The following is a 118,026-nucleotide window of genomic DNA, read 5'->3' on the forward strand; positions in this document are numbered from 1 at the left end:
ACTCTTTATCTCTACCTTCCCTGGCTTCTCAAATTCTTTTTTTTTTAATTTAATATTTATTTATTTATTATTTATTTTGGCTGCGCCAGGTCCTAGTTGCGGCACGCGGGATCTTCATTGCCACATGTGGGATCTTTAGCTGCGGCATGCAGAATCTTTAGTTGCAGCATACAAACTCTTAGTTGCAGCATGCATGTGGGGTCTAGTTCCCGAACCAGGGATCGAACCTGGGCCCCCTGCATTGGGAGCACAGAGTCTTAGCCACTGGACCACCAGGGAAGTCCCTCAAATTCTTTTTCATTTTTCAGTTTTCTAGCAGCTTATCCTACAGCCTCCAGTAAAGGCTACTAAGAGAGGGCCTACATTTTTTTTTAAGAGAAAGATTGTAAACTCTACTCTGCCTGTCCAATATGGTAGCCACTAGTCACATATGGCTATAATTTAAATTTAACTAGTTTAGAATTAAATGAAAATTTCAGCCCATTAGTTGCACCAGCCAATGGCATTTTCAGTGCTCAAAAGTACCTGTGGCTAGTTGCTGCTCTATTGGGCAGCTCAGATATAAACATTTCCATCAAAGCAGAAAGTTCTATTGGGCAGGGCTGCTCTAGATGTTCTCTGATGATCACACTCACTTTATAGATACTATGACTCTCTACTTTTGTAGACCTTCTTCTTTCTAAAGTTAATTTTGAAGGGTTACCTTCTGTTGGTATATTTCTTTATATTCAATTATTTAACAAAAATATAAATATTGCAACAGAGCAATGATTAGTATATTTTCATGGCTGCTGTCCGAGGCACAGCCAAACTGCAGAAGTGCTGGTGCTGCCAAAGCCGCTACATTTGGCCATATTTATCCCGACTTTTTTTTTTTTTACTTTTGGCTGCGTTGGGTCTTCGTTGCCACGAGCAGGGTCTGCTCTTTGTTGCGGTGCGCAGGCTTCTCACTGCGGTGGCTTCTCTTGTTGCAGAGCACGGGCTCTAGGGCAGGTGGGCTTCAGTAGTTGTGGCGCACGGGCTTAGTTGCTCCGCGGCATGTGGGATCTTCCCAGACCAGGGCTCGAACCCGTGTCCGCTGCATTGGCAGGCGGATTCTTAACCACTGCGCCATCAGGGAAGTCCCTACCCTGACTTTTTTTTTTTTATTTTTTATTTTTTTTAATTTTTATTTATTTATTTATTTATGGCTGTGTTGGGTTTTCGTTTCTGTGCGAGGACTTTCTCTAGTTGCGGCAAGCGGGGGCCACTCGTCATCGCGGTGCGCGGGCCTCTCACTATCGCGGCCTCTCTTGTTGCGGAGCACAGGCTCCAGACGCGCAGGCTCAGTAATTGTGGCTCACGGGCCTAGCTGCTCCGCGGCATGTGGGATCTTCCCAGACCAGGGCTCGAACCCGTGTCCCCTGCACTGGCAGGCAGACTCTCAACCACTGCGCCACCAGGGAAGCCCTACCCTGACTTTTATATGTGTAACCTTTTCTCTAACTTTTTCGTAAAGAATGTTGGAGTGGGACTTCCCTGGTGGCGCAGTGGTTAAGAATCCGCCTGCCAATGCAGCGGACACGGGTTCGAGCCCTGGTCTGGGAAGATCCCACATGCCGCGGAGCAACTAAGCCCGTGTGCCACAACTACGGAGCCTGCAAGCCACAACTACTAAAGCCGCGCGCCTAGAGCCGGTGCTCTGCAACAAGAGAAGCCACCACAACGAAGAGTAGCCCCTGCTCACCGCAACTAGAGAAAGCCTGCGCGCAGCAACGAAGACACAACGCAGCCAAATAAATAAAAATTTAAAAAATGTATATATATTTTAAAAAATGTTGGAGTATTCCAACAAATTGTTCACAAATCCCTTGATTTCTTGCTCCAAGGCTAAATCCCACTGTCGGCCACTAGGTGGAGATGGGAGCCTATTGAACATTCCCTAGCTTTACAGAACATGTAAAATTCAGATTCTTGGCAATGGATAATCTGACTTTTCCCTCAAAAATCTTAGACCATTTCTCATAAAAATTAAAAATTACCCCACAGTTTTATTTATTTCTTTTAAAGTTTTATGTTTATTTATTTATTTTTAAAATTTTATTATTTTTCACTTTTATTTATTTATTTATTTATTTACTATTATTATTATTTTGGCCGCATCGCGTGGCATGTGGGATCTTAGTTCTCTGACCAGGGATCAAACCTGTGCCCCCTGCATTGGAAGCACAGAGTCTTAACCACTGGACAGCCAGGGAAGATCCTAATTTTATTATTTTTTATTGAAGTATAGTTGATTTGCAATGTTGTGTTAATCTCTGCTGTACAGCAAAGTGATTTAGCTATACATATATATATTCTTTTTCATATTATTTTCCATTATGGTTTATCCCAGATATTGAATATAGTTCCCTGTGCTATACAGTAGAACCTTGTTGTTTATCCATCCTATAGATAATAGTTTACATCTGCTCATCCCAGACTCCCAGTCCTTCCCTCTCCCATCTACAGTTTTAATTTCCTATAGTTGTCCAATAAAACAGGGAAAGGAAAGAAGTACTAAATCATTTATCTTCCATGTTTCCTTGGGACAACCCTCTATCCCCAAGAGGGCAAGGTTCAAAACCTGATTTGATGGTTAGAATCCTGAGTTAACTTACAGCTTTATGACTGCAGTCTGATGACACCACATTAGGAGGAATTCTTGGCCAAACAGAAAGTCAGGGAGACCATCTTCTTTTCGTCAAACCCTATATTAATCTATTGGTTCTGCTTATAAGCAGAGGATGGAATGTTCAGTATTCTAAGGTAACAGTCAAAATGATTTTTAAACTAGGTTTAAAAATGTGGCTACAAAACAGAAATAGAGTCACAGGTGTAGAAAACAAACTTATGGTTACCAAGGGGGGAAGGGAGGGAGGGATAAATTGTGAGATTGGGATTGACATATACACGCTACTATATATAAAATAGATAACTAATAAGGGACTACTGTACAGCACAGGGAACTCTACTCAATCCTCTGTAATGACCTATATGGGAAAAGAACCTAAATAAGAGTGGATATATGTATATGTATAATCGATTCAGTTTGTTGTACAGCAGAAACGAACACAACATTGTAAATCAACTATACTCCAATAAAAATTAATTTTAAAAATGTGGCAATCACCCCAAAGTTCTGGATCTTGGAGTGGAGACTTCCACAGGAGCCAATGTCAGCCCGTCAGGTCCCAGCTTCAGGGGCTGAAGGGAGACCGAGGGGAGAGGCTGGTTCTCATGTCTGAGAGCCAGTCACGAAGGTGGTTACTTTCTGAGGTTTTTCTAACTAGGAGAGAGTCTTTAGGATTTCCCAGGGCAGGGATAAACGCACACTAGAGTTACCAGCTCTCCTTTGCTCCCAGCCCAGACCACAGGGGGTTGAGGAGGAAAAACACGGGGTGGTGTGGCCCCGAGGCGTAGTGGGTGGACCTCAGAGCTTGGAGTCCAGAGGGTCATAAAGGAGTAACTCACTTCACGGTGACAGGCCTGTCCAGACTGGGGTGCTCCACGTGGCAGGGGTAGACGTCTCCCTGCTGACGGGTCATTTCCAGCATCACCAGGAGCTGGGAGGTCCAGTCTCCATCATAGATCAGGTGGATGGACGCAACCCCAGCTGTTTTCTTCTGTCCATTCAGGAACCAGCGGACTTGCATGTGGCCTGGATGGAAATCAGTCACATGGCAGATGAGCAGGTTGTGGGCTTGCAGGGGCTCTTTCTTGGAGGGGGAGACGTTCACTTTAGGTTGGACTAGGAGTGCGGGAAAGAATCTTGTTATGACAACGGAGACAGCTAATGCAGTGCGTTGAGTGATTTTCTTGCCAAATTGACATTTAAAAAAAAAATTTAAATTGAAGTATAGTTAACGTACAAGATTATATAAGTTACAGTTGTACAATACAGTGATTCACCATTTTTAAGCCAAATTGACTTTTAGATGTTAAAGATGAATATATCATCCATTAAGCTATTTGAAGGCAGAAGATGGGGGACAGAGTAGGAAAAGCAGAGTAAAACATTCAATTTTTCCAAGGAGGGCCTTGTCAGACACAATAAAGAGAGAGCAGAGAGGAACAGGAGAGGGTCAAAGTCAGCACTGTAACACTTTCTATAACACTTTCACCAGAAATGTATAGGCTGGTAACTAATATTTTTTGAACAGAAATGTTGAACCAGTTGTGAAGCTACCTAAATTGACATTTTCCTACCTTGTTCAAAGGGATGTATCATCCTGCCAAACATGATCTTAGAATCAGAATATATTCAGCCAGTAGCATTCTTTTGATCTCTTGGTCTGATATCCTCATTAGAAAACGAGAAGAAAAGAAGTAGCTTGATTCATTCTTCATTTAATGTATGTTTCCTGGTCTCCTCTACCCACCTCCCCACAACTCCAAAAAAAAAAAAAGAAAATTGTAGCAAGAGCCACAAACCCAATCTTTTTTTGTGTGTTTAATTAGCAGGGAGTCTGGCCTTTTCCCATGCTGGTCTGGCCCCCATGCACTGTGAAGCCTTCTGGGCTCAGGCCACCCAGCCTGGGACCCACTGGGGCTTGGAGATGGGATGGAGAGTGCTCCCCTCCTCTGCTGCCCGAGCCCACCCCTTCCAGGGTCTTCTCTCTCCCTCCCACCCTTTCACCTCTGTGCTTCAGGGTGAAACCCTTGTCCATGTGTAGTTTGTTTGCACATCACGTCCACCCACGCTCTGTCTCAGTCCCAGGAACTCCCTCTGGATGTTCCAATTCTTGGCAGGGCTTTCTTTTTTTACATTTAAAAACATTTTATTGAAGTACAGTTGATTTACAATGTTGTGTTAATTTCTGCTGTACAGCAAAGTGACTTAGTTATACATATATATCCTTTTTCATATTCTTTTCCATTTTTTTTTCAGTTATACATATACATGTATCTATTCTTTTTCAAATTCTTTTCCCGTTTAGGTTATTACAGAGTATTGAGCAGAGATCTTTGTTCTATACAGTAGGTCCTTGTTGGTTATCTATTTTAAATATTCCAGTGTGTACATGTCAATCCCAAACTCCCGATCTACCCCTCCCCGCCCCCTTCCCTCCCAGTAACCATAAGTTAGTTCTCTAAGTCTGTTTCTATTTTATAAATAAGTTCATTTGTATCATTATTTTTAGATTCCACATATAAGCTATATCAAATGGTATTTGTCTTTCTCTGTCTGACTTACTTCACTTAGTATGATAATCTCTAGGTCCACCCATGTTGCTGCAAATGGCATTATTTCATTCTTTTTAATGGCTGAGTAATATTCCATTTTATATATATCACATCTTCTTTATCTATTCATCTGTCAATGGACATTTAGGTTGCTTCCAAGTCTTGGCTATTGTAAAAAGCTCTGCTGTGAACATGCAGTGATGTGCCCCATCTTGGTCACAGCCACAAATGCCCCCATGGCACTGTCAAACTGGATGTACACCACTCTGTTATAAAGGTATCACTTCCAGTAGCGGTCCGTCACTCCCAGTAGCAGTCACTCCTCCTCTGTACACGTACAGCTCTGCGGAAGGTAGAGACCAGGGCAGAGCTGGGCTGGGAGAGGCTCCCATGCCCCCAAGAGACTCTGCCCACTTTCCCTGTGACGTCGAGTGGCTGCATCCAGGACCACATAGTGGTCTTTTGCCTCTTTTCTCCTGAGTCTCCATCCTCCTTCGGCAGAGTGTCTGACTGGAGAACTCAGAGGCCTCCCTCTGCCTTCTGTCCAGAGCAGAGTCACAGTTACAACTTTGTGTTCAGTGTTTTCTCTCTATCCCCTCACCTCACCTCCAGCCTCTTTGTAGTTCTCTCTCAAGGCATTGACACATCAATTCAGTGTTATTCCTGTCGATGTAAAGGTATTTTGATGACTACCCCTAAACCCGTCACCTCCCAGTGTGAAATGATAGAATATACAATGTTCTTGGACTCAGTCATGTGACCTTGGAGAAATCACAGAACCCCCCTGGTCCAAAGTTTTCCTACCCCATAAATGGAGGATTTAACTAAATCATCTCTGAGGTCCTTTCCAGCATTAATCATAAAGAGTCCTACCCTAGAGAACCTTCAGGTCTAAGAGGAAAACAAGCAGGTGGACAGGTGGAGAGAGCTGGAGAGAGTGACATGGCATCTCCTTAGGGTACCTCTTGACTTCTCACTGGTCCTCATCTGCTGGAAAGATCATCTTCTCCTTAGGGGCCTGTGAGGGGAGAAATAGAAGGGAGCAGGGGGCAGGTGTAAAGGAATGAAGGATGCACTGCTAACTGCGGAGTCCTAACCACACTGTTTGTCCTACTGCAGGTGACAACCTTTCTGCGACAGAAGAGGACAGAGGGGAGTCCCCAGCATCAGATCTACTTTATGTATTTACTTACTGTCTGCATGCGCGGCTTGCAGGATCTTAGTTCTCCGACCAGGGATTGAACCCAGGGCCACAGCAGTGAAAGTGCAGAGCCCTAACTTCTGAATCGCCAGGGGATTCTAATTTTTTTTTTTTTTTGGTCAGGTCTAATTTAAACCTCCAGTCCCTTTGAATCTCTGTGCTCCTCAGCACCAATGATGGGAGTCTCCAAAGACTCCTCCAAATCCTGCCCATCTGTGATTCCACTCACAGTTAGCACCTTGCAAAGGGCCTGACACATAGAAAGCACTTAATACATGTGGAAATTTGAAGTATGGTGACAAGGTGGTCCCCACACTGATCTATAAGCCCCGGTCTCCTCTGGGACGTCTTCCTACACAGCATCCTTCCTGAGAAATACCAGAGACCAATAAATACCTGCGTGTCAGAGCAGGACATCTCTGGTGCCTTCTTTGCGGCTCCAGGGCCTGTCCCTGGTCTCGCTATACTTTCAAGTCCCTAGCAGCACATATCCCGGACACGTAATGTGCGTACAGATACTGCAGTCTGTGACCTGCCAGGAGGTAGGTCTTGAGAATGTTCGCTCTGCCCTGCGTCCTTCCCTAGCCGAGAGCAGGAGGTGGAGGGAACAAGGATGGCTGCTGTTCACTACGGGGCTGATTTACTCTGAACTATTCCTCACATTGTCTCTATGCTGCTGCTGACCTCCTTTGACAACCCTTTTATTTCACCCAGAATTCTGATCACCTCTAGACCCCCTGGGTGCCCCTCCTACTCTAGGTGTCCCATCTTCTAGGAGACCTACTTTTTAAAAATTTTTATTGAAATATAGTTGATTTACAGTTTTGTGTTAGTTTCAGGGGTACAGCAAAGCGATTCAGTTTTTTATATATATATTCTTTTTTTTACATTCTCTAACATATATACAAGATATTGAGTATAGTTCCCTGTGCTGTACAGTAGGTCCTTGTTGTTTATCTATTTTATATATAGTAGTGTGTATATTTTAATCTCAAACTCCTAATTTATCCCTCCCCCACTCCCCTTTGGTAACCATAAGTTAGTTTTCTATGTCTATGAGTCTATTTACATTTTGTAAATAAGTTCGTTGGCATCATTTCTTTAGATTCCACATATAAGCAATATCGTATGATATTTGTCTTTCTCTGCATTAGACTTTTTTTTTGTTTGTTTTTGTTTAATTAATTAATTAATTTATTTTTGGCTGTGTTGGGTCTTCGTTTCTGTGCGAGGGCTTTCTCTAGTTGCAGCGAGCGGGGTCCACTCTTCATCGCGGTGCGCGGGCCTCTCACTATCGCGGCCTCTCTTGTTACGGAGCACAAGCTCCAGACGCGCAGGCTCAGTAGTTGTGGCTCACGGGCCTAGTTGCTCCGTGGCATGTGGGATCTTCCCAGACCAGGGCTTGAACCCGTGTCCCCTGCATTGGCAGGCAGATTCTCAACCACTGCGCCACCAGTGAAGCCCAGACATAATGTTTTGAAGGCATTTCCCATAGAAACGTTGTTAAGCCCTTAGTGATTCAATGTCATCTTTGATACCACGTCATATTGCACTGTAGCCACTACTCTTCTGACAGCCCTGCCCCCCCGACCCCGGCCAGGTTTTACTTTATTCCCTTTAACTTCTTTCAGGGGCATCTGTGAGCACCTTTGGAGACCCCAATATGTTAGCTAGTTTACTCATGTCTGAATCGCAGTTGTGGATCAAGGTCTGATCTCTCCCATAGGGTCGAGAGCAAAGTATGGAGATACAGATGAGTATCTGTCTGAATTTGGGGAATTTTAACATAAACTACTTCACTGTTCTCTTATACATGGTCTTGGTGGTGAATTGGAACTAGAAATTAAGAGGTGCTATGAGGATTTGATACAGGAACCTTGAAGTCATAATATTATTATACATTACATATAAGGGGCAGCCGGAGGAGGAGGCCATTTCCTGTTTCTCACTTCCCCTCTGGTCCGGTCCTGGTTCACAGGCCAAAATAGTAACTCCCTTACTTCAGGGAGCACCACCACCTCCAAAGAAAAACAACAAACAGGCCCATAGGTGTCCTTAAAAGAAGTATTAGTAAATATAGACTAGCCACTTAAAATGAGCATAAACAATGCATTTACAAAAATAAGAGAAGCTATTGTATAAAAAAAAAAAACCTAGGGGATATAGGGAAAACTATATAGAAGTTCTAGGTGTAAAAATATTTAATAGTCGGGTATTCCCTGGTGGTCCAGTGGTTAGGACTCGGCACTTCCACTGCGGGGGGGTGGGGGTGGGGGGGTGAGGATGGGGGTGGGGCACAGGTTTGATTCCTGGTCTGGGAACTAGGATCCCGCATGCCAAGAGGCACAGCCAAACAAAAACAAAACAAAACAAACAAGCTATATATATATATATGTATATATATATATATATAATAGTCAGAAGAAAAACCACATTAATGAGAATAAATATTGGGAGAAATACAACTGAAAAACAGTTAGTAAGCTGGAGGACTAGACTAAAGAACTCTCTTAGAATAAAAGATGGAAGGATAAAGAAATTGAAAACAGAGAAGAAAAGCCAAAAGAGATGAAAGAGAGACGTGCCCAATGTGGGTAATATGAATTTCATAAAAATAAAAATAGAGAGGAGAAATAGTTGCAGAAATAAAAGAGACAAATTCTTAGAATTAAAACATAAAGAGGCTCCATAATGGCCTACAGTAAGATATGGACAAACCCATTTTAGATACAATATAACAAATTTTAAAATAGCAGACAATGAGAGAATTCTAAAAGATTCTGGAGAGACACACTGACAGCAGATTTCCTAATGTCAACACTGGATGCAAAACAGTCATTGGGATAATATTATTTAAAATATTAAAGAGAAAAAAGTCAAACTTAGAATTTAATACAACAGCTAAACGTTATTCAAAGTGATGATATAATAAAAATGTTCTCAAGCATACAAAGCTTCAGAAGGTTTGCCACACAAATACATTTAAAACACTTTTGGAGGAAGTATTCCAATAAGAGAAAATTTCAGGAGGTGCCAAAAAGGTATGGGAAGTAAGACTGATCAAATACCTTGGTGAAGGAGAAGTATTTGAACGTATTTGAAAGCATGCTAAGGTGCTTATCTGGTTAGAGGGAAGATGGGGGAGGTACAGACAACACTTTTTAAAAAAACAATGATGGAACACATGCACCCCAATGTTCACTGCAGTACTATTTACAACAGCCAGGACATGGAAGCAGCCTAAATGTCCATTGACAGATGAATGGATGCAGAAGCTGTGGTACATATATACAAAGGAATACTACTCAGCCATAAAAAAGAATGAAATAATGCCATTTGCAACGACATGGATGGACCTAGAGATTGTTATACTAATTGAAGTAACTCATACAGAGAAAGACATATATCACGATATCACTTATGTGTGGAATCTAAAAAATGGTATAAATGAACTTATTTACAAAACAGAAATAGAGTCACAGATGTAGAAAACAAACTTATGGTTACCAAGAGGGAAAGGAGGGAGATAAATTGGGAGATTGGGATTGACATATACACACTAATATGTATAAAATAGATAACTAATAAGAACCTATTGTATAGCACAGGGAACTCAATACTCTGTAATGACCTATATGGGAAAAGAATCTAAAAAGAGTTGATATGTATATGTATAACTGATTCACTTTGCTGTAGAACAGAAACTAACACAATATTGTAAATCAACGCCACTCAGTGTAGGAAAGAGCATCAGAGCAGGTGGTTTTTTGTTTGTTTGTTTGTTTGTGCCAAAAAGCAGTCCATAGACTGGCTGCCCAAGAATCATCTAGGGAGCACGCTAAACACACAGGTCCCCTGGCCCTACTTTGGAAAAGCTACTCTAACTCAGGTCAGGATGGAACCTAGGAATCTGTATTTTTAACACACTTCGTGGCTGATCCTCCTGTGTGGCCAGGTTTGGAAACACAGACTCAGATGATTTCTTAGATCCCTTCCAAGTTGAAAATCATTTATTTCATCACTTTTGACACATTGCCTTCCGATATTTGGTTAGACTTCTCTTTACCAGGATAGACAGTTAACTTTATATATATATTTTACATTAGACTAAATTCTGCCAATGCCTCCCAATTAGAAGCCAAAAGTAAGGGTGATGCAATCCACACAGGTCAACCTCCAGGCTGAGACACGGGCATAGGGGACATGGAGGGACTCATGGAGGTTACCCAGCACCCTCTGCCCTCCTCAGAAAGGTCCACTGGAACTCCTTATGGCTCTTTTTCACTCTAAATATCTCTAACGATTATACAGTTTTCCTCACGTAATGAAATAAAGTAATATTTTAAAACATGATTTAAAGATTTAAAAGATTTTTTCTACTGTGTAGCCAGCGTTTCCCTTTTAAAGTTTCTTAGTAAAAATTTTTTTTCCTTTTTTTTTTGGCTGCACCATGTGGTTTGCAGGATCTTAGTTCCCCGACCAGGGATTGAACCCATGTCCCCTGAAGTGGAAGCGTAGAGTCCTAACCACTGGACCGCCAAGGAATCCCCAAATTTATTTTATTTTTTAACTCCAAATTGGTCCACAGAAACTTATAGGACGAGTAGGAGTCCCTACACTATGGATTAATATAGAGAATTTGTTTGAGCTCAGCTGTGCGGTGCTCTGATGGCCTTTTCTCTCCCTTCGCAGGATCCCTTCTTGGAGGATGGAGAAACAGTTAATCTAAGCCCCTCCCATCCCTTTGACTTCCTGTGGACCAAGCCTCCCTGGTGCTCGTGGGCCCAATGAATTCTTCCATCTTCTCACCCAGGCTCTTTCCTCTACTTCTTTCCCCAGCAACAGCTACGCTAACTCAGAGAATTTCTCTGATTGGCTGAATACAGCAGGGGGCTCCCCCATCCTAGAATCTGTTTCTTCCTCTTTACCTTCCCTCTCTTCTTTTACCCCCCACACCGACTTGGACTCATTTGGTTAAAGCACCAGGGGACAATGGTCCTCAGTGGGGGGCTGGTCCTGGGACTCCACACCTTGATGACCCTCCTGAGCCCCCAGGAAGCTGGGGCCATCAAGGGTGAGTGCAGAGGGTGCTGGGTGAGGAGAGGAGATTAAGGGCGTGGGGTTACACGCCAGATGGTACAGAGAGTGAACAGTTCCTTTCCTCTGGTTTATGGGCAACTTCTGTTACCCGCATCCCTCTCACCTCTATCAGGTCTGTCCTGGACCTAAAATACAGGTGCAGCTCAGCCCAGCATCACATTCAGGTGCCTCCTCATTCCTCCCTCCTCTCTGAGACCCAAACCTCCGTCCTACTGCTGCCCAGCATCCTGATTTCTGTACCACTTCCTGGCTTGGGGCGAGCCCATTTTCTATTGCTGTATTTATCACCAGGTCAATAGGTAGCTGTTTATCTGTCTTTATCCTGCTCTAGACTTGAGTTCCTTGTGTGCGGGGTCTACAGCTGGTTTGCCTGTATTTCCTTGGGGCCTGGTATCGTGCTGGGCACATGGTGGTTTCTCACGATCATTGCACAAATAATTTCCTAGAATTATAAAGGCATCTTATCAACGAACACCTAACTCCCAATTTCTAGAAAATTGAGCCTCAATCATGGGAAGAGGCACATTTGATCATAATGCTCTGAGACTGAAGAGTTGGGACATGAACCCTGAACTTCTGACTCCTTTTCCATTGCTCTTTGCAATACCTTGGGCTGCCTTTTTCTATCCCTTCAGTCTCTAGTCACAAATCTTAATTCTTACTCCTGCCAGCTATCACCTGTTTTCCCTCACATCCACTTACACTGCATCTCTGTGACCAAAGCTCCACGGATGCTCTTAACCTTACTTATTTTCTCCTCATCACCCCCCTACTCACCTCTTATCTCACACACAGGACCTGGTAGCACAGTTGGGGCAGACCATCCGAGCCAAGATTTAACTCTGGGGATCCCAAGCCTGAGTTTAGGCAACCTCTCCTCTTCCCAACCCGGTATGCCAGGCTGCACCCATGCCTCTGTGCTGGCCAGTGTGCAGGGGATGTGCCCATTCCCTCCATCCTCTCCCTTCCGTCCCTTGGCAACCCTTCTACTCTCCAAGGACCAGCTCAGCGTCAGAACAGGACTCTGCCCCCACACAGAACCAAGGATGGGGCACAGCTCAGAGACTCAATACATCACATCTGGTGGATGAGATTGATACCTTTTCTTTTCTCCCCCGACCCTGAACTCACTCAATACAGCTGACCACATGGGCTCCTACGGACCAGCCTTCTACCAGTCCTATGATGGCTCGGGTCAGTTCACCCATGATTTCGATGGAGAGCAGCTGTTCTCTGTGGACCTGAAGAAGAGGGAGGCTGTGTGGCGTCTGCCTGAATTTGGCAACTTCGCGTACTTTGACCCGCAGAGTGGGCTGGCCAGTATCACGATGATTAAAGCGCATCTGGACGTCTTGGTGGAGCGCTCGAACCGTACCAGAGCCGCCAACGGTACCTGGCCTTTCCTCTGTGCCCCCCTCCACCAAGCCCCCGGCAGGCAGGGGAGGCCCAGAGAAGCCTCCTCCCCCCCCTCACAGGCCTCTATTGACTCCTGGGCTCCACTCTCGGAATCTGAGACTGTTGTGCTCAGGCCCTTTCCTTCCCAGGAGGTGCTAGATCTTCTCAGATTCCTTCAGCAACCTCTTCCTCTTGAGAAATGACCCCTCCCGCTGGACTCCCCATCAGGGACCTGGCAGATACAGGACTCCCTGGGGCCCCCTCTGCCCTCCACAATCTCTCATCCCTCTGTCCCCCTGCTTCTGTCCTGGTGTCACCATCCTAGACCATTCCCTGCTCTCGGAAGGCTAATAGGAGGAAACACCCCTCAATCCCAGCCCTGATAAGGCCCAGCTGGAGGGCTGAGCCTGTGGGATTCAGGGCCTGGTTCCTCCTAGTGCCCCCAAGAGTGACTGTGCTGCCCAAGTCTCACGTGGAGCTGGGCCAGCCCAACGTCCTCATCTGCGTCGTGGAGAACATCTTCCCCCCTGTCATCAATATCACCTGGCTGCGCAACGGTCAGACCGTCACCGAGGGGGTGGCCCAGACCAGCTTCTATGCCCAGCCCGACCATCTGTTCCGGAAGTTCCACTACTTGCCCTTTGTGCCCTCGGTGGACGACTTCTATGACTGCAAGGTGGAGCACTGGGGACTGGACGAGCCTCTCTTTAAGCACTGGGGTACGAAGCCCCCTCTCCAGCCCCCCCTTCTCACACCCGTGTGTCCTTCACTCTGGAATCCCTTTGCCCGACCCCTGACCCTCCCTTTCTCTCCCAGAGCCCCAGGTGCCTACCCTGCTGCCTGCCACCACAGAGACCCTGGTCTGCACCCTCGGCCTGGCCCTCGGCCTGGCTGGCTTCCTCGTGGGCATCACCCTCATCATCACAGGCACATGCCTGTCCAGCACCCCCAGGTGCGCAGGACCCGGGAGTCTGGTGGGGAGGAAAGCAGATGACTCTGCACGGGACGAGGGTGGAGGATGAGAGATTCTGTGGGGAGGGGTGGGGTCAGGGACGAGTGGTAGGCAGGGAATAGAAGAGCAGAGGTGAGGCGAGGGTATCAGGTTTGGGGGAGGTGGGCAGAGATGGGATCCCAGAAGTGTGAGCTGGGACAACCTTGGTCATATGGTTTTTGCTACTTTAGGTAATGGCCCTTTGAGAGAAACAGGTATGGGAGACACCCTACGGCTTCCTGGCAAGTGTCGACAGCCCTTGAATGCTCAGTGCCAGAGTCTACCACATTCATCCCCACCGTGCTGACTTTGAATGGGATCAACCTCTGTCCTATAGGTCTCCTCCTTTTTGGCTCCCGTACTCATGGCAGGGGCTTGTGGGGCACCAAGGAGTTCCCTTTCCCACCCCCAAAACACACACACACACACACACACACACACACACACTTTCTTGCTCTACCCAAAGCCCTGGCTAGCAGCAGTAAAATTTTAAACAGTGTTTACATTGTATTCATTTTACCAGGTCTTGGCCAATTCTTTCAGTGTGTAAGGGATACTGGGATCTGGAAGTGGGGACTTCTGGGGATGACTACTGTGCATGACCACCTGCTACTGGGGATTGACAGTCATTCCCGGGCCAGTCTAGCTACGTCTTGCTCCATTTGACTCATCAGTTTGGGGCCCCTTGTGTGTCACTTGTGAATGGACCGTTTCACATGGACATCATGAAATTAACATCCTGAATTCAGATTTGCCCCAAAAGGGATGCAGAGTATCCTGTTCATCGCAACTCCCCGCAACAAATGACAGTTCTACAGGGCACCAGGAGAGGAAACGTTCATGGAAATTTCAGTCTTGTCCAGATTTACTCTGTCATGAAGAGGCCATTGGTATCCAGCCATGATCTACAATGTCATCTCCTTTTTCTACATTCCCTAGAGTCCCAAGCATGACAAAGAGGCCCAAGGCTTGGGTAGGATGGCCATATCTTCTGCCTGGGGTCAATCATATCAGGTAGGAGGGTAGCAGAGTAGATCAGCAAGGTATCTGGTAAGAGGGAGGTCTAGGAGAGATCCACCTGAATGCTCTCTAAATCTGTGGCCTGGAAGGTTTTAGTTTACTGTGAACAAAATTTAAAATGCACACAAAGCGGTAACTAACTATACAAAGTAGTTTATGTCAAGTACCAAATGAGTGGTACAGATTGGTGGTTTTCAAACTGGAATACAGGGAAGAGTCACTTGGGAGCCTTTTAAAAAGTACAGGCTTCTCCCAGATCTACTGAGTTAGAATCTCGGGGCTGGGGACAGTGGTGACAGGGAGTCTGTAATATTTTAACATGCTCTAGATTGTGTCAATGAAGCCATCCTGGACCCAGGCTGTGGTCTGGGAACAGGGACCCATGGACATAGTCTGGTGCTATTGGAGGTCATGGGAAGAGGGGATCCCTGAGGTCTGAGTAGTCCAGGAGGACTTTCTGGAAAACCTGGGTTTTTTAGGGCATGAAAGTTGAGGAAGGGACTTCCCAGTGGTTAAAACTCTGTGCTTCTAATGCGGGGGCACAGGTTCGATCCCTGGTCAGGGAACATGCTGTTCCACACAGCCAAAAAAAAAGAAAAAAAGTTGAGCAAGTTACAGGTGAGTAGGGGCAAGACGGGGGTTGGAACTGGGAGCATTTGGTCCCGGAAAAGAGAAACCAAGAGATTATGGGGACTCTGTGGATTTCCCAAGAGAGAATAAATGGGGGGAAATCGATGGCCAGAAGAGAAGTCAGATGGAAGCGGGAGAAGATTGTTCTAATCAAGGTTTTTGCTTGCCAGTCACAGAAACCCTATTAAAATGGTTATAGACAAAAGGAGAGGGTATTTACAATAGACACAAGAGTGGTATCCAGAACCCAAGGGTGGGTTTGAGCCAGGCCCTGCAAGGAACAGAACTCAGAACGGAAGAGCCAGCAGAATCCAGAGCAGTCCCTCTTGCTCTCTCTCTGGGCCGTATGGTCCCTGTTTTCTAGATCCCTCGGTACGTCAGCCATATTCTCTCCCTATGGACTGACTGTCCTTTTCAGCTGACATGTCAACCGTATAGGTCCTGTGTTTGTATGTCACCTCAGCTGTGGCCACCCACAGAGACTGTGTCTCCCAGTCACAATTTTAAATTATTGAAAAAACAAACGACTGCCCAAACTTGGCGAAAGTGTCCACCCCAGCCCAATGCACTGTGACCGGGGAACCAAGATCCCATAGTACAAACATGGTGGGCTGGCACCCACCTCTGAGGTGAGGAGTCAGGTCGTTCTCAGAGAAAGAAGAAGATCTCAGAAGACACCACAAGAGGTGTCTGTCCCCATCGTGCCCTGATCTCCGCTGATTTTTTACTTAAAACTTAACTTGATGCATCCTTGGAAAAGTGTTTCTCTGATCTCTGTCCTAATGTTTAATAAAGTCATTAAAAGTGTCCTGTTTTGAACAGACTGGTGGTTGCTAAGGGGGGGTGTTGGGGAAGGGATGGAGTGGGAGTTTGGGGTTAGCAGATGTAAACTCATATATAGACTAGATAAACAACAAGGTCCTACTGCATAGCACAGAGAACTATACTTAATATCCCATGATAGGGCTTCCCTGGTGGCACAGTGGTTGAGAATCTGCCTGCCAATGCAGGGGACACGGGTTCGAGCCCTGATCTGGGAAGATCCCACATGCCGTGGAGCAACTAGGCCCGTGAGCCACAATTACTGAGCCTGCGCGTCTGGAGCTTGCGCTGCGCCACAAGAGAGGCCGCGACAGTGAGAGGCCCGCGCACCGCGATGAAGAGTGGCCCCCGCTTGCTGCAACTAAAGAAAGCCCTAGCACAGAAACGAAGACCCAACACAGCCATAAATAAATAAATAAATAAATAAAATTAAAAAAAAAAAAACAAAAAATCCCATGATAAACCATAATGGAAAAGAATATTAAAAAAAAAGAATGTATATATATGTATAACTGAATCACTTTGCTGTACAGCAGTAATTAACACAACATTGTTAATTAACTATACTTCAGAAAAAAACAGTGTCCTCTTTTGACCAGAAGTGTGCTTTTTTTCACTATGCATATATTACCCAGAAATCACTAGAAACAATTTGGAAGGAATATGGAGCAATTCCAAATCTTTTAGGTTTATGTATCTGCCTTCACACTCACATTTTTTTTCTTCTAGTCTCAAAGTAAATTATCTCTCATTAAAAAAAAAAATTGTCCTGCATTCTTTTTTCTTAAATAAATTTATTTGTTTTTAATTTATTTTTTATTTTTGGCTGCGCTGGGTCTTCGTTGCTGTGTGCAGGCTTTCTCTAGTTGCAGCGAGCCGGGGCTACTCTTCGTCGTGGTGCGCAGGCTTATCGCAGTGGCTTCTCTTGCTGCGGAGCACAGCCTCTAGGTGCGCAGGCTTCAGTAGTTGTGTTATACGGGCTTCGGTAGCTGTGGCTCGCGGGCTCTAGAGCGCAGGCTCAGTATTTGTGGTGCACAGGCTTAGCTGCTCCGCAGCATGTGGAATCTTCCCAGACCAGGGATCGAACCCGTGTCCCCTACAGTGGCAGGCGGATTCTTAACCACTGAGCCACCAGGGAAGCCCTGCTCTGCATTCTTGATCTGACTTCTTTCAGTCTCTTTTAGAATAGACAGTCTCCTTCTCTTTTGTAGTTTCAAACTCTCCCCCTTTGCAGTGTTCCCTCTCCACAGATAATAAACATATCATCACTCTCATATACTGAGAACATTAAATCTCCTCTCTGTCCTATAACCCACTCCCCGCAAGCTTTTCCCAGTCACTTTCTCTGAAAGAGGATTCTGCATGGGCTGCACCCACATCCCCTCTTCTAATCTACTTTCTTTCTTAAAATTTTAATTTTTTTTTTTTTTTTTTTTTAAATTAATTTATTTATTTATTTTTGGGTGTGTTGGCTCTTCGTTTCTGTGTGAGGGCCTTCTCCAGTTCCGGCGAGCGGGGGCCACTCTTCATCGCGGTGCGCGGGCCTCTCACTGTCGCGGCCTCTTCCATTGCGGAGCACAGGCTCCAGACGCGCAGGCCCAGCAGTCGTGGCTCACGGGCCCAGCCGCTGCACGGCATGTGGGATCTTCCCAGACCAGGGCTCGAACCCGTGTCCCCTGCATTGGCAGGCAGATTCTTAACCACTGCGCCACTAGGGAAGCCCTAAAATTTTAATTTTTAACAACGTAATTTTATCCACATAGTTTAGAGAATCCAATAGTTCTACCAGATTTGCTTAAAAAAAAATTCCAGTCTCTAGCCCCTTCTCCTATCATGTTCTTGTCCCCAGAGTTGATAAGTTTTCAACTGTTTTTAACTAATTCTGTTGATACTGACCTTCTGTCTCTAAATAGTATGCTTGCTTTGCTATATCTTGATTTTTCAGCTTCAGGCCTTTTCTCTTTACTTCCTGCTATGGAAGAAGAGGATTTAAATGTTTTTATCCTCACACCACACACATGCACCTCTTCCTTTAATATAGTTATGTTGTAATTTTGGCTAGGTTGCTGTTCAGTGTTTATATTATTATGATCTTGTGAAGGGTATTCATAGCCAAACTACAGAGTAAACCATGCTTGCTCTTCCTTTCCTAGACAACTTTGTGTTTTCCCTGGGATGAATAATTGGCCTGTTTTCTCTTTGCTTGGTTTTCTTGGTACCTATCATAAATGAATTACAAATTTCCTCACAATACAATCAGCTACCCTGGGTATTCTGTCCATTTTATTGTCGGATAAAACTCCCAGGCCTTGTGTCGGCTTCGATCTTAACTAGTTGCCCTCACTGAGACAGCTGTCTTCCTGGGACCACCCTTTACCATCCTTGTCAACATTTACCTGTCCTCTGTGTTGGACCTTCTGTTTCTTATATCCAACTAGAAGAATGACCAGGTTTTGGAATTACTGATGAGATGTTACTTCTCCCAACCATTCATGCAACTCCCCTTGTTCAGACTTTCTCACTTAGGAGAGACTCTCAATTCCTTACTGGCTAAGGCTCTCCAACCTCACCCCACTCCAGCCTTCCTTCTTTCATTAAGTTACAGCCACGCTCTCTTTCCTTAGAATCCTCCTGCCTGTGATCTTAACATCAATGCTTCCAACTCATCATTCATTCACAACACATGTGGTAAAAATTCAGAGGCTTCCCTGATCAGCTTTGCTAAATAAACCACCCATCTCCAGTCCTTCTCTATCGCAAGACTCCATTTATCTTTCTGGACAGACATCTCTCCTGGAATGGAGGCCCTCCTCTCGGGCTTTCTTTCCTCCTTCGGGGCAGTGACCCATCATGTAGAGATGTCACTTCCTCCCTTCTCTCCATCTCTCCCCTCATCTCCAGTCATTTCCACTAATGTGGTTTGGCTCTGTCTTGTGGTTTGATTCCACCTCCTGTGGAGGCTCCAAATTTGAGTAAACTTCGTCTTCCCAGGAGAAGACTCCATGGCATTTCTGCCCCCCAGAGACTTTCTTTTGCCCCGTCCCTAGAGCCCCAGTGCCACTCCAGAGACTCGGTTGGATTCCCACTTTTCCTTCATTCCTTCCCTCAGGCCTGCAGTATATGCTCTGCTCCAGGTACAAGTTCTTACCATAATGCCTGGAACATGGCAGTTACTCAGTAACTGACCAAAGAGTAAGATGTAGTCTGCTCAGCTCTCAAATTCCTTGATGACACACCCAAATAAAGAAAACATTTAAAAACTTTCTGCTGTTATTGACATGATTGCTTTTATGATTACTATTAGCTTTCATGTATTGAGCACCTCCAATGTGCCAAGCACTAAACACTTACATCTGTCAAAGCTATGAGTTTGCACACCTACCATGGTGTTTCCTAAATCGTTCCATGGAACTCAAATGTTCTGAAGGATGTTAATAACTTAATTAAAAACCAATCAATGGGGCTTCCCTGGTAGCGCAGCGGTTGAGAGTCTGCCTGCCAATGCAGGGGACACGGGTTCGGGCCCTGGTCTGGGGGGATCCCACATGCCGCGGAGCAGCTGGGCCCGTGAGCCACAATTGCTGAGCCTGCGCGTCTGGAGCGTGTGCTCCGCAGCAGGAGAGGCCGCGATGGTGGGAGGCCCGCGCACCGCGATGAGGAGAGGCCCCCGCTTGCCGCAACTGGAGAAAGCCTTCGCACAGAGACAAAGACCCAACACAGCTAAAATAAATAAATTAAAAAAAAAAAAAAGGAATAAAAAACCAATCAATGTAAGTAACCTTTTTTTTCTAAAACATATTTTAATGTGGGTAAGGAAATGCCAAACATAGGTATGCAGGTTTTAGTATATAGCAATCTGCCTTTCAAAAATGACATGCCATGTTTGGTAATAGCAAAAGATTGGAAACATGTCCAACAAGAATGGAAAAGTTGAAAGAGCTACGGTACATCCATGAGGAGGAGAAACATTAAGCTGTTAGAAAGAATGAGGAAGATCTCTTTAAGCTGATATGGAGGGATCCCTAGGGTGCAGTGGAAAAATGCAAGATACAAAAGAATATACATACTGTGTGCTACCTTGGGGTAAGAAAGAGGGAAGATATATGTTTGCAGAAAGCCACACTGAAAAGATAAACCAGAAATTGTTAAAAAAATGGTGGGGGGGGGGAAGAGCAGAGTTGAGGGAATGCGTTTGAGGCAACAGGGATAAAAGTGAATATTGACTTTTGAAATATACAAATGCTTTACAATTTTTATAAACATGAAACAAAAAGCCCTAAAATTAAAAACAAACATAAACAACTGAACCAAGAGAGAAGACTTATTTTAACTCCTATTAGAAGACAGTACTGTATATTCTTAGTGGACTATATTCTAAGGACAAAAAGAAGTACTAAAAACGTTGATAGTCATTCAGTAGTTTTATCATTAGTAATAGTATTGTATTGTTATTTTGAAACTATGTTTATATATATTATAGGATAAAGTAATTCAGGAATGATGTAATGTATTTGGGAACCATGATTTTAGTGTATATAAGGAAAGAAAAAAGTAGCTGAATTAAAACCCTAATATTAGGGCTTCCCTGGTGGCGCAGTGGTTGAGAATCTGCCTGCCAATGCAGGGGGACGCGGGTTCGAGCCCTGGTCTGGGAAGATCCCACATGCCGCGGAACAGCTAGGCCCGTGAGCCACAACTACTGAGCCTGCGCGTCTGGAGTCTGTGCTCCGCAACAGGGGGGGCCGCGATGGTGAGAGGCCCGCGCACTGCGATGGGGAGTGGCCCCCGCTTGCCACAGCTAGAGAAGGCCCTCGCACAGAAACGAAGACCCAACACAGCCATAAAAAAAAAAAAAAAAAAAAAAAACCCTAATATTAAACTTAAATTAGAAACATCAATTTAAACTAATGGTTTATAAATATATATATTTTCTAGCTCTAGCAAATGAAAGAACCTGGAAGCAATGGTCCTTCAGGAGCGATGGACATCCTTAGAGCACAGGTTGTTGTTTCTTAATACCATTACCCAATAAAAGGAACTGGAATTGCTTAGAGAAGTGACTTATTTCAAGTCTAGGATAGGGAAATCACAAAGCAAGCTTGTTTCAGAAAACAAGAAAGTGCTCAAAGACTACCAGAGTCATGTCAAAAGAAAAGAGCAGCCACCTTGAAGGGGCTCCCACTGGCCAAATTTGGGACAATTTGAGGATTAAAAAAAATTACTATAATCAACTTAAACACACTGAATGGATAAAAATGCATGAGTCCCTAATAATAATCAAATAAAGATAAAGCAAACAAGCAACAACAACAAGACTTTTCTATCACCACTGGGTGTAATATTCTATTTCCAACAAAGAAAGTTGGTACTTAAACAAAACAAGCAGATATCCTGACTTTTCAGAAGGAACGCTATCGTTCCCTGGTTGAGAAAATGTCTTCCTTTCAGATGATGGCCAGCTGGGAAAAAATAGAATGATAAAATCAGTATTTTGCAACCCTAATATGAGAATTGTTTCAGGGAAGGCGTCTAGATGTTAGGAGAACAGATGACTGGAAATGGGAGGGTCCCATTACACCAAAGTATCATGCCTACAGATTGTTTGCTATTGATGAAAGGGAGAAAATATCTTCACAGAGGAGAGAGATCTGGCTGTCACTGCCTCAGCTCGGCAATCCAACTTGGCTTCACCAATAATGAGACAACAACACAGTCATCACATGCTTCTTGATGAGATGAAAAGTACACAGTATCACCTATGAAGAATTATAGTCAAAAAGATCTTTAATCTGAATCTGATCAAGCCTTCTGTTCAAAGTTCTAGTTTATAGAAAATACATTGGATACAGGAATAAGTCAAATGAAGCCAGGAAGAAATAATCATACAAATTCAGAATGTGAGATATTCTATAAGAAAATTGACCTGGTCTCTTTAAAAACAACATTAAAAAAAAGGAGGAGGGGGCGATTAAAAGAGACTTGAGAGACATTACAATCAAATTTAGTGGGTGATTCTTGGCAACATCTTTGGGGGAAAACAGATATAAAGACACTTTTGAGACAAATGGGAAAATAGACTGGGTAACCAGTGATATTTGGAAATTATTTTCAATTTTTTTCAATATGGTTACTGTACTGTGGTTATGTAGCAAGACAACTTTAAGTGTTTAGAGATAAAATGCCATGATGTCTTTATTTTGAAATGGATGCAGATACACACACACACGTGCAGTTGCAACAAATATGGCAAAATCTTGATAGTTGTTGAATCTATGTTACGGGTAGTCAAGTATTCTTTGTGCTTTTTCCAGCTTTTCTTTACATTTGAAATTTTCATAATATTTCATAATAAAGTGTGTGTGTGTGTGTTTGTGTGCTGTTTTTGAAAATAGCAGGAAATTAAATGAGAGATCATTGGATTCCTGAACCCATGAGTTGATACCTGCTACTGATTGAATAATTACTCCTCTGTAATAGATATTTTGTACTTTAAATATAAATAATTTTAATCTTTTGTTCTTTTTTTAAATTAAAATAAAGTAAGCATGATGTAATGCCTTTTTTGTTGTTGTTACATTACATGGTTATTAAGTACACACATAAAATTTGGCCATTTCTTCCAGCAACTTTTTCATCCCCAGGTTCAAAGCACAGCCTCATTTTATCCTGGAAGCCCTACAGTTGCTTCCTCAATATCTTATCCTTTGAGAAAATGTTCTGTAGTCAAAAGTTACTATCACACTGCCTATAGTCATCTCAGGAACATCAAGAATAAGTTCAACAGTAAAAATATTAAGATGGATGAGAGATTAACCAAGATGGCGGAGTAGAAGGACGTGCTTTCACTCCCTCTTGCGAGAGCACCAGAATCACAACTGGCTGCTGGACAATCATCGACAGGAAGACACTGGACTTCACCAAGGAGGATACTCCACATCCAAGGACAGAGGAGAAGCCACAGCGAGACGGTAGGAGGGGCGCAATCAGAGTAAAATCAACTCCCATAACTGCTGGGTGGGTGACTCACAGACTGGCGAACACTTATACCACAGAAGTCCACCCACTGGAGTGAAGGTTCTGAGCCCCACGTCAGGCTTCCCAACCTGGGGGTCTGGCAACGGGAGGAGGAATTCATAGAGAATCAGACTTTGAAGCCTAGTGGGAATTGATTGCAGGACTTCGACAGGACTGGGGGAAACAGAGACCCCACTCTTGGAGGGCGCACACGGAATAGTGTGCGCATCGGGACCCGGGGGAAGGAGCAGTGACCTTGGGGGAGACTGAACCAGACCTACCTGCTAGTGTTGGAGGGTCTCCTGCAGAGGCGGGGGCTGGCTCTGTTTCACTGTGGGGACAAGGACACTGGCAGCAGAGGTTCTGGGAAGTATTCCTTGGCGTGAGCCCCCCCAGAGTCTGCCATTAGCCCCACCAAAGAGCCCAGGTAGGCTCCAGTGTTGGGTTGCCTCAGGCCAAACAACCAACAGGGAGGGAACCCAGCCCCACCCATCAACAGTCAAGTGGATTAAAGTTTTACAGAGCTCTGACCGCCACAGCAACAGTCAGCTCTACCCACCACCAGAGCCTCCCATCAAACCTCTTAGATAGCCTCAACCACCAGAGGGCAGACAGCAGAAGCAAGAAAAACTACAATCCTGCAGCCTGTGGAACAAGAAGCACATTTACAGAAAGATAGACAAGATGAAAAGGCAGAGGGCTATGTACCAGATGAAGGAACAAGAAAAAACCCCAGGAAAACAACTAAATGAAGTGGAGATAGGCAACCTTCCAGAAAAAGAATTCAGAATAATGATAGTGAAGATGATCCAGGACCTTGGAATAAGAATGGAGGCAAAGATTAAGAAGATGCAAGAAATGATTAACAAAGACCTAGAAGAATTAAAGAACAAACAAACAGAGATGACCAATATAATAACTGAAATGAAAACTACACTAGAAGGAATCAATAGCAGAATAACTGAGGCAGAAGAACGGATAAGTGACCTGGAAGACAGAATGGTGGAATTCACTGCTGCAGAACAGAATAAAGAAAAAAGAACGAAAAGAAATGAAGACAGCCTAAGAGACCTCTGGGACAGCATTAAACGCAACAACATTTGCATTATAGGGGTCCCAGAAGGAGAAGAGAGAGAGAAAGGACCAGAGAAAATATTTGAAGAGATTATAGTCAAAAACTTCCCTAACATGGGAAAGGAAATAGCCACCCAAGTCCAGGAAGCACAGAGAGTCCCATACAGGATAAACCCAAGGAAAAACACGCCAAGACACATAGTAATCAAAGTGGCAAAAATTAAAGACAAAGAAAAATTATTGAAAGCAGCAAGGGAAAAACGACAAATAACATACAAGGGAACTCCCATAAGGTTAACAGCTGATTTCTCAGCAGAAACTCTACAAGCCAGAAGGGAGTGGCATGATATACTTAAAGTGATGAAAGGGAAGAACCTACAACCAAGATTACTCCACCCGGCAAGGATCTCATTTAGATTTGATGGAGAAATCAAAAGCTTTACAGACAAGCAAAAGCTAAGAGAATTCAGCACCACCAAACCAGCTCTACAACAAATGCTAAAGGAACTTCTCTAAGTGGGAAACACAAGAGAAGAAAAGGACCTATAAAAACAAACCCAAAACAATTAAGAAAATGGTAATAGGAACATACATATCGATAATTACCTTAAACTAGAATGGATTAAATGCTCCAACCAAAAGACACAGGCTTGCTGAATGGATACAAAAACAATACCCATATATATGCTGTCTACAAGAGACCCACTTTAGACCTAGGGACACATACAGACTGAAAGTGAGGGGATGGAAAAGATATTCCATGCAAGTGGAAATCAAAAGAAAGCTGGAGTAGCTATACTCATATCAGATAAAATAGACTTTAAAATAAAGAATGTTACAAGAGACAAGGAAGGACACTACATAATGATCAAGGGATCAATCCAAGAAGAAGATATAACAATTATAAATATATATGCACCCAACATAGGAGCACCTCAATACACAAGGCAACTGCTAACAGCTATAAAAGAGGAAATTGACAGTAACACAATAATAGTGGGGGACTTTAACACCTCACTTACACCAATGGGCAGATCATCCAAAATGAAAATAAATAAGGAAACAGAAGCTTTAAATGACACAATAGACCAGATAGATTTAATTGATATTTATAGGACATTCCATCCAAAAACAGCAGATTACACGTTCTTCTCAAGTGCACACGGAACATTCTCCAGGATAGATCACATCTTGGGTCACAAATCAAGCCTCAGTAAATTTAAGAAAATCGAAATCATATCAAGCATCTTTTCTGACCACAACCCATTTACCACTGCAACAAAAAGAATAAAATACCTAGGAATAAACCTACCTAGGGAGACAAAAGACCTGTATGCAGAAAACTATAAGACACTGATGAAAGAAATTAAAGATGATACCAACAGATGGAGAGATATACCATGTTCTTGGATTGGAAGAATCAACATTGTGAAAATGACTATACTACCCAAAGCAATCTACAGATTCAATGCAATCCCTATCAAATTACCAATGGCATTTTTTTTTTAAATTTTATTTATTTATTTATTTATTTATTTATTTATTTTTGGCTGTGTTGGGTCTTCGTTTCTGTGCGAGGGCTTTCTCTAGTTGTGGCAAGCGGGGGCCACTCTTCATCGCGGTGCGCGGGCCTCTCACTATCGCGGCCTCTCTTGTTGCGGAGCACAGGCTCCAGACGCGCAGGCTCAGTAATCGTGGCTCACGGGCCCAGTTGCTCCGCGGCATGTGGGATCTTCCCAGACCAGGGCTCGAACCCGTGTCCCCTGCATTGGCAGGCAGACTCTCAGCCACTGCGCCACCAGGGAAGCCCCCAATGGCATTTTTTATGGTGCTAGAACAAATCATCTTAAAATTTGTATGGAGACACAAAAGACTCCGAATAGCCAAAGCAGTCTTGAGGGAAAAAAACCGAGCTGGAGGAATCAGACTCCCTGACTTCAGACTATACTACAAAGCTACAGTAATCAAGACAATATGGTACTGGCACAAAAACAGAAACATAGATCAATGGAACAAGATAGAAAGCCCAGAGATAAACCCACGCACATATGTCAACTAATCTATGACAAAGGAAGCAAAGATATACAATGGAGAAAAGACAGTCTCTTCAATAAGTGGTGCTGGGAAAACTGGACAGCTACATGTAAAAGAATGAAATTAGAATACTCCCTAACACCATACACAAAAATAAACTCAAAATGGATTAGAGACCTAATTGTAAGACTGGACACTATAAAACTCTTAGAGGAAAACATAGGAAGAACACTCTTTGACATAAATCACAGCAAGATCTTTTTTGATCCACCTCCTAGAGTAATGGAAATAAAAACAAAAATAAACAAATGGGACCTAATGAAACTTCAAAGCTTTTGCACAGCAAAGGAAACCATAAACAAGACAAAAAGACAACCCTCAGAATGGGAGAAAATATTTGCAAACGAATCAACGGACAAAGGATTAATCTCCAAAATACATAAACAGCTCATTCGGCTCAATATTAAAGAAACAAACACCCCCATCCAAAAATGGGCAGAAGACCTAAATAGACATTTCTCCAAAGAAGACATACAGACGGCCACGAAACACATGAAAAGATGCTCAACATCACTAAATATTAGAGAAATGCAAATCAAAACTACAATGAGGTATCACCTCACACCAGTTAGAACGGGCATCATCAGAAAATCTACAAACAACAAATGCTGGAGAGGGTGTGGAGAAAAGGGAACCCTCTTGCACTGTTGGTGGGAATGTAAATTGATACAGCCACTATGGAGAACAGGATGGAGGTTCCTTAAAAAACTAAAAATAGAACTACTATATGACCCAGCAATCCCACTACTGGGCATATACCCAGAGAAAACCGTAATTCAAAAAGACACATGCACCCCAATGTTCATTGCAGCACTATTTACAATAGCCAGGTCATGGAAGCAACCTAAATGCCCATCAACAGATGAATGGATAATGAAGATGTGGTACATATATACAATGGAATATTACTCAGCCATAAAAAGGAACGAAATTGAGTCATTTGTTGAGACGTGGATGGATCTAGAGACTGTCATACAGAGTGAAGTAAGTCAGAAAGAGAAAAACAATCGTATATTAATGCATGTATGTGGAACCTAGAAAAATGGTACAGATGAGCTGGTTTGCAGGGCAGAAGTTGAGGCACAGATGTAGAGAACAGACATATGGACACCAAGGGGGGAAAACTGCGGTGGGGTGGGGATGGTGGTGTGCTGAATTGGGCGATTGGGATTGACATGTATACACTGATGTGTATAAAATTGATGACTAATAAGAACCTGCAGTATAAAAAAACAAACAAAACAACTAATACTAAACTTTCATTGGGTTATTTGTATGGAAATATGTTAATATAAATGTTTCAGACATTACATGAAATTTCTAAAAATCTTATATGTTCTGGTATAATGTTATAAGTCATAATCCTAGTTATTACTTTAAAATGTATATCTCAGAAATAACTAATTTTCTTGTCAACTGCATTATTATGAACTTTCATCAAATCTTTAACCGTGGTCATTTTTAAGTCTTTTGTCATTTACAGACAGTTCTGGGTGCACTCTGATGCTTTTGCAAATATGTTCCTATAAAAGGGTTTCATCTTCAAGAAATTCATGGAAAAGACTCTGACAAGTACAGGTTTCTGGTAACTGACTGTACTGCTGAACTGAATGAATAAGCATTTTCAGAACTCTAATGAAAAACTGATGAACTCATAAAAGTGCTAACAAAAGATCAAGATGAAAAAAAAAATTAATTACATGGGACTGAGTGAACTGATGAGGATGAGTATAATTTTTGTGACTTTCTGTTTGAATTTTAAAAAAAATCCCACAAGGACTCAGAGGCAAAGAATATAGAAATCAATTTTCACTGCAAAGTAAAGGAGCTGTTACAGTGGAGGATTACTGGACTGAATGTCAATATTATGACATAGTATGAGTGTGTTTCATGTTTGGTAATTGCAATCATTGTTGCTTTTGTTGTGGTCATCCATGTACAACGCTTGGTGTCAGTCTATTTATCTCTTGTAAAAATAAAATACAGTGTGTGTGTGTGAAAAAAAAATTAAGATGGTTTGTAATTTTGTACTTTTATCCATGTTTGAGATTTTTATTGTCAATCCCAATCAGAAAAGTGAGAAGATTAATCAAAATATTTTAAAAAAGAAGATACAAAATTTCCAAAATCTTACAAAGTTCATGTAATTTTTATTATTATTATTATTTTAAATCTATTTTTTGGCTGTGTCTCTGTTGCTGCTCGCGGACTTTCTCTAGTTTCAGTGAGCAGGCACTACTCTTCCTTGTGGTGCTCGTGCTTCTCTAACTGAGGTGACTTCTCTTGTTGTGGAGCACGGGCTCTAGGCATGTGGGCTTCAGTAGTTGCAGCATGTGGGCCCTAGAGTGCGTGGGCTTCAGTAGTTGTGGTGCATGGGCTCAGTAGTTGCAGCACACAGGCTCTAGAGCTCAGGCTCAGTAGTTGTGGTGCACGGGCTTAGTTGCTCTGCGGCATGTGGGACCTTCCCGGACCAGAGATTGAACCTGTGCCCCCTGCATTGGCAGGAGGATTCTTAACCACTGCGCCACCAGCGAAGCCCTGGTCTATAATTTTTTCATCCTTTTTCACTCCTTCTTACACAGTCAATACCAGGCGAGATATCCCCCTCCCCAACTTTCCTCTTGTGGACCCTGTCCAGTTGGTCAGAGCCCCATCTCCTTCATATCCACCACCTATACCCTGGCAGCCTTTTCCCTTTACAAAGGTCCCAGTCTCTAAGCCAAGCCTGAAGGATGGTAGGTATGAATAGTCACCATTCAGATATTACTCAGTGATATTACTGAGTGAATACCACTCAAAGTGAATAATTACCACTCATCTTGGTTCCTCTTCAGGCAGCAAAAGTCATCATTGGGGATTCCCTCACCTGTACTGATGGAACAAGGTTGTTTCATTTCTCCTTTTGTGTCTTCACACTTCCTAATATTTCTTCAGCTAAGCTCAATTTAGTTGGGCTTGGTGAAAAAAATTATTTTTCTACAGAATGGTGAAATCTTGGGCAAAGCTACACTTAAAAAGATGTTGAGGAGGCAGAGTCAAGATGGAGGTGTGGGAAGACGCAGAGTTAGCATCTCCCCACAACTAGGGCACCTGCTGGCTGCTGGTGGGGGACTCTGACACCCAAGGAGATGGGAGGAACCCCAAAGTGAATAGGTAGGACATAGGGGGACTGAGGGGGGGAGGAGAAGTGGAGGCCAGACAGGATTGGTGCACCTAAGGCTGGGGAGATCAGGAGAGGCAGGTGGGAGGGGCCATCCCGGATGGGAGGAGAAGGAGAGGAAAGGAGGGTGTTTGCCCCACCCACTCGAGCCCACAAAGCCTGCTGGTCTCCCAAGTGATATCTCTTGCCCTCTGAGACGAGGGGTGGGGGCCACGCCTGGGCCCCTTCTGTTCCTTGAGCCTAAGCCCCACCCCCCACAGCCCCCAGGGCCTTTTCCAGCCCTGTAGGTCTTGAGCATTGGCCCCACCCACCACCCAAACCTCGCCCTTGCTTGGCCCTGCCCTCCACAGCCAAGGCCTTACCCCCCCCACCCTTTTTTTTTTGCTGCCCCAGGTGGCTTGCAGGATCTTGGTTCACGAGCCGGGGGTTGGGTGGAAGCTCCTGTGGTGGGAGCTCCAAGTCCAAACACTGGACTAACAGAGAACCTCAGACCCCAGGGAATATTCATCAGAGTGAGGTCTCACGGAGTTCCTCATCTCAGTACCAAGACCCAGCTCTACCCAACAGCCTACAAACTCCAGTGTTGGAGGCCTCAGTAAGACAGGAACACAATCCCACTCATAAAAAAAAAAAAAAAAAAGAGACAGCAAAAAAAATATATGACAGATGAAGGAGCAAGGTAAAAACCTACAAGATCAAATAAATGAAGAAGAAATAGTCAATCTACCTGAAAAAGAATTCAGAGAAATGATAGTAAAAATGATCCAGAATCTCGGAAAGAGAATGGAGGCATGGACTGAGAAAATACAAGAAATGTTTAACAAAGATCTAGAAGAACTAAAGAACAAAGAAACAGAGATGAACAACACAATAACTGAGATGAAAAATACACTAGAAGGAATCCATAACAGAATAACTGAGGCAGAAGAATGAATAAGTGAGCTGGAAGACAAAATGGTGGAAATAACTGCTGAGGAGCAGAATAAAGAAAAAAGAGTGAGAAGAATTGAAGACAATCTCAGAGACCTCTGGGACAACACTAAATGCACCAACATTCGAATTATAGGGGTCCCAGAAAAAGAAGAGAAAAAGAAAGGGTCTGAGAAAATATTTGAAGAGATTATAGTTGAAAATTTCTCTAACATGGGAAAGGAAATAGTCACCCAAGTCCAGGAAGCACAGAGACTCCCATTCAGGATGAACCTTAGGAAAAACACTCCAAGACACACATTAATCAAACTAACAAAAATTAAATTCAAAGAAAAAATATTAAAAGCAGCAAGGGAAAACCAAAAACTAACATACAAAGGAATCCTCATAAGGTTATCAGCTGATTTTTCAGTGGAAACTCTACAGGCCAGAAGAGAGTGGCAGGATATACTTAAAGTGATGAAAGAAAAACCTACAACCAAGATTACTCTACCCAGCAAGGATCTCATTCAGATTCGGTGGAGAAGTCAAAAGTTTTTCAGACAAGTAAAAGCTAAGAGAATTCAGCACCACCAAACCAGCTTTACAACAAATGCTAAAGAAACTTCTCTAAGTGGGAAACACAAGAGAAGAAAAAGACCCACAAAAACAAACCCAAAACAATTAAGAAAATGGTAATAGGAACATACATATCGAAAATAACCTTGAATGTAAATGGATTAAATGCCCCAACCAAAAGACACAGACTGGCTGAATGGATACAAAAACAAGACCCATATATATGCTGTCTACAAGAGACCCACATCAGACCTAGGGACACATACAGACTGAAAGTGAAGGGATGGAAAAAGATATTCCATGCAAATGGAAATCAAAAGAAAGCTGGAGTAGCAATACTTGTAGCAGATAAAATAGACTTTAAAATAAAGACTGTTACAAGAGATAAGGAAGGACACTACATAATGATCAAAGGATCAATCCAAGAAGAAGATATAACAATTATAAATGTTTATGCACCCAACATAGGAACACCTTAATACACAAGGCAAATGCTAACAACCATGAAAGGAGAAATCGACAGTAACACAATAATAGTAGGGGACTTTAACACCCCACTTACACCAATGGCCAGATCATCCAAACAGAAAATAAATAAGGAAACACAAGCTCTAAATGACTCAATAGACCAGATAGATCTAACTGATATTTATAGAACATTTCACCCAAAAGTGGCAAAATACACTTTCTTCTCAAGTGCACATGGAACATTCTCCAGGACAGATCACATCTTGGGTCACAAATCAAGCCTTGGTAAATTTAAGAAAATTGAAATTGTATCAAGCATTTTTACTGGCCACAACACTATGAGACTGGAAATCAATTACAGGAAAAAAAACAGTAAAAAACACAAATACATGGAGGCTAAACAGTGAGCTACTAAATAACGAAGAGGTAACTGAAGAAATCAAAGAAGAAATTTAAAAATACATGGAAACAAATGACAACGAAAACACAACGACCCAAAACCTATGGGAGACAGGAAAAGCAGTTCTAAGAGGGAAGTTTATAGCAGTACAATCTCACCTCAAGAAACAAGAAAAATGGGCTTCCCTGGTGGCGCAGTGGTTAAGAATCCACCTGTCAATGCAGGGGACATGGGTTCAAGCCCTGGTCCAGGAAGATCCCACATGCTGCGGAGCAACTAAGCCCGTGCACCACAACTACTGAGCCTGCGCTCTAGAGCCCGCAAGCCACAACTACTGAGCCTGTGTGCCACAACTACTGAAGCCCGCATGCCTAGAGCCCGTGCTCCGCGACAAGAGAAGCCTCTGCAATGAGAAGCCCGTGCACTGCAACGAAGAGTAGCCCCCGCTCACTGCAACTAGAGAAAGCCCGCACGCAGCAACAAAGACCCAACGCAGCCAAAAATAAATAAATAAATAAATAAATAAATATTAAAAAAAAAAAAGAAACAAGAAAAATCTCAAATAAACAATCTAACTCTGCACTTAAAAAAACTAGAGAAAGAAGAACAAAGAAAACCTAAAGTCAGTAGAAGGAAATAAATCATAAAAATCAGAGCAGAAATAAATGAAATAGAAATGAAGAAAACAATAGCAAAGATCAATAAAACTAAAAGCTGGTTCTTTGAGAAGATAAACAGAATTGATAAACCCTTAGCCAGACTCATCAAGAAAAAAAGGGAGAGGACGCAAATCAATGAAATTAGAAATGAAAAGGGAGAAATCACAGCTGACACTGCAGAAATACAAAGGATTATAAGAGACTACTACAAACAACTAGATGCCAATAAAATGGACAACCATGAAGAAATGAACAAATTCTTGGAAAGGTACAATTTTCCAAGACTGAACCAGGAAAAATTAGAAAATATAAACAGACCTGTCACAAGTAATGAAATTGAAACCGTAATTAAAAACCTTCCAACAAACGAAAGTCCAGGACCAGATGGATTCACAGGCGAATTCTATCAAACATTTAGAGAAGAGCTAACACTGATCCTTCTCAAACTCTTGCAAAAAATTGCAGAGGGAGAAACACTCCCAAATTCATTCTACGAAGCCACCATCACCCTGATACCAAAACCAGAAAAAAAAATCACACAAAAAAGGAAAATTATAGACCAATATCACTGATGAACATATATGCAAAAATCCTGAACAAAATACTAGCAAACAGAATCCAACAGCACATTAAAAGGATCATACACCATGATCAAGTGGGATTTATCCCAGAGATGCAAGGATTCTTCAATATGCGCTAATCAATCAAATTGATACACCACATTAACAAATTAAGGAATAAAAAACATACGATAATCTCAATAGAGGCAGAAAAAGCTTTTGACAAAATTCAACACCCATTTATGATAAAAACTCTCCAGAAAATGGGCTTAGAGAGAAACTTCCTCAACATAATAAAGACCATATTTGACAAACCCACAGCAGGCATCATATTCAATGGTGAAAAACTGAAAGTATTTCCGCTAAGATCAGGAACAAGACAAGGATGTCCACTCTTGCCACTCTAATTCAACATAGTTTTGGAAGCCCTAGCCACAGCAATCAGAGAAGAAAAAGAAATAAAAGGAATCCAAATCAGAAAAGAAGTAAAACTGTCACTGTTTGCCGATGACATGATACTATACATAGAAAATCCTAAAGATGCCACCAGAAAACTACTAGAACTAATCAATGAATTTGGTAAGGTTGCAGGAAACAAAATTCACAGAAATCTCTGGCATTCCTATACACCAACAATGAAAACTCAGAAAGAGACATTAAGGAAGCACTCCCATTTACCACTGCAACAAAAAGAATAAAATACCTAGGGATAAACCTGCCTAAGGAGGCAAAAGACTTGTACTCAGAAAACTATAAAACACTGATGAAATAAATCAAAGATGACATAAACAGATGGAGAAATATACCATGTTCTTGGATTGGAAGAATCAATATTGTGAAAATGACTATACTACCCAAAGCAATCTACAGATTCAATCCCTATCAAACTACCAATGGCATTTTTCACAGAATTAGAACAAAAAATTTTACAACTCGTATGGAAACACAAAATATCCCGAATAGCTAAAGCAATCTTGAGAAAGAAAAACGGAGCTGGAGGAATCAGGCTCCCTGACTTCAAACTATGCCACAAAGCTACAGTAATCAAGACAGTATGGTACTGGCACAAAAACAGAAATATAGAACACTGGTACAGGATAGGATACCCAGAGATAAACCCACACACATATGGGCACCTAATTTATGACAAAGGAGGCAAGAACATACAACGGAGAAAAGACAGCCTCTTCAATAAGTGGTGCTGGGAAAACTAGACAACTACATGTAAAAGAATGAAATTAGAACACTACCTAACACCATACACAAAAATAAACTCCAGATGGATTAAAGACTTAAATGTAAGACCAGACACTATAAAACTCTTAGAGGAAAACATAGGCAGAACACTCTATGACATAAATCACAGCAAGATCCTTTTTGACCCACCTCCCAGAGAAAGGGAAATAAAAACAAAAATAAACAAATGGGACCTAATGAAACTTAAAAAAGCTTTTGCACAGCAAAGGAAACCATAAACAAGACAAAAAGACAACCCTCAGAATGGGAGAAAATATTTGCAAATGAAACAAGGAAGGATTAATCTCCAAAATATACAAACAGCTTATGGAGCTCAATATCAAAAAAACAAGCAATCCAGTTAAAAAATGGGTGGAAGACCTAAATAGACATTTCACCAAGGAAGACATACAGATGGCCAAGAGGCACATGAAAAGATGCTCAATATCACTAATTATTAGAGAAATGCAAATCAAAACTACAATGAGGTATCACCTCATGCCGGTCAGAATGGCCATTATCATTCTATCATTATCAAAAAATCTAGGAACAATAAATGCTGGAAAGGGTGTGGTGAAAAGGGAACCCTCTTGCACTGTTGGTAGGAATGTAAATTGATACAACCACTATGGAAAACGGTATGGAGTTTCCTTAAAAAACTAAAAATAGAACAACCATATGACCCAGCAATCCCACTACTGGGAATATACCCTGAGAAAACCATAATTCAAAAAGAGACATGCACCACAATGTTCATTGCAGCACTATTTACAATAGACAGACATGGAACCAACCTAAATGTCCACTGACAGATGAATGCATAAAGAAGATGTGGCACATATCTACAGTGGAATATTACTCAGCCATAAAAAGAAATGGAATTGAGTTATTTGTAGTGAGGTGGATGGACCTAGAGTCTGTCATACAGAGTGAAGTAAGTCGGAAAGAAAAACAAATACCGTATTCCATATATATATGGAATCTAAAAAAAACACACAAAAAACCAGGTACTGATGAACCTAGTTGCAGGGCAGGAATAAAGAGGTAGACAGAAAATGGACTTGAGGACATGGGGTGGGAGGGCGGAGCTGGGGTGAAGTCAGAGTAGCATTGACATATACACACTGCCGAATGTAAAATAGTCGGATGGTGGGAAGCAGCAGCATAGCACAGGGAGATCGGCTCGGTGCTTTGCGATGACCTAGAGAGGTGGGATAGAGAGGATAGGAGGGAGGCTCAAGAGGGAGGGGATATGGAGACATATGTATGCATATGGCTGATTTGCTTTGTAGTGCAACAGAAACTAACACAGTATTGTGAGGCAATTATACTCCAATAAAGATCTATTTAAAAAAAAAAAGATGTTGATAGATCAATAAACAGACAGACGTGGGTGTGTGTGTGTGTGTGTGTGTGTATCTCCAGCCTTATTCTTCAGTTCCGGTTGGTGGAGTTAACAAAAATTTCACTTCTGAATTCCTTTTTTGCTCATATCTATAATATAACCAGAAACTGTGGGCATAGAAGAAAGAATATAAACTTTGAAATCAGCACTACCCCTTCTCACCAGCTCTACGATCTTATACACATTGTTATTATTTCCTCATCTCTAAAATAAGAACAATACATATGTGATAGGGATGTTTTGTGGACTAAAGAGATCACTATGAAAAGTGCCCATGATAGGACTTCCCTGGTGGTGCAGTGGTTAAGAATCTGCCTGCCAATGCAGGGGACACTGGTTTGAGTCCTTGTTCGGGAAGATTCCCACATGCTGTGGAGCAATTAAGCCCGTGTGCTACAACTACTGAGCCTGAAATCTAGAGCCCGCGAGCCACAACTACTGAAGCCCGTGCACCTAGAGCCCATGCGCCTAGAGCCCGTGCTCCGCCATTGCAATGAGAAGCCCGCGCACCGCAAAGAAGAGTAGCCCCTGCTCGCCACAACTAGAGAAAGCCCAAGGGGAACAACGACAACCCAACGCAGGCAAAAATAAATAAATAAATAAATAAATTAATTAAGGAAAAAAAGAAGTCTTCATAGTGGAGTTAACACTATGTAGGAGATTGTGTAGGATTTGCTGATGGGGAAAGAGCATATTCCAGGCAGACAGAACAGCACGTGCCAAGGTCCAGTGGCAATAAACAGTATGGGAGAATCTGGGAAGGCCTCTCTTCAGCTCTGAGTTGAGCACAGGGTTCAAGGAAGGGTGGATGAGGGATATAACTTTGTAGAGATGACAAGGGCTAGAGAGAGGCCTTGCAAAGGAGTTTAATCCTTAAAGGTAATAAGCAACATGACCAGATTTCTTTTCTAAAGAATCTCCCTGGCAGCAACAGTGTGGGGGATGGATTCCATGGAAATAGGACTGTGGCTAGAAGACTAGGAAGAGGGGAATTCCCCAGTGGTCCAGTGGTTAGGACTCGGCGTGGGTTGATCCCTGCTGGGGGAACTAAGATCCCACATGCCACGCGCTGCGGCAAAAAAAAAAAAAAAAGACTAGGAAGAAGAGAGTTGTGACAGTCCAGCCAGGGGTGGGGGGGGGGGGCACTGAAAGGAGAGAAGAAGAAGGCTCAGGAGGGTTCAGTGGCTAAACAGAGAAGCGGAGAGCAAGGGTGAGACCAGCAGGCAGGTCACCAGGGAAAGTAATGATACCTTAGTAATACTGGTTCTGCTACTTATCTGCTGTAGAACAGAATGGTTCTGAGCTTCAGTTTTCTCATCTGTGAAGTGGTGATGGGTATCTACTTCATAGGATTATTATGAGGACTTACTTTTTTTTTTTTGGCTGCGCAGCACAGCTTGCAGGATCTTAGTTCTGCGACCAGGGATCGAACCCGGGCCCAAGGTGGTGAAAGCGTGGAGTCCTAACCACTGGACCGCCAGGGAATTCCCTATGAGGACTTAATTTTAAAGGCATTCTAAGTGTCTGGCACATTAATGAGTTCTGTATGAATGCTTGTTACATAAATGGATAACTCACAGAGGAAAATGTGTGGGAGAAAAGACAGGATCTTTTCTGGGTATGCACTGAGTGCCAGGAGCCTATGGGACATTGCTATGAGGTCGCTAAAAAACAGATTTGGAACTCTGGAGCAAGGTCTAGACAAGAGATAGATTTTATGAGTGGGAGTTGCCTCCAGAGGAAAGGATGAAATTGCTTAGAAATACTGTGCAAATAAGGAGAAGAGGGCAAGGACGGTAACATGATGGACAACATCTCATGGAAGGCTGAGGCAGGGACTCCAGAGAAGCCGACCAAGAGGGGCTGTCTACAGAGGATGAGCGCTAGGAACTGGGGTATTAAAGAACCAGGGATGTTTCAGAGGTAAAGGGAGATAAGGGTCTCTGGGTCAGAAAAGTGAAGGCTCATGTTTCAAGAGCTGAAGTATAGGAGGTAAGAAGGCAAGAAAGACCTAAACGTCGGAGGATGGGGGGAATTCCCTTGTGGTCCAGAGGTTAGGACTCTGCGCTTTCACTGACGAGGGCTCGGGTTCGAAACCTGGTAGGGGAACTAAGATCCCACAAGCCCTACAGCGCGGACAAAAAAACGAAAAACAAAAGATGGGAGGGTGGGCACAAAAATATCTGGAACAGAGATTCAGGAGGATGTCATTGGTAACATGCTCACCAGGTGGCGCCAAAGACCCTCCGTGGCGATTAACACGGGCCTTAGCACTCCTGCCCCTTAGGCGAGCCTCGCGGCGGTTGCATTCAAACCTGACAGTCAGCCAGGTGGCATTCTTTTAGTCAAGGAACCATCAAACTTCCAGTACTGGAAAGCTCTGAGGGATACACACACACACACACACACCTCTGCTCTTCCTTTGGTGTGTGAAGATAAAATAAGAACTTTCAGAGAATAGTCCCATCCATTTTATTTCCTACATAGTTTTCAAATCTACCCACGTCTTTTCATGCGCTTTCCTACCTCTCCATTCCAAACCACTATGCTCACTTGCTGGGACCCACCACCACCGATGCTTTCTAAATTGTCACTCTGCATCCATTCTCAATGCCCCGCTAACCCAATGTGACTCTTCCCACTGCAATTTCTTCCAGGTAGGTATGTCTCCTAGCTTCCCACCAGCCCACAGTATTGGAATTCTAGTGTAGCAGTTCCTGGAGCCAGATTGCTGGGTTCAAACGCCAGTTCCAGCACTCACTGGCTGTGTTGCGATTTTGGGCAAGTTCCTTCACCTCTCTGCCTCAGGTCTTCATCTGTTACATGGAGATAAGATTTACCCCAGGGACTTCCCTGGTGGCGCAGTGGTTAAGAATCCGCTTGCCAATGCAGGGGACACGGGTTTGATCCCTGGTCCGGGGAGATCCCACATGCGGTGAAGCAACTAAGCCTGCCCACCTAGAGCTGGTGCTCCGCAACAAAGAGAAGCCACTGCAATGAGAAGCCGGCCTACCGCAATGAAGAGTAGCCTCCGCTCACTGCAACTAGAGAAAGCCTGTGCGCAGCAACGAAGACCCAATGCAGCCAAAAATAAAAATAAAAAATTAATTAAAAGAAAAAAAGACTTACCTCAAAGGACCATAATGAGGACCAAATGAGTTTACAGTTTGTTTTTACTACACTGCTTGGTACACAGTAAGTGCTCGATAGATGAGAGCTGTTACTAAAAGTCTTCAGGATAAAAATTCAAATTCTTACTGTGGCCTAAGTGACCTCTTTGATGTAGCTTTGCCCGGCTTTCTGGCCTTATCTGGAAGCACGCCTCCTTTTCTGCTGCCTCAGCACCACCTGCTCTCAGGCAGTTACCATCACTGTTTATTTTTTTTGAGTCATGCTGCATGGCTTGCAGGATCTCAGTTCCCTGACCAGTGATTGAACCAGGCCACGGCAGTGGAAGCCTGGAATCCTAACCACTAGACCACCAGGAAACTATCATCACTTTCTTCTGCTGGCAGTGCTTACTCCCGCCCTCCCTGACAAACACTACTCATCCTTCCCAGATATGTCTGAACAGTTCCCAGAAATTTCTCAGATCAGAACCCTCCTAAATTCTTCACAGATCTTTGCATATTGCACTGCTAGAACTTATAATTTTTATTAAAAACTGTGATCTGTTGTCTGTCACCTCTTTCCCTGCTCCCAGAATGTAAACTATGGGGACAGCAAGACCTGCTAGTGGGATTCTGCAGAGCTTGAACTAGGGTGACGATCCAGGAAAGTGAAAAGAAGATGGAGATCATGGAATCATCAGATCAGTTCCGTCTACCATTCCCAGTCCCCTTCCTGGCTCTCTGGGAGTCCTTTTCTCATTGATCAGCGAGTCCTCCCCCGTGTTATTCTTGGCAAGCCTCAGAGAGTAACTCCAACCAGCTTTGGTTCTTGTCCTGGGAGCCCCTCAGGGAAGTAGGGCTTTTCAGTCAGGATAGTGCTGAGAGAATCCAAGAGCAAGGCTGGCAGGGCTTGGACTGGGGTGCACACATTTGGGTGCAATTAGAATCATCTGGAAGACTGTCATGCCTTCATCTTAGAGCAAATCAGCCCAATAACTGCACCATGAGTTAACTGCACTGATAAAGCAAGATTCAAAAACAAGGCAAGGGCCTTGTCTTTATCTTCACCGCCACACCTCCTGATTGAGCAGTTTGACAACATCTAGATCTATTGATGTAATGGTGTTTATTGAAAAATAAGACAATCAAAGAAACTCTGAATAAATGATTACTATGGAAACATTAAAGAGGAGCAAACGGCAAGAAGTAGCAAAAAAAAAAGAGGCAGTGGAACCCATGCTTACAAGAGCTGGAAAGAGCATGGGAGGTAATACTGCCCACGGTAGGACTCCATAATTGTTCCTTCTGGTTGTGCTGGGGACTGTGCTTGTTACTTTGGAGGACAGTAATTCCAACCAAAATGGGGATCAGACTCCTGGAACTATTACAGTGCCTCAAGGAGAGGATGGGATAGAGCTAAGGTTTGGACCAGTAATTTCGACTAAGGGAAAAAGTAAATCAAAGGGCTAAATGGCAACCTCAAGGGTCAGGAACCAGGGAAAAGACTCTTCACCAACAGACTTACCATCAGGAAATCCATGAACGTTTGTAAGCTGTCTAGTAAGGTGGTAAAGAGGGAGGTGTAAACCAGGTCCAGAGCCACTCTTGCCCAGTCTCAGCCTGCTCTGCAGTCAAGGGAATAAGCCAGGCCGCCTACTTTTATAGCATTTAGACTGTTCTGGATTCAGTCTATAGGGAACATTAAATTGCCTCCACAGGTACAATGTCAGAAACTCACCTTTTGAGAGTTGAAGTCTTTATTTTCCCAAACCACAATTTAAAAATACTTAAATGACGTGAACAGAAGGGTATGCAGCCACAGACAGTCTTCCAAGATTGTATGCCTGGTCTCCTCCCCAAACTAATCTCACACCTTAAATGCCCGTTTAAATGAGATATAGTGTTAGATTGACACGCATCTATTTGAAATCAACATTTATCCTTTTGGACTTAAATAAATCCTATCCCACACCCACAACTCTTAAGTACTTCTGAACTTTCAAAATCCTGCCCATCACCTTTCTCTAGATGACCAGAGCTCAAAGGGAGTTGAAGAGTTCGCTCACTGAGCTCCACAATTAAGTGGGCTGAAAAGCCCAATCGGGGGGCTCCTCCCCTTTAAAAAACTAAGAGCCTTGCAAAATGGTAACAAGCGATTCCCAGCCCTGCTTGGGTATTACCATCTCTTTGAGCTTTTGAAAAATCGTTGCCCAGGCCTCAGTTTAAGAATTCAGGGAATTCCCTGGTAGTCCAGTGGTTAGGACTCTGCACTTCCACTGCAGGCCTGGGTTCAAGCCCTGGTTGGGAAACTAAGATCACACAAGCCGCGGGGTATGGCCAAAAAAGGATTCAGACAGAAACCCAAGTTATGAGCTTTTAGCAGCTCTGGAGTCCAAGTATGCAACAAATGTTGAGAGTCACTGCTAGAGACCAATTTATTGCTACCTCCAAAATCATCACTACCATCTCTACCATATTCCACATTCCACCTGTTTCCAGCAACATTACAGTAGAATAAACCATTAGGTTTACATTCCTGGCCTTCCATTTAAAAATTCAGATTTTCTACTATGGCCCATTATTTTAAACCGTCCCCTTTTGCAGGGTGTAAAGCCCCCAAAATTCCAGAAACCAGACATCTCATCCTCCTCAACTATAGAGCCCTTCTATCTATACAGCATGAGAAGGGGTTGGACTTGTGGAAATGAGTTCTTGTGATTTCATTTTGGTAAGGATTGCTGGAATTCTCTGAACTGGCATTGTATTTAACCAACTTTGCAAAGCTATGTAAATGTGCAATTTGAGGCCAAAGCAGCAAATTATAAAAGTAGGCACAACTGCCTTTTTAAGGCAGATGTCCAATTCAAGAAGTACCTACTGTTGGCTACCTCCCATCCCTTTCACATCTTGTTAAGTGTGCAGGAAACAATCCACATGTCTAGCACCAGAGGAAAACCTGAGCCTATTCCAAATCTTTAGTTTGAAACTCTTGGTTAAGATATGAATGAGCCAGAGAATTCTGTTTTCTTCATCTAAAACCAGAGCAAATTGCAACCCTTAAGGTTATTTTGGGGGATTCACTTTACAAAGGGCAGATGCACTTTTATCACTACAGCAACAGCCTACTGGTTTATTTAAAACAGGATGGTCCTTTTTTTCTCACCTCAGGAGTACTTTCCTCAAAATCTCAATTGTATCACATTCCTTTTGAAGCACTAGAAAATGAAATGTCATTAAAGTAATAAACTCAAAACTTGAATAATATTTTCTTTATTTACAAGTTAGAATCAACAGACAAAGAAAAGACAATCCAGGGGACCAAATGGGGAGATGACTGAAACCCCCAGGGGCCCCAAATGGAGAAGGAAAAGGGAAAACAGAGTAGAAAAAAAAAAAGTCAACGTAAAAAAAGAACGCCTTCCTCCCTCCCCATGGAGGCTGAGGGGACCACGGCCCCACCCTGCCTCGGCCTTACCTAGTTTAAAATAAATTAGAACAAACAACCTCAAAACAGGGCCCTTACAAGTGAAAAGGGCAGCTACCGCCTCAGGTAACCCTGTATCAGGGCCTTTGCCCATTCCCACCCTTTACCCCTGCCCCACCACAATCATTTTGAATAGGGGCTCTATGCCTAAGAGGTCACTCTCCATGGGGCTGGGAACGCAGTCGTATTTTGTCCATTTATGTCCCTCCTTCAGTAATTGTCCCTGCATTCCTCCCCCCTGCAGAGCCAGCTCTCCTACAGTGGGGGGGAGGGGGTGAGATGAGGAAGTGTCACAGCAAAGGGAGAGTAGGGGTGGGGCAGGGTGGTCTAGGGGTCCGGTCCTGCGGAGCCTCCTGCCCCAACTGGCCTGGCCCCTTAGCCTGAGTCTGAATCACTGGTGTCTGAAGAAGAGGAAGATGAAGAAGAGGAGCTGGAATCTGAGCTGGAGCTGGAAGCACTGAGGCGGGACACTGCTACCTGCTGTGCTGATGACGTCTCCGTTTTCTCACTCGCTGCAGAACAAAGTTGAAGTTTAAAGATATTTAAGTCTGATCTCCATTTTTCAAGAGTCAAGAGGGCAGGATGTAGTGAATTCACAGTGGCTTACTGAACACTCACCTTTCTTGGGTGGCTTTTTGGTAGAATTGAGCTGCCCACTAACATCTTGTAACCGCTTTTCTAGTTCCCGCTTCTTCTCCAAAGCCAGTTCCTCCTTTGTCTTTCCCACAGGTTTCTTAATAGCTAGAAAAAGAAATATACCAGGATTAAGATAGCCAGAAACACCCTAGTTTTTCTGTCCCCTATTGTTGCCAAATTCCTTTCTTGAACATTGGGAAGCAACTAATCCAACCCTTATCATCCCAGGAGCTGATGATCTCAAGTCCATCAAGCGTATGCCTACTATCCTTCTCTAACTGTCCTCAGAACCTCGCGAGGATTTGCTGAGTTAACTGGTGGGCCTCATTTCATACTCACTATAGGGCTTCCGAGGTTTCTTTCGTAGGCAGGAAAGGACATAGCGTTCAAGCTCTCTAAGCGTGGATGGCTTGAGCGTTTCAAAATCAATCTCAATTTCTTCTGGGTTTGAGTCACGTAAAGAGGGCTCCCTGGCTTGAATTATGTGTACAACTCGACCCAGTTTCTCCCCGGGCAACTTGTTGATGTCCAGGCTCAACTGCCGCTTCTCGTCATAACTCATGGGCCTGCTTTCTTCCTCCTCCTCTGAATCATAGCCTGCAGGCAGGGCAGGTGGGGCTGTCTTTGTGGCCTTTTTGGGGAGTCTACGGGCAAAAGAAAATTGTCAATTGTAGGACATTCTCACTATTTAACCCAGTGACCTGGATTTCATGCCTGAACAACTATTTTCCATTAAGGCAAATGAGTGGGCTACTAGACACTGTATCAGGGGAGCAGAGCTTCTTTACATGCCAAACTCTTTATAATAAATCTCAGACTTTGAGAACTAAATATAAGTACACTGACACAGGTCCACTTTTTTTGCTCCCTAAAGCATTAACCCCCCCCCCCCCCAACCACAGAAGAAAACACGAAAAAACAGATTCACTGGTTTACAGAAGGGGTAGGCAGACTACACTGTCAGAGTTAAGCAGCTTTGAGAGACTACAATCTTCAAAGTCTACTTCATCACCTGGCCAGTTGCAGAAAAAATTCACTGGACCCTGATTTAGAGAAACCTTTGCAAGGAGTGGGAGAAATCATCCTCCCCGGAGAGATTAGAGACATAACTGAGCTGTCTCTGCTTCCATGTTAGATAGTACTCACTTGGTGCTACTTCCTCCAGAAGTTCCAAAGCCAGGAGGGCCTAGTGTAGCAGCGCTGCCAGCCCCACTGCCACTCGCTTTCTTGGACTTCTTGGGCTGAGATGGGCGAGATGCCCGAGGCCCTTTGTCATCTTCCTCAACCCCGGCTCGGCCTCGATGCTTCTCTGCCTTCCGTTTCTTCTTTTTCTCTTTTTTTTCTCTCTTTCGCTTGGGCTTGGATATTGGACCTTGGGACAGGGCAGCCAGCTGTTCATGTACTGCTCGAAGCTAAAGAGGAAAAAGAATCATGTGAAATGGAAAAAATAAATAAGCAATAAAGACTAAAAGAAAAAAAATTTAGGGCAAAGACAGTGCATGAGCCTCACCCAGTAAACTGAACAGTGACAAATTAAAATAATACCTGTTCCTGTAGTTCAGCCAAGCGATGAGCCCTTTCTTCCTCAGAGTCAGAGCTTTCACTCTCTTCTTCCTCCTCTTCATCCTCCTCATCTTCCTCCTCCTCCTCCTCAGAAGAGCTCTCACTGCTACTTTCCTCGCTGGAGGACTCTGAAGATGATTTGGCCAAGCCAGGGGGCAAGGCAGTAGAGACTGGTAAAGGCCCTGGTTCCAGTGGTTCATCTGGCATCTTGGCATAACGGAACTCAAATACATCCTAGAAAGAGACAGCAGACTCAAAACCATGCTAATGGATGTGCCCTGATCATACCCAGCCATATGGTAGCTCCAATTTACAACTGTAGAGACTGGGAGAGCCCCATGTTGAGGTTGTGCACCACAGACAGCAAAATTTCTCTCCCCAGACCCATTTATTCTTCAAACTCCGACCTTGACACTCACCTGTAACTTTCGTGCCATGGCCACAACATCATGGTCTGGGGGATTGTACTTATAGCAGTTGGAGAACATAAGCCGCACGTCAGCAGCAAACTCCTGTGCATCCCGGTAATCACGATTCTCCATCTTCCGCTGCAGAAGGAGGCAGCATCAGAAGCTGCACAGGCAGGAAGACTCACCTTTCCCTGCCAGCTCCAGACACCGCAAGGCTAGCCCTCTCAAGAGCATGGGGGCGGGGGGAGGGGGGTAGCCTTAAGGATCTATGCCCTGGGGCTCAAGTCTGAAGTCAAAGGAATTTGGGTGGGTTGAAGAAATATCTGTCTAGGAAAAAAAATCATTTCTAAGTGAAAAGAAAGGGTGGGTGGTCTCTGACTAACCAGCCATCCCTTAACTTTCCTATCCTAACCCAACTTTCCCAATAGGTAGGACCTAATTGTAGATGAGTAGCGATGCTCTGAACACAAAACCCACCAAATTGTCTCAAACTCCAGAAAATATGGATTCCTAACAAGTACTTGACCTTCTGCCCCATTACTATTTTGTAAAAATAAAATGCCAAGACTGCCGTGTGCCCGGAAAAAGTGACTGTTTTATTGATTCCTAGGCTCCAATCACTGCCTGAGTATCCCATCTGCCCCATGCAGTGGGTACCTTGACAGTGCTGAGGTCCATGGGGTGCTTAATGATGTCATGGTAGTCATGCAGGCCAAGAGCAGAAGCGTCCACTGGTTTATAGAAAGGCCAGGCATAGGCAGCATGCTTCTTAGACAGTAATTCCTTCAAAATGCCATTGCAATGTTTTAACTGTTCCGACAGCTTTCCTTTCTTGGAGCTTTGGTGCTGTTGCTGAGAGTCAGGCAAGTCTTTGCGTGGGGGCTTGATAGGGCGGCCACTCTCTCTACGCATAGGGGGAAGCCGTGCTGCCTTAGGCTCAAGACCCCCGGGAGGGCTAGCTGGGGAACCAGGAGCCAGGATAGCTGTAGGTGTAGGGGTGGTAGTATCTGCTTTCCGCTTTACCCCTTTTTTCTGCAGAGAAAAACAAGACAGGAGCCTTTTACCCTGGGTCCACTCCATTCAAGACCTGTCCCTCCTCACTGTCTCAAAGATATCCACAGATGTATACCTTGGCAAGGGGCTGGGCTGGGGGAGCTGCAGAGACAGCAAGGAGCGGGGGTCCAGCGGAGTGCAAGGACTTGAGAAGGGGCGAAGAGATGACCGATGGGTGGGGAATGTTGAGGACAGTGGTAGGTATCTCAGGTGGTGGAGTATACAGGGCTGTGTGAGACACAGAAGAGACAGCAGGCACCTGATGGGCACTGGTGATACTGCCCTGGAGTGCTGGGGGTGGGGAGGGGGGAGAAAAAAAGTTTAGTCTGATTATCTTTCCCATCTTTCCATCTTCATTGGCAAAACTCCTACTGTTCCTACCTGCCAATTTGGCCCCTTTCTTGTGGCTGTTCTTAGGGATAGTCACCACAAGCTCTTGTTCCTCTTGTGGCATTGACGCCACCTTCTGTAGAAAGATCTTTTCCAGCGTTTGTGCCATCAGGACAATATCATCAGTAGGCTACAGGAAACACAAAGAAAAAGTTCAAATGCCAGCAAAAGACAAGCAAAACCATTTTTCTCTGAGAAATTCCTAGCCCCAGGCATCACCACCACCCCCCTTACACAACTTCAACATCAAATACTGAAAATCACCTATATTGGGCCACTGAATTCCCTTTTCTCTTCCAACTCTGCCCCTCAAGATGCAACAAAGAAATAAAGTTCAAAAGTAAGAGAATGAGAGCTGATAAAAAAAAAAAAGTTCCTGCTCTACTCAGATCTCTGGAGATTTCTCTGAAAAACAGGGCCACTATCCACAAGAATAAAAAGTGTTCTATTTAAACATTTCTTAACTCTGGATCTCTGAAACCACATCACTGCTTTCAGTGGTACCTTTTGGAACTCAGACTTTCTAGGATCCTGACTACTGAGAACACCTACAGTAAAAGACTTAAACCTTTCATTGATAAAGTAGTGATAAAAAATGCACTCTCTCCCCAACTACTAATACCACAAAAACACTCACCTTGTTGTAGATATAACAGTTGGTGAACATGGTATTGAAATCCTGCATACACTCTGAGGCAGCCCAGTAATAGTTGTTTTCAAGTCTCCTCTTAATAGTTCCCATATCCATAGGCTGCTTTATAATTTTGTGATAATCCTAAAGAAAGAAATGGTAGGTCAGAGCTACAGAAAGATAAACGCTTGTTCTCCTAAGTAAACTATCAACCCCAACACACACACACATACACACCCCCTATTCGTCAAGAATACATGGTCTCCTAAACTGCGGCCCCAATTAATCTATGGGATAGGAAAAAAAGTGGAACAGGATTCTTATCACCCGTAGGGAGGCCCCTACTGCCCTTCTCTAACCACCCACCTCCCACCCACTCTGGAAAAGCTTCCCATCCTGTGACATTACCTCTGGGGCTGGCTATCCATGGGCTGCATGAGGGAGAGGAAGAAGCTAAGAATTTTGGCCACCGTGGTCCTCTCCCAACCTGGGGTGGGAATCTGTAAAATGGAGCCAGGGCACAAAAGTTAAGGAAGGACACATGGAGGGCACAATGAAAGATGCTAAGATAGCAAGCGGTTGGATCAAACACAAAGGACCAAGAATCCAGAAATCTGGTGGCTATCTGCCCTAAAGGGTAGAAATGGGAACTCCTAGGGGCCGCAGCAGCTATACTAGACAGCCCACTCCACGCACACACATTCTTGTTCATTTCCATACCTCCCCACTCCAATCTCTCCACTCACCGGCAGACCCAGTTTGACAGCATCCACAGGCTGCCGGAAGGGCCATGCAAACTGATGTTTCCACAGAGCCTTCATCACCACCTTGTGCAGGTATTGCAACTGGTTGGTAACCCGTCCTGGCTTTTTGGGATTGGACACCTCCGGGGGTGGTGGGTTGGCAGGGGTTAGTTGCAAAGCCGGCACTGAAGCCATTGTGGGGCTCTCGAATCCCTCATACAACAGGGAGGGCTTTCGAATCCTTTTCCCAGGCGCTGCTGCCTCTGGGCCCAGCCCCAGTAACCCTGCATTCCCCTCCCCAGGGAGCCTGTGAAGACAAGGAACAAAACCAGATGTGGTAATCTTGTGGAACTTGGGAGAGTACAATTTACACTAATTTACGCTACGTACCCTCAATAAATCCAGGCTTGGAATCTAGTGAAAGGTGGTCAAGATTATGAAAATGAAACCAGTATCCAAACAATCCATGGAGCTTTTGTTCTTGCACTTCCTACCACCTCTTCTGTTCTTAGTCCTACATTTTGAATTCTCAAGTCTGATGGACTCTTTCATCTGTTTTTAAAATTTAAAGTGAAAAAGCCCAAGGTAGTTTCTCACAGGGCACAGCCATTTGAGAATAACAGCCTTATTGGGATGGGACTTAAGCAAAATGGGTGGAGCCGAGAAACTCAAGCCCCAAGCTTCCTCCTCACTAGGGGCTTGGTGGTTGCCATGGTGGTTGAGCCTGAGGGAAGCGGGTGAAAGAGAAACAAAATAGAAGAATTTCATAAAATGCTAATTAAACAGACATTTAAGACTCCACCTGTGCAGAAGGAATCAGCATCCTCCACAAGCTCTGGATAGTTAACTCCAAACAGACCAGACATCTAACGGAAAACCCTATCAACTCGGGAAAAAAAAAAAAAAAAAAAAAAAAAAATCAAACAAGGGAGTATTTGTCACACTTCACAGCCTGGAATACCCCAAGCTACCAGCCTCCAAAAACTAATTATTCACAAATTCATATCCTCCCCCCTCTGAAGAACTCAAAAAATAGAGCTGTCCGGACAGTCAAGGTCAGCGAGTTCTCTCAGAAAACTGAAACAGACCTCCCCTGCAACCCCTAACAAAAACTGCGATGCCTGTTAACTGTTCCCACTGTAGCATCAACTCTGAAGATCAAAGGCCAATAATGCACCAAGTTTACATTCTATCTGGTGCTCCTCAAGACCAGGTATTTCCCAAGACCCAAGACTAAAGACGTTATACCGAAATCTCATTATTTACATCCGCAGAGCTGGACTAGAGGATCCTTAGCTCCACCCTCCTACCCTGAATGAAACTCCCAATTGTATCACAAAAACAAAAACAACAACAACAAAAAACACATCAAAAAACCCAATCCTCTGCAACAAGACATACAACTCTCAACACAAAGCCGCGCCAGTCAATGAAAGACTAGCAGGAACTTAATGACCTACCCCAGGCATTAAGAAAGAGAGTGATCCTTCTACCCTACTCAGGAAATCTCCGTTTCCAGTCCCCGAAGCTCTATCACCATGGCAACCCTGTAAAGCACAAGATATAACCACGAACCCACCCCCCCAAAAGTCCTGACAAACCGTCGCTAGACACCAAACCCCCTACCCGCAGGACCTGCTCCCCAATCAGCGTCCTTCCCCATTACATTCTGCCACCACCTCCCTCTGCTCGACTCCGCTAAGATCTGACCACAGAAGAAAAAGCAACGTATAAACTGACAACCTGTGCTCCCTCCATACTCAGGATCTGGGCCACTACCTCAGTCCCAAACCGCCGCTCAACCCCCTGCGCGAGCCCGGCGAGCCAACAGTTGCGCCACGAAACAACGCGCCCCACTAGGTTCCGCACTCCCTCCGAATCCGACGCCCCACACCCGCGCGCCGCAACTCCCAACCGCCCCCTTCCCACACGCGGTTCGCGGGGACGTACTTGCTGTGGGGAGTCACGTTTTGCAGCATCTTGACCACGGGGAACCGGCGCTGCCCTCAACCGCGGAAAGTCCGGGTGGCCTCGGTTCCCCTTACCTTCCAGTCCAGCATAACCCGGGAAGTGATGGGGGGGCGGGGGCCGTTGCCCTCGGCCCTCCAGGCGACAACCCCCCCCCCGCCGGGCCGGCACGAAAGCAGTCTCCTCCGCTGTTTCTCGGAGAACTCCCAGCAGCTTGGCGCGCTCCGCAGGAGGCGGACAGCAAGAAAATGGCGGCGGCCCCAGCCGAGGCGGGCGAGCGAAGGGGGACGGACTCTTCAACCCCCAGGACAGCCCCCGATCCCAGACACCGTCGACAATATTGCCCGCCGTTGGTCTGCAAGGATCCCCTCTTCCTGCCAGGACCGTCCGGCGCGGACGAAGTCCCGTTTCGATCTCGGATGGAGGCGGATGAACACGAAAACTGGTTTAGGGAGCCGCCGCCTCCATCTTTGAAATCCTCTTGAGGGCGGAGTAGAGGGGGTTGACAGACTCCGAGGACTGGGCGGGGCTCGAAAAAGGGGAGCTTCGGGGGCTTCTATGGGGTCTGTACTGTCCGCCGGGACCGGTCATAGGCCGAGACGAAGGCCATTTCCAAGCGGATGGACGTGGATTGTAATCGCGGCCCCGGACGACTCGAAGGCTCTGTATAGGTAGGCAGAATCCTCCAGCTCGTTCTAGAGGCTGCTCCACTCCAGCGCGAAATGGCGCCGCCGAGCCCCGCGCCAGCCCTTTATATATAGGCAAGGGGGCGGAGCTTCGCCGCTCATGCGCGCCACCGCGCTCCCGACTTCCCCCACCCCCTCCGCGCGCGCGCGCTCGCTCACGCGCGTGAAGAAGCGCAGTCGAAGGGGGAAGAACACCTCCGCGGGAGCGTTTTCTATTGGTCGGCGGATGCGATGACGTCATAAGCCTCATTTCCAACGCGTTAGTCACCAGGCAGAATGCCGCATAGACCCACAGGGAAGCGGCAACCCGCCACATCTCCGAGCCAATTGGCTGTGCTGTGGTTCGGCAACTCCAGGGAAAGAGGGAGGTTGGCAGGGGTGCAGCACCCTCTCCCCGCCTCCCCTTCCAACAAAGTCTTCCCAGGCGTCCAAGCCCAGTGCGACTGGTGACTGCCAAGCTCGGGCAGGTCGTGCCGTTTGTAGCTCCTCCATTGGCTAGACGGGCAGGACTGGAGGCGGCCGCGTGGGCGTAGTCAGCCTCGGTCCGCCGGGGTGTGGCCACAGGACGCCCGCGGGTTGTTCTCGGCAATGAGGAGGCCGCCGCAGTGAAGAATCTGAAATGAGGAAGGAGACGCCATCTTAGAAACCGCGGCCTGCCACTGGCAAACAGCTAAGGGCTCCCAAGCGCAGCGAGGAAGGAACCGAACGTTCCCATACTCCGCAATCAAAAATACAGAATTGATAGAGTATTAATATCCTCCCTTTCCTTCCCCAAGCCAAACAATCGAAAGACAAAGGCAAAACTCTCCCCAGAATCTACCATCTGTGAACTCTTAAAGGCTTTTCATCAACAAGGCAACCAAACAGAATACGTTCCAAACACTTGCACCCCAAGCACCTCTCCAATCCCTCCCACTCATACCTTCAGTCACCAATACAAATATCTGCCTGCTCGACAAAACCTCGGCAACCCTTAACTGGGAGCAAAATCTCCAAACGCACCCATATACCCTTTAAAATGAAACCCACCTCCTCCCCAAACTTCATTCCGGTGTGTGGCTCAGAGCGGAAAAAACAAGTCCCGCGAGGGGCGAATCAGGGTGAACGCCCTCCCCCTCCTGGCGAGCTCAGACCTTTCCCCACGCTCGCCGTCCTCCCCCCACCCCGAAGGCAGGCCCACACCCTCTAAGGGTCCTAGCGTCGCGGGGGCGGAAGAGCCCCCCCATCCCCCCCACCAGGGTTCGGAGTCCTCCCCACGGAGCGGCTGGTCCATCGGTCAGCGCCAGGGAGGAGGGCGAGCGGAGGAGGCGGCGGCTGCGGCTCAGACTAGCCCTCCCCCTCCTTCTCTCCCCTCCCCCCTCCCCCCGGGCCGTCCGCCTCCGAGGAGGGGCAGGAGCCATTTTGGGAACTCAATTTCGCCCCCTCCCCCCAACCCACTCAACTAACATCTTTCCCACAATCTAGTACAATAATCTGAATAGGGTTACAGACTACGTGTGAATAGAACCAAAGCACAGGCTCAAGATCTCTAAAGCCATCTCTGGGGCTCCCCCGCCCCCTTACCGGAAAGTGAAAGAATTTCCCCAACCTGGGCTTTAGTGGGGGCCTTCCCCTCCACGTCCCCTCTTCTGGCTACCAAGGAAGAAAACAGACTATGCATATCTGAATAAGGAAATTAATGTAAGTTAAGGAATATAAGAGACCCCCCCCCCCAAACCCAGGGCTTCGTGAGGGCCTAGGTCCTTGAACTCCAACTGGGTCACCCTCCCTCCGTAGCGGCCCTGGAACCCTAACCTCGCTTACTGCGTCTAAAATGGCCATCAATTCTCGACCACCCGAGTCCGGCAAACCCTGCGGGGCGGGGGGGAACTGCGCACAGGGAAAGCAGTCTCTCTCCTCCCCCCCACCCACCTCCGATCAGACCTCGGCCCCAAAAGTACAAGCGGGCCCGCCCGGGTGGCTGCAGCAAAGAGAGCAATGACACAGCAACTTTGCAGAGGCCTTCTCCCCTCCCCCATTCCCCTCCCCCTAATGGCCCAGCCTCCCCAATCTGCCTTTCTCCACCCGGGGCCTTGCAAGTCTGCACACAAGCCCATCAGGGGGCCGGCCAGGGAAGAAAATTTAGGAGGTCGAAAGAATACAGGGCCTTATTAGAAAGGGAAAGGGCAGCCAGACAGTACTCTGGCTTACTTCCCTGCATTCCGGAAAATCACTGCTCTCCGCTCCCTCCCAATTCTCCCTTCCCCCACATGAGTCACAGGGGAGGCTACTGCTACTCAGTAATTTGGAAAAGTAACTCTTCCCTTCTTTCCGTTCCCTCCCCCGCAATACACAAGGAGAGAACGGTTCAGGAATGGGGGAGGGGATGAAGGAGGCGAAAGACACCACCCAGGAGAAACCCGAAACCTTGGGAGCAGTGAAATCGTTCCAGGTCCTGAGACTCACTCACTCCTGTCTCAGGCCACGATTACCAACCCCTCCCAAGACGCCGGTTGGGCCGGTTTCTGCTCCCAAGAGGACCCCAAGCTTCCAGCCTGCAAGCCCTCCCCAGTCTGGGGTAGACACATGCTCAGCTAAGACCCCCCGCCGCGGCAAAGGAGGTTTGTTCGGAAGGCTCCGCAGGCCATGTCCACGTGAATGCACACAAATTCGATAAGCGACTCGAAGCGTAACCTCCACCGTGCCATGTGGTGACTGCCAGCTTCCTACCGCTGACACAAAGGAAGCACAGAAATGCTCCTTAGTCTCTGCGGAGAAAGGAAGTGGGCGCCTGGGAACAATTTCAGTTTACAACCCGGGTTGCCAACTCTCAGCATTCCCATCTACGAGTAAGAACTACAGTCACCACTCCCACTCCTCAGCCCACTAGGTCACCCCACCCTCCGAACGCCAAAAGGATCCCTTCTCACCTGGCTCCAAGCTCCTGTACCCCCAGGGGACGAATGGAATTGGGGGGGGGGAACACCGCCCCACGCCCCTTTGCCCTCCAATTGGTATTGAGACAGAGGTTGGCCATTCCCCTCCCCCACCCGAGGGGCCCTCTCCTGCTCGCCCCCCTACACGCTCCCATTGGCTGTAAACTATTTGAAGGACAAATCCTCCCACCCTCAGGATTCTTCTCTGCACCCCAAGAATCTCCCTCCCGGACTCCCCACTATTGGTTAGGCACTTAAATGACTGACAACGCCCCCGCCCGCCAAAGGCCCTTTCTCACCTGGATCCTGGAACCTTCCAGGGGGGCTCCAATGTTCCCCTTGTCTTGGTGCGGGGGGAGGATGTAATCCGGGGTGTCACCCCCCCGGAAACTGAGGTTGTGTTGGGGGAGGGGGCGTAGCCCCCAGCCCCTCCCTTCCCGACTGAGCTAGGGGGTGGGGAGACCATCGGGGCCGCGCGGCCACGTCAGCAACATCCAGATTGGCTGACCCGGGTCACGTGCCAGCCGCCCCTCCCCCCCGCCACGGGGGCCAGTTTTCCATAGGTTCCTAGGGGTCGCTCAAGCGGCCAAGGGGGCTGCATGGCCCAGGCATTTCTCCACAGACCCAGAGCACTCTAATGCCGCTGCTTCTGCATCTCCCCGGCTTCCCATCCCGCTATCGTCGACCCTATCCCCCCCACTCGCCTCTCCGTACGGGTTCAGCATGGCTACCGCAGCCCGGGAACGTGCACAGCGCAGGCGCAAGGGTGCGACCAGATTGGGGGAGGGGAAGGAGAGCGGGAGGCCGCGGGGAGAGCAGTGCGCAGGCGTGAGGGCGGGTTCCGTAACTCCCGCGGCGGGCCTCGGAGCGCGCGCAGTGGGTGGGGCGGAAGCGGGCGCGGCGCGCCGCCCTCCCGCCTCAGCAGGCCTTCCCCGAATGCGGGCGGCCTCGCTGGGCAGCCGGGGGAGGCCTGCCTCGGTTCCTTTTCCGCAGGTGGAGGGTGCGGCTTGGGACGCCCGCGCCGGAGTTCAATGGGAACGCGCGCCGCCGTGCTGTTGTCAGTGGAAGAGAATGAGGCCTGGATCTGGAGTTGTGAGGGTTTGCAGGGTGGGGTCTCTCCCCGGCTGTAGTGTGGTTCCACGACGGGAGTGTTGTCACCGCCCTCGTCGTGCTTGCGGCGGGGATAGGAGGTGCGGGCGGTTGGTGTGGGCGTTTTGTTCGGTCTCTTTGTCCTAGGCCGCTTTCTAACTTCTCATTTCCTCTGAGTCTACCTGGAGTTCCTTACTTTATTGAGACCTGCCGGAGCCTGGACTTCTTTGCCTGATGCAAAACTTGCCAGCATTTTTATCACTTTTACTTCTTTACTGGGCTTGTCTCGACCATTTAAGTTAAAACACTTAGGCTTTTTCTAAGGCTTTATCCTTTGCTCATCTTGAATAAAACCCATAAAAATCTAATCTAGGGATGGTTGCCACCTAAAGGCGACCTTTTACTTGTTCATGGGCAGTAATCCCTCCCTTGACCCTCAGAGTGGGTCAAATTTTCACTCTAGTTCATAACTCCCCCCTACTCCCGACCCGCAGAACGGAACAGAAAGGCCAGCTTACGCGAGAGTTCTTGGCTTTCCATCTCCCACCTGTGAACTGGGCCGTGTCTGTGTTCCTTTACCACCATTGTACTCGAAGTCCTCTCTTCGGATTAAAGAAATGTATTTTCCTTTTGACCTGGTCAATCTTATCTGTTACTCTGAAGCTCTCCTCCATTTTCTACCAATTAGCATTTTTAACTAATCCCTTAATACAGTTTTCCCAGCCTAAAAAGAAGAAAAGAAAGACAGTAACCTTATCAATATTGTATTCCCTTGTGGACTCGCTTATCTAACTCTAAGCTCCCCTACACAGTCAAGACCTGAAATTGTCATCTTAATTTTCCTCTCTCTGCCTCATTCCCCACTCTAGCTCATTTCTTCCACTACTGAAACTGTCCTGGCAAATGTCACCAGGAACCTCCTAATTGGCAAAGTCAGGAAGCACTTTTCAGTTCTCACCTTATTTGACCTCTCTGAAGTATTTGACATTTGATCACGCTTCCTTCCTGAAATTCTCTACACCCTTGATCTCTGTGACTACTTCTCACTTGTTTCTTTTCCTGCTTGTCCAACTGTTCCTCTGGTCTCCTTTGTGGACTTCTCTTCTTCGGCCCTGTTGATGTTTGCCAGGATTTTGCCTCAGTTTGCTTCTAGTTCTGTTCATCGTCTCTAAGTAATCTCAGTGGCTCAGAGCCTCTCAGATCTGTATTTTTAGTTCAGAGGACTTTCCTGAGCGAAACTCACTACTGAATTTTACCACTTGGATAATCCTCAGACACTTGAATATTTTCAAAATTGATACCACCTGTATGTGCCCTAGACCTGCTCCGTCTGTATTTTCCGGGTTGATGGCAGCTATTCAATCAAAAAGTCTGGAATCTGGGAGCCATTCTTGATTTCTTTTTCTCACAACATTATATCTCCTAGGCTTATCATTGTGCCTCTAATACAGCCATTGACTCACACTCTGTCCTAGTCCTATCACCTGAGCTGTATCAACAGCTTCCTAACTGATTTTCTTATTTCTAAAGCTGCACTGTTCACTATGGTAGCCACAAGTGGCTGTTTAAATTAACATTAAATACTGTTTTAAATTTAGTTCCTCAGATGCCCTAGCCTCATTTTAAGTTCTCATTAACCATGTGTGGCTAGTGGCCATCATATTGGATAGCACAAATTATAGAACATTTCCATCATTGAAGAAAGTTCTCTCGAACAGTGCTGCTCTAGATTTTTCTCTCTGCCTCTGCCACAATACTGCCAGGAATGAGCTTTCCAAAATACAACTCTAGCCATATGCTGCTGTTTAAGCCCCGTATTAATTTCTCATTGCCTGTGTGATAAAGTCCAAATTCCTGTACTTGCCAGAAAGGTCTGTCTACCTCTCCAGTGTCATGTCTAGCCACTTGCTCTTGGGCCCTATATTCCAGCCGTATTGAACTGTTCCCCAGATAGACCATTTTGTTTTACACTGTATTTTACACATACTGCTCTCACTATATGAAATACGCTTTTCCCCAGTCCATCTAAGCCCAAATACCATCATCTGAAAAGCCTACCCTTGCCTTCCAAATTGACTGCTCATCCCTTGGTGTCCCTTTATCTTATGATTGCACCTTTCACAGTGAATGGCATATATGTGATGCCACATGTTTCTCTCCCTTACTAGACTTTGATCTTGAGAACAGGGCCATGTAGTTTTGTTTTGTTTTGTTTTTATTTTAAATGCCCCCAGCTCCTGGCTCAGGACCTGGCCAATATGAGGTGCTCACAAAGTGAGCAAATGTTGAAGGAAGTTGATGTTTACATAAGTATGTGACTTAGGTAAGATTGTAATGTATGTGTTTGGAGGGGGGGGGCTCCATGCATAGTATTGGGGAAATAATCATAGACAAAGTTATTGTTGTCAGATAAATATTTGAGACACTGGGATGGTGGGAGGAAAGACAGAACAGAGCAGATCATTTTCACAGAGCATTGCAGTCCAATCTGGCCCGAATAAAATATAAGCTACAAGAAGTAGAGCTGGAGGAGATTGGAAGTTACATTTATTTGAGACAATGTGATGATTTCCAGTGCTGTTAAGTTTGGACCTAGTGGAGAGCCACTGAAATTTTTTGAGCAATGGCTTGATTGGAGTTATGTCATTAGATAGGAATTCTATCTTCATATCCCCAGGGGCTATCTCTATACCTGTTAATAAACACCAAATAAAAATGCCACGTGTTGGAAGGAGGTGAGACTGGTGATAGCTAAAATTCTTTGAGTTTTTGAAATGTCTCAGGCCCTATTATAAATGCTTTACATGTAGGAACTCTTCTAATGTTTATAACCCTATAAAGTAGATACTATTGTTATCACTCCCATTTTTCAAATGAAACGACTGAAGCAAGAGATGTTAAATAATTTACTTACAGTTACATGTTTAATAAGTGTCCAGAGCTGGGATCTGAACCCAGGCAGTCTGTCTCTGGGTGGTATGTTATTCTGGTTGTTAGGCACAGCAGGTATTTTAAAATCAAAGATTGAAGTTCGAGAAAAAAAGGTTAGTAGAGGTAGATTTGGGAGTCACCTTTGAGGTGTAGTTTGAATCAGTCATGCAGGTAAGTAGGTGAGATTTATAAGGGAGGAAGTATGGAACAATTTAGTTGTGGGTTAAACATCACGCTCTGGGTTACATCCTCACACAGGGAGCAAGAATAGGAAGAGAAACCAGTGTAAGAGCATCAAACAGGAAAAGCAGAACAACATAATATGAGGAAGCCAGAACAAGAGAGGGCTGCAGTGAGGATTTCATGTTTATTGAATGAATGACTAATCAGGAGTTTTTAAGCTTGTTTGTGCTATGGACTTCTTCGGCAGTTTGGTGGAGCCTTTGACCTTGTCTGACAATAATATTTGTAAATGCATAAATAAAATACACAGTTATCAAAATATTTAAAGAAATGTGTGATGATCTAGTAATAATGTGTTCCCTTATTAATAGAATACTAATACAGTAAATAAAATGATTTATTGCAGGTCTAAACTCGTAATTGTAGAGGTATTTTGAGATGTCTATGATATGAAAATATTCGTTGATGGTGGTTTCTATTGATGATGACATTACAGGTACCGCTAGTACTACAAAGACTTGTTTTCTACATTATTAAGTTTCAGTTAATTAGATGTTCTTAAAAATAAAGGTGACTCTTTTTGTTCCATCCAAGTTCATGGACCCCTGAATTTTATGGCATGTGGACTGCAGGTTAAGAACCCCTGTTCTTTTTCTTCTTTTTTTTTTCGCCACGCCATGCGGCTTGCGGGATCTTAGTTCCCTGTCCAGGGATTGAACCTGGGTCCCGGCAGTGAACGCGCGGAGCCCTAACCACTGGACCTCCAGGGAATTCCCAAAAACCCCTGTTCTGATTGAATGAGGAGACAAGATCCTGCAGAGGGTGTGAGAGAATGAAGAAAGGGGAAATCTCACTAGGTTGGTGATTGGGGGTCATTACTGATATTGGAGAGCAGTTTTGTAGTCTGGGGATAGAATTCAGAGTATGGGGAGCCTGAAAAACCCGGGCCAAGTAATTCAGACTGAATCTCGTAGAAAGGGGAGAGCTGTTTAAGTTTTGAGAGGGGAAGGAAGAGCTACTTTTATAGGAAGTTATTTGGCACCATTGTGCACCATGGATTGGCTTTGGAGAGACTGGAGGTATGTCAGGTAGGAATCACAGCACACATTCACCTATGGAATGAAAAGGAATAAAGTCATAGCATTAGAATTAATCACACTTAGAGGAGAATGCAAACCTCGCTGTGGTCCACGAGGTCCCACGTGGTCTTGCTTCTTCCTGCCTCTGGCCTCATCTGCTGTCTGTGCTCTCTTATTCACTAATAATATGCCAGCCACACAGGTCTTCACCTCCCTGAAGGAGCCAGCCCCTTGCCTGCCTCAGGGCCTTCCTCTTCTTCCCCCTCTGCCTGGCTAAATCCTACTCACCCTTCAGATCCCATCTTAATATCACTAGGTTCCTCGTTTCACTTAGTGTCTCTTATGGATCTCAGTTCTTTTCCTTCACAGTACCTTTTACAATTTGTTTTTGTAGGTTCGTATGATTACTTGTTTAATGCCTCTGTTTTCATTAGATTATAAGTTTGGTCATGTAGGTGTCTGGTGCCCAGCATACTACCAGGTACATAGAGGGTAATCAATAAATATTTGCTAAATAAATAAATGAATGAACCTCATTGAGCCACAGATTTCTTGTTTATATAATGGCAATAATAAATTCCAACCTTGTAGTTGACAGGATTGCTGTATTCAAATAATACAGCTAAAAGGGAACAATGAATATGGATGTGAAGAGATCACTGAGCTGGGAATGAGGGTAAAGGTGGGAGCTGGATGGCCAGGTTTACTCTCTGAATTAGGCTGTGGCAGGGAGGAGGAAGAAAATGGGAAGAGGAGTGGGGTGCACAGGGAAAGCAGTGGGAGTGAAGATGTCTGTAGAGTGGCCCACAGACATGCCTGGTAAGATTTACTGTTTTTTTTTTTTTTTTTTTGGCTGTGTTGGGTCTTCGTTGCTGCGCGCGGGCTTTCTCTAGTTGTGGCAAGCGGGGGCTACTCTTTGTAGAGGTGCGTGGGCTTCTCATTGCGGTGGTTTCTCTTATTGCAGAGCACGGGCTGTAGGCGCGCGGGCTTCAGTAGTTGTGGCACGAGGGTTCAGTAGTTGTGGCTCGTGGGCTCTAGAGCACAGGCTCAGTAGTTGTGGCACATGGGCTTAGTTGTTCTGTGGCAGGCATGTGGGATCTTCCTGGACCGGGGCCCAAACCCGTGTCCCCTGCATTGGCAGGCGGATTACTAACCACTGCACCACCAGGAAACCCCAGATTTACTGTTGAAATATCCATGTTAGAAGGAATGACCTATCATTCATCTGATGCTTGAAGGCTCTTCTAGGCCCAGCTTCAACAACTTCAGTAACCAACAGCCCATTTATTCATCCAGTGAGTAGTCATTTGCTGGTGGGCCTTCTTGGTAGATGCTGAAAATGGAAAAAAAACAGGAAGAGATCCTTGATACCTTGCAGTGGAAGTGAGGTGACCGAAGCAGACATAAACAGAAGAGCATAATACAATACAAATGATGGTAAGGACAGGCCGGTGCTGTGGAAGCATACTGAAGAAGTCACTCATCTCCACTCTGGGTTCCAAGGCTACCTGAGGGAGGTGAGATTTCGTCTCAAAGGATGTATAGAGATAGGTTAAGTGGATCCAGATCATTAAGGATCATGCCAAGGAAAGCAGATTGTAGAGAGCCATTGAAGGCTTTCTTGCAAAAGTATGATGTGATCAAATGTGCCTAATAAAAAGATCCCTGCGGCAGCACTGGAAAATAAGAATAAGATTGGAGAAAGATCAGTTCTAAGAAAATTGCAGTGATCCAGGAAAAAGACAAGCAAACCAATGAGGGACTGAACTAGTGGGAATGGAGGACAGACTAAAGAGATATGGAAGAGGTAGAATTGATAGGACTTGGTGAACAGTTGTTTGAGAAGGTTTGAGGAAGATGAAGTTGTCATGGTTGACTGCCGTATTTGTGACTCATCTGATTGGGTGGACAGTCAACTTACACACTGAGGTCTTCAATACGGGAGCTTAAACATGCTGGAAAGGGAAGGTGGTGAGTTTAGCTTTGTAAATTTTGAGATAGAGGTACATTCAGTGTAGTAATTCCTGAACTTAATTTGCCTAAAAATTCATTATTGAACATTCAACAGAGGTTTATGAGACATCATGTAAAATAGAAAACTCACTAAATTTTAAAATATGAAAGCACAGTTTGAAAACCACAGGAGTGCTTTTCATTTAAAACTTTCCCTTAGACATTTTTGAGATAGTTGGGGAAAAATGAACACAGATTGGCTTAAAGGAAGTTAAGCAATCATTTTTAATTTTGTTGCTTGTGGTGATAGGGTGGTAGTTACGTTAAGGAAAAAGTCATTATAGATACCCGTAGAAATGTTTCCTGGTGAAATATAATGATAGAATTTGTTTAAATACTCCAGAAAAAAAGAAAAAGTGTGTGGAACAGGAGAATAGATGAAACAAGAATGGAAGACTTTTAGAATGTTGAAAATTGTTGAAACTTAAACAAGAGTACGTGGAGGCTTACTGGATTCTTTTGTGTATGTTTGAAATTTTCCATAGTAAAAAAAAAAAATTTAAACTTAGTCATAGATCCAAAGGAAATCAGTTAGTGGAATGTAAATATTATAATTATATAATTAATCAACACTGAGGTCATAAGTGTATTTTGAATTTGTGGCAAGACTTGTGACAGACCAGAGGTCAAGTAGATGACATATATCCCTCGGGCAGTTAATTGGGAGATGCTTTCTGAGTGTTAATGCACAGACTTAAGCTCACGTTTATGCCTCAGATGATCTAACACAATTGTCTGGGCTGCCGTATGTTTAAGATAATTATACTGAGGTGGTTGGTTCGTGGTAATTCTCGCTTCTCTGGGAATAGCTCTAAGACACAGAGGTGATGTTGTGCCTGGCCACCACTAATTGATCCGGAGGTCCACACCTGATACAAGCTGAGCCCGTCAGATTGTCCCTCTCAGCAACGTGAAATTTGAAAGATAGAGGCTGGAGGACTTTGAAGGTGTGGCATATTAATGGCAACTCAACCCTTGCTGCTAAGGACCCTGTGGCTCCTCTTCCTGAGCCTAGCTGATTCCACCCATCTTTTGATTTTCTGAACTAGCTCTGTATCCGTCCAATAAATCGCCCCTTTAAAAGTTAAGTTAGCTAGAGTTGGTTTCTGTTGCTTACAACCAAAAATAACCTTATTAAATATAATAAATTATTACATAATAAAAATTACTGTGTAAACATGTTTGGTGTTTTATTACATCTGTGTTGAAATAAATTTAAAAATGAAAAATTGCTACTATCGAATTTACATTTTAAACAATTTCTTGAGGGACCCTATTTTGTGGAGAGTACATTTTGAGAACTGCTGTTGTACAGCATCCAAGTGGAGATACCTAAAGGCAGTTGAGTGTATGGATGGTGTGGAATCAGAGCCAGATCTGAGCCGAAGGGGGAAATTTGGAAAACGTCAGCAAATAGATGGTAACGGAAGACAAGTGGGAGTAGATGCCATTGAGAGCAGGGGTATAGTATAAGAAGAAAAGAGGATGAGGACAAAACTCCAGGGATACCAACACTTAAGGGGTAGCTGAAAAAAAGGAGTCCATGAGGGTGACAAGACGCCAGAGAAGTGGGAGGAAAAACAAGGAGAGAGTGCTGTCAGGGATGCCAAAAAAAATAGACCGTTTTAGGAAGGAGGGCATGGCCAACAGTGTCAAATGTTGCCAAGACTGCAAAGAGTCCATTTGATTTAGCGACACAAAGATGTTGAACCACTTCATTGTTGAGTGTTAAGGATTAAATGGAAAGTATGAAAGTAGAGAGATGGTTGCCCATGGCTTTTTCAGGAAACTTGGCTCTGTCAAGAGAAAGAAAATGGGGTAGGACTAGGAAGGGATGGAGAGCTGAGTGTTAGAAAGCTGTGACCTACTGGGTTTACAGGTGTGATGCCTTTATTTTCAGAGGCATTCATGTCTCATGACCAAAGACACTGAGTTACTAGCGTGCAGAACTGGTGCCTTGCCCTTCTCTTGACCACAATTCCCACTTCCCCAAACTGATGAGAGACTATTTTTGAGATATGTATTAATGGAGGTTGTTGCAGGGTCCTGACAGGAAGAGGATTACATAGAGGGAAGGGTAGTTATAAATGTTTGAACTGGTTCCCATTTGTTCTGGGAGAGAAAGGAGTTAACCACAACCTTGCCTTCATCTTGATGATGGGTAGTTATATTTCTCCGCATGCTGGACTTGTCTACACTGTACTCTCGGTGGAGAACTTGGACCCCCTTTGCCTCATTCCTTCCACCCAGAGTAGTTGCAGGGTCTGCTCTAACTGTTCCTAGCCCTCCCACCAGTCCTCTTCCTCCTGTGCCCCCTCCTCCCCCAGACATCCTTCCAAACAGTGTTGTATCTGGGTCATGATACATTCATTAACCAATTGCCACCCCCAAAAAGGAATGGGGCTCTTTGGAGGGTGGGTTTATTTTGGGTCCCCCATCCCATTTCTGACCACACATAGAACAATGTTCAGCAAACAGTGGTTTCTGAGCAAAAGTCAGCCCATATATTTTTATATGGCCCAAGAACTCAGAACGGTTTTTACATTTGTAAATGGTTAAAAAAAAAAAAAAGCAAAAGAATTCTATTTTGTGACTCATGAAAATTATATGAAATTTAAGTTTCAGTGTTCCTTAGTAAAAAGGTTAAGAACAAAACTCCAAGGAACAAAGATTTGCTATTGGGTCTTTTACAGAAAATATTTGCTCACCACTGGTTTAGAACTCCAGGTGGCTGTGTGTCATCTGTCTCCACCAGCAGTTCTGGTGATGTCAATAGACCTCCTTTCTATCAATACTTTCCTAAGGGGCTGAATCTTCCCCACCGCAGGAGCTACTGACGGATTAATCCACAAAGGATGAGACATTAGGAAAATATTCTACTTTTTTTTTTTGGAGTGTAACACAATGATTTCCAAGCCCAGCCCAACCCTGGCACTCTGCCCACCCCCACCACACATACACACACTCACACACACATACGTACCCTTTTCAGAATATGCAGGAGGTCATGGGGGTGTTTTGGTTTGGGGCTGTTATGGCTGCTGTTATTTGTTTCTCAAAAGGGAGTATGGATTTTGAAAGGACCATATTCACATAGATTGATTTCTAAGATTACTTAATTGCCACATTAGATCTTTCTCACTGCTTCTTCCCCCACCCCTTCTGTCTTTCTTTTTCTTCTCTATCAAACTTGCAGCATATACACTGACAGTTTCTTCCTCACCTCCCACTTACTTCTCAGCCCACCACAATCTGGAGTCCACTCCCACTCCAACGCTGAAACTGCTCTCAACACATTTGTCACCCATCTCATAATTACCAAATCTAAGGACACTTTCCCGTCCTCCCTTGACTTCTGAGTAGCATTTGATAATGCTGACCTTGCCCTTCTTCATGGAACACCTCTGTTCTCTACATCTGCTTCTTCTTTATTCTTCTCTTAGCTCACTGGATGCTCCTAGTGCCACCAGATTCTTACAAATTAGTGCATTTCAGTGACCTGCTTATTATCTAGCATCAGTGCCAAGCCCAGCCTCCTATACTGTGTTCTGGACTGCTCGGCCGTGTATTTCCCAGCCTTCCTGGACGGTTGGCTTCCTGTTAGATTCTCTCAGTAGGAGGTATGGGTGGGAGATCAGATGGCAGGAGAAACCAAGAAGCTTCCTGCTTTAGTTTCTAAGAGAGTGGCAGCTCCTGGTACCAGCAGCAAGAATGGGTGATTCTGGACTCCAGCTTCCTGGGCAGAGGAAATACCTTCTCAGTGATCCAGCTTTGATGGAGATGGCGCCTTTGTGGTAGATCCGGAAGTGACTGTGATGGTGTCTCCTCCAGGACAATAGCAGGTGTAGACATGAATTCCAGCTCAGGGGCAAGAGCTGCTTCTGATTGCCAGGTTTTCCTCTTTCCTATTTGCACCTCCAGCCTCTCTCTTTTTCCCTCTTGCGTGTCTTGCCTTTTAAAAATACCTTTGTAACCAATCTCTATATTAAATCCCCTCAGTCTGAAATACCTAGAATGATCATACCTTCCTGACTGGATCCTGGATGATACTGAATAACTGGTATGAGGTTGGGGTTTGAACCCAATCCGACCTGTGTCCTTGTGTCACTTCCCCCTCCCTCTGCACAGTGTACGTGGGTGATCTTGTCCACTGCCTCTGCTTCAGCATTTGTGCAGATGACTCCCAAATTAAGGTTCTTCAGCCCACACCTGAGATCCATACCCATCTACCTCATGCCTCCTGGTTACCCTGGCACCTCAAATTCAACACAAAACCGAACTTAATTCTCTGCTTCTATGACTTTCTTTTCTATTTCAACTCAGTCCATCATTGATCAGTCACCTAGACTGGAGACCCTGGTGTTACCTCTCCTTGACCCCTCCACATCTAATCATCAGCCAAGCGCTTTAGATTCGACTTCCTAATTACATCAATATTTGATTCCCTCCATCTCCTCAGTTCAAGACTTAATTCAGGCTCTTACCATGTCTCACCTAAAGTATTGCTATGCTGCTACCAGAGGGCAGTGTGTGTGTATGTGTGTGTGCAACTTTTAATTTTGATGTCATACACATCACAAAGTCTACGTGTGGACTCTTGACCAGCAGTTTGGCCTCAGTTCTTTTCAAGCTCCAGTCCATTATTGGAAGCATCAGAACGATTTTTCTAAAATGTTAAAAATGATTGTGTTACCCTTCGGTTTAAAGTCTCTATCATCTGTAAAATAAAAAACACCCTCCTTGGGACTTCCCTGGCGGTCCAGTGGTTAAGACTCTGCACTTTCACTGCAGGGGGCACGGGTTCCATCCCTGGTCGCATGCCGCCTGGCTTGGCCAAAAATACCCCAAAAACAAAAAACAAAAACACCCTCCTTGTGGCATAACAGAGCCTATGTGATCTGGCTCTTGCCTAAATTTCTAGCTCATCTTAAATCAACTATACCCCAATCAAAATTAAAAAAAAAAAAGTGAGTAATTCCTCAAAAAAAATGTTCTTTCCAGCTCATCTTGACACCCCACCCCCACCCCCTGCCCGTTACCAAACAGGGAAACATGAGCATCCTCCAAACATTCATGTCCAACTATACAGAGGTCTCCAAAGAAAGGAGCTCTGAATGCCTTTGACCTTCACCCATTTGCCTACCCCTTGCCCTGGAAGGCTTTTCTCTTCTCTCACATTCTGCTGGTCTGTTTTTCCTTCAAGACTCTTAGCAGCCTTCCTGATTACATCCCACCTATTTCTCCATCCTCATGAAATTACTACTTCCAAAACACACTTGGCATGGTCTTATTTGAATACATTACATTGTATGTAATTATTTATTCAGTGACCACCCCCACTCCCCCCAACTTAGACTCTAAACTCTTTGAAAGCAGGAATATGCCTTATTCATCTTGGTACTTCTAGCCCTGGACCTAACGCTTGTTACATTTTCAGTCTATTTCTGCAGAAGGAAGAGAGCTAAAGCCTGAAGGAGAATAAATTTTGTGAGAAAGAGGAGGGGGCTTGGGAGGGAGAAGACAGGGTCTGAAGAGCCCTGGGGGGTTACCATGGGAAGATGAACTTCCCCAGTTTATTATTCGGCCACAGGGTGGTGCTGCTCAGAAGAGTCCCTTGGTGTGGTTACAGGCTGAGGCTGACTGCCAGATACTAAAGAGAGATCCCCACCAGGAGGCAGACATTCCTCCACTGCCTCCCCAACCCATCTACAGCCCCCAGGGTGGCCTGGTAAAAGAGCCAAGTCCTAAGAAGGGTGCTCGCTCGTGGTCTCTCCCCAGTGACCGATGACGTCAAACCCTACACTTTCTGTGATTGGCTTAACCAGAACGACAAGGGCAGTTATGGGAAGTGAGCTGGAGAAACATGATCTGGGAAGGAATCTGGGGACCTGGGTCAGCCGTTTGGTAGCTCCTAGCCCCCTGGGAGGTGTGAAGATATGGATCATGAGCTGAGCCAGGGAGCTGCGCTGCTACGGCTGCTACCCCTTCTGTGGCTGCTGCCCCAGTCCTGGACTGCCCCTGAAGGTATGGCAGTACCTCCCCTTTACTTCCATCCTGACTGGGGTAGAACCTAGGGAGCCGGGGCATTTGAAAGTGGTGAAAGTGCTTTGTAAGTGGTGAAAGTATTATGAGAGAGTGGAAACGATAGCGGAATTGGGAAAGAGAGCTATACTATGGATGGATGGCAAACAATGCCAGAGGTGCTTTGTAGGTTTCACTGAAGACAATCTGTTGAAGCAGAGATTATTATATCCACTTTCCAGACGAAGGAAATGAGACTCAGAGTTTAAGTAACCTGTGGAAGTTCACCCCGTTGGAGAGTGGTAGAGCTGGGATTTGAGCAAAACAAATGTTGTTTCCACTGTTCCTACTTAGGAGTCTACTCTGCACTCTGTCATCAATTCACCTTATGATTGTTGAAAAATCTCTTAACTTTATTGGTCCTTAGTTCCTTCTTTGAAAAGGATGGGGCAGAATGGAAGAAGAATCTGGAAGACCCCTCTTACTCTATCATTCTGGGTATTGGGTTTTGAGTAGAAGATCTCCTCCTGGCTGGGGAGATTCCTGCCAGGAGTTTCAAAGAATTAGAGATTATTTCCTGCAGCTATGGTGCCATTCCCCCAGTCCTGTCTTTGCAAGGTCTGCAGGGTTGAGGGAGGGGAAGGTATTTTCAGAGAGGCCTGGTGCCAACGAAGCGGCTGAAAAGAAGCCTGGAGAGTGGTTTTTCAGTCTGCCATGTGTGTCTGGGGATAGGATAGGGCAGTGCCATCTGTGGCTTAGGGAGGCCACCACCATTCCTCCACATATCCACGTGAAGACTGGGAACCCATCCAGGCCTTTCACAAGTCAATAGGATGGCCTCCCGGGGATCAGGCAAAGGTGGAGACCTTTGGGAGGATGTAACCCTATGCCAGGATGCATGGCTTGGTGAGCAGAATGCAGGTTAGATTTCAGCCGCCACTTACCTCTTTGGCTGGGTGCCTTTAGGCACAAAGATACAACCAACATTGTGATTCTGAATTACTTGTTACAACTTTAGACAGTTGGCCTTTTTATGGGCTGGGTAAGTTTGGCGAGATCCCGTAATTTCTTTTATGCTCCCACCGGGAGGCAACCCACCTCTTCCCCTCTACCTGAAGCAGGCCTTGCTGTTTTCTAAGCTAAAGAGGAGGAGGCCCCCACCTCCTTGGACACCACTCTGTCTCTTTTGCAGCTCCTACTCCAGGGTGGAGGGATGAGCTGCAAAACCACACGTTCCTGCACACAATGTACTGCCAGAAAGGGAGTCCCAACGTGGGGCTATCCGAAACCTACGACGAGGACCAGCTTTTCTCCTTCGACTTTTCCCAGAATATCCGAGTGCCTCGCCTGCCTGAATTTGCTGACTGGGCTCACAAGTCTCGAGATACTTACAACATTTTCTTTGACAAAGCATTCTGCCGGGCGATCATTGAGGAAATTGGCCCAGAGCTTGAGGGGCAAATCCCTGTGTCTAGAGGTCAGGGGGTTTTCTGGGGGGTGGGCTGCCCTCTTAACCTCATGATACACTGAATTACTCCCCTTCTCTCCAGCTCCCCATCTCTCCTGCTTTCTGGTTCTCTCCTTGGATTTTGATTTTTCTACCACCCATGATCTGTACTCTGTTTTTGTTGTGGGGCAGAAGAAAAGTCCCTGGGATGTAGTAGGCATTCAAAACTACAGAACTTGATGAATTCAACAGAGACCAACTGATGCCTACTGAGTATTAGGGCTTGTGTTACGACGCTCAGCAACATGGAGGGGAGAATGGAAGCATCTGATGATGTGCCTGCATTTTATTTTATTATTTTTTTTTTTCAAAAAAATTTGAGTTTATTAGGAAATGCTGATGGATCATAGTAGATGAAAGCCCCAGCTGACGTAGTGAAATGGTACTAAGTGCCTTGGTAAACTAGGCTTAACTACATAGGTTAATCAAGCTCTGTTAATGATTATTTATTTTATTATTCTACCATATTTGTTTGAGCATCATAATGTGTTTTTTTTTTAATTGAAGTATAGTTGATCCACAATGCTGTGCCAATCTCTGCAGCACAGCAAAGTGACCCAGCCATACACATACATACATTCCTTTATCCCAGGAAATTGGATATAGTTCCCCGTGCCACACAGCAGGACCTTATTGTCCATCCATTCTAAACATAATAGTTTGCAATCATAATGTGTTTTTAATGTACATTTGCCAAGATTTAAACTACAAGACCATATCAAAACTGAGTTGACATTAATTGGATGATGAGGTAAATTTAAAAAAGGTATGGATGTGATCAGGGTGTCTTTCAAATATATCCAAACATATAGTTCCTTGAAACTACCCTTAAAATTAGTATTTTCAATTTTTTTTACTGATTGGTTCTTTTTTTTTTTTTTTGGTGGTGGTGGTTATCTTTATTTTCTTAAATTTAATTTTTATTTTATATTAGAATATAGTTGATTTACAATGTTGTGTTAGTTTCAGGGACACAACAAAGTGATTCAGTTATACATATGTCCATTCTTTTTCAGATTCTTCTCCCATATAGGTTATTACAGAGTATCAAGTAGATTTCCCTGTGCTATACCGTAGGTCCTTGTTGATTATCGATCTTATATATAGTAGTGTGTATCTGTTCATCCCGAAGTCCTAATTAAAATGTGCCTGCATTTTAATGAGAAGACAGCGTGTGATCAGATGCTGGTGTGAGGTCCAGACAGGAAGTGCTGCAGGACGCAGGGTGGATGTTCCACAGTGGCCTGGCTCTGGTCCAGGTCTGGTTCTTGCCTAGACGAAGACCTCCCTCAGAGCCCCAGCTCACCCCGCCTCGTGTCCCCTCCATATGCCACATCCTCTCCACACACGGGGGTCCCATCTAAGTTAGTTGCTTCTTTCCCTCACCTCAGTACCCCCACAGGGCTCCCCATCGCTGAGGTGTTCACTCTGAAGCCCCTGGAGTTTGGCAAGCCCAACACGCTGGTCTGTTTCGTCAGTAACCTCTTCCCACCCACACTGACTGTGAGCTGGCAGCATCATTCGGCCCCTGTGGAAGGAGCCAGGCCCACTTTTGTCTCAGCCGTCGATGGACTCACCTTCCAGGCCTTTTCTTACTTAAACTTCACGCCAGCACCCTCTGATCTTTTCTCCTGCATCGTGACTCATGAGATTGACAGCTACACAGCAATCGCCTTTTGGGGTGAGACCCTTCTCCGTGGAAGCCTAGTTCCTTTTGGGGGCAGAAGGGGGTAGACCCACAGGAGGACTTCTTTCTCCACTGGGCCCTTGTTTAGTCTGTTCTCACTCTGAGCTGACCTCAATCTTCCATGCCTCAGTTTCTCCCTTGTCATCCCAGACACCCGTGTCTTTCCCCTGGGGCTCCCCAACCAGGTCTCTGGGCTGACCGGCTTCCCTTTCTCTCTAGTGCCCCAGAATGCTCTGCCCTCCGATCTTCTGGAGAACGTGCTGTGCGGTGTAGCCTTTGGCCTGGGTGTGCTGGGCATCATTGTTGGCTTAGTCCTCATCATCTACTTCCGAAAACCTTGCTCAGGTGGTATGTCAGGGCATCTGGAGAGGGCATGTGTGGGTGTGCCGGGACCGACCTGTGGCCTGGGGAGCGCATACAGTGGTCCTCAGGCCCTTGGCGGGGAGGCCTGTGTCGGGCACCGTGGGACATCCTCCTGGTTGAGGTCCCAAATACACACACCCAGTTCTAGGTCATGAGAATGGCTTTGCGTGGGTGAGGAGCGATGTGGGGGGCTGGAGGAAGGGTGCTTGGAGATGATTTGGAGAGAAGGAGAGATCAACTTCTATAGGGTGTGTTGCAGGCTGGAAAGGGCCTTTGGGGACAAGGAGGATCCCCCTGATGGCTTTCCTCCATCCTCCTCTCTCCTCAGACTGACTCTTCCTGACCAGTCTGAGGCCGACAGCTGCAGCCATCCAAGCAAGAGGTGTTCAAGTTTCTCACATCCTACCCAGGATCTCTCCTTCTCAGAGCAGGAGGCCCTGGGACTCCCCCCAGGGGATGTGTGTGTGTGTGTACAGGTTTCTCAGCTGGGGTCTCTGCTGTCCCTGGGCTTTTGCATCCAGGGGAAGCCAGAGTGGCTTTCCTATCACGATCACATCACTGCCATGTCAAGGCAATAAATCTCATTTCTTAATATCAGTGTGGCTTCTTTTTTCACTCATGATATTTATTTCTGGATATTTTAACTTGAGTAAGTTGTCATGTCAGATTCAACAAGCCTTAACCTGACACGTCTGCCCTCGTTAGGGAGAGAAATGGGAAAATCCCTAATTCCTCAGCTGATTCCTGTTCCCTGGTCTCAGTACAGCACGATGGCTTTTACTCCTATCAGTTTGTGCAAAATACGTAAGCAATGAAGGCAGAGCCACTTTCTGATAATCTGCTCACAAAATGGTGGAGGAAGCTGCTTGCGGGGTTTTTTGGATATTTTTTTGCAATTTACCGTTTGTGAAAATGTTTATGCCTAGTATAGGCTGCCTTGAGGAATATATAACTGCCTTCAACCTACATCATAGCTGAGAAAACAAGAGCTCATAATGGAAAAATAAGCCTTCAGATGCTATTCTAACTCAGTCATTCCGGTTTTGTGAAAACAGTATAATCCAAAGTTCTTGAAACGAAGTGTGAACAGCCTGGAAGGGCCCAGAATTCATGTGTCCTTTCAGATGATCTGTTCGTTGGCCTGAGTGGACCGTCCAAGGAGAACTGTGATGATGCTGTCTTGGGTGGATGGTGGGAGCAGGGGGCACATGTCTACTAGTGGTAATTTCCTTTGCATGTGCTTTGTTTCTTGCTTTTCTTGGTGTTTGGGAGTTGCTTTGGAGGAGGGGGCGGCATTAAGGTGAAGAGTGAAATTATTTTGGTATCGGTGCAAGAGTCTCTGTTCTTTGCATTGTATCAGAATCTAATGTAAGGGAAAATATCCACTTCTTCCCAGGAATTGGCATCTCCTTGAACCATCTCATTTCTAAGAGCAGCATATGTACTGGTTAAGAGTGTGGAGTCCAGAGCCAAACCGCTGGGAATTCAATCGTGACTGTCAAAGTTTAGCTGTGTGCCCTTGGACAAGTTACTTAACCTTTCTGTGTCTTGGTACCATTTTCTGTAAAAGGATGATGATAACAATGGTGCCCACCTTAATACGGTTGTTGTGAGGCTTAAATAAATTAACATCTTGTAGAATGCTTAGAACAGCGTTTGGCATGTAGAAAAGGTGCTCAGTAACTTAGCAAGGATTTTCACTGGGGAATTTAGCAGCATCATTAACTTCTTTTCTGGAAACTACTTTGAATCTACCTTCAAGTATTGTATGTTCTCCCTTTGAGATGTTTTTCTTTTCTTTTCACTTTACCATTCTACATGTCTCATTGCTTTCTAGTTCTTCCTGATTTCTCTCTCTCCATTTTCCAACTTATCCAGAAACTTCCTGCCAGTCAAGCCTTAAAACTGCTTTCATTTATTTATTTATTTATTGGTTGCCCTGCACAGCTTGTGGGATCTTATTTCCCCAACAAGGGATTAAACCCAGGTGTTCAGCAGTGAAAGCGTGGAGTCCTAACCACTGGACCACCAGGGAAATCTCAAAACTGCTTTTATTATTCTGTGTGACCTTAGACAAGTCACACCCCCTCTCTGGGCCTCAAACTCCTCATCTGTAAAATGATGGGCTTAGGTTAGATGCTCTCTATCAATCATTCTATAATACTGTCACTTATAATACTCAAGAAGCCTTCCAGACCCTCTCTCGTCTGGTGTCCCCCCTTTAGTAAAAAAAAAAAAATAGTGCCTCCTCTTCCATGAATCTGTTCCTAATATTCCAGCCCTGACTGACCTTGACTGAACTCGGAATTCCAAGACTTGGCACACTCAACCCAGACCTTGCTCTCAGCGCTATGCTGCCTTGGTTTATGTGTTAGTTTTTTTTTTCATACAACTACTTTGTAATTTCAATGATTCAGGGATCATAAACAGTTTACATTCCCACCAACAGAGCAAGGTAGTTCTCACTTTCCTTTATTGTCACTAACACTTGAAATTATTTGACTTTCAAATGTTGGCGATACAGTGGGTGTCAAGTGGTCTCACGTTTTGTTTTTTTTTTTAATTTAAAAAATTTTTTTGAATTTTTAAAATTTTTATTTTTTAACATCTTTATTGGAGTATAATTGCTTTACAATGGTGTGTTAGCTTCTGCTTTATAACAAAGTGAATCAGCTATACATATACATATATCCCTATATTTCCTCCCTCTTGCGTCTCCCTCCCACCCTCCCTATCCCACCCCTCTAGGTGGTCACAAAGCACCAAGCTGATCTCCCTGTGCTATGCAGCTGCTTCCCACTAGCTATCTATTTTACATTTGGTAGTATATATAAGTCCATGCCACTCTCTCATTTCATCCCAGCTTACCCTTCCCCCTCCCCATAGGGGCAGGACAGGAATAAAGATGCAGACGTTGAGAATGGACTTAACTTGCCTTTCTCTCCTTTGCTAGTGAGGCTGGACATCGTCTTATACGTTTATCTCTCTGTGAATTGCTGATTCATATCTTTTATCTGTCTTAAATATGGCTTTTTCTTGTGAATGTACGGGGGTTTCTGAAATATTTTATATAGCAATCCTATGTCGGTATAAATACTGCAAGTGCCTTCTTCCACTTTGCTGCTCATCAGTTAAATTTGTATACGGTTCTTTCCCCAAATAGAATGATTTCATTTTGACAGTCAAAACCCATATGGTTTGTGTTTTCCTAACCTTAAGAAATCCTTTCGAACCCCAAGGCAGTAACGTTACAATTTTTGCTGGAACATAAAGTGTTAAGGTGAGTCTCCATTTTCTCAATGAGAATATTTTAAAAGATTTCTGACCAATTTCAAAATTTAAAGTTCTGGTATATAGAAGTTTTAGGCAAATAGTCAAATGTCTGCTAACTATCTTTATTTAGTTACTAACTCACAAATTTAAAATCACATATTTTATAACATAATATTTTAATGTAGGCATATTGCTGTTTCCACTTTTCACATTTCATAAAACAATTTTTATTCTAATTCTCGTGTATTTATTTGTGATTATGCTAATAGCTTCTAAATTCTTTGATTTATTTAAAAAATAAACCCATTTATTTAAACTAAAAAACCCACCAAAAACAGTTTGTTCATTTCTCCTACCTGCCCACCCCTCCCTGGCAGTCTCTGGCAACCACGAAACTGTTCTGTTCTCTGTTTCTATAAGCTTGGTTGTTTTTTCGTTTGTGTTTGCTTGTTTGTTTGTTTATAAATTTATTTATTTATTTTTGGCGGCATTGGGTCTTCATTGCTGCACGCGGGCTTTCTCTAGTTGCAGCGAGTGGGGGCTACTCTTTGTTGAGGTGCGTGGGCTTCTCACTGTGGTGGCTTCTCTCATTGTGGAGCACAGGATCTAGGCGCACGGGCTTCAGTAGCTGTGGCATATGGGCTCAGTAGTTGTGGCACAGGGGCTCAGTAGTTGTGGCTCACAGGCTCTAGAGCACAGGCTCAGTAGTTGTGGCGCACAGGCTTAGCTGCTCCGCGGCATGTGGGATCTTCCCGGACCAGGACTTAGACCAGTGTCCCCTGCGCTGGCAGGCGGATTCTTAACCGCTGCGCCACCAGGGAAGTCCCCGTTTGTTTGTTTGTTTTAGATTCCACATATAAGAGAGATTATACAGTATTTTTCTTTCTCTGACTTATTTCACTTCCCATAATGCCCTCGAGGTCCATCCATGTTTTTGCAAATGGCAAGATTTCATTCTTTTTTATGGCTGAATAATATTCCATTGTATGTTTACACCACGATTTCTTTATGCATTGATGGATAATTAGATTGTTTCCATATTTATAGAGATATTATTATACTATAGAAATATAGTAAATAATGCTTCAGTGAAAATGGGGTGCATGTATCTTTTTGAGTTAGTGTTTTTGTTTTCTTTGGGTAAATACCCAGAAGTGGAATTGCTAGATCATATAATAGTTCCATTTTTAATTTTTTGAGGAACCTCCATACTGTTGGTGAATACTTATGCAATATTGGTAGGAATGTAAATTGGTGCAGCCACTGTGGAAAACAGTATGGAGGTTCCTCATGTATTTATTAATTGAAATCATTTTAGGATAATGTATCTTCTCCAAACAGCTTTGAGAGAGTGACCATAACTTGGAAAGGAAAAAACTTAAGGGTTTATATAGAAGGTAATTCTCTCTTTTCTGATGAATAATTTAAGGTGAAAAAGCTTTGCCTTATATCTGGCCATATATGATATTTCACTGTGCTTTCTTCTATTAGGGTTATTGTTCTCCTTTCACAGTTAGATCTTTATTGATCTGGAGTTTTTCCATATGGTATGAGTATGTTTACAACTTTCTTTTTCTCCAAACACTAAATTGATTTTAATGCCATGTATCAAATATTTGATTTAGGGCTTCCCTGGTGGCACAGTGGTTGAGAATCTGCCTGCCAATGCAGGGGACACGGGTTCGAACCCTGGTCTGGGAAGATCCCACGTGCCGCGGAGCAACTAGGCCCGTGAGCCACAATTACTGAGCCTGCGCATCTGGAGCCTGTGCTCTGCAACAAGAGAGGCCACGATAGTGAGAGGCCTGCGCACCGCGATGAAGAGTGGCCCCCACTGGCCGCAACTAGAGAAAGCCCTTGCACAGAAACGAAGACCCAACACAGCCATAAATAAAATAAAATAAATAAATAAAATAAAATAAAATAAAATAAAAAAGAAACCAAGCCTCCTTAGTGCCCACCAGTGCTTCTTATAAAAAAAAAAATTTTGATTTATTCCCAGGAATTTTATGCCAGATTCCCCCATATGCATGGATTTGTCTCTGGATTATTCAGTTCAATTGGTTTGTCAGTTCCTGTGTCCACTTAATCATGTTTAAATTATTATGGCTTTTTTTGTGTTTTAATATTTGGTAGGGCTAGTTTCCATTTCTTTGCCACCTCACCTCCCAGAAAAACCACATTTTGCTCTTCTTTATCAAAATTGTCTAAGATTCTTATGGACTTTATTATCATGTACATTATAGAATCAGCTTGTCAAGTTCTCCCCAAATTCTGCTATGATTTTGGTTAGAGCTATGGGGGGAAACTGACTTCTTCATTATGTTAGGATGCCTCATCCATGAATATGGTATGTCTCTTCACTTCTTAAGGTCTTCATTTATGTACTTTAACAAAGTTTTCCTTTTTTTCCTAGAAAGTTTTTATACTTTTGTATGTTAATTTCTAAATATATTTGGTTTAAAATTCCTATTATAAATGGTTGGCAATTTTCAATTAGTTTCTAATTGATTATTAAGATATTATTATAGTATAGAATTTAGAGTCAAGTCATGGTGCTATTACTTAGTATCTGGGTAAAGCTGGGCAGTCACTAACCTCCCTCTGCCTCCATTTTCTCACAGTTAAAATGGGGAGGTAATAACATGATTCAAGAGTTGTGGTGGCAAATCAGGTAAAATATCCGCTAGTAGTTCAAGTAATCTGGCTGCAGGATGGAAGGAGGTTGAGCTAGTTATAGCAACTGTAGCTCAAAGGTCAGGGTCTAGAGCAGTGCATCCTAACAGAGAAGAAGGAGAGCGAGGAGAGGAGAGGTGGGAGGTGGGTGGGCATGGAGTTGGACAGACTGGGAAGTCATGTAATCCTGATGGGATGCAGAAGTGTGTAGTTTTGAAAAGACATTGAAGGAAGTCACAAATGTGGTCTCATGCTCTTGGTTTTCAATTACAAGTGATGGACAGGTTGAACAATTTTTGAGTTTATAAAATGGAGGCTTGAGTTAAAACCATCTGTCCAGGACTTCCCTGGTGGTGCAGTGGTTAAGAATCTGCCTGCCAATGCAGGGGACACGGGTTCGAGCCCTGGTCCGGGAAGATCCCACATGCCGTGGAGCAACTAAGTCTGTGCGCCACAGCTTCTGAGCCTGCGCTCTAGAGCCCATGAGCCACAACTACTGAGCTCGCGTGCTGCAACTACTGGAGCCCGCGTGCTTCAACTACTGAAGCCCACGTGCCTAGAGCCCGTGCTCCACAAAAAAGAGAAGCCACCGCAATGAGAAGCCCACGCACTGCAACGAAGAGTAGCCCCCACTGGCCGCAACTAGAGAAAGCCCATGCGCAGCAACAAAGACCCAACGCAGCCAAAAATAAATAAAATAAAATAAATAAATTTATATATATATATAAAAAAAACACACTATCTGTCCAGAAGCGGAACCTGTGAACGTACAGGGAGGGACGTTAGGAAGGACCTAGAAGAGATTTTTTTATTATGGCCATACTCTCGAAAAAGCATAAGACCACATTTCTGACTTCTTTCAAGGTGCCAATGATGTCACTGTAGTTCGTTTTTGTTTTTGTCAGTCCAGGTAGCTGGTAGACCCCCAACAGCACCTTATAACATTGCCCAGCTCGTGTGGTTATATGCCAAGACCGGGATGCCAACCGCCTTCCTCTTCTCCGACACGAATCCAGCCCACTTCCAGGCCCCCTCAATGGAGAGGACTTCCTGTCCACCAAACACACAATGTCTTCTCTTTTCTCTTTTAAGTCCACTGGCCTGATTGCTTACTTGCATTAACATAAACTCTTCTCTTTCTAGATGTTTCTTCTCACTCCCCAACCGACCTGTAAGCGAATGACATGGGAATGGAGCTCACATCTCTTAGCTCTTCGGAGTCCCTGTAATGCTTTGCAGGTAAACACCATGGTCAGTCCACTTCTGGCCTATGGTGGCCAGCTTAGCAGAAGAGGCAGCGGGCAAGGAGAGGACTCACTCTTTGGGCCCTTGTGTAGCGGCAGTAAAAGAGGGACAGCATATGGGAAGCTGCCTGCGGTTCCCCAACTTCAGTCCTGGGTGTTACATAAATAGTTATCCAATCACCAACGATGCACAGGACAGTTGAAACATTCTTTGGGGTTGACTAGAGGTGGGGGACAGAGCTATGTCTGTAACAACAACAACAAAAAAGTAGGGTTAGGAGGAAGAGGGGAAGGAAGAAACCACTTTGCTGAGCACAGGTCTCTGGGTTTTTCTGTCCAGCTTGATTCTAAAAAGCACCCTCAGTCTTCTCATTAATAGAGAAGTGAAATCGTCTACATTTCCTGTTGCTGCATTGTGGAAGGTTTCACATCTCCTTTGGCTACCTGAGCAGAGAGCCAGACATGAGAGGGAGCTTGCTGAGCCTCAGGGAGCTGGTGGAGGGCCACACAGGCCCTCCTGTGTGGAAAGCATACCTGTGCCAGGCGAGATTTGGGGACCTTGAAAAGGATCCCAAGACCTGGTTCCTGAGTTAGGTTCACTGCCTACCTGGAGGGAGGAGGAGAGACGTAAGGGGGAAGCGAGCGTGTGTGTAGGAGAATTCACACAGTTTTGAGACTGTCGAAAGAAAAAGTGGAAGAGACACTGGTTCTAAGAGCAGGAGGAACTCTGAGCATCGGGAGGATGAGACTCAGAAGGATGGGGTGGCTTTTCCCTTTTTCCTTTTCTCAGCGGAGGCCTCCACGAGTTACCTTTACTTGGGTCATCTCAGTCCCAGGATGTAGTGAGTGTGTGGGCACACTCAAGTGGGTGTGTGTGTTTGTGTGTGTACCTCGAGACCTTGGGTGTGAATCTTTGGACCTGTTTTCCAAACTGTAAAATGAGGACCATTAACAGGTCTTTTTAAAATTAATTAATTTATTTATTTTTGGCTGTGTTGGGTCTTCGCCTCTGTGCGAGGGCTTTCTCTAGCCGCGGCGAGCAGGGGCCACTCTTCATCGCCGTGCGCGGGCCTCTCACTGTCGCGGCCCCTCTTGTTGCGGAGCACAGGCTCCAGAAGCGCAGGCTCAGTAGTTGTGACTCACGGGCCTAGTTGCTCCGCAGCATGTGGGATCTTCCCAGACCAGGGCTCGAGCCCGTGTCCCCTGCATTGGCAGGCAGACTCTCAACCACTGCGCCACCAGGGAAGCCCTAACAGGTCTTTTAAGATTAAATGAGATAGCATGTAAAGGATTGACTTAGCGTAGTATCTGTCACAAAGTAGAAGCTTAACAAATTTTGGACTCCCCTTCCTCCATTTTCTGCCCATTCAACACCCTTAATGGTTCATTAGAGAAGTTCAAGTGTAGTGGTATAGCCCAGGTGGGGTTGAGTGTATGGTTGGGGGGGGAAACGTGGGCAGAGCTTCAGTGAAGCTCAACTAGTTACACAAAACAACTCTTTTGTTCCTGATATTCATGTATGTTTTCATCTTGGGGGTAAGCTTCCCCCCCTTCCTTTTTTCTTCATAAATATCAGATTCTCTGGGGGTCAGGGACTTGGAAGGAGGACAGGTAAGTGTGGTGTCAAGGGCTTCCCTCCTAATCCTCTTTTATTTAGCTCACTATCAAGTCAAATTCAAGAGCTTTCAGAAAGCAAGGTGAAACTTGCTTGGACCTCCCTGGTGATGCAGCAGTTAAGACTCCACGTCCCCAGTGCAGGGGGCCCGGGTTCGATCCCTGGTCAGGGAAATATATCCTGCATGCCGCAACTAAAAAAATCCCGCATGTGGCAACGAAGATCCCATGTGCCGCAACTAAGACCTGGCGCAGCTAAATAAATAAATAAATATTTTTAAAAAAGAAAACAAGGTGAGGAGAGGCAGCCCTGAAGCCTAGTGGGGAGCACAGAGAAACCAATTTAGGGTTTTACATTTGTAATGGAAAGATCTATCAATCGTATAGTTCACAATGAGAATGAATTGCTATTTAAAATTTGTCTTTTCCTGGGGAAGAAAAGTAGGGATGTTTTATCTCATTTTTCTAGTGGCTTCATAATGTGGGGACCTGCCCCAGGACAGATGGGACCTGTGGGGGAAACACACAGGGGAGTTTTGAGTTTGGGGGAGACAAGTGAGCTTTGGGCATTGGCCCATCACCAGCTAATTATCAAGGGGGTTAAGTGGTATTGCCCTGCGGTCTGCTCTGAGATGGTTCAGAGGGTAGGGGGTTCGGGTTTCTGGCTCAGGAAAGCAGAAAGGAGAAAATGAAGCTCATCTGGCTAGGACAGATGAAGCAAAGGAAGCCCAGGGAGGGATTTTTCAGGGCTGTGACCCTGATCTCTTAGGAACTCCTTCTCTTCTGCAGTCTTGCTTTGAGGCCAGCTAACTGCATTCTCCCTACATCTCCTTCCTTAGCAGCCCTGCCTCTACCACATGCCCCAGAAGGGCCCCTTGTCCGCCTGTTTCCTGGGTGACTGGACAGACCAAGGAATATGTAATCAAGGGATAAATTCCCAAGTAACTTCCCTTAAAGGAGCAAGAGAAGTTACCTAGTCCCCAGTCTTTGAGGAGGACCTTGAGAAGAAATAGTTAAACCAGTGGGCAGTCCAGGCTGCATACATCTTGGGAATATTGGGTTTATTCTCTCCACTGAGCTAGGGAAATCCACCTACAGACTGTTCCTTAGGAGAGTTAAGAGACCAGTTGTTAAAAGCCCAGGGCAGGATGAGATTTACCTAGTAACTGATGATGCTGGGCTGAGGCGCTCAGCGATTTGTCTCTACACTTGTCCCCACCTACCTAGCCAATCTGACAGTTCTCAGTTTGGGACACTGAGTTAGATGATCAGGTAAGGAACAGGTATAGTATCTAGGGGCTTGGTAGCTCCAAATCGCTCATTTAGAGAGCATCGAGGGGCCCCGGCAATACCATATTCCCACTCAGTGTTTGGAGATCATCTACCCAGGCTGGGACTTCTTGGGCAGGCAAGGACCCAGGGCCCCTGGAAGAGCTGGTCCAGGGGACGTGATTTCCCGTGTCTCCCCCGAGGAGAGGATGACTGCCCTCCTGCCGCTGCTGCTGGGCCTCAGCCTGGGCTGCACCGGAGCAGGTAAGGACCCTCCCTTCCTCTGCTCCCTTTGGGTAGGGTGTTCAGTTGTGTTATTGGATTCAGATACCGCAAACTAGTCTGTCTCCCTATTACATACACCCATAGCACTTTGTACTGTGCCTTTGTAGCAATTTTTTAAATTTATTTTTTTATTGAAGTTTAGTTGATTTACAATGTTGTGTTAATTTCTGCTGTACAGCAAAGTGACTCAGTTATACACATGTATACGTTCTTTTTAAATATTCTTTTCCACTATGGTTTATCCTGGGCTATTGACTATAGTTCCCTGTGCTACACAGTAGAACCTGTTGTTTTTCTGTGTAGCAATTTTAATGTAATTAAGCTGTATAATTATTCGTGTAATAGACATTTCCTGTTGGAAGGTAGGCAAAGATGATATCTGCCCTGTTGAATGCTGCATCCCCAGCTCCTAGCACGGTGCCTAGCACACAGCAAGTGATTCAGAAATACATGTGGCACAAATATTTAATAATGTGTCCAGCACAGAACAAGGCTGACTCTTTCCTTTGACCCCTTTTCTCACTCGATCACTGGCCTTACTGAAAGTCTTATCCTGGGTAAATTGTCGTGTTTAAACATGCAAATAATTTTGGGCTACTTGTGTCCCCATGCTTAGTCTCACATAAAGAGGAAACAGGATCTAGAAACTTCTCTGCTAGGACCATCTATGCCCTTAATCGGGACTCTCAGAGACTCTGGTCCATGAGCTTGGTCAGCAGATGCTGCCTCAGGCGGGAAACCTGTGCCCCACTCACCAGGTGTAACTGAGGCTTGGGCTCCTGCAGAGGACTCTGACCTATCCCTCTTCTCTGGCTCCTGCAGGAGGCTTTGTGGCCCACGTGGAAAGCACCTGTCTGCTGGATGACGATGGGACTCCAAAAGAGTTCACGTATTGTATCTCCTTCAACAAGGATTTGCTGACCTGCTGGGATCGCCTGCAGGCCAGTATGGTCCCTTGTGAATTTGGGGTACTGAACGGCTTGGCCAAATACCTCTCAGATTACCTCAACCATAAGGAAAACCTGATCCAACGCTTATCCAACGGGCTGCAGGACTGTGCCACACACACCCAGCTCTTCTGGAGATCTCTGACCCACAGGACACGTAAGGAGAGAAGGGAGCAGAGGGACGGTTAGGAAGCAGTTAGGAGAGGGGAGGCCAAGAAGGGTCCTTCACCTGCAAGGGGTTTGAGCTGTGGGCAGGAAAGAAGCCGAAAATCAGAGGACCTGGGATGTAAAAAGAGGGAGGGTTGACCCTTCCAAGGACACAAGGTGGTTGACAGGGGTAGAGCAGGAATGAAAAAGGGGAGGTGACGTCTGAGCCGGTGAGGAGCTTTTGTGGGGAGAATAAGCTAGTTTTCCTTCAATTTAGGGCATCTCAGGAGGCAGATCCAAGTTCAACCAGGTGTTGAACTGTCAGAATAACCAGAATGGCTTTTCCCAAAATGCTCATGCCACTGTAGCCCAGGTTCTGGTGTCCCAGGTCTGAGACAGGCCCAGGCATGGGAATATTTGGAAAACCGCCCAGGGGATTCTGATGCAAACTCTCTCACCCTTAATCACTTGCATTGAGAATGACTTGAGATTTTTAAAAGAAAACTTGAAGTTCTCTATCGTACAGAGTATTGTGTCTTAAGATGTGATTTCTCAGAATTGCCTGGGGAAGGTGCTTGTTAAAAACACAAGCCCTTGAGAACCGCTACAGATCTGTTGGATTAAAATATCCAGGGTTGCAGGCTTAGGAATCTGCATTTTAACACAATATCTTGGATTTTTATTGAAGATTTTGTTTGAAAAACACCCAAACAAGCGGAAGGGTCACCTAGAAGAATAAACTATTAAAAGATGGCAACATGAATGATCTCATGAATTAGGATCCCCTCGTCCAAATTTAGGAGAGTTAGTCCTGAGTTAGTCTTGTTTCCTTAAACTATCCAAGGAAAAAGAAAGGCTTTCTTTATCAAGTCAGTTTGTTCAATGAGATTTAAGGACAAGGGTGTTTTCCTACTTTTGCAAACCCCCCACTATAACTCTGGATGACAATTCACTTATGCACTTGAAATGAATACAATGACTTCTGAAACAGCCTGCAGTTCAGCCCTGGCTTCTACTTATTGTGAACAAATATAATTTTGGAGGAAAAAGAAAGGAAGGAGCAGTGATGAAATGGGAGACAAGAAAGAGTGAAGCAGGAGTACATTCTAACTCCTCATTTTCAAAGGGATGTGTGTGGGAATGAGGTGGGGGTCGGGAAGGTCGGTGGGCAAAATCCAGGAAGAATTCAAGTAGGAAAGAAACCAGGTTGGAGGAAAAGCCAGAATGTTGCCCTCCTTTGTGACTCTTTTTTCCTCCTCTGCAGGACCGCCATCTGTGCAAGTAGCTAAAACCACTCCTTTTAACACGAGGGAGACGGTGATGCTGGCCTGCTACGTGTGGGGCTTCTATCCAGCTGATGTGACCATCACGTGGAGGAAGAACGGGCAGCTGGTCCTCCCTCACGGCAGCACCTATAACATCGCCCAGCCCAACGGAGACTGGACATACCAGACAGTCTCCCATTTGGCCACAACCCCCTCTTTTGGGGACACCTACACCTGTGTGGTAGAGCACATTGGCGCTCTTGAACCCATCCTTCAGGACTGGAGTAAGTGTGGGGCAGGTGGGAGGAATTAGCGTTAAAGCAGAGAGCTACTGTCATTCCCTGGCGGTCCAGTTAGGCCTCCACGCTTCCCCTGCGGGGGGCACGGGTTCCATCCCTGGTCGGGAAGCTGAGATCCTACATGCTGTGCAGCGTGGCCAAAAAAAAAAAAAAAAAGCAGAGAGCTACTTCAAGTGGGTGGTTGTAAAAAGAACACCAATATTTTGGCAGAGGGAATGGGATGCAGAGAGGTCCTCCACGGTACAGGGGAGAGAGGGAGATGCTGAGAAAGAGTGAGTCTGGAGGAGCTTACGGAGGGTTCACGACCAGAGATGGGGCCACGGGATATAGACACGGAAAGAGTTAGTTATTGTTGGACTTCCCTGGCGGTCCAGTGGTTAAGACTCCGAGCTTCCAGTGCAGGAGTCACAAGGTTCGATCCCTGGTCGGGGAAGATCTTGCATGCATAACAAGAGTTACTGTTGCTGTTGCTATGGTGCTGTGGTTGGTGTTACGTGCTTGTCTGAGGGTGGGAGGGAGCCTGACTGTCCTGAAAAGAGGATGTCGATTTGGTAACCATATTTTCAGAAGCCAAAATTGTGATGCAATATTCTAGGATTCTCGGATTTCCGCTATTCTGTTGTCAGGTCAGGAATGGGAGTTGGAGAAATAAAGAAGGTCACGGAAGAAAGGGTACTCTCTCGGTCTGGGGGCCATACTGAATTGGGGCTGCTCTATCAGGGAGGAAGAAGCCAGGGCTGGCAGACACTTTGGTGTACACGCTTGGAGGCTACTGCATAAAGCCAGTCACCATTGTTTGAACCCTGGGATTGGAATTAGTTAAAGGAAAGGAATCCGGGTGGGGGACAGGATTCAGCCTAGAGCCAGCTCCAGGAAGTGAGGGCTGTGGAGGGGGGTGGAGACAGGTTCTGGAAGGACCCAAATCTGGAGGTGGGCAGGTAGGAGACACATAAGTACTTGGATAACTCATGGAATGAAACCTTGGAAAGTTAGGAAAGGCGGAAAGACAATTTCATAGGAAAATGCTCAGATAGAGTGGTCAAGGGAGCAAGTATTGTCACCACAGGCAAATGGAGAGAGGGATGGGGAACGCTGTATTCCTCAGCGAGGGTGCCGTTGGGGTGAAGGAAGAATACAGGATGCCTTGAGAGGCCCCACCATCTTAGAGAGGATCTGGAAGCGGGGGTACTAACTCAGGGAGAGCGGCTCCCCAGGGAACCACAGGGGTAGAGACGCACAGGATGGGGGTTTTGAGGAAAGGCCACTTCCTTGGGCCTGGATTGGTGTGAGCTAGACCCTTGGGGTCCGGATAAAGCACCTTTGAACCTGAGGTGGAGGTTGCAGTAAATGAAGTTGCTCTGGGAATGAGCAAGAGAAATTGGTTCTAGTAAGTTTCTATTTCCGCAGCTCCTGGGCTATCGCCAGTGCAGACACTGAAGGTTTCCGCGTGTGCTGTGACTCTGGGCCTGGGCCTCATCATCTTCTCTCTTGGTTTGCTCAGCTGGCGGAGAGCTGCCTCCTCCGGTGAGTGACCCTCCTGAACTCTCAATCCTAACCTCTGCTCACTTTAAAAAATTAAAAAAAAAAAATTTTATTTGGCTTTGTTGGGTCTTAGTTCCGGCATGGGGGATCTTTAGTTGCGGCATGCGGACTCTTAGTCGCAGCATGCAGTCTCTAGTTCCCTGGCCAGGGATCGAACCTGGGTCCCCTGCATTGGGAGCACAGAGTCTTAACCACTGGACCACCAGGGAAGTCCCTCTGTTCACTTTCTGTTTGTGACTGGTTCTCCCATGGCTACCCCATTGGCTGTGAATAATACCAGAGACTTTTATCCACCAAGACTGTCCTCCACTCAAATATTTTCTTCTCCTAGGCTATGTTTTCCTCCCAGGGTCCAATTATCCAGAAGGTAACGTCTCTGTTGGTCTGTCTGCCTGCTGGTCCTTTGGAGGGGGTGAGAGTTAGAGGGAGTCACCGTTGGGTTCAGCTAATGGTGTTGACATTTGGAGCGGGGGTGAGCTTCCACCGGGCTCGGGCTGATGATGTGATTGAAGCTGCCGTTGTTGGGATCAGGAGCAGGAGGGAGGAGCACCTACCCCCTTCTCTTCTACCCAACGGAGTGTCTGAAGGTGGCTCCTTAGTGTTTGGTGATCTAGAGTTTTCCATATGCCTGTATTAAAGGCTCTGGCATGGATGGTTATAGGGACAAACGATGGGGTCAAGTTGGTTTGGAGCTTTATTATCTTGTTTTCATTTCTTCTTCAGGTCAGCACATTTCCTAGAGGCAGAATCCTACAACTTCCTCTTCACGTGAGGAGATTCAAACTCTTAAGAATGCTGCTGTGCTCCTCCAACCCCTCCAAGCTTCCACATTTTCTTGGATCCTATGGTTTCTCTATTTGATTCTTTGAATTTCCCAGTCCCCGCTATGTAAACCTTACAACTTGGGGAACTCATTTCTGGGAATATTCTGTAACCAAGGTGTTGCCATAGGTAGAGCCCAAGGCTACGTATCTGGGGTGAATATAATCTGGGGAGGAAGGTCAAAGGCCCTCTTGGGGGCCCTCTGTGCCACAGAGGCATGAGTCGCTGGTGATCGTCTCTGAGGAATAAACTCTGGTGGAAATACAGTTTTTTCCATGCTTTTTCTTGAGGCCCTGAGGAAGGACTGTAGGCAGTTAGGGGCTGGGCTTGATTCCCTCTCCTACTGGAGTCCAGGAGTCAGTGTTTCCTCCCATTTTCCCATCTAGACATGACAGAACTGGGGACAGTTTCCTGATGGATAATTCATAAGAAGGTAATAAACTGTGGTGGGATGGAGTCACAGAGTCAGGGATAGGAGGGGGTTAACAGTTTTCTGACCTCATAAGGGATCTTAATGAGGATTAAATGAGTTCATACTTGTAAATGGCTGAGAACATTACCTGGCACACAGCCAGCCCACACTCGTGACATATCAGTCACAACTTTCTGGGCCAGGCACTCTACTAGGTGCTTTACATGCATTGTTTCATCTGATCCTCATCACAACTCTGACACAGACCCTCAGATAGTCAGTATTCAAGGGGCAGAACTCAATTTCTGATCTGAGTTCTGGGCAGTTATTTCTTCCATAACCTACGTGGGAAAGGGACCGTAACTCGAGTGCTTATCACGACCTAGGCACTGGGCTAAGTGCTTTATGTTGTATCTCATTCATTCACCACAATCACCTGGTAAGGAAAGATGGTCTCCCTCTGAGTCACAGATGAAAGTGAGGTTCAGAGAGGTTAAATAACTTGTCCAAGGTTGAACAGCAAATTCTCTATAGGATGTCTGTCTACCTGAGTTGGAAGTAACTAGGCTGCTGTATTCTGAGGACCCTCATGCTGTCAAGCACACCACTCTTCAGAGCCCCCCTTACATTCCCTTCCACCCCAAGCCCAAGGGGGATCCACCGTTGGGGGCTGGATTTCACACAGCGGAAGAGAGGTGCTCTTCGTTCCCAGTGAAGGGCGACACCTGCTGGACACAAGTGGCATTGTCTTTGGAATGAGAGTTAGATACTAGGCTAGGCAACCGAAAGGAACCAGAAATGAAGGTAAGTACTGGAGGAGTTCAGCCTAAGAGAATTGTGGAGGGAGAACAAGGGGTTAGGGATGCATGTGTGTGGGTGTCTATGTAGGAACACATAAGAGCAGAATCTGATGAGCTGGGGGAAGGGGTCAGAAGACAGACGGTGTGTGGAATCTTCCTGCATTGTTGTCTCCATGGTTGTTTGTGTGGGTGGGTGGGAGGGTGGTCACGGGGGCTGAGACCCTTCCTCCTTGCACAGTTTCTGTGCTGATGGGGGCCTGGAGAAGTGTGGGGATAGCATTGTTCATACAGACTTGATATCCAAGCTGGTGCTCAGGTATAAAAAAAGAGCAAAATAATGCCATTTGCAGCAACATGGATGGACCTAGAGATTATCATACTAAGTGAAGGAAGTTAGGAAGAGAAAGACAAATACCATATGATATAGCTTATATATGGAATCTAAAATATGACACAGGGACTTCCCTGGTGGTGCAGTGGTTAAGAATCTGCCTGCCAATGCAGGGGACATGGGTCGAGCCCTGGTCCGGGAAGATCCCACATGCCGCGGATCAACTAAGCCCGTGCGCCACAACTACTGAGACTGCGCTCTAGAGCCCGCGTCCTGCAACTACTGAAGCCTGCGCGCCTAGAGCCTGTGCTCCGCAACAAGAGAAGCCACCGCAATGAGAAGCCCACGCACCGCAACGAAGAGTAGCCCCCGCTCGCCGCAACTAGAGGAAGCCTGCGCACAGCAACGAAAACCCAATGCAGCCAAAAATAAAATTATTAAAAATAAAATAAAATAAAATATGACACAAATGAACTTATCTACGAAACAGAACCAGACCCATGGACACAGAGAACAGATTTGTGGTTGCCAAGGGGGAGGGATGGACTGGGAGTTTCGGATTAGCAGATGCAAGCCATTATATATAGAATGGATAAAGAATAAGGTCCTACTGTAGAGCACAGGGAATTATATTCAGTATTCTGTGATAAACCATAATGGAAAAGAATACGAAAAACAATGTGTATATATTTGTATAACCGAATCACTTTGCTGCACAGCAGAAATTAATACAACATTGTAAATCAACTATACTTCAACAACAACAAAAAAACAAAGTAGGTGCTCAGGGTTTGTCCAATCAGTGAATTGGTTTCCATCATATCCATAGTTTCCCCAGATGGATCCTTGTGATCAGGGCATCTCTTCTGGAAGGAGTTTCATGAAGAAGTCAATGGTAGGGGAAAGTGCTCATGAGTTCAAAATACCTATTCTCTGAGCTGGGTCATATAATGTAGGAAGCAGTGGAGTGCCATGCGCTGTGATCCGTATATATAAGCTCAGAAACTAATCTCTACAAATTTTATCAGTTTTATGTTTCATTGAAAAAAAGTTTTTATATAACATTTAATTAATTAGCTTGTATATCATGTAAATAATCTTTCACCTCTACCCCACTACCTGCTTTCTTTAAGAACTTGCTGTTTGAAGTCTTGCCATACTGTTTCATTTTCATTTTTCCATTCGCTGGTCTTGTTTTTGTTTGTTTGACAAAGCCAATTCCTTCCGATATTCTAGTCTAGTCTGGGTGGGGCTTTGGGTCTTGTCTATGCCTGGCCATTTGTGAAGGAGACGGTGTACATCCGAAGGGTCTGGGTGTGGTCTCAGCAGTGAAAATCAAAGTGGCAGGACCCCAGGGGAAGGAGGGAGAGAGTCAGCTAATTAGAGAGCTTCCAGTCCCTCTCTGGAGACCCCGTGCAAACTTTTCTCTGCCCTAATCGTGTAGGTGTTTGGTTTATAGGGAAGGCTGTCCCCTTCCAGATGGGGAGTAGGAAAAAAGTGCCACATAGATCTCCTGGAATCCAAGAAGCCAGATTACAGGAGGGAGAAAAGGGAAGATGTGTGTGTTACACAGGCGAGTGAGTGGTGCCTGGAAGGAAGGCAGAAGAGGGATAACGATGCGCCACCTCCTGACTGTTTGAGGAGAGTAAAATGTTACCCATAGCAAAGTGCCAAAAAGGTGTGCGTGTGTGTGCGTGTGTGTGTGTGTGTGTGTGAGAGAGAGAGAGAGAGAGATAGAGAGAGAGTTGGGCTTCTGCGTTATATCTAATCAAAGTGGCACAACGATTGGTTCTCTCCCTTCAATGTCTTGTTTTAAAAACTGAACTTGAAGCTGGAATTGACTTAATACATCATCTAGGCCAACTCTCCACCCATATAGGACACACGTTTGTGTCCATGAGGGCAGGCACTTCAACCCTTGGGGCAGATGCCAATTCTTTAGCCAAATGTGTTGACCCCAAGTGTGAGGTTCTTCTTTGGACCATTGACGACGATGGTAATAAAACCAAATGCACCCCACCAGAAACTAACATGACATTGTAAATCAAATATACGCCAATAAAAATTTAAAATAAAATAAAATATAAAGGAAAAAAAAAGGAACACCAAGGATTTCCAGCAACCATTGGAAACTAGGAGAGAGGCATGAAGCAGATTCTCTTTTAGAGCCTCCAGAAGGAACCAATCCTCTCAACACCTTGATTTCAGACTTCTGGCCTCCTTAACCGTGAGAGAATAAATTTATGTTGTTTTATTTTAATTTTACTTATTTATTTTTAATTTTTGGCCATGCCACACAGCATGCGGCATCTTAGTTTCCCAATCAGGGATGGAACCTGTGCCCCTTGCAGTGGAAGCGAGGAGTCCTAACCACTGGACCGCCAGGGAATTCCCTCTGTTGTTTAAGAAAAGAAAACCCCAAACATACCAAATGCATCCCGGGAGGGCGTCTCCTTGGTGTTTTCCTGAGGGAACGCGTGTTCCTGTGTTCCAGGTTCTTTGCTTCCTTATTCAGCACACATTCATGTGAAAGGAATAGACAGGGATTAGTATTTAACCTCACTGTTTATTTAGGGAAATTATTTTTAGATCATCTTCTCAAGTAATTCTGTTTCCAAAGTAAAACCGGGTGAATCAGATGACAGCTGAGGGTGGAGTCAAACCCCACCCCCACCTTGGTCGTGGATGGAGTGCCTTCCATTCCCAAGAGTCCTCAAACTGCCCTGGAGCAGGGCCTGGGGGATTCCTCCTTGGTGCTTCCTACCACCCCTTGGCCAGACCAGTCCGCAGGGGCTGCAGAGAGTGGAAAGGCCCCAAACTCAAAGAGGCTGCTCCCAGACAGGGGCTCACTGGTTCTCCCAACACTTCCTCTCTTTTCCATCGCATATGGGGCTTCCACGAGCCCCCTGGTCAGACTGGACTGGGGCAGGGAATGAAGAAATAAGTGACTTTCATTGTATCAAGGCCTCAATGGAAAACGAATGGCACTTACACCAGGATAGTTCAAGAAGACTCTATTTACAGGGAAGTGGGTGGAGGACAGTACAGTGACCTGGAGCTGGCAGCAGCTGAGCTGTCACTCCCCACCCTGGGACGGGACGGGAGGGGTATCAGAACCCAGAGCAGGGCAAATCCTGTAGAGTCCCCGCCTTGCCAGCAGCAATGCCCTACCCTTCAGTCCAGGGGACACAGCCAGCCTAAGCTGACCTTGCAGGGAGGGAGCCAAGGGAATAAAAACCCTGACCTCACTCTCCTCTTCCCTCTGCTCTCTGGGCAAGGCTAAAAGCAAGAGAAAGCCAGGGAGCAGGGAGCCTGTGATGTCATATAGGTAAGCGCCTGGGGCAGTGGAGAAGTGCAGAGAGTGGGACTGAAAGGCAGAGGGAGGACAGTCAGCACATTTACAATATGAAGGAAAGAAGCCAAGGTTGGGGGGTACGGTGGGGGGGAGAAAGATGCAAAACTCGGGCTTTTTTTGGCCTTGGACAAGACCTCAGTTGCAAGAGAAGACCAAGTTCGTACTTTCCTGCTGCGGAACCTGGGAGTACACTCTCCCTCTCCACCCCTCCCTGCCCCAAGTTTCTGTAACTCTTTCTGAATCTTTCTTTTTTTTTCCCTACATAGTTTACAGTAAGTTTATAGAGTTCTCAAAATGAAAGTAGAATTTTGACTGAGGTTATACTGAATATATAGAGCAACATGGGGATAATTGATTTCTTTTTATGATCAAGTCATCCCATGCAAAAGCAGAGGGTGTGTGCTTATTTATTCAAATGACTTATTTGCTCTTCATTATGTCCCCACTCCCACCACACCGCGCAGCTTGCAGGATCTTAGTTCCCTGACCAGGGATTGAACCTGGGCCATGGCAGTGAAAGCCTGGATTCCTAACCACTAGGCCACCATGGAACTTATTATGTTCTTTAAAATTCACTTTTTCACAGTGATCTGGGTATGATGGGTTAACTCTTGGACATTTTAGAGCTTTTGTTGCAATTGTGATTGGTATCTTATTGTAATTTTATTTTCAATTCAGTTATTTCTGGTACAGAGAAATGTAACCAATTTTTAAAAATTTTGGTAAAAAACATTTAACATAAAATTGACCATTTTAACCATTTTTAAGTATACATTTCAGTGTTAAGCATGTTCACTTGTTGCATATTTGTTCAACAAATCGCTAAAATTTCTTCATCTTGCAAAACTGAAACTTTGTACATATTAAACAGCAATTCCCCATGTCCCTCTCTCCCCAGCCCCTGGTAACCACTGTGCTTCTTTATGTTTTACTGAATTTGACTGCTTTAGATACCTCATATAAGTATAATCATACAGTATTTGTCTTTTCGTGACTGGCTTATTTCACTTAGCATAAAGTTCTTAAAGTTCATCCATGCTGTCACATGATAGGATTTCCTTCCTTTTTGAAAGCTGAATAATTTCCCATTGTATGTGTATACAACATACTGTTTATCCATTCATCCACTGATGGACATTTGTGTTGCTTCCACCTCTTGACTATATATAGTCAAGTACATATACTTGTATATAGTGCTGCTATGAACATGGGTGTGCAAATATCTGTTCAAGTCCCTGCTTTTTTTTTTTTTTTTATAATTGTAGCCATCCTAATGGTGATATTTCATTGTGGTTTTGATTTGCACTTCTCTGATGAGTAGTGAGGTTGAACATCTTTTTGCAGGCTTGTGGGCCATTTGTATTTCATCTTTAGAGACGTGTCTATTCAAGTCCTTTGCCCATTTTTCAATTGTTTTTTTTGTGGTTTTATTTGTTGTTGTTGAGTTGTAGTAATTTTAAAAATAGATTCTGGATATTGCTGAGGCCATGAATGGGGCTGAGCTCCATGAGTCTCGGCCTGGCCCTAATGTGGCTCTGGCTGCTCAGCTGAGCTCCTTTTATTTTCTGATACCTGGACATCCCTGCCCTGTTGGGCCCCACAGCTCCCAGCTAGTCAGTTTCTGTTCCTTGGTGGGAACTCTGACTGTTTGAATAAACCAGACACCCCACATGTGTCACGTAAGTTAAAAAAAAAAAAAGATTCTGGATATTAATCCCTTATCAGATACATGATTTGCAAATATTACTTTTTAAAAAATATATCAATTTGAATTTTGTTAATTTTATTTATTTAAAAATTTTTTGGCCACACCACATGGCATGTGGGATCCTAGTTCCCCAACCTGGGATCAAACCTGCGTCCCCTGCATTTGAAGCATGGAGTCTTAACCACTGGACCACCAGGGAAGTCCCTGCCTATATTACTTTTAACCTACCTGTATTGTTATACTGGCATACATCAGAGAAATTGTGGGTTCGGTTCTAGACCACTGCAATAAAGTGAGTCCATAATTTTTTTGGTTCCCATTGAATGTAAATTTATATTTATACAGTACTGTAGTCTATTAAGTGTACAATAACATTATGTCTAACAGAACAATGTACATACCTTAGTTTAAAAATAATGCTGTTGGAAAAATGGTGCTGATAGACTTGCTCGATGCAAGGTTGCCACAAACCTTGAATTAGTAAAAAAAAAATCTGCAAAGTGCAATAAATTGAAGTGCAATAAAATGAAGTATGACTGTATTTGAACTGAGTTTCTTGTAGTTAGCATATCTTTGGTTCACCTTTTAAAAATCAACTCTTCCAATCTCTTTTAATTGATGTATTTAGACTATTTACATTTAATGTAATTATTGGTATGTGTATTTGTCTACTTGAGACGCCATAACAAAATACCATAGATTGGGTGCTTAAACAACAGAAATTAATTTTCTCACAGTTCAGGAGGCTGGTAGTCTGAGATCAGGGTGCCAGCATGATTGGTTTCTGGTAAAAACTCTTTTCCTGGCTTGCAGATGTCTGCCTTCTGGTTGTATCTTCCCTTGCATGGGGTGGCCATTCCTCAGGTCCTGGCATCCTAGATGGTCTGCCTTCTTATCTCTACCTTTCAGAGTCTTCTTATGTTTGTCTTATATATATAATGCCTGGGGGTTTTAGTTGTACTTAAAATTAAAATTAAAAATATAGTTTTCCAGCATTGATTTATTTCATCATATATATTTTCCCTCTTAATCTTCTAATATAGTGAATTATATTGAGAGATTTTTTGATGTGAAACATCTTTGCATTCTTTGGATAAATCCTATTTGATCATCCTATAGTTATATATTAACAGTTGGTTTTATTTAGTTAATATTTTACTTAGGGTGTTATATTTACTTTTATAAAGTATGGACATAAAATTTGCTTTTTTTATATTTCCTTATTTATTTTTGCAATAAAAATTCCTCTATACAATGAGCTGGGCAGATTTTGTTCTTCATTCTTTTTTTCTGAAACAACGTACATATGTATATTTTCAAAGGTCAGCTTTTGTTTTCATTAGTGCTTTTATTGCTTTCAGTTCTCTATTTCATTGATCTCTATCCTTATCATTATCATGTCCTTCCTTCTTTCTTTGGGTTTGTTCTGTTCATCTTTACTTAACTTTTGAGTTGAATGCTTAGCTCACATTTCATGGCTCACTTTCACATCTTTTTTTTTTTTTTAGTTTCCTGATAAGTATAGTTAAAGGTAAAAAATTTCCTCTAAGTTCTGCTTTAGTTATATCTAACACATTTTGACATGTACTGATTTAATTTCTATTCAGTTTGAATTATTCTTTATACTTTTTATTTTAAGTTGAATGTTATTTATGAAAAATGTAAGCTTTTTATTTTGAAATAATTTCAAACTTACAGAAAAGTTATAAGAATAGTACAAAGAATTCCTGTGTACACTTTGTCCAGATTCAACAGTTTTAAACATTTTTCCATATTTGCTTTCTTTTTCTCTATTTCTGCCCCTCTCTCTAATGTTTTTTCCTAATCATCTTAGAGTAAGTTGAAACACATATGCCCCTTTACTGCTAAATATTTCAGTGTATTTCCTAAGAGCAAGGATATTCTTTTATATAAACACAGGAGAATTATAATATTCACAAAATTTAACTTTGTTGTAATACTATTATTTAATCCACAGTACATATTCAAATTTCACTAATTTTCCCAATAAAGATTCTTGTAGTCTCCAATCCCCAACCTTCTGCCCTGAAATCTGGAATCATGCATTTCAGTAAGTTGTCTTATCTCCTTTTTAAAAAAAAATTTATTTATTTATTTGGCCACACAGCTTGTGGAGATCTTAGTTCCCCAACCAGGGATTGAACCTATGTCCCCAGCAGTGAAAGCAGAGTCAGGGAATTCCCAAGTTGTCTTATCTCTTTAGTCATTTTTAATCTGGAAGAGTTCTTCAGTTTCTTATTTGTTGGGGCCTGAATAATTTGATTGTTCTGCTATTCAAGACCTCTTTTTATTTTTCTCTCTTCCATATTTTGAGAGGGTTTTGTTAAAATCTCCAACTGCAATTTTTAAAAACACACAACTTCTTTTTTTCTTTTTGGCCGTGAGCCTTGGCTTGTGGGATCTTAGTTCCCTGACCAGGGATTGAACCCATGCCTCCAATGCAGTCTTAACCACTGGACTGCCAGGGAGGTTCCCCCCAAAAAACACAACTTCTAACTGTAGTTTTCTTTAGTTGTTGCTTTATAAATTGTCAGGCTGAAGTTTCTGTTTTATATATATTTCTGATACTCATCTTCTTGCTCTATTGTTTCTTTTTTTAAAAAATTAATTTAGTTTTTGGCTGCTTTGGGTCTTCATTGCTGCTCGCGGGCTATCTCTAGTTGCGGAGAGCGAGGGCTACTCTTCCTTGCGGTGTGTGGACTTCTCATTGCGGTGGCTTCTCTTGTTGCGGACCACGGGCTCTAGGTATGCAGGCTTCAGTAGTTGTGGCACATGGGCTCAGTAGTTGTGGCTTGCGGGCTCTAGAGCGCAGGCTCAGTAGTTGTGGCACACAGGCTTAGTTGCTCCGCGGCACGTGGGATCTTCCCGGGCCAGGGCTTGAACCCATGTCCCCTGCATTGGCAGGCAGATTCTTAACCACTGCACCACGATGGAAGTCCCTCTACTGTTTCTTTTTAATATAAACACATTTTCTTTTGTCCTTTATGCCCTTTTATTAAAACTTAAATTTTATTTATTGTGCATTGAGATTATTCCCCAATTTTCTTTTGGGTCATATTTGCCACCTGGTTAATCTTTTTCCTCCTTTTAATTTCAACCTTTATTTGTCTTCTTGCTTTAGGAGTATTTGTCGTGAATAACACATGGTTTGGTCTTTTTATTTCCTCCATTATGAGAGCCTCTGTCTTTTTGACTGGTGACTGTTGACATAGTAAGACTTATTTTGCAACTCATTTCACATTTTGTATTTTTGTACATTGTTTCTTCCCTTTTTCTGCTTTCCATTTGATAAACTGATTTTGTTTTCTGCTGGACTGAAAAATATACATACTGATTCTGTTCTTTGGTGGTTGCCTTTAATTTAAGACCTACACTTACATTTACCTATCTTTATTATTTTCTTTTTTTATTCTTAAAATATTTATTACTATATTGGACATACTTCCTCAAAATTATTTTTGATCTTGAAAAATTTATCAAATGGAACATATATGCAAACAAATGTACACATATTTCTTGTTCCTTAACTTAAATGTATCCAGTGCTTTATTTCCTTTGGTTATCGTTTTAGCAAAATGCATTCCAGGTTTGTAAGGTTTTCTATTTCTTATTTTTTTCTTTTTTAACAATTTGAATTATATTTAGTCATTATGAAAATTAACTTCTTAATGCAAAGGTAAATATTTTTAGCATATTGGAATTCTATTTACTTATTTTTATTTTTACCATCTTAACCATTTTTAAGTGTATAGATTAGTAGTGTTAAGCTTCTTCACATTGTGGTGCAACCATAGTTTTTCTTAAATGGAACTTAATTTATTGATGAATGTAGTGTTGCTGAAGCAATGTCTTCATGTTTTTTCTACTTTATTATTCTTTCTCCAGAATATGTATCAATTTGAAGGCACTGGGTTTTCAAATATCCCTCAACTTATGGACCATCACTATACAACAAAACAGGTCATCACTAAGAAATCAGGCGTAGTTCTGCTGAATCCTATTCCTAAGGTAGGTGCATATATACACTTAAACATTTTTTTAAATTAAAAAAAATTTTTTATTGAAGTATAGTTGATTTACAATATTGTGTTAGTTTCAGGTATACAGCATAGCAATTCAGTTTCATATATATATATAAAATCTATCTATCTATCTAGCTATCTAGCTATATTCTTCTTCAGATTCTCTTCCCTTATAGGTTGTTACAAAATATTGAGTATAGTTCCCTGTGCTATACAGTAGGTCTTTGCTGGTTATCTATTTTATATCTAGTAGTGTGTATATGTTAATCCCAACCTCCTAATTAATCCCTCCTCCCACACCTCTTTCCCCTTTGGTAACCATAAATTTCCTTTCTATGTCTGTGAGTCTCTTTCTGTTTTGGAAATAAGTTCATTTGTATCTTTTTTTTTTTTTAAAGATTACACATATAAGCAATATCATGATATTTATCTTTCTCTATCAGCTTACTTTACTTAGTATGATAGTCTCTAGGTCATCCATGTTGCTGCAAATGGCATTATTTCATTCTTTTTTTATGGCTGAGTAATATTCCATTGTGTGTTTGTGTGTGTGTGTGTATAAAATATTCCACTGTGTGTGTATATAGATATATATAGCTATGTATACATATCTATATCTATCTATCTATATCACATCTTCTTTATCCATTCATCTGCTGATGGACATTAGGTTGCTTCCATGTCTTGGCTATTGTAAACAGTGCTGCAGTGAACATTGGGGTGCATGTACGATATTTTTTCGAATTAGAGTTTTCTCTGGATATATGCCCAGGAGTGGATTGCAGGATCATATGGTAACTGTACTTTTAGTTTTTTCAGGAACCTCCATACTGTTCTCTATAACGGTTGTACCAAATTACATTTCCACCAACAGTGTAGTAGGGTTTCCTTTTCTCCACATCCTCTTCAGCATTTATTATTTGTAGACTTTTTGTTGATGGCCATTCTGACCAGTGTGAGGTGATACCTCATTGTAGGTTTTTTTTTTTTTTTGGCAGCTCAACACGGCATGTGGGATCTTAGTTCCCTGACCAGGGATCGAACCCGCGCCCCCTGCAGTGGAAGCGTGGAGTCTTAACCACTGGACTGCAAGGGAAGTCCCACCTCGTTGTAGTTTTGATTTGCATTTCTCTAATAATTAGCGATGTTGAGCATTTTTTCATGTGCCTGTTGGCCATCTGTATGTCTTCTTTGGAGAAATGTCTATTTAGATCTTCTGCCCATTTTTTGATTGGGTTGTTTGTTTTTTTGATATTGAGCTGTATGAGCTATTTGTATATTTTGGAAAATAATCCCTTGTTGGTTGCATCATTTACAAATGGGAGAAAATATCTGCAAATGATGCAACCGACAAGGGATTAGTTTCCAAAATATACAGTCATTGATTTCTTAAAAAAGATTTGAAACAAGTAAGGCAAAATATTAAGATTTAATAAAGCTGATGTTTGGGCAATGAATGTTCTTTAGTGTTTAAATATTTAACAATTAAAATAAAATAAAAGATCATAAAAAGATTGGCAAACTAATTGATTTTAAGAAATGCTAATCATAGGAACAAAATCAGTTGTTACTTGCTCAAAGAACCAGACATAATTAATAATACCTGATTCTGTTAGAACTAGACAGAATTCATTAAAACTTATTCTATTACCTGTATATGGATTATGAGAATAAGAAGTTTGATCAGAAGAGTGGTATTCTATAATTGGCAGCATGAGGGACCTGAGTACATTTTACATTGTTATAATTAGTATTAAACATTTCTAACACACAGAAAACACAAAGAATCATACTTACACACCTGACTTCAGTTCCACCTTTCTTTTCCCTCCTCAGATGTAATTATTAAAGTTAGTGCATATTATTCTTCATTATGTTTTGAGAATTGTCCTTGTGAGATATTGCAAAATATTTAAATCTGGTTAATAACACAACTGATGTTTTTCTGTGGGAATTCAAAGATACACTAATAATATTCATTGGACTGTCATAACTATTCACAAAACACCTTAAGTTTCTTAAGGCTGAGGATGCTTTCACATTCCACTTGGTAACAAGGGAGGAATCACTATCTACAGCAGCATGAATGGACCTCGAGATGATCATACTAAGTGAAGTAAGTCTGACAGAGAAAGACATCACTTATATGTGGAATCTAAAAAAAAATGATACAGGGACTTCCCTCGTGGTCCAGTGGGTAAGACTCTGAGCTCCCAGTGCTGGGGGCACTGGTTCAATCTCTGGTCGGGGAACTAAGATCCCACATGCCACACAATGCAGCCAAAATATAAATAAAATATAAATTAAAAAAATGATACAAATGAACTTATTTGCAAAACAGAACTAGACTCACAGATGTAGAAAACAAACTTATGGTTACCAAAGGGGAAAGTCGGGGGAGGGATAAACTGGGAATTTGGGATTAATGGATACATACTACACATACTACTATATATAAAATAGATAAACAATAAAAACCTACTGTATAAAACAGGGAATGATATTCAATATCTCATAATAACCTATAATGGAAAAGAATATGAACAAGAATATATGTGTGTATGTGTGTGCGTGTGTATAACTGAATCACTTTGCTCTACACCTGAAACATTGTAAATCAACAATATTTAATGGAAAAACAATAATGCTTCAGGTTGAGTAACCTTGTGTTAAGGGTGACATGTGGCCTAAGAAACGAGGGAGTTTTGGTCTATGTTACAATATTCCAGATTCAGACAATCCCTCAGTGGAGAAGCTGGGACGCTGAAAAATTTTCATCTGATGACTTTGATGCTTCCTTTCTGATCATTATAAAGAATGAATAGCTCCTTAGCATTGACAAGAAATACTGATGGTGGTGGTGATTTCATTCAAGTGACAAACTCATGCCAAGTTTCCAATCCTTATCTGTTTTAGGATTAGAATATGTAATTTGTAAAAATCATGGAAAGAAATACTAACTTGCTACAAAGCACTCTAAGTACTAACAAAGACCCCCTCATGTCTCATCTGTACTTCACTTGCTTATTTTGCATGATTTCAAGGCAGTGAAGGCAAAAGTCTCAACATTTATTTCTGACAGATCAACATCACATTTTGGAGTAAAAGAAACACATATGAGGGGTACTTTAATATATGTTTTCTTGTACTTATTCAGACTCATAAGAGAAATGTTTTCATTAACTTTTACCAAATATTACTGGATTGTATAAATACATTTTCTACTTGGGTTCTGGTCTATGATATACTGTTATTTCTCTACTCATTTATTTTTTATCATATACTGACTAGATTCAGATTAATCTGATAAAAAGATCTTGTGGATTCTGCTATACATAATGCACATAGCAATCAGTAATAGAATTTCTGTAAATTTACACTTATTGATGATCTAATACCTTCTCTTCATTTAGCTGTTGATTTTCACTAAGTAGATTAAATGGTGTTCTTAAAAGCAGAAAGCCACTTATGAATAAATACAAAACGAAATGTTCCCAGATGCAATCTTGGATGTAATGTCTTAAACTTAAAAAATTCAGGTTCATTTATTTTGGATTAATTTCTCCCTGTTGGATGTTGACACACTGTTTTTCATCTGTCAAATGCATAATTATAAAACTAATCATATTTGACAATGAAGTGAAGTGATACACACACATTAAAGTGTCCACCTCTTTGCCATACTTCTATTTTTTAAAAAATTTATTTATTTATTATTTTTGGCTGCGTTATGTCTTCGTTGCTCTGTGCGGGCTTTTCTCTAGTTGCGGTGAGCGGGGACTACTCTTCGTTGCGGTGTGCGGGCTTCTCATTGTGGTGGCTTCTCTTTGTTGCAGAGCACGGGCTCTAGGCACATGGGCTCTAGGCACATGGGCTCTAGGCGCACGGGCTCTAGGTGCACGGGCTCTAGGTGCACGGGCTCTAGGTGCACGGGCTTCAGTAGTTGTGGCACGTGGGCTTTAGAGCACGGGCTCAGTAGTTGTGGCACACGCGCTTAGTTGCTCCGCGGCATGTGGGATCTTCCTGGACCAGGGATCGAACCCGTGTCCCCTGCATTGGCAGGCGGATTCTTAACCACTGCGCCACCAGGGAAGTCCCTTTTTGGCATACTTCTTAAACGCACTTCCAGATGACATAAAAAAAATGGGAAAAAGGTCTTTATTCAGAACCTACTGAATTTTCATTCTCAATTTTGTGGGTCTGTCTGTTTCTTTCTATCCCCAATTTCATCTAATTTGAGTTTCACAAACAAGATGCCTCTAAGTGAATGGTTAACATGTAAAATTATTAGTTATTTCATAAGAATTTGTAAAGCCTTTTTGGTATTGAGAAAGTGATAGAACCTAATGTATGTGTAAGAACAGTTCTGCAAATCAAGTAGTTTCTAATTCTTTGCTTCAACAAAACTGAAGAAAAACTCTACATTTGAGACTTCCCTGGTGGCGAGGGGTTAAGAATCCGCCTGCCAATGCAGGGGACACGGGTCCGAACCCAGGTTCGGGAAGATCCCACATGCTGCAGAGCAACTAAGCCCGTGCGCCACAACTACTGAGCCTGCACTCTAGAGCCTGCGAGCCACAACTACTGAGCCTGCATGCCACAACTACTGAAACCCGCGCGCCTAGAGCCTGTGCTCTGCAACAGTAGAAGCGACCACAATGAGAAGCCCGTGCACCGCAACGAAGAGTAGCCCCCGCTCACCGCAACTAGAGAAAGCCTGTGCGCAGCAAGGAAGACCCAACGCAGCCAAAAATGAATATATAAAATAAATTTTTAAAAAACCCCCAAAAACCTCTACATTTGAGTTGTGAGACTATTAAAAATAGTATTTAATAAGAGCTTACTATGTGAGTTTTTGGCATATAACTAAGAGGAAATTTGTAAAATTGGTTGAAGTTGCTACAAGAAAATTCTTTCCACTTCCATACTTTTTCTGTTCCCACACTTACATATGTGAACAAAATTCTTTAGTTATTTTACGTTAAACTTTTTTTTTTTTTTTTAAGGAATAGAAATCATATAGAACCTGGCCTCACAATAAGTAATTTTCACCAACATGAAATTGGGAAAATAAAGCTCCTATCCATCTCAGTAAGAGATGCATTTCAGTTAAATTTTACTTTTAAAAAATTTATAATTTCATATTTTATTTACCATAATCTATATTATTTATACTGTTTTGATCATCTGTGTATCTTTAATAATTGTAATTATTTTAATCCACATGACTTTTTAAACACTTAAAAGAGAAAATTAAAAATTCATTTTTAAAACGTACTTTGCTGCAAAGAAACATAATAGCTGGATCAAGAAAAGATTTCCAAGAACAAAAATATATTACATTAGGATGCAGGCAGGGTGGAGAATTCAAAAACTATTCCATAGGGGGCAGTAACATGAAAATAGGAATTCAAAGGAAAAAGGAGCAAAGTAAAAATTCCAACTGTTAAGGAAGGGGTTGCTTGTGCCTTTTAAAAATTAATGATGGGTGTAAAACATTATGGTACTTGGATTCCACTGGATATGTGATAGAGTGATTAATAGTTTTATGTAAATGTGTTGATATATATATTGAAATTTCTATTCTTTGTAACTATTTGAATCCATGCTGAGAATTTCAGGTCAACTTCAGCCTGTGGGAAGGGGCATATGATGTTTCACAATTCTTTCAGGAGAGATGTGAAGGGAAGAGCACTAATTCTTCCCCCTTCTTGTGTTACCCTGATAGGAACACAGACATATTAATGGGGAAGAGAACCTAGGTGTCAGCAGACACAGGAAGGAGTGGACATTTTTTCAGTTCTATGCCAGGAAGTCCACTCAAACTGAGGCTGGAAACATTAAGACACACTAGTCTTGAAGCCCCTGGTATTCTGGAATCCCTGCCCACACTCCAAATGACCAACCCCCAAAGCTTCCTTCCGCTGAGTTGACTATTCTTAAACTCTCAGCAACTCTTCCCCACAGCAAAGAACTAGTTTTTCCTTTCCCTTGTGATTTGAATCCCTCCCCCTTATTTACTAGATGATGAGGATACCGCCCTTTTTCATTCCCCATGAAGAGAAAATGACCGTGTGGGGTCAGCGTGAAAGTGGAGGTTGTGAAGTCCTAGGACAGACCCATTAGTCTTATATTTGAAGCAGTATAAAAATGTAGATGCCAGATGCAAGGTAGCATCTGGAAACAATGGAGGGGAAGACACATATGTGCCAGGCATAGGACAATGGCTCTCCTAGAAGTCTGTCCTGAAGTAGTGGCTTTCCTCCAGTGAACCCTAGATCTGGGGACCATGCCTAGGTGCTTTGATTCCAAATTTTCACCTCATTTACACTTGGGGTAGATGTCCCCGTTGACTATTCAACACACCATTTTTAGCACCATTTACATACCTATACATGCCACCTAGAGGGTTTGGGGTTCATTTTTGTTTTTAATCAAGGCTGGGACCTGGTTTCCTCCCATGGAATCATTATTATTATTATTATTTTTTGCATCACTTTTGACAAGCTTGAGAAGAGAATTCTTGGAGTGGATATCTTGAAGATAAAAGAACCATTGCTCAGGTGCCTGGTGCCCTTCGGTCACTCTCCAGGCTCCTGGCTTGGCTTCCCCAGCCTTTGTGAATAAGCAGGGGAGCTCTGAATGCAGACCAGCCAAGTGGAGCTCAGCCTGCAGAGACTGGTCATCCCTGGTGGAAGGCTGCCATTGGGCACTGGGACTCCTGGAAAACCTGTACTGCTGAGTTTGCAGTTCTCCATCTTGGCTGCTTCTCGGACTGACCACGAGGCTGAGTTTTCACCAGCCTCTTGCCTCCCCTCGTTTCCCACAAGCAGACATGGGAACTCACTTGCACGTGCTGACCCCCTCTGCAGTGGCTACTTGGCCACATCCTTCTACCAGGCTGAGACTTGCCTGCCTAAGGTCAGACTCCCTTCTATCCTCTACAGAACACCTGTGAGTCAACACCTCTGGCCCTAGTGTAAGAGTGGTCAGATATTGTGTAACTCAGCTACTTAAGAGTGGAAAACCAAAGTCAAGGTGAAGAGACCTGGTATCCTCACTCAAGCTTTTCATCTATATTATCCAACCTCCACTCTGATAACCAGAGCACCAAGGAAGAGTAGGTCAGCAACTATGTCCATGATGGTTTTTTTTTTAGGGTTACAGAAAAATGGAAGTTTATTCAACTTTTTCTTATTGGTAAATTTTTACTTCTTTAGTCCTTTTCTATTTCCATTGAAAGACCTATAAAAGGGAGAGCTCAGTAGTTCAGATTGAATATAGAATACATAATGTATCTTACTTTAATAGAAGGATATCTATTTCTGGGATTCAACAAACTCTTGGCTTTTAGTTTACTTAAATTATGAAACCAATTAAAACTGCTTTTTAGATATTGATGTGAAGAGTCCAGAAAAATCGTTTGCTTTCTACAACTAAAACTTTTGATTTTATATTTTATTTTTAATTTTATTTTTGTTTTAGACTTCCATGATTATACCATTCCAAATTGGAAAAAAAAAATACTTGTTAGTTAATATATTTACTTCCAGGACTCTGTATAGAATAAATGTCTACTATACTATTTCTCTCATAGAGAAATAGATATTTCTGATCACTGATCACTGGTATTTCAGTTAGAAATATGATATTCAGAAGAAGTTCAACTTAGGATTTTTTTTTCTTAACTTCTTTATTATTTTGAATTATGGAGCAACTGTGTCCATGATTATAAGGAGGTAGGACAATGGCTTTTGAAAAGTGGAAGGGAGATGGCTTATGATTCTCTCTTGGCTGGAACCCTGGTCCTGCCTGCACCTTGGATGGCTCCTGATTGCCTTGGTCTGAGAAGAGATTCCCTTCCCCACACAACCCTCCCTACTCCACCTCAGGCTGAGGGGTGCGCATGTGAGGCTCAGAGGTTGGTGTCTAAGAGAGAAAACGGCTGTTGCACAAACGAAGGCCACCTCAGGTTAAACGGAACGAGTTACACATCCAAACAAACGCGGTGAGAACCGAAGGGATAAACGTACTACCCGAAGTATTCTCCTGGGACCCTCCCCAAGGACCTGGATTGCTTTAATGATCCCGCCAGGACAGGAGGACTCAGCGTACACCTCCCATAACTAACGGGTCTAAAGGTCTGAGTAGACCCCGTCCCTCCCTCGTCAGGGACGAGACCTATTCTCATTGTTCTCCCTCACCTCACTCCAGGGCTCCGTGAAGAGAATGAGAGAGGAATCTAGGGGTCCGGATCCCTTCCTCACTACCCCAGCTGCGTGGTACCTGGGGGACACGATCTCGGTTCCAAATCTCGCCCCGCCACAGCGTCTCCTGCGCGTTCTTCAGGTATTTGCAAGCCACCAGATGCATGCCCTCTTCGTCCAGGCAGGCGCTTCGGGACTTTGCAAAATAGGCATCTATTTTGGGGGTTTTGAGCAGCAGCATCCGCTTCTGTCGAGTCTCCAGGCCCGGGTGCAGGCTTTTTTTTTTTTTTTTTTTTTTTAACATCTTTATTGGAGTATAATTGCTTTACAATGGTGTGTTAGTTTCTGCTGTATAAGAAACAGGATCAGCTGTACGTATACATATATCCCCATATCCCCTCCCTCTTGCGTCTCCCTCCCACCCTCCCTATCCCACCCCTCCAGGTGGTCACAAAGCACGGAGCTGATCTCCCTGTGCTATGTGGCTGCTTCCCACTAGCTATCTATTTTACATTTGGTGGTGTATATATGTCCATGCCACTCTCTCACTTCGTCCCAGCTTTCCCTTCTCCCTTCCCATGTCCTCAAGTCCATTCTCTACATCTGCGTCTTTATTCCTGTCCTGACCCTAGGTTTATTAGAACCTTTTTGTTTTTTTTTTTTAGAGTCCATATATATGTGTTAGCATATGGTATATGTTTTTCTCTGTCTGACTTACTTCACTCTGTATGACAGACTCTAGGTTCATCCACCTCACTACAAATAACTCAATTTCCTTTCTTTTTATGGCTGAGTAATATTCCATTGTATATATGTGCCACATCTTCTTGCAGGCTTTTAACGAGGGCTGCCAGAGGCGCGGAGAAGTGGACTCTGTCGGTGCCCCTCTGGTGGGCCCTTTCACCAGAAAGACTGTGGCCGGGTATCCGCCTCCGCAAGAGCGCTAGGAGCGCTCAGGCCCCACCCATCTGTGGGCCGGAAGCTATGATTGGCTCTCTGGAACGCCAATCAGAGCCCGGCGCTCTGAGGGGGGGGGGGGCGGGGGGGACGCAGCCCCGCCGTCCCTGAACCGGGCCTGGGAGGCTATCTGCGCTCTCCCGGAGGAGCCGTTTCCCTGGAGTCCCTTAGTGTGGTCCCGTGGTGACCTGAGATGTCCGGGCTCACCTCAGTTCCCCACGCACCTGCTCACCGCTGCGGCAGGGCCCGTGAAAGGAGCAGGAGGGGGATTTCTAGTAGCGTTAGCGGGTTCCAGATGCCACTGCATGAAACGGCAACCTAGACCCTAAGTCCACTCCAGCTGACTTGATAAATGTGAATCTTGACTAACCCTGGAGTCTTCCCCATAGGCAGGTGGAAAAGAGGGACGTCAGCTGCCCCTGTACAGAAAAACTGAAATCGCAGGTACCATGGATGTGGAAATGTGGGGTCCTGGGAATCCTCAGCACTGATCACGCTCCTAAGTCCACTCCCAAGCCACATCCACGACCCTGAAAGCCTGTATGTATCTGTGTGTGTATATATATATATGTGTGTGTGTGTGTGTGTGTGTGTGTGTGTGTATATGTATTTTAGTGGACTGGAATAAATAATATATAAATATATAATATAAACGTATATAATATTTATATAAAATACATTTATATATAATACATAGTAATATATAAAATATATAGTAATATATGTAGTAACATGTAAAACATGTATTAATGTATAGTAATATATAAAAATGTATATGAAAAAATATGTTTACATATGTGTATATAAATAGAGTGGAATGGAATAGAATACAATAGAATAAAAAATAACAGCCTGCACCACAGATAGTGAGTGTAACTATAGTTTCATGAAATGTTTCAGTTAAATATATTTGTGTGTGTGTATTAGCAGATTTATATATGTATATATATATATATATATATAACATTTTTTAAAAAAAGTTTGAAAAGCACGGAGCCCTCTCCCTGAATTGAACTCCTGGTGCCCTTGCTCCCAAAGTAACCAAGAGGCCCTCTCCCTCTGAGCCCTCCCCCCACCACCCTTAGACTCCTCCATAAGGAAAGGAGCCCTCAGCCAGAGTGACCTTCCTTCAGGACATAGCAGGTAATGGAAAGGGGCTGTGCTCTTTCTTTCTGAAAATAGCTGCTGTCTGGGGCTCCACATGATGATCAGCTCATCATTTTTCAGTTACATTGAATCCTTCATTTTAATAATCACCTGCAGAAAAAATTGAATTGATCATTGAATATCTTCACACAAAAGAAACTCAAACCCTAATTGCTACATCAGTAAGTTGTACCAAACACTTAAAGAAACAACAATTCTAATCCTACAGAAGTTCTTACAGAATATAAAAAGAGGATATATCCCCTACTTCTTTTAGGAGGCTTGTAATAACCTTTATACTAAAAATTTGACAAAGACAGTACAAAAAAGGAAAATTATAAGTCAATCTCACTCATGAATATAGATACAAAAACCCTAAACACACAGTTCACATGGGCTTTCACACAGGTAGAATAAATCTCACACTCAAATAAAAGGAGAAATCATTAACTTCTTGGGAAAACTGGAGACTGTTCTACTGTACTTTCCTTCCAAGGAAAAGAAAGAAAAAAATACATCCATCTAGAAGAGAAAAAAAATCACACAACTTTCCTATGTTTCCTTTAAAGAAATATTTTGGGGTGGTGGGTTGTGGATCTCTTACTGAGGAAAAGCAACCTATTGGAACCTCTGTGTTCTGCATCATGTACTTAAACCCAGGCTGGGTTATTCTCAACTCTCTCTGTGGAGACACTGTCCATCTCAGCCTCATTTCTCACAAAGAATCACTCACTTAGAATCAGATGAATTTTTAACACAACCAACTTAGAAAAATGAATGATAGAACATGTGCTGGAATTACAGTTGTTCTTCTACTCCAGTGGTTCTCAAAATGTGGTCTTTGGATCAGCAGCTTTTGAAATGTATTTAAAATGCAAATTCTTAGGTCTGAACCCAAAACTTCTGAATCTGACCCTCTGGATGCGGGACACAGAAATCTGCATTTTAACACGCTGTCCAGGGGATTCCGATGCACTCAAGTTTGGGAATGCCTGCTTGGATTCAACTGCTAGTACTCTCACAGATAAGAGTGCACCTGGACCCATACCAGTGACATCTGGCAAAAACCTTTAGACAAAAATCAACAACAAAAGAAAATCCCATAATTTTCTTACTTTCTAATAGCTCTGGATTTTCAGTACAAATAATTCTTTAACAACAAAGTTTTGAGCTAGCTGGGGAAGGATCACAGAGGCAGACAGGCTCCTATTGAGGCCAAAATAGAGATTTGTCTTACTTGATTTTTTTAGAACTAAAAACATTTTTTTAAAAAATTGTGGGCTTATTTTTAGGCTCAGCATGGAATCACCCTCCTTATGGTTCTACTCTCTGCTTGGTTCACTCATTGAACGTCTTTCACTCTTTGTTTAATAAAAAGTCCAGTAGAGTCATTTATTCTGTGTGTGTGAGAAGAGGGAAATGCCAATGAATCTTTTTCTCATTTGACAGAAGAAATTCGCAAGTAATTTTAGCTTCCTGCAGATGGAGATGTTAACAATGTTATCACTAGAGCTTACATTATCAAGAAAGATGAGTGGTCAGGATTAGAGATGTTTTATAGGTTAAGGGGTATTTTATCCAGTCTTGTCCAAAGTCTTTGATGTCTAGGGGTTTGACAAATTGTTTTTGTTAGATGTATCATTTACAAAGACAGATTTATGTTAAAAAAATGCATTCATCATTCTCCCCAGCTTTGCGGGCAGAAAAGAACATCTTTTCCTTATTACCTTACAGAGAATTTTGTCACCTGCGTCTTAAGGCTAAGAACTGAAATTCCATTTTCGGCATTGAGTTAAAAAGAGGTAGACCCTTCTAGAGAGTCAAATATTATACTGTGAAATGGCAAATGGCTTAGTGGGGTTACTTAGGCAGAGAATTTGGGACTTTTTAACAACAGCCAAAACGAAAGAAAGACAGAAAAAGAAAGGAAAGAAGGAGGGAAGAAAGAAAGAAAGAGAGAAAGAAAGAAAGGAAGGAAGAACATAGAAGCATAGGAAAGGAAAAAAACAAGCTTTCATTATGTAGAGGTGATATGATTGTCTACAGAAAAAATACCAAAAAAATCTGAGACATAAGAATTAATAATATTTTAGTAAGGTGGTTGGATAAATACACAAAAAAATCAATTGCACTTTTCTATCAAAACAAAAAAAAAGTGGGATATGTGATAAAATGGTCTCTTTTAATAGCAAACTTACAGTAATCAGAAATAAATTCTCAGAAAGAAAAGACATGCAAATTGTCTCATTTCAAAGCACAAGAACATAAGGTTTCTAATGTTATTGTTATATTATTATCTTTAAGATGATTTAATACACAATTCATTGTTAATTTCCTTTTCGCTGCCCAACATCTGCTAGTTTCCTTTTTGTGCATTCATGTTTTGGTTGTTCATTTGCTAAGCGGGACGTAGAAGAAGGAAAGTGGCCAGATTCTCTGCCTCTTCTGAATGAGATTTTCACAGTGTTTTAAGTGAACAAATACTTATTGCATGCACATTTAATATATAAATGATCATGATTAGGAATGATATTTGATGACCTTTGTTCCCGTACAAACACGGACGCGTGTATGCGCTTTTCTTTTCCTTAAGTGAAATCATTTTGTAAGACTTTGAAAGTAAACAAATCTGATTTAAGTAGCTATGAATTTGAATGTGCTCTCAAATATTTACTAAACTGTCATTATTAAGCATATACTTTGTGTGCAGTGTAATAAGTCTCTTGGAATGTAAATGTGAATAATATGTAATCCCTGCTCTTAAGGAAAGGAAAGTCTAATAGAGGAGGCAAATATGTTGGTAAGTGATTACAATAGACTCTAATGCTATACTGTTATACTGTAGTTATGTTATAATGACCCTGGGAGCCTCTTACGAGATTGACTGTAGCTTGGACAATCCTTCACCAAGAAAAAAAAAAAGAAAAGAAAAGACATGCAAGATTTAAATGGGGAAAACTAAAAACATTGAAAGGGACTTCTCTGGTGGTCCAGTGGTTAAGAATCCTCCTGCCAACATGTATACAATGGAATATTACTCAGCCATAAAAAGAAACGAGATTGAGTTATTTGTAGTGAGGTGGATGGACCTAGAGTCTGTCATACAGAGTGAAATAAGTCAGAAAGAGAAAAACAAATACTGTATGCTAGCATATATATATATGGAATCTAAAAAAAAAAAGGTCTGAGGAGATATATCCAAAATATATAAAGAACTGTTTGTCGATTTTGTTTATCTTTTCAAAGAACCAGTTCTTAGTCTCATTAATCTTCTCTCTCTTTTTTTTTTAATCTTCTCTTTTTTTAAAGTCTCTATTTCATTTATTTCTGCTCTAATCTTTATCTCGTCTCCTCTACTAACTTTGGGTTTTATTTGTCCTTCTTTTTCTAATTCCTTTAGGTGTAAGAGTAGGTTGTTTATTTGAGATTTTTCTTGTTTCTTGGAGTTAGGCCTATATCGCTATGAACTTCCCCCTTAGGACTGCTTTTTCTGTGTGCCATAGATTTTGGACAGTTGTGTTTCTATTTTCACTTGTCTCAAGGTATTTTTTGACTTCCTTCTTGATTTCTTCATTGACCCATTGGTTGTTTAGTAGCATGTAGTTTAGTCTCCATGTGTTTGTGTTTTTTGCAGTTTTTTCCGCACTATTTTAAAATATTTATTTATTTGTTTATTTTGGCTGTGACACGTCTTAGTTGCGGCATGCAGGATCTTTGTTGTGGTGTGAGGTATCTTTAGTTGTGGCATGCGGTATCTTTAGTTGTGGCATGCGGGTTCTTTAGTTGCGGCATGTGGGATCATTAGTTGCGGTATGCAGAATCTTTAGTTGTGGCATGCATGTGGGATCTAGTTCCCTGACCAGGGATCGAACCTGGGCCCACTGCATTGGGAGCGCAGAGTCTTAGCCACTGTACCACCAGGGAAGTCCCTGTAGTTGATTTCTAGTTTTATACTGTTGTCCCAAAAGATGCTTGATATGATTTCAACCATCTTAAATCTATTGAGACTTGTTTTGTGGCCTAATATGCCATCTACTCTGGAGAATTTTCCACGTGCAATGGAAAAGAATGTGTGTCCTGCTGATTTTAGATGGAATGGGCAAAGCAACTAGGCAGAGACATAAGGGTCAGTGATGCGATGGGTCAAGCATGTTGGAGATTAGGTAAGGATGCATCCACAGCCCACTTGTGGATGTTCATCCCTCAGATACATATCCTCCTTTTATCCAGGGAGACTTAAGGAGAGGAATGTGTACAGATCCAGTGTATATTTCTGCAATTTCACTTCAGCTAAGGAAAAAGAGTGTATATCTTTATTATCAGTGTGTGTATCTCTTCTCAAGTTTCCATCATTCCTACCATAATGCACCACAATTGTTCACTTTCAGTAGGAGTACATCTCAGGCCCATTTTCAGAAAATCAGATTACAGGAGAACATAACCAGGAAAGCATTACTCAAAAGAGCAGATACCTATCATCTGGTGTTCATGGAGCAATTAAACCTCAGACTGATCTACTTAATAAATATTTGTAGCTGCAAATGGGCTATAGCCTTTGATTTTTCAGCTTAATAAGTATTTCTTTTTGCCCTTGAGGGTCAGACTAATATTGATTGTAATTCTCTACTACCACCTAGTGGAAAATCCAACCATTAAAAAAAAAAAAGAAAAAAAGGTCCCATTTTTTATTTCTTAAAATTCCGCAGTAAATACCTGATCTTGTTATAAAATATCTTGTTATAAAAAGTTCAAATCATATAGAAGAGTGTAAAAAGGGTAAAAGGTCTCCTTTTATCACTCCCCTCTCTCCATTTCACTCTGCTTCCCAAAGGTGACCGTGCATTGTGGCCTGTATCCTGCTAGGACATTCCCTGTGCTTTTACATATTCAGGTGTTACAGCAGGAAAAATTCTAAGACATCAGCTAAGGATTGTTTTGTCTTTCTACTATAGAGGCAGATAAGGCATTTTACCCTTCATGCCTTGGGTGGCCACAGCAAAACAATGATGATCAAAAGGTTAAGCTCTTGAGCTTCAAATTTACCTTTGAAAACTATGGTAGAAGCAAGATGAATGAAAGGCCTAGATTAGTAAATATCTGGTCAATGCTTATGCCATAAGTGGTAGATTTGGGAAGGACTCCTGATGAAGTTAGGGCCAGTTTTATTGCCTGGAGTTGATACAGAATCCAGGCTTTGCACCCTGTAATCCTTCTAAACTGTGTCACAGATGTTTTTGTTTTACTTTAGTTTAAATAATTTAAATAAAAAAACCCTGATCTACTAAATTAGGAGGCAAAAAAGGAAACAGGATATTTGATTGTGCTGTGCTTGACCTATGACCTATTTGGTTTTCTATTGCCAAAGCCCACAAACTCCACAACTGAAATTCCTGATCTCATTTTGTGGTTTTTAATAAACTTTTTGGAGGTGTAATTTACATAAACCCAATGGAAACATTTAAAGTAGGGTTCCCCAACCTCTGGGCCACGGACCTGTAGCGGTCCGTGGCCTGTTAGGAACCGGGCCACACAGGAGGAGGTGAGTGGCAGGCAAGCGAGCGAAGCTTCATCTGTATTTACAGCTGCTCCCCATCACTCGAATTACCACCTGAGCTCCGCCTCCTGTCAGATCAGAGACCGCATTAGATTCTCATAGGAGCGTGAAACCTACTGTGAACTGCGCATGCGAGGGATCTAGGCTGCACGCTCCTTATGAGAATCTAATGCCTGATGATCTGAGGTGGAGCTGAGGCTGTGATGCTAGAGCTGGGGAGCAGCTGCAAATACAGATTATCATTAGCAGAGGGGTTTGACTGCACAGAGACCATAATAAATCAATTGCTTGCAGACTCATATCAAAACTCTATCAGTGGGGCTTCCCTGGTGGTGCAGTGGTTGAGAGTCTGCCTGCCAATGCAGGGGACACGGGTTCGAGCCCTGGTCTGGGAAGATCCCACATGCCGCGGAGCAACTAGGCCCGTGAGCCACAATTACTGAGGCTGCGCATCTGGAGCCTGTGCTCCGCAACAAGAGAGGCCGCGACAGTGAGAGGCCCGCGCACCGCGATGAAGAGTGGTCCCCGCTCGCCACTAGAGAAAGCCCTAGCACAGAAACGAAGACCCAACACAGCCATAAATAAATACATAAACAAATACTTAAAAAAAAAAAAAAAACTCTATCAGTGAGTGGCAAGTGAAAAGAAGCTCAGAGCTCCCATTGATTCTGCATTATGGTGAGTTGTGTAATTATTTCATTATACATTACAATGTAATAATAATAGAAATAAACTGCGCAATAAATGTAAGGCACTTGAATCATCCCAAAACCATCCCCCCTGCTCCCGTCTGTGGAAAAATTGTCTTCCATGAATCTGGTCCCTAGTGCCAAAAAGGTTGGGGACCGCTGATTTAAAGTATTCAGTTTGATGAGTTTTGACAAATGTATACACTGTGTAACCACCACCCCAATTGATACATAGAACATTCTTCTTGTCTCGAAAAGTTCCTTCTTGCCCTTTTGCAGTCACTTCCCACTCTAGACACCTACTAATTTGATTTCTATCACTTTAAATTGATTTTGGGGGAAAAAAAGAAAAGGATTTGTTCCCCGTCCTCAGATTTTTTTTTTTATTTGATCACTGCCATGGGGCATGCAGGATCTTAGTTCCCTGACCAGGGATCAAACCCGTGCCCCCTGCAGTGGAAGCACAGAGTCTTAACCACTGGACCATCAGGGAAGCCCCTCATTTTGCTGTCTTAATTTCTGGGAAGAAAACCTAAATGTAAACATATGTATTTAATCTAATTAACACAGGACATGCTTTTATTTTGTAAACTATTAGCTCTTGTGATCTTTAGACAATGCTGCAAATCATTGTATTAGTTACTCCACTTACTTTCTCAGTAAAAATTAAAAATTCCACCTCTGAAAAACTTCTAAGGTCAATAGTGGTTATTATGTTCAACTTCATAGTCTCACCTAAATGATTTTATAAGTTTGGACTGATTTAAATTGAGTTAAGTAAGAAATGACTTTTTGATTACCTGCAACATTCTTTTAAAAAAATTTTTTTTTTGTTTTAATTTATTTATTTTATTTATTTACTTTTGGCTGCGTTGGGTCTTTGTTGCTGCATGCAGGCTTTCTCTAGTTGCAGTGAGCTCGGGCTCTAGAACGCAGGCTCAGTGGTTGTGGAGCACGGGCTTAGTTGCTCTGCGGCATAGTGGGATCTTCCCAGACCAGGGCTCGAACCCGTGTCCCCTGCATTGGCAGGTGGATTCTTAACCACTGAGCCACCTGGGAAGCCCCACCTGCAACATTCTTAAAAGAAATAACAATTCATAGAGACAAAGAAAAGAAATGCTGAATCACCAAAAAATACTGAATTGCTTTTACGTATATACTCTTGTCCATATTTACTTTTTTCAAAACTGAAATTAAGATGGTAAACTGAAGTCCATTGACAGATGAATGGATAAAGAAGATGTGGTGTATATATATATATATATATATATATATATATATATATATATTACACAATGGAGTATTACTCAGCCATAAAAAAGGATGAAATAATGCCATTTGCAGCAACATGGATGAACCTAGAGATTATCATACTAAGTGAAGTAAGTCAGACAGAGAAAGACAAATATCATATGATCTCACTTATATGTGGAATCTAAAAAAAATGATACAAATGAACTTATTTACAAAACAGACTCACAGATATAGAAAACAAACTTTTATGGTTACCAAAGGGGAAAGGTTGGGGGGAGGGATAAATCAGGAATTTGGGTGTAACATATACATACAGTACTATATTTAAAATAGATAACCAACAGGACCTACTGTGTAGCACAAGGAACTATACTCAATATTTTGTAATAACCTATATGGGAAAAGAAGCTGAAAAGGAATATATATATATATATATATATATATATATATATATATATATATATATATATATATATATTTACATATATATGTAAAACTGAATCACTTTGCTGTATACCTGAAACTAACACAACATTGTAAATGAACTATACTTCAATAAGAAAAGATGGTAAACTCAATGTGGTATACACATTAGGGTATTGTATTAATAAGATTAATTATATTTTAAAGCTGAAGTTGAAAGCTTTAAATAATATTGTCATCTAACTATACACATATTTGAAACACACACATAATGATGAATTAAAATTAATAAGCAAAAAAAGAGAGGACTTGTTCAAATTTGGTCTTGGAATATTCATTGTACTCTTAAAAAGAGATAGAAAAAGTTTTTATTTCCTTGAGTGTAATCAGCTCAGCAAGCAGCTATTTTCTCTCAGAATACTCTCACTCAGTATCCTGATAAATTTGAGTGCTTTTGCTGATATTTTCATGGCCTTAAATATTTTAAAAACAAATAACAAAAACCCTTTGAATCATGAGAGACCTACAGCTTCTATAATTATTATGTTACCTTCTTTATATTTATTTTAAAATGTTTTATTATCACTCTGGTTATTGGGATAGCAAAAACTTTAACAATTGACCACTCTTAGGTACCTGTCCACTTATATTAATTAAGTGACCAGTTTCCTCTGACAATTCTTTTTTGTTGTTGTTGCCTTCCTGAAGCCTAAACTCTTAATTGAAAATATTAAAACTGTCAAGCTATCTTTTACTGTACTCTAAAAAAACCCTTTTTCCCACTAGGTAGCCACTACCCATTTGACCACTAGGTGGCCCCAAAGCCTTAATCTGTCACAATATGAAATGCAGGAGGCCAGAAGTTAATTAGGTGCATTTTGCATGCTTTATATACTTTAGATTAATTCTATACTCTCAAAAGAGCTACCCTGTGTATCAACCCCACAATGCTGAAAAAGCTGACAAAACACAGGAGCTCAACCTTTCCTTGATTAATCTTGTCCAGGTAAAAATATTGTGAATGTGTGTCATAATGACTGTAGATGTTTCAGGAAGGGTAAAAGCATACTCTTGTTCGTATTCCAAGTCTGGATGGGTGATTTTAATACATTTATTTTAAAGAAGGTTTTGTTTCTGGGTTTAAAATACCCTTGTCAATCAGTAGGAATCCTAGTCTGCACTTTACAGGCTGAATTAGAAGAACATGGAAAGTTGCCAAAGCCCCTCACAGTCTAGAATGTGTAATTACCTTCAGAGTAATGACTCATAAGTTTTTGTGAAATTGTGAGATTTCTAGATTCTACTCCTCTATTCTGATATTGTTGGTTACTGTGATAAATTAAACTGCGCCATCTGGCCAAACAGATGTTTTCTGTTTTTCTCTCATATTTGAAGAAGCCCTCTGCTAGAAGCTATCACCAAAAATTGGGTCTTCTGAGAGAAACAACAGAAAAGGACAATCTCAGGGGCTCAGTGGAAATGATGACCAGGATTTCTTGATTCTTGCTATTGCAGAGAATAGAATTATGAGAACAAATTTACCAGTTTAAGCTGATATGGTCACCTATTGACATCTGTGAAACTGTATCAGGGGACTTAAAAATTGGAACTTATAGACTATTTTAGTACAGAAGCAGAGAAGTCATTAACATAGTCTGCTAGCCCTAGATCAGTGGGACAGGAAATAAGACTGAATGAAACTGTTAACCAATATTTAATTATGGTGATTTATTTCAGAACATTGTTTTAAATGTTCTATTTTCTGATGAGCATGTAAGCAGACCATTTTATTTTCTTCTTATCTATCTGTAATCCTCAGGTTTAGCCTATGCTTATGGAAAATAAAACCCAGTGTTCTTTGAATGATGTCTTGTTCCATTGGAACCACAGAATTCAGGAAAAAATATCCTATAGTAAATCTTAATATAGACTGCAAAGTATAACTACTCAGGAAAAATGAAAGATAATGATGACCCTATTCCTAATTGGAATTCTGACAAATGCTTTTACAATTTTTAAGCTTAGAAAAATCTCAGCTATCCTTTGTTAAAGGACAGTGAGTCAAATTTTGCTTTTTATGGCTACCATAGCTCTATAGACAATCAAATATTTTTGTAGACAGCATCACTGGTGGAATATATGATAATTCTATAGAAAATTTGGTATATAGTTCTTCTCTGCAAATAGTGTTCAAAGTGCTTTTGTGGGTTGCTTTATGTTTTTATGGCAATGTAGTGATATGCAGTGGTTCACATCTCCAAATTTGGAACCCTGAGCATGCCAGAAATGTCACATAAAAAGGAAAATCTCATTTCATTAATCTCATTAATTTCTCTAATAAGACAAAGGACTGCAGTTTGTATGTGGAAACAAGGCCTACAAAATCCTCTGAGCACACTGGTTCCTAGTTTATTGCCCCCACCCGACAGGTGGGAAACGATGTTAATTTCTGAGGATGAGTTAATTTCAGAATCACTGATGAACTTTGAGAATCTCAGAGAAAATGGGATTTCATCCTCAGTGAAAGGCCCTATAAATGAAGCTCTGAGATGGTGAGTCGGGGAGGGTTCTTGGGATAAGTAAACTCTTGCATGGCAATGAAATTATTTCTGGTTATCATAGGAGTAATTAAAACTATGACCTTATGGACTAAAGCCTTCCAGAAAGATGTGAACTGTTAATATCGTTAAGACCTTTGTTTTATTAACTACATGACAAGGAGGTCTTCACATCTTAATCCTAAAACAGGCCAAATAAAAGAGCCTGTCAAATTAAGGATACTGAATTAGAATATTTCTGGAAAATCTTATTTGGTCAATTCATTACTTTAAGGGTAGGAATCGTGTAGGGAAAATGTTCCAAAATTTGGAAATAAGGCAAAAATCTGCTTTCTTGATTAATATATGTAAACATTTTCTTATAATCCTGCCTGATTATAATCCTGTTTCAGGGATTGTAACTTGACTAAAAAGAACCCGGCTGGCCCTGTACTGTGAGACGTTAATCTGTAGAAAGCTGATAAGGTGTGATGCCTTTGCTTTTTCTCTGGTAAAGAAGATAACTCCAAGGTTATGATTTTATTGCTTTGTAGTACATTAACCATTTTGAATCTCTAACACAGCAATTTCCCCTGACTATGTATATCTTTGTTTTGCAAATACTCTTTGAATCTAGTCTCTTGTATTCTTCCTGGTTCCCTCGTTAATGTTTGGTAACACTTTAAAAAATCTAACAAATACATTTCTCCAACATATGGTAGGCTCATCATAAACAGATAACCATCCCCCCCGACCAAGCCCGAACAGGTCTCATAAACCACTTTACTGCTGCTTCCAGGTGCTGATGCTTCCAGGTGTCGCTCTTTGCTCTGTCATTAGGAA

The 118,026-nt window shown here is 43.3% G+C and overlaps 5 protein-coding genes across 18 annotated transcripts; 4 read left to right on the forward strand and 1 right to left on the reverse strand.

Moving 5' to 3' along the window:
• The first annotated feature begins 9,591 nt into the window (after nt 1-9,591).
• LOC309638401 (HLA class II histocompatibility antigen, DO alpha chain) lies at nt 9,592-14,391 on the forward strand. 2 transcript variants are annotated; one of them, XM_082414369.1, is made up of 5 exons: nt 9,592-11,480; nt 12,647-12,895; nt 13,339-13,577; nt 13,718-13,853; nt 14,084-14,391. In XM_082414369.1, the coding sequence occupies exons 1-5, from the start codon at nt 11,399-11,401 to the stop codon at nt 14,197-14,199; spliced, it is 822 nt and encodes a 273-aa protein (XP_082270495.1). In that variant the 5' UTR covers nt 9,592-11,398; the 3' UTR covers nt 14,200-14,391. The 2 variants fall into 2 exon arrangements, with proteins under 2 accessions (XP_082270495.1, XP_082270496.1); XM_082414370.1 differs by having other exon boundaries at nt 13,339-13,620; nt 14,084-14,171.
• A 27,895-nt stretch (nt 14,392-42,286) lies between these two features.
• On the reverse strand, nt 42,287-54,191 carry BRD2 (bromodomain containing 2). Of its 9 annotated transcripts, XM_082414326.1 has the most exons (14): nt 53,811-54,190; nt 49,893-51,210; nt 48,333-48,494; nt 47,946-48,249; nt 47,206-47,343; nt 46,560-46,698; nt 46,255-46,469; nt 45,783-46,157; nt 45,135-45,263; nt 44,698-44,949; nt 44,299-44,564; nt 43,492-43,796; nt 43,135-43,257; nt 42,287-43,028 (listed from the first exon to the last, which is right to left on the reverse strand). In XM_082414326.1, the coding sequence occupies exons 4-14, from the start codon at nt 48,135-48,137 to the stop codon at nt 42,892-42,894; spliced, it is 2,271 nt and encodes a 756-aa protein (XP_082270452.1). In that variant the 5' UTR covers nt 48,138-48,249; nt 48,333-48,494; nt 49,893-51,210; nt 53,811-54,190; the 3' UTR covers nt 42,287-42,891. The 9 variants fall into 9 exon arrangements, with proteins under 9 accessions (XP_082270452.1, XP_082270451.1, XP_082270445.1 ...); XM_082414325.1 differs by lacking the exon at nt 48,333-48,494 and having other exon boundaries at nt 46,255-46,406; nt 53,811-54,191; XM_082414319.1 differs by lacking the exon at nt 48,333-48,494.
• A 38-nt stretch (nt 54,192-54,229) lies between these two features.
• On the forward strand, nt 54,230-78,938 carry LOC309638406 (uncharacterized protein). Its single transcript, XM_082414377.1, has 2 exons — nt 54,230-54,609; nt 77,477-78,938. The coding sequence occupies exons 1-2, from the start codon at nt 54,235-54,237 to the stop codon at nt 77,744-77,746; spliced, it is 645 nt and encodes a 214-aa protein (XP_082270503.1). The 5' UTR covers nt 54,230-54,234; the 3' UTR covers nt 77,747-78,938.
• LOC309638395 (HLA class II histocompatibility antigen, DM alpha chain) lies at nt 54,563-70,976 on the forward strand. 4 transcript variants are annotated; one of them, XM_082414358.1, is made up of 5 exons: nt 54,563-54,701; nt 68,020-68,304; nt 69,737-70,015; nt 70,241-70,369; nt 70,713-70,976. In XM_082414358.1, the coding sequence occupies exons 2-5, from the start codon at nt 68,073-68,075 to the stop codon at nt 70,715-70,717; spliced, it is 645 nt and encodes a 214-aa protein (XP_082270484.1). In that variant the 5' UTR covers nt 54,563-54,701; nt 68,020-68,072; the 3' UTR covers nt 70,718-70,976. The 4 variants fall into 4 exon arrangements, with proteins under 4 accessions (XP_082270484.1, XP_082270485.1, XP_082270483.1 ...); XM_082414359.1 differs by lacking the exon at nt 54,563-54,701 and adding an exon at nt 54,731-56,923; XM_082414357.1 differs by lacking the exon at nt 54,563-54,701 and adding an exon at nt 66,629-66,830.
• Nucleotides 78,939-80,454: 1,516 nt separating the features above from the next.
• On the forward strand, nt 80,455-86,033 carry LOC309638404 (HLA class II histocompatibility antigen, DM beta chain). Of its 2 annotated transcripts, XM_082414374.1 has the most exons (6): nt 80,455-80,724; nt 81,568-81,849; nt 83,104-83,388; nt 84,811-84,927; nt 85,277-85,312; nt 85,669-86,033. In XM_082414374.1, exons 1-6 carry the CDS (start codon nt 80,670-80,672, stop codon nt 85,683-85,685), a joined length of 792 nt encoding a protein of 263 aa, XP_082270500.1. In that variant the 5' UTR covers nt 80,455-80,669; the 3' UTR covers nt 85,686-86,033. The 2 variants fall into 2 exon arrangements, with proteins under 2 accessions (XP_082270500.1, XP_082270501.1); XM_082414375.1 differs by lacking the exon at nt 85,277-85,312.
• Nucleotides 86,034-118,026: the final 31,993 nt, after the last annotated feature.

This window comes from Balaenoptera physalus (assembly GCF_965194825.1).
Source record: "Balaenoptera physalus genome assembly, chromosome: 11".
NCBI lineage: Eukaryota > Metazoa > Chordata > Mammalia > Artiodactyla > Balaenopteridae > Balaenoptera > Balaenoptera physalus.

What these genes read in the sequence shown, in the direction of transcription:
- LOC309638401 (XM_082414369.1), top strand. Translation starts at nt 11,399, where the DNA reads ATGGTCCTCAGTGGGGGGCTGGTCCTGGGACTCCACACCTTGATGACC. An exon ending in CCGTACCAGAGCCGCCAACG is followed by an intron (nt 12,896 to 13,338) that starts GTACCTGGCCTT and finishes GGTTCCTCCTAG; the next exon opens with TGCCCCCAAGAGTGACTGTG. An exon ending in ACGACTTCTATGACTGCAAG is followed by an intron (nt 13,578 to 13,717) that starts GTGGAGCACTGG and finishes TTTCTCTCCCAG; the next exon opens with AGCCCCAGGTGCCTACCCTG.
- BRD2 (XM_082414319.1), bottom strand. Translation starts at nt 49,921, where the DNA reads ATGCTGCAAAACGTGACTCCCCACAGCAA. An exon ending in AACGTGACTCCCCACAGCAA is followed by an intron (nt 48,250 to 49,892) that starts GTACGTCCCCGC and finishes TTGTCTTCACAG; the next exon opens with GCTCCCTGGGGAGGGGAATG. An exon ending in ACTGTTATATCTACAACAAG is followed by an intron (nt 46,699 to 47,205) that starts GTGAGTGTTTTT and finishes TGTTTCCTGTAG; the next exon opens with CCTACTGATGATATTGTCCT.
- LOC309638406 (XM_082414377.1), top strand. Translation starts at nt 54,235, where the DNA reads ATGGCTACCGCAGCCCGGGAACGTGCACAGCGCAGGCGCAAGGGTGCG. An exon ending in CTGGATCTGGAGTTGTGAGG is followed by an intron (nt 54,610 to 77,476) that starts GTTTGCAGGGTG and finishes TTCTCTTTCTAG; the next exon opens with ATGTTTCTTCTCACTCCCCA.
- LOC309638395 (XM_082414357.1), top strand. Translation starts at nt 66,743, where the DNA reads ATGGATCATGAGCTGAGCCAGGGAGCTGCGCTGCTACGGCTGCTACCC. An exon ending in GCAAATCCCTGTGTCTAGAG is followed by an intron (nt 68,305 to 69,736) that starts GTCAGGGGGTTT and finishes GTACCCCCACAG; the next exon opens with GGCTCCCCATCGCTGAGGTG. An exon ending in CACAGCAATCGCCTTTTGGG is followed by an intron (nt 70,016 to 70,240) that starts GTGAGACCCTTC and finishes CTTTCTCTCTAG; the next exon opens with TGCCCCAGAATGCTCTGCCC.
- LOC309638404 (XM_082414374.1), top strand. Translation starts at nt 80,670, where the DNA reads ATGACTGCCCTCCTGCCGCTGCTGCTGGGCCTCAGCCTGGGCTGCACC. An exon ending in ATCTCTGACCCACAGGACAC is followed by an intron (nt 81,850 to 83,103) that starts GTAAGGAGAGAA and finishes CCTCCTCTGCAG; the next exon opens with GACCGCCATCTGTGCAAGTA. An exon ending in GCGGAGAGCTGCCTCCTCCG is followed by an intron (nt 84,928 to 85,276) that starts GTGAGTGACCCT and finishes TTCTTCTCCTAG; the next exon opens with GCTATGTTTTCCTCCCAGGG.